General features: G+C 38.4%; 2 protein-coding genes across 5 annotated transcripts in view; both read right to left on the reverse strand.

Moving 5' to 3' along the window:
* The window catches only part of LOC114652678 (uncharacterized), a 120,475-nt gene extending 114,864 nt beyond the window's left edge, over window positions 1-5,611 (reverse strand). The window contains exons 1-2 of one of the 2 annotated variants that reach the window (XM_028803011.2): window positions 5,552-5,611; window positions 4,139-4,215 (exon numbers count right to left, since the gene is read on the reverse strand). In XM_028803011.2, the coding sequence (XP_028658844.2) occupies window positions 4,139-4,161 (23 nt within the window). In that variant the 5' untranslated portion in view covers window positions 4,162-4,215; window positions 5,552-5,611. Of the gene's footprint in view, window positions 1-4,138; window positions 4,216-5,416 lie in introns of both variants that reach the window. The other variant, XM_028803010.2, reaches the window with a different exon arrangement.
* An 11,963-nt stretch (window positions 5,612-17,574) lies between these two features.
* usp46 (ubiquitin specific peptidase 46) lies at window positions 17,575-115,915 on the reverse strand. Of its 3 annotated transcripts, none has more exons than XM_051927657.1 (10): window positions 115,877-115,915; window positions 84,513-84,593; window positions 61,997-62,210; window positions 59,659-59,888; window positions 56,711-56,787; window positions 50,303-50,386; window positions 35,256-35,453; window positions 28,555-28,633; window positions 18,842-20,532; window positions 17,575-18,675 (listed from the first exon to the last, which is right to left on the reverse strand). In XM_051927657.1, exons 1-9 carry the CDS (start codon window positions 115,898-115,900, stop codon window positions 20,431-20,433), a joined length of 1,089 nt encoding a protein of 362 aa, XP_051783617.1. In that variant the 5' UTR covers window positions 115,901-115,915; the 3' UTR covers window positions 17,575-18,675; window positions 18,842-20,430. The 3 variants fall into 3 exon arrangements, with proteins under 3 accessions (XP_051783617.1, XP_028658050.2, XP_051783618.1); XM_028802217.2 differs by lacking the exon at window positions 115,877-115,915 and adding an exon at window positions 111,734-112,207; XM_051927658.1 differs by lacking the exons at window positions 84,513-84,593; window positions 115,877-115,915 and adding an exon at window positions 62,570-62,650.
* Between the last annotated feature and the right edge of the window lie 28,264 nt (window positions 115,916-144,179).

A 144,179-nucleotide genomic window follows, 5' to 3' on the forward strand; every position in this document is an offset into this window, starting at 1 on the left:
GGATTGGAGGAAGCCAAATATTTGGGCTACCTGGTGGGTTGTGGTACAGTGAAGCCTCAGTGCTCTAAAATAGAAGCCATTTTGACATGGCCCCGTCCACGAACCAAGCGGCAGGTCCAGGCATTTCTGGGATTGTACCACGCTTTTCGGAGAGAGCCATGCCCTTGACCAATTTAACAAAGAAGAGGACTCCTAACACTGTGGTATGGACTGATATGACTGAGGCAACCTTCAGTGACTTAAAAAGGGCCCTGACGTCGGCACCCATTTTAAAGGTGCCTGACTTTTCACGGCCTTTTATCCTCCAGACGGACGCTTCGGACACAGGCCTAGGGGCAGTGCTGAGCCAAAGTGTCGATGGTGCTGAACACCCCGTCATGTTCCTGAGCCGGAAACTGCTGGATCGGGAGACCAGATATGCGGCAGTGGAGAGAGAGGCTCTTGCGATTAAGTGGGTAATTACACAGTTGAGGTACTACCTCATGCACCTTTACAGTGGATGGCCCTGCACAAGGAGTCTAACCCGCGAGTCACGAGATGGTTCCTCAATCTGCAACATTATAAGTTTTCGCTCATTCATCGGAAGGGTTCTCTACATGCCAACGCCGATGCTCTCTCCCGCGTTCACGACCTCTTGGTGCAGAATGTCTGACCCGACGGGTCTGGGCTAAGGGGGGGGCCCTGTCACACACGTGTGTTTAGGAGATAGCTAAAGGGCTTAAATACATGTGATTCCATGCCAGACCAGGGGGTGGTGAAGTGCACTAATTTTCCCTCTCAATCTTTTGCATACCATTCTAGGGAAATCCCGCCCGGCTCTGGGGCAGCCACTGACGTCACTTCTGGTTCCGGTATTGATGACATCACTTCCGCTACTGGCCATTAAAGCTGCCATCTTGCTTCATGGGAGTCAGTTCTGTTTTGGACTCTGTTGAATGAGCATGTCTCTATTATTTAATCAGTTTTGCAGCCGAGAACAATTATATGGGTGGCAGCCCCAAACCTTCTCGATGTCTTATGGTCGTTTTTCTGACAAGGGCCACAAAGAAGAAAAAAAATAAATAAAAATAGGGACACAGTGAAGAAAAAAAAAAAAGGCTCTATGTCCACTTTAATCTTGTAGTTTATTTTGTCATTAAACTAGACATTGCAAGCTTCATCTTAAAATTGATGTTTAATTTACTGGAGCTTGTTAATTGTTATGTGCTACTGAAACGGGTTTCCTCCTATGCCAACAGGAATAGGTTTCATTCATGATATTACAGCTCTCTGAACATTTTAGAATACCAAGATGTACTGTATATTTGATATTATTTTCATGATGAAATGTATTAAATATGAGGGAGCACAGTGATGCAGCAGTAGTGCTGCTGCTTTGAGGTAAGGGGGGGTGTGGGGCATCCTGGGTGTTCCCTGCCTAGAGTTTCTAGGTTTTACCTGGTGGGTTTCCTCTACATCCTTTAAACCAGTGGTCCCCAACCTTTTTGACAGCAAGGACCACTTTATTGGATGCAAATTTTTCCACGGACCGGTGGGGGGTTGGGCTTGGGGGCTTCGTTGGTTGGGGGGGGCAGTTTTATACACAATTTACATAACATTTCTATTATTATTAAAGTTATTAAGCAGTTCGCATACGTTTGCAATCTGAGATTTTTCTTCTTTTTTTGCATATAACAAAGACATATGCTTTACATTTGCCAATCCAACAGATTGCACATCACAAACATTAACACTGCAATCTTTTTTTCGTGTCTGCCGTTTCTATAGGAGGGTGACAATGAGTTAAATTCCAATGGATGTTTTTCAAATGTTGACAAGAAATAAGCAGAAAGAATCAATGAAAACCACAGACAACAAAAACAGCAAAAAAAAACAGTACGAGGAAAGTTCGAAGAAAGAGATTTTTTTACAATGTTTCTGTTTGGGGATCATTGTGCAAATGTGTACAACTGAGCTGCGACCACCGATCTAACTGCTCTGTGGATGATTCGTTCAAGCATTTCAAGGTCACTTCATTGTAATGAAAGCATCTGTTGAATGTACTTCGTAGTAACGTGATTTCTATAGACTCATGTCATATGGGGAAACTGTTGGGACCATAAAAATACTTTTGTTGTAATAGTCTCTCACCTCGGTCTCTCTCCTCTCTCTGCACCGCTGCAAAGCCCCGCCCGCCAAGCGTTCTGAAAAGTCTGAGTGAGTCGCCGTTGCCGGCAGTTCTCTCGCGGCCCAGCTGTCAGACGGCTGCGGACCGGTAGTGGGTCGCGGACCGGGGGTTGGGGACCACTGCTTTAGACTGCTTCCAAAGGCATGCAGGTTAGGGGATTTGGTGATGCTAGTGTATGTGTATGCTCATAGTCACCCTGCGATGAGCTGGTGCCCCGTCCAGGGATTGTTCTTGCCTTGCACATGCTTGCCAGGACGTGCACAACTCTGGACAGATGGAATAATTAAACACAAATAACAATATACAGTATATAGTATACATTATTTAAATTAATTTATCTGTAAAATGTAATATATATGGGGCGGCACGGTGGTGCAGTGGGTAGCGCTGCTGCCTTGCAGTTGGGAGACCTGGGGACCTGGGTTTGCTTCCTGGGTCCTTCCTGCGTGGAGTTTGCATGTTCTTCCCGTGTCTGCGTGGGTTTCCTCCCACAGTCCACAGATATGCAGGTTAGGTGGATTGGCGATTCTAAATTGGCCCTAGTGTGTGCTTGGTGTGTGGGTGTGTTTGTGTGTGTCCTGCGGTGGGTTGGCACCCTGCCCGGGATTGGTTCCTGCCTTGTGCCCTGTGTTGGCTGAGATTGGCTCCAGCAGACCCCCGTGACACTGTGTTCGGATTCAGCGGGTTGGAAAATGGATGGATGTAATATATATACTTTAATGCATTTCATCATTAGAATGATATCAAGTATACATCCTAGTATTCTAACAGTACACTAAATCGACTTAGAAGCCAGCCATCATCATGGGACACAATATCAGTATGACCTGTAAAATATGTGCTCTCTAATTCTTCCATTTGCAATGATTTTTAACAATGCTAAAGCAGCCACAGTAGTTGGAATAGTTTACCCATTCCATGCACCATCACATTGTTACAGATTGATTACAATCAAGTGCCTTACATTTGTAAGCAATATGAAAATAATTTTGGTGTGCTTGATAAAGCTGGTATCATGGATGTGAATCTAAAAAAAGAGAAAGCACACAGAAACAGTAGCAGTGTTTTGATGCTGGGAGCCACTCATTTGCAAAACAGACCAGAAACATGCATATGCATGGTCTGAGGCAGCTATGAAAATGTGTGGCTTTATGCCAAGTTTAAGTTTTATACATTTCAAAGGGAGTATGGAAATGGGTGTATGCATCATTTTTGGGGGTACGCACCATTTATATATGAGGCCTCTACTGACTAACTTGCATTTATCTGTATTTGATTACTTGTATAAAGTGCTGTTTAATTTTCCCAACAATTACAATACTTGGCTACTGTATTTGTATTTACTTTTTTTATATACTGTACTCAGCTGTCAATGTCAAAAAAAAAGGTACTGTACTCCTTATAGTTATAAAGGCTTGGATTCTGGGGAATGGTGCTAAAAACCAAGAACAAGTGAATCATATTTTATCTACAGAAACATGTTAAACCACAGAAATTACAAGTAACATTTTTGGCATAAAAATTTTAGTGGAGCTACAGAGAACTGGGAGAGAGACACTGTCAAAAGGGACAGGCCCATCCTGGAGAGGGTATGCTCATGTTTTATCATGTGTGAGTGACTGAATGATGGAGATCAAGTACTTAAAGAGCACAACTACACAAAATCTGGATATCTCAGGAAGGATCCTGGTTTGGATCAGTTCAGCTCATTAAGTAGGCAAAAGGAATGAGGATTGTGACACACAATGAGTAATGTGAAGTGTTTTTCATGGACATTTTTATATTGTATGCTACTCTCCAGCCTTGTTCAATCACAAATGTTGTTTATTTTTTCACCAAACTACATGGGGTGAGTAACATATAAAAGAGTAATTTTTGGGTGAAGTATTCCTTTAAGGTAAAACACTGTAAGTTGAGTTCTCGCCACATTAATGCCATGAAAACAACATTGACTATTCAGTTTTAAGTTACCTTTCTGATACCTTAAAGTCCATGGTATCTGTGCAAAGACGCCCGTTAGTGAACTCGGATTCTCAAGGCAAGCTTCACTGAAAAGGTAAAAAAAAAAACAGAACAATGTAAACAAAATATAAACCACACAGAATTAAACAGAAAGTAAATACCAAAACAGAAAGAACTAAGCAATCTCCAAAATGGGGTAAACACTTGAAAAAACCACTCATTTTAGAAAAGGACCCTGAACATTTACATTTCAAATGCAAGACTACACCCAGGTAAACCCACAAAGACACTGCTCATTGAAAACAGACTGCAGCCAAGCCAGCTTTTTAAATCAATGTTCTTTGAACTGTGAAATGGCTGCAGCACTAGCCACATGCCTTTCAAGATATTTACAGTTTTCTTCCTTCACATTAATATAATTCAATAATTTTTGGACTGCAGTGTAAACAATAAAGCACAGGAGGAGTAGGCTGGGAGCATTTACTGATCTAGCACGTTGCTGTGCCCACCACAGAATCCAAAATTAGGACCCAAGTGCAGTTGTGCAATGTTTGACACCTCAGCACCACACTGAAACAGTGTGAGGTTTTTTTGCAGTCACTGGGGTGCCAATCCTGCCACCAATCCCAAATTCTCCATGCAAGTTGGAGGACCTGCTTGCAGGGCTGGATGCAAGCTAACATCATAACCAGGATAGAGCAATTGCAGGTTAAGGGTCTTGCTCAAGGGGCCAACATTGTGGAATCACTTCTTTACAGGATTCAAACTGGCAACCTTCCGATTGCCGGGGCAGATCCCTAGCCTCAGAGCCACGACAATGATTCACTAAAGTTAACCATTCAACAAAAATTGGACTGGGCATCCCAGGCCATCTGACATGGGTTAAGGATTCTGAATTTTAATTTAATGGGATTAATTTTATTAAGACTGCTTAGTTTCTTGTGCAGAATACATGCTATGTCTCCAAACAAAATGAGAGGGGCTGCCAGACAGTGTTGCAGATAATACAATCGGTTTAAAAATTCAAAATAACTAACAAATAAAGTGAACACAGCCAGTAAAAAGAGCCGTATTCTTTATTAAACAACGACCGGTTTTAATCCTATGGATTAAGATGAATGGGCTTGAACGACGCAGCCGCAGAACTGCCTACATTGACATCATCATTTGCGTAGCGAGAGCTACTTAGCAGGCTGCAGCACATCATGTGTCAACGCATACTCTGCCATCGAGAACTCACCTACGTAACCCAAACAGTTGAGCTACAAAAGTAGAAGAAAGAATTACCTGATAACTTAATTCGCTGTAAAAGTGCTGCATTGACAAACTCTTGTTTACCCAGAAATATGTTGAAAATGGGAGAGACACGAACGCCGCAAGTTACTGTTGTTACCTTGAAAGCAACTAAGAAATTCGAATTACCTTAGCCGCCCTAGAAGAGCACCTGTACACTGTGAAGGGCTCTGCCTGTTGCTAGGAAACGCAACAACGAACGCGTCATCCGGGTTACGCGTGAATCCGGCCTCCAAAAAATACACCCGTGAGAAGAAGTTTCTGCACTTGAATATTTTAAGATTGTCGTACCGAAGTTCGATCCTTGAGGGTGAATGCTGTTTTTCATTCCGCATTAATATCGTAATTAAAAGGCAGTTGCTGCTGCTAAAGATCTTTGTTTTATTAATTACACGCTTCTGCATTCACTATTTTAATTGCTTGTTGTTATAACCAGTTGAAAATGGGTGCAAATGGCAAAAAAGTCCCAGGTTCACAATCTGATTCAGCGGTCCTCGAGTTCAGTGCCGTTGGCCTCCAGTAGCTGCAGATTTTCATCACCACAAGAAAGTCTACTTTCAAAAAGACTCCTACCTTAAATAAGCAAACTTTTATTTCCCAGTTTCTGTCTTTTGTTGTAATTTCACAAATTACAGTATTGGATTTGCTAATTGTTTTATTTCACTGTACCGTGCATTTACGTGTGTTACTTGGGAATAATGTATTGTTTTTATGTTCTTTATGATTTTCATCATAATTTTCATTCCGCTTTTCCTGGTATTATTTAATAGTGAGCATGGTAGCCATAAGTAAATGCAACCTTTAAGTGTCGTTTGCCTTGGTGTCTCCTCTGCTCATTGATAACTATAATGTGTGTGTACTGTATATCTATCTATCTTTATATTTAAAGAGCTTCACTTCTGTAAAAAGCCAGATTTCCCCCCAGGACAATTAATGTTCGTTCTATCTATGTAAACTGCACAGGAAAAAAGAGAATTAATGGCAAAAGGAAAATGAAAAAACAGGTAAGCATTTACAGCTATGGCAAAAAAAATTCCTAAATTTCCTGTAAATGTAATCCTTGCACTACTGTGCTATTCTGAATGCATTACAACAAATGTAAAAAAAAACAGTCTAAAAACAATGAGATCAGTTAGAGGTAGTGAGTCAGTGATTGTGAAACTGGCCTAAAGGTTAATTTGGTCTCATTTACAACTGCATGTGCTTATAGTGGACCATCTAGATCGGTGCTTCACAAACTCAGTCCTGGGGACCCACTGTGGCTGCAGGTTTTTGTTCCAACCAGCTTCTGTTTTAATTGAACTCCTTGGCTAATTAAGTGGACGGTTATTTCCCAAGTTCTGTCTTTTGGGAACAGTTTTCTAATTTCTATATTAAGTTTGGATAAAAAAAATGTACTGAGCAGTTATATGGGAATAATTTATTTTCTTTTTAACAATATTTTCATCTTAATTTTCATTCTACTTTTCCAGGTGCTCTAATTGTTTAATGAATCCATTATTTACTTAATTGGTGTGATACTAAAGTAGTTGCAGCTTTTGCTTATTCAGTGTTTTGCTGAGTGTCTGCTCTGCTCATTTTTAATTGTTATTAATAAGATACAACGAAGGGGGGAAACTGCACAGAGAAAGGGCAAAATATAATGAAATCCACAAGAGGTTTAAGCATTTAAATCTATATAGCAAAAGCAGAAATATTTGTAAATGTTTTATAAATGTAAAAATCATGCTGCTGTGCTTTTCTGAATGTAGAATAAGAGAAAAAAACTACCAGCTAATTAAATGAGATCAGTACCATCAGTTGTCACTGATTATGAACCTGGTTGAAATAAAAACCTGCAGCCCAGTGGGTCTCCATGACCGAGTTTGGGAAGCACGGATCTAGATTAATAAAAGATTTGGAAAGAAATGAAGAAAAAAAGTGAAAGACTGATAATTATTAATCTACTCCAGAGCACAAGACATTTGGATGATATTCTCAGAAAATAAAAATCTTCAATATTAGAATGATTTGACATGACAGAATAAATACACTAGGATGCCACAAAATGAAATAAGTTTAATTATCAACAAGTTTTTTTTTTTTTTTTAATTGGTTTATAATAAAAGTCATAGTCACTGCAGTTCTCTAGGATTGAGCTTTTGAACCTGTGTTTTAGGTGGTTGCTTTTCCATATAAATAGTAATATTAAGGCTGAAGTGGTTATCAACAGCGCCTATGTTTGAAAAAGTTCATATTGATTTGAACCATTAACTTTGCTAATCATTCAGTTTGTTTATTGCCACAGAGAACCTCACAGCAGTTTGGAAACCTGCAAAGCACATATTATTCAATCCACTTTTTGAACCCACTAACTGCAATTCTCAGTTTCCTGTTTCTGTACTTTCAAGCAGTTTAAACACAAGGTAGGAACCAAACCTAGCAGAAATACCAGTTCATCATTTGCCTCGCTCACTCAACTCATGCTTGGTCAATTTACAGTATCCACCCTACCTAACACAGAAGTCTTTAGAATATAGGAGGAAACCATAGCAGATTATGGAAACACAGAGAGAAATAATAGTGACCAATGAAGAAGCAGAACTACCCACTGCATCACTTTATGGTCAGTGTGTATGAAAATGTTATTCAGAATGTGTTGGCAATCATTATTTAGGTCTATCAGTACCATATGCTCAATGATAATGCTATGTGCCTCAAAGCTTTTATCTCCTTTGAAAAAATTGAGCAGCCTCACACAAAAATTTGTTTTACCAAAGTTACAATACCAGTTACAGAAACTACACGGTAAAGTAATTATTCTTGCTTTGAAACCTATACAAGATAACAATCTGCTAATGAAACGTATTTGCAGTCTGACAAAAGAGTGAATAATGACATCCCACGAGTCAGTAGCATGGAATTCAAATATCCCCATATAAACAGTCTATGGTAAAGTAGCTACCATGTATGCAGATCATATGATCAACTTCCAAAACACACTCTGTAACAAAAAATAGATGATTGGTGATACAGTAAATGAAAGAATACTAGTTGTTGAACAAATTAGCTAGGCAGTAGTTCACATTTTCTTAATAGTGTGCAACTCTTTTATCTTTGTGCTTTTGTTTTAACTAAGTGGTTCTACTTTTCCTCAGAATAGTATTTTCTAGAATAACTCAGAACACATAATAATAAATTTGAAATATAAAGCATACCTAATGTATCCATCCATTTACTCATCTGTACATTTGTATTTAAGGTGGAGAACTGAAGTTGACAACTTCTGCATCGGGTTCAAGATAGGATCAGCATGAATTATGTTTCAGTCTATCATGGGGAGCAGCCGAGAACTGAAAATCAGCTTAACATGCAGAAACTTTTGACGTGAGATTGAAAAGACACTGGGAGACAGTGTCCCAGCCAGGGATTGAACCCAGGACAAGGGCAGCTGCACTGGGTGTTACTAACTTAAACAAATGTGCTGTGAAAAAGTAAGTAAACCCTATGAAAATGTGAGTGTTCTTCAACATATTTGCATGGGTAGATATTTGATCTTCATTTCATCAACATTGATAGGTAAAGGCAATCTAATTTAACTAATAAGAAATAAAAAATGGTAAAAGTTAAGAATGAAATATGAAAATAAAAAAATAATAATGAGAATTCTTTGATATCATCTGTTTTAATAAAATCAGGTAAATTGTAATTGTCTGCTGCAGGGAAAAAACAAGTATAACCCTTGCTTCAATTACTGATGTTGACTCAATTGACAGAAATAACTACTTATAGGGGTTTGTTGTAGTTGTCTATCAGTCTCGGTTTTTGCCCACTCCTTCAATGGTGCTATGCTTGAGCGTATTCTTGCTTGTATTTTTGTGCAGGTAAGACTTGTGATTTGACTTGGCCATTCCATAACCTCCACTTCTTAAGACAATCTTTTGTGAATTTGAGTGAGTGTTTTAGCTTAGTCTTGTTGCAAGGTCCACTTATGGGGCAGCTTTAGCTTTTTGACAGTTGGCCTTCCATTCTTCTCAAATACCTAATACAATGTAGAATTCATATTCAACTCTGTTATAGCAAGCTGACCTGGCTATAATGCAAAAAAGCAACTTTAAACTCTAAGAATACCCCTACTTGCTATAAAGTTTTGGTGAAAGGCATTTTTTTGGAATATCTGGCATTGTGGCCAAACAGCTGTACCTTTTTCACTTTCGCCCAGATCTTAACCTTGTATTAAACTCGAGAATAAAGTAAAATGAACAACAAATATGTATTTTGGGCTCAAACATAAGGGAAAGCTACTGTATGTATTTTTATTTTAACAATTTTTCAAAACCAAAACTTTTTTGAAGTTTTTTTTTTTTCTGCAAGACATATGTTTCAAAGTAATCGCTGCTCCTTCAATTACTATTTAGTGAAGTCTCCTTGAGAGAGGATAACACCACTGTGCCTTATCCATGTCCAGATTAAGACCTACACAGGCCTCTGGGTGACTTAGTGGCCTAAGAGGGAGTTGATAATACATTTAATATTGCAGTTTGTAGATACCGGGTCATTTTAATACAGCATTGTATTTCTCACTCTTGATAATGGCACAATACTTGATTGCTTGTCACCCTTGCTCATTTTGGCACATACCCTGTTTCTTTCACAGGGGGACATGGGGGATTTAATGGAATAAAGACCCTTAGCCATCATAGGCCCCTGCATACACAAGTTTTCTAGATGTAATGGTAGATCCACCCCAGCATCTTCCTGTAAAGTACAACAAACCTGAACCAGACTTTTGGAGGGATTTTGGACCAATAATCTGTAAAGAGTATTTCAAGATCCTTGGTAGCCATCTGCTTGAGCTTGTAGATCACTCTCTTCAATTCAGACAACAGGTTTTCAATAGCATTCAATACAGGACACTGAGATAACTATGTGAAAACACTGATTCTGTATTCCCACAACCTTTTTGTGTTGATTTTGATGAAAGTTTCAGGTTTTGACCTTGTTGAAAAGTCCATCAATGGCCAAGTCTCAACCTCTTGGCAGATGCAACCACGTGATTGACAAATGTATCCTGCTTAATGAAATTCATTAACCAGAGCCCCTGGTCAGATAACAGTAACGGAGTGCCAAATCATCTATAATCTACCACAGTTACAGAGAGAATCAGGTACTGTTCCTTGTGTGAAAAGTTCAGGCACTGAAATTTGCTAGTTGTACTCGGTAAGGGCTTCTTCCATGCAGGCCTTCCAGACAAGCTTGTTGACACAGAGGCAATTCAGGTTGATTTTGCAACTTGATGACCTAAAGATCCCACTAAACTGCAGTTCTGGATTTTTCTTCGCAATTCTCACACCATCTTATTCACTTTACGCTCATCTTTCTTGGCAAGTGTGACGCAAAAAAGTGCTAAAGAGGAACGTGTGTGTTTGTGTCCCCCATCTTTAAAGAAAATGAATAAATGATCAAGACATCTTGAGGAAGGAGGTTCAATGTCTCCATCTACATTTACTCAGCAATATACCCTATATATGATACTGGCTGGGATGAAGGTTCCAGTCCTTCTTGAGGAAAAGAGGGCTCGAGTTGCTGTTAAACTATGGATCAAGTCCCTAATTTTAAAAACAAGGGTCATGACTTCAGTTTGAGCTTTAGGTCCCCAATTATGAATATGCAAGATTCAAGGATTACCAAACATCGTTTCAGGACCATTACAAGGGTGCAAGTCCTTTCCATGGAAACACAAAAAATCCAGGGTTTGAAAATAACACATTAAAAGCAGTTTAGATTCTATTGCTCGTGCCCAAAGAATATGACAGCAAATATGAACCTCAAGTACAAGTACTATTAAGGCAAGTAGTTACTGGTATACAACACAGGCAAACTCAAGATGGCACTGTAACCATTCTTGTACGGAGAAGGTCCTCGCTGTGACTGTTGAAATGGGACCAGGTTAAACCTAGGTGGAGTTAAACATTTAGCCCAATCTAGTATGAACATTTTTACTGGGCAAGCAAAAAAGGAAGCATTTATTTTTTCTCTTCAGTTTATTGCTACCCCCCGAACACCGCCCGGTGTGTTCACTGTTAAGACTAGATAGATGTGCACTAGAATGATCAACTTTCTATGATATTAATTGGTCGGTTTGACGAAGGGGAATGCAGAAGTTTTAAAAAATGGAATGCTGATTACATGATTCGATTATATTAAAATGTAAATATTTGAAAGGAAAAAATTGTTCAAGCAGTGCTCACGATTGCTTAAGCAAATTCCCAACTGAAGGCTTTCTCCAAATTTTCGAGACAATTTATAGAAAAGAAGCCTCAGACAAGACATTTTGAAAATACCTGTATTTTGGCTTCAAATATAAGGATGCAATATTATTTATATTAAAAGTGTTTTTAGAGTTGCTGTTGTGATAAGGTTTGATTTTGCAATACCTATAGCCCAAAATGCAAGTAGTTGTTGTAGTAAAAGTTCACAGTGTTGGAAATGAAAGTCTGGTCAGTAAACTAAAAGCTGCTGTTGTACTGTAGGTTGTTTACGATAGAAAGAGATAAATATTTTGTTTCCAACAAAACTGATAACTTTTGTAAAAGACAAACTTTATTAGAGAAAAGTAAACTCATGTGAGATAGTGATTTGGAGGAATAATTGTAATTTGTATTAGGTTAACTGTAACAGAGGCAATTCAAATGATCTTTTTGTCTCTTTTTTCGAGGTTTACTGGCTTACATTGGATGATAAATATCCATCCATTTTATTAACCCTTTTTTCCAGGGAAGGGTCAAGGTGCAGTTGAAGCTGAACCCAGCAATCATCAGGCGTAAGGCAGGGACAATACCTGAAGAAGGCACTAGTCCACTGCAGGGTGAACACATACACTCATACTAAGGTCCTACTTGTTTTTGAAAAGTTGTAATATATGTCAGTCATTTTTTAAACTGCTTTGTCCTGAACAGGGTTGCGGGGGGTGCTGGAGCCTATCCCAGCTACCATAGGGTTCAAGGCCGGAACAAACCCTGGACAGGGAGCCAATTCATCGCAGGGCAAATGCAAGCACACACGCCCCAGCCACACATTAGCAAAAATTTAGTATCATCAGTCCACCTAACCTGCATGTCTTTGGACTGTAGGAGGAAACTGGAGCACTCGGAGGGCACCCTCACAGAGAGCCCTGCTCTCGTTACTGCGAGGCAGCAGCACTACCACTACGCCACTGTGCCACCCATGTTGTAATATGTAAATAATTAAAAAGGAAATTGTACTTGATGTTACTGAACAACGTTAAGGAAATGGTAGAGCATTACTTTCAGTTAGACTCGCATGAGGATGCAGACCAATGCAGAGAACAGTCTGTTTATATCAATGTGAATATCACCTGTTTTGTGCCTTGATCCATTCCCTAAAACTGAAAACAAGACAACCAATCCAGTAGTCCAGTCTCATGGTGATATGACACCACACTTTTCAGCAAATTTCCTCAAATTGTACTATTGTTGGCAGGAAATTTGTATAATTTTAATCTCATTTCTAACGACACATATTGTAAATTTTCAATTCAGTTAGACTCTTGGAAAAGGAGTGTGCTACAAAAGACAGTGGAGTTGGTATAATGGCATTAAGCAGCAGTGCCATATTTAAACACGATGGGAAGCATGGGCTCATGTTTCTGACTACAACTTCCTTATAATTAAGCTTGGATGTCTATAAACAGCCAAGTCTTCCTCCTGCCACAGAACTCCGTTTCTAAGCATTTGTGCAAAGTCAGGAGCACCACCATTCTATTCAGTGGGTGTAATCCACATGCCTCTATAATCATCCACCCCTATAATTAAGGATTCAGTTTGTGGTGGAAAAGTAAATTTATATTCTTTAGAAATATGCTCTACTTGTTATTGGATATTTCTATGTTGGCCTTTTCTAAAGTTAAATAAGCCTCATCCCAAGAAGTAGTAGATCAGAAGGCATTCCTTTTACCAACCAAATTAGCTTGTTCTGTAGCACTGCTACCTCACAGCTGAAGAGTTCCAGGTTTAAATCCATGGCTGGGCACTGCCTCAGTGGGATTTTCCTGTCTCATCCCAAATACAAGGCTGTTAGGTTAACTGGAAACCCTAAGTTGTGCATAAATGTGCCCAGTGATGAAGTGCCAACCCTTGCACAGGTTCGTTCCCACCTTGAGCCCAGTGCTGCCAGTATAAACACTCACAACCCATGAGCTAGATAAGTGGGTTAGAAGTTGAATGGCAAGAACAAGGTATACCCGTATTAATAGGCTCCAGTTGCATGCATGTTAACCTTCCTGCTGATCTTTGTTTTAAATCTCTAGCAGTATAACGCAAAGGAAGGAATGTTCGTACAGCTCCAAAAACATAGATTTCACTTGTTCCCTATGTTTTTGCTGATTCTCCACATTTGCTTGGCTTTCTCTGGGTACTCTTAAAGGTGTGAATGATTAGCTTTTTGGCAACTCTAAATTACCTGGCGTATGTCGAATGTGTGATGCCCTGGGTACACGCAGTTTTGGACATCTTCAGTCTACCAGGACATCAATAGTCATAACCAAGATGGACCAGAGTGAATGAGGACATAAACAACAAGTACAATACAAAGTGCACAGTGCTTTTTATTAATAACAGTGTGAGAAGGGTGGTGCTTAAACAGAGTCTTCAATGAATAATCAATAAAAATAGTGCATGGTTGAAGTTAAAGCATAAATATGATAAAATCAAGAGTCTGAACCAGCTTTTTCACTCTTCTTGAGCCCCTTTGCACCTCCCTCTCTTAATTATCTCTCCTGCTCACACCCTATTTCTTGCAGCATGGCTACGAAGCGCCGCTCCTCGCACTCCCTTATGGGGCCTCCCGACTGCCTTGCCTCCTCTCCACTGCACTACCTAAATCACCAAATTCCTCCACTCTCTCACTTCTTCTTTTGATTTTTTTTCTTCCTTTCCATTCTTGATCTCCTTCCCATCCTAACTCAGCTCTTTTTATACTCCTCATGAATGCCTTCCTTAAAGATCCACCAAGTATCAATGAGTGATAGCTGTGTTGGATCACACTAACGTGAACAAGCAATCGGCCAATTTCCCCATTATACACTCTGCTGCCTCACGGCTTTCTGCTAGCATGCACTTACACCCACAAAACCTAAGCCACGCTTTTTTAAAAACCTTCCATCTCCACGGACCTCTTGATACACTGTATCACACCATGGACTGACACCCCAAGTTGGTTTGGTTTCCATTTTGTGTCCAATATTGCCAAGCTAGACTTCAGCTCCATATGGTGCTAATGTCACTGTCATGGGCAGTTCGAGTTTGGGCTAACCTTAGCCTGCTAGTACAGCTTATCTGCAGTTCTGGGTGATCAGTGAAGTCTATCCAACACGCTTTAATGGTGTAATGTTATAGAGGATTTAAAAAAAAAAAAAAAAACAAAAAAAAAAAACATGAAAAGTAATTCACAGACACTGTAATAAATGATCTCTGAGCATGGTTTATTGTGGTCTCCGGAGGTGTGTGTGTGTGCTTACACCTGAGTGGACACTTGCACTGTTTATCAAGAAATAAACTGTGAAGTATCTGTCTTTTAATAATAGGGAAAATATAAACAGCTAGCGACGTCCAACACCGAGTGTGAAAGACACCCATCCAGGACTGGGATGGAGAACAGATCGTGGATGATGCATCTCTGACGTGCTGTGCACTATCCTGAAAGCAACCCATGGTCTCAGGTGACACAAAGATTATGTAACAAATGATGGTCATCGTGATAGTGAATTTTTAAATTATTAATTATTTACTTTGAAGGGGTGACAGGGATATGTTAAATGGGATCCCACATTGGGAAGACCTCTCAGAGCTGGAAATGGCCTTGAGAGGAACCATAAGGCGTGGATTACTGTTTTTGCCTGAAGAACACAGCCTGGGTTTATTTTTGTAAAGAGGGCAGTTAAAGTGCCTGGCAATCCTCAAGATCAGGCAAGGCGAGCAGTAAAGCAACCAGTTTGGGACTGATGATTAGACTGGTTGTCCACTACTGTCCCTTATATGGCATGTCAGCTCCAAAGTGGCTTTGTTGCAGGCCCAAGTTAGCACAGAGCATACTTTCCACTTGCTTTTATATTTACATTGTATGATACAGCCTGCTTTTCTGCATATTCAGACTGCAGCTATTCAATTCAATTAATTTTAAATAAGTCAGTACTGCAATTTTGTTTTAGACTAAAATGGAACAAAGCTTTCCACATACTGTCTACTTGGTCCGCCTTTGCTGCCCACACTTGCATGATCTTAAGAAAATGGCAGACTAATTGCTCCAACGCACTGGCTTTCCACCACTCCCTCTGTGCAAGATGAAAAACAACCCCCAACCTTGTAGTCCCCACCATCTCCACCTACACACGTTCTGTGCTTTAGATGCACAGCATCTAAATGCAGAGTACAAGTAAAAGTTTCACGGCAGCCATCAGATTTGCTCTCTTGCATTGTAAAATGGAAACTCTAAATTTGTATAAAAGGAGGTTTAGTGATCCATGCTGCAAGTGTCCTGCATGAGAACTGAGTGGGGAAGTCTTAGACATGCTATAGATAGATAGATATGAAGTTAATAACAGTTTACAAAGAAACTGGTAAAGATGCTACAGATCTAATTCTTGTGAATATGCATTTGTGAAAAAAGCAGAATTATTTCTAATGTTACATAAATTGTTATGTCTTGTTTGGCTAAATAGGCCAATACAGCATTTAAAAAGAAAATGTAGAAAAACCACTGCTTCAATGCAAATGCTTGCACTTCTGTTAAGTGAGAATAAATGACCAAAGGCTCTAATACTTGGACAACTTTAAAGGAGTGAAGTGTGAACCAAGAGATTTGCACATGCTGGCACCCCAGCCAGGCCCATTGTATCATACATGAGCAACAACACTGCAAGCACATTCAAACCATTTCCTAGTCTTGAACACAAAATTCAAGGATGTTTACTGGAAACACAGACTAACCATTTAAAATGCAGTCTATCTACCCTGCTTCTCTAATAATGGTACCTGCTTTCTTAGTGGAGATCACATCTTCAAAACACACACTATATTCCATCAGCCCACAAAGTCCCAAATTTCATTATTTGGTCCTTTAATTTTCAAGTATTTAGGAAAATCATTGATAAGAAAACTTGTTTCTGTAAAATTGTCATAAAACATTTGAATATCATTGCTCAGCACTCATAATGTAAGGTAGAATTAGAACAGTCTTACCAATTGGGGATCATGGAAAACGCTGCCATATTGTAGACACATACTGTACATTTTATAGTGTGACATAGTGGTTAAGGCTTTGGATTTCAAACCCTGAGGTCGTGGGTTTAAATCCTGCTGCTGACCCTGTGTGATTGTGACTGGACCTGTGCTGCAATTGGAAAAAAAACAAAGGAAATGCAACCAATTGTATGTCAAATGCCAATGTCAAAAGTCACCACATAAAGGTGTCAGTCAAATAAGTAAATGCAAATATATACAAAATATAGACAGTATAGTTAGATTACTTAGAAGACCACTAGTCAAAAATGTTAAATTATACACCACTTTTTGTTTTCTTTTCACTTTTAATGTTTTGTGGTCTTGGAAACATGCCAAGCTAATTTTAAAAGGTTAATATAAAAGCAGCACATAACCTGAGACATTCTGTAAACTGTACACTCGAATATTACTGCACTAAATCAACATTGGGGTACTCCCAAAAACTGCCCGTTAAACTGGGGATAATGATAATGATGAAACACGTAAGTGTAATCGTTCACATGTACATAAGATCTTTTCTCTAACATTTAATGCATGACCGCATCAGTTAAAGACAATAAAACATTATTAGGCAGAACTAAGTCAGTTCATTCTCTTCCTTGTACAATAAACACTTTATAGAGCTGACAAGAATTTACATAACTACAAAATAGAAAAACAGCCATATACAAATATAGATATTATTTTGTTCAATTTTGTAATCATCCTTTTTTAGAAAAAGTTTATAAGTTACACAGTAAAACAAACTGATGCAGAGATGCCCTGATAAAAATTGATCCTGTAAACATTTTCAAATGCTGTTGGATTACAACTGAAACTCATTCATCTCTATTTTACTACAAAGTCACTTACTGAGGAAGAAAAATATTATAATCAGAAATGACAAAGTATTTAATCCTTCAATAAAAATACAGAATAGAGCAAAATGTGCAAATTCATTCATCCACTTTCTGCCTTGCTTAATCCAATATTTAGGATCACAAATGGAAGGGCTTGTCCATGCACCGGTCCATCACACAAATGCCCACAGCAACTTACAATGTACCAGTTTAGTGCTGCCATTCATCCTAAACTGATACAGGAATAAAATGGCCTGAATACTTGAAGAAAATGCTGTACATACTCTGGGAGAATGTACTAAGTCTGACAGCAAGTTAGAACCCAAGGGCAGCGAGGGGAACATTTTCTCCTGGTTTGAACAGTTGTGCCCTGTAAATTTGCTGGTCCTGACCTTGCAAGTTAATAGTGAGTGTAACACATAATTTGAAGTTGATTTCCAAAATTAGTATTGCAGGTCAGCAGTTCAATATATACAACTTGGAAACTGTTTGGCATAAGTAATTACTATAGGATGCACACGTGTTCCCATTAATATTTAAAACTGTTATAATAACTCTTTCTTTACAAAATACAATAAGGATTAAGTGCTACAGATAACATTTGATTGAGACAGGCTTGTAAACGGTAGTGACACAGGGCAAAATATTCCTTATGATAGAGTAGTACAGCACCAGTTCAGCAGGCTTCATCTCACAGAGGAATCCTCTTTTAAAATCACATACCACCCTGCAAGCTTCCTACCTTCCTTCTTTCCTTGTGGGGAAAAACATGTATAAGAATATATCTAATATATCTCCTAACTAATTCTGGGTTGAGCCTATCCCAAGAGAAACCAGCCCTGGAAAAGAAGCCACTGCCACTTGTATACACATAGCCAGACTCTGAATTGCCAATTGCCTTAATTTATGGGTATCTGGAGATGCAAGTAGAACCCACACAGACCACCAAAGAACGTGCAGGCTCCACAAAGATAGGCATGAACAAACTGATCATTTAAATATAGAGGCATCTGGTTCGTTATTTTTTAAATTTGATGTTTTATAAAAATTAATTTCTCACTTCCAAATGTTATCCCTATATACTGTTTTCACGAAATACGGATATTAATTTTGTTATCTTGTTTTTCTTATCAGTCTATTAAAAAGGTTATACGTGACCACGTAGTCAGAAACAGTCACTAGAGTTAATAACAAAAAAAAAAAAAAAATTGGATGTTGTAGTGTGGCACTGTGTGACATGGGAAGAGGAGAGGAACACAAGACAAAGTGTGCTTAGTTAAAAATACACAATGCATGAACACTGGAGAGAAGTAAATGGATGAGGACTTCTCATGGTGTTTGAAGGGCACAGGGATATCAACCTTTCATCCAGTGTAATCCAGATAACAGTACACTGTATCAGATAACAGTTTAGTTAGAGAAGGTTTTTGACCCTTTTTTAAAATTACTTTGTCCTCATTTTGTTTTTTTGCAGTGGAAGGGCAAAACAATTCAGTGCTCACGCAGTGCCACCAGGCTCATACAGAGGTGGAGGCAGATGAGGTTACAGTGTAAACTTATTTTTTCTAAACATTTTGAACATCTTTGATAACATTTAATGTAGTAACATACAACATGAATCCAACTCAATGAAAATGTACCTGAAGACCTGAAAATAGGCTAAAAGTTTGATTAATGAAAACAGACTGATCACCCTCAACTGTGCATAATCGTATAACTTCAGCTGAATAGTTTGCTTCATATTAATATTTACATCAACTTCGTATCTGCAGCCCTGGCCTACTGACCATATTCTATTTAAACTTCATTTTGAATTCCCAGTTCAAAGACAACATTTATATTTTACCATGATGCACTGGAAGTGTACCATATACAGTGCAGATATTTATAACAAGTCTTTGAATCATTTCCTACAAACATGTTAACTTTCTTACTCTTTTATATAAAGACATTTTCTTGATGCAATATCTTAGGTAGTAGGCTTTATTAGTGTAAATAAAAATAATTTTAACATAAAAAATTAGTATAAATGTACTAGTTGTTAAAAACTTTAGTGTTTGAATGTCAGGGTAGTGTTTATTCTACACTTAGTGTATGTCTAATTACACCTTATGAACACAAACATTGTGAAGATCTCTTGACTTTCCTCATACAGTTTGTCAGAATTAACTGGCAAGTAAGATGATAAACTAAACATAGCAGTGGTTCACATGCTGGAATAACCAGCACAGGCTACAAGAAGCCAGGAATAACAGTCAACGATACTCTAAATATGTTATACACACTACATCCTTTTCTCTGCTGTGTTGTTGTAACTGCACATACCCCAGACTAAAATTCACAAGTTATTATTTCAGATTATGAAATTATGCTTAATACTCATGAGGTGAACACATATCCATAAACAGCTAAGAAAAAAAATGCATTGAATGTAAATGATGGTTGCCATAAAAATATGAAAGCTAAAATTGGTACCCTGTTTCTAGCAGAGCCATTATTGCTTTGGAAACTCTTTGTTTATTTGCTTATGTTCACACCGCATTCCACTTGCTTTTCATTCTCTAAGAGTTCCAATGAAATTTAAAACCGCAGCAAAGTTCAAAGAGGCATAGTTTTCCATTTGGGGCATTGCTTATAGGATTAGATGCGACTCACACAAACCCTGGCAGCATTTATTAATAATTCACTGAAAAAATATACATATACATTGTAGTTTTAATCTTGCAATTCCTAAAATTATGGCTATATTTTCAGGCAATGCCAATGTGTATGTTTTAAAAGTGTTCAACATTTTAGAACTGTACATCAGTGAAGAATGTGTCTTCCCGTTATTTGCAGTTGTTTGTTTTTTCACAAAATAGAAAATGGCAAGAAAATTGATTTTGTAAACTTATTCTCTTGACTGATAGAATAAAATGTATCCAGATTCAGAGTTTTTTGAAATATCAGAAGTTAGGCCATAGAATTCTTCAAGAGCCTGGGGATCAATTTTCTGGAAAAAATGGAACAAAATAAGTGAATTAAATGTTTCGATAAACATGTTTACAATAATATTAATTATTACTAAGATAACTTAATTTCTTTGTAGTAGTTATTGTACCACAATTTTGGTTTATTTCTTCAGAGTCTATATACTTACAAACATTACTGATGTAAAAAGTTTAAAACAGCCTACACAGATAAAGGCTGAAAAACTGTGACCAAAAATTAAACAACAGACCCTCTGAATAAAACACACTAAAGCAACCAACAGATATTAATATTTCATTTAGGGTTTTTTCTATTAAAATTGGATGTTAAAATCACTGTCATACATTACATTCACAATTTATATTTAAAGTTAAAACACATTTTAAATGTTATGAAAAAAGTCCAGTTTATTAAATGGACTAAAAATTCAAGCTAACAATTCAAGCATGCGTGAAGAGTACAACTGCTTAATGAAAAATAGGATATGACATCTTACAGGTAGCTACAATGTAGAAACTAAAATGCATTTTTGACAGATGCTGGTCATGCCATAAAAAGAACAACACTATTTAAATTAAATTGTCCTTTAATCTATTTTCTCAAATTTTTTCTAATACAGAGTAGTCCTGTTTGTTTCTCTGTAGCTGCTTTTCCTTGTTCTTACATTTCCTTACTCAAATTCAATGGCAGACCAGTTTACCAATGCAGGTTGATATTCCAGATAACTTAGACAGGAGTAAAACAATCCTTTTCTTGAGACTCAGTCTTTTTGATGGCTGATACAGTTTGTCTAGAGGTTGTATAGCATGTTAGTTTTAGACTAGCCTGTTTAGCTGTTAATGTAAACCATTAAAGAACTTCTGATTCCCATATTTATGTTGCGCTGAACCTCAATTTCAGCAATCCTGTCTTGCTGCTGAAAGTTTTCAAATCAATGGACTCTCTAGCAAAGTTGATTATCTGTTTCTGAACATTAAGCCAATACTCTGAAAACAATATAAATGAAACAAAAGAAGTGACATCTGATATGACCAATGGGGGGAGCATTACCATTATTTAACTAGGGAATTAAAGGTCCCTAGGTATGGGAATAGGTATTTTGTCTGGTGTTCCATAACTCTCCATAGTACAATTAATAGCCTCAGTATCCTATGTCACAGTTCTTCAAAGGTACTGGAGAGGACAGCCCATTTGGACCTTTATTAGCTTTATGGTACTGCAGGGGTGCAGAAACACATTTGGCCAATGGAGGCAGCTCTGCTCATAAAACTCTAGAACTTTGTGACACCCAGAAGCCCTGAAGTGGTAAGTGTAATGACCGGTCAGGGCTTAAAAACCCCTTCAAACCATAGCCTTGTGAAGCTTGGAGTTAGGAGGATAACATTTGGCAAGGGCTCAAGAAACAAAGCAAAGGAGAACAGTAGAAGAGTGTATTAAGATAGTGTTTGTCCTCCTGTTAAGATAAAGTGAACATAGGAATGTTGTACAAAAAGTTTGATGGAAATGGACAAGCCATCCTATGTGAAAGGCAGATGTACCTGAGGTATAAGGTCTTTTATTATTTTCCTTTTGTTACACTTTGCATTCTCCCTGCTTATTTTTTCTGTATACAATATGCAGTGAGAGCAGCACGGTGGTGCAGTGGTAGCGCTGCTGCCTCGCAGTAAGGAGACCTGGGTTTGGTTCCCTGTCCTCCCTGCGTGGAGTTTGCATGTTCTCCCCGTGTCTGCGTGGGTTTCCTCCCACAGTCCAAAGACATGCAGGTTAGGTGCATTGGCGGTCCTAAAAAATTGTGCTTGGTGTGTGTTTGCCCTGTGGTGGGCTGGCGCCCTGCCTGAGGTTTGATCCTGCCTTGCTTGCACACGTAAAACAAACCATAATATGATGCAACTGCTGCCTTCAGCAGACTGCCTTGGATTGTTTTGTTTACATTGACACAACTAAGAACTACTCAAATATTTTTTCATACTTTAATATCCTTTCCTCCATTGCTAATCTAATGTGAAATCTCTTTATGTTACTGAGTTACCCATAAGCTCAACAATTTTCTGTTGGATTTAAGGCAATACATATTTACTTTACATTTACAATTCCATTTGTCAGCTTTTGACATTTTCTCAAAGTATAAGACAACTACCATGCTGTCATCTAAAGAACCTAGAAAACTCCACAATTTTGAGTTCCCAGTGAGCCTGCTGGAATTTACTAGTTTTGAAAAGCACATTCTTTTGAATACAGTGGAACCTCGGTTCACGAACGTCTCGGTACACGTACAACTCGGTTTACAACAAAAACGTTCTCCAAACTTTTGCCTCGGTTCACGACCACACACTGCATATACGAACAAGCCAGTTTCCCTTTCGGTTTGTGCGCGCCGATGATTTCCGCACCTGTTGCATTGTTCTCGGTCAGACATGCGTGCTTGCACGTGTGTGCATGCTTTTGCTGTGAACTCTTTGTGCTCTATTTCATTTCCCTTCCGGTTCGTGCGCGCCGATTACTGTATTTAAGCACGTGTTCAGCCTCTCCCTGTTCATTGTTCTCAGTCAGACGTGCATGCTTTACCTGTGAACTCTTTGTGCTCTACAGTATTTTGTGTGCTTTTGCAGTTAACCATGGTTTCTAAGCAAGTGAAGAGTGGTGAGAAGAAAGTGTTGCAATGTTACTTTTCTCTTTTTTTTCAAATGTTTATTTTTTTCCATGTGCTTAAAACTCATTTAAAAAGAGTGTTTACAGCGATCGGGTTGTAATGCTATTAGCGTGAACTCCTGCAATGTTACTGTCTTGGTTGGCTTTTAAATAAAGTTCGGATTTGTTGAAATGTTCCTTTTTTTCCCCCTGTGATTAAAACTCATTTTAAAAAAAAGGTGTTTATACAACGATCGGATTGTAAGGCTATAGCCGAACTGCTGCAATGTTACAGAGAGAGAGAGGGCTCGCGTGCTTCTGAGAGACAGAGGGGGAGGGGGCTCACGTGCTGCTGAGAGAGAGGGGGCGGGGGGCTGGGGAGGCTCGTGTGCTACTGAGAGAGAGAGCCTGCACGTGCAGCGGGGCAGGGAGCCTGGGTGTTTGTGTCAGTGTTATTCAATGTTTTTACATTAGTTTACTATTACACTGTGCATTCTATGGTGTAATCTATACTAATAAAAGGCAAAGCCCTCACTCATCACTAATTCTCCAACTTCCCGTGTAGGTGGAAGGCTGAAATTTGGCAGGCTCATTCCTTACAGCTTACTTACAAAAGTTAGGCAGGTTTCATTTCAAAATTCAAAGCGTAACGGTCATAACTGGAACCTCTTTTTTGTCCATATACAGTAATGGACGGCAGCTCACTGGCCGTGGGAGGCAGGGTTGTGTATCGCGTCATCACGCCTCACACGTAATCACGTGAACTGACTGTGAAGGAGAAAGGACGGCCTTATATGGTGTTCGTTTATAAAACAGCGGACAGGCTGTGTAAAGGCAGCTTCACAAAAAAACAGATCCTTAACAAATTGTTATTGGTATATTTTCCCTCAGTTTAAAAAGGTTTTCTTTTCTTCTTAATAAAAATTTAAAAGCAGAACTTCGCCACTGCAAAGCGCGCCTGACTTTATTGAAAAGAAACTAAACTTGCAGCGCCGCTCTTCAATGACGCGTCGCTATTCAATGACACTTGCCTATCGCCTGACTTTATTGAAAAGAAACTAAACTTGCAGTGCCGCTATTCAATGACACTTGCCTAACGCCTGACTTTATTGAAAAGAAACTAATTTTGCAGCGCCGCTATTCAGTCACGCGCCGCTATTCAATGACACTTGCCTAACGCCTGACTTTACTGAAAAGAAACTAAACTTGCAGCGCCACTATTCAATGACACTTGCCTAACGTCTGACTTTATTGAAAAGAAACTAAACTTGCAGTGCCGCCGCTATTCTATGACACTTGCCTAACGCCTGACTTTATTGAAAAGAAACTAAACTTGCAGCGCCGCTCTTCAATGACGCGCCGCTATTCTATGACACTTGTCTAACGCCTGACTTTATTGAAAAGAAACTAAACTTGCAGCGCCGCTCTTCAATGACGCGCCGCTATTCAATGACACTTACCTAACGCCTGACTTTATTGAAAAGAAACTAAACTTGCAGTGCCGCTATTCAATTACACTTGCCTTACGCCTGATGAGCCAAGAATTGGGGCGAAACACGTGTGACATACTCTTTGCATTATTTGACAGTAAACTATTTTCAACCATTCTATGATCTGCTTCTCACAACTGAAGGCACCGTGGCTGATGTTAGCTGACTTGCTGGCCAACCATAAGCGTTACCTGGTAGGTAACCACCCATACAATTAGATTGTGATTCAGACTACGAATGCCGTGAATGTAATTACCCCGATCTACATACTAGAGAAAACCTCAATGAAGAAGAAACAGTGTGTAAGCATACATATTAACACATGTACAATTAAACGTGTGCATTTACGGGGTGATTTCTCAGGCTTAAAAGCTCGCCTTTTATTAAAAAGGTAAATGCAAACTGTTTTCATTCTGAAGGGCACAAACCACGTTGGATTTCAGCCGTTAAACGCACAAAAATGTCGGTACACCAGATAAATAAGCGCAACATATTATCAGTTGTATTGTATGCTTACAATACATATAGAAATGTGTTAATCGTTAACTAATAGTATGGGATGGTGTTTTTCGACTCGCGCCTTGATTTAAATGATTCCATGTCTTGGTGGGTTTGCGTAGCTTATTGTCAATATCTTTACACCTGTTTTGAAGACTTATTGACTGAAACGGGCTTTCACGAAAAAAGTTATGGCTTTGCTACAGGATACACCCTCCACAAGTTAAGGAAGTAAAAATAAAGGTATATATTTCTGTTTTATTTAAACCTTTTAAGTTCGTATGCATAGCCCCATTTGGCTGTTTTAGTTTTTTTTTTTTCTTTCTTCAGTAATATTTAATCTCCTTAAAGAAAAACAACATATGCATTTTACTTTTTTTGTATCTCTTTAGTAATATTGTAGTGTAAAAGGATAACCAGTATTTAAACCTTTTATGTTACTTTATAAAGTTATTTTACACAATGTTGAAAAATTAATAAGAAAGCTACATATTTTGGCAGCTGCTGCTTTAATTTTCAATGAAATGAAAAAAGCTCTACAAGAGAAAACCTCAATGAAGAAGAAAACAGTTTGCACTATCTAAAAAGGAGAAACCCTCATTTATAAAGGTTTGCTGCAGATGACTTAACTGAAAATAAATGAATAGTTCCTATGTGTATAATACATATTTATCTATTTGACTTATGTCTTTATTCCAGCAACTTGCAACATCTGAGGTACAATTTGTTACATTACTTTTGTTTTTTGCAGCACAGGCAGGTGAAGTGACTTCCTCAGGGTCACACAGTGGTGTCAGTACCAGGATTTGAACTGACAAGCTCCGGGTTTGCTGAAATGTTACTGAAGAAAGAAAAAAAACGAAAACGGGCAAATGGGGCTATGCATACAAATGTCCATCCATCCATTATCCATCCCGCTATATCCTAAATACAGGAGCCAATCCCTGCCAACACAGGGCACAAGGCAGGAAACAAACCCCGGGCAAGGTGCCAGCCCACCGCAGGGTGCACACACCCACACACCAGGGACAATTTAGAATCGCCAATGCACCTAACCTGCATGTCTTTGGACTGTGGGAGGAAACCGGAGTACCCGGAGGAAACCCAGATAGACACGGGGAGAACATTCAAACTCCACGCAGGGAAGCGAACCCGGGTCTAACTGGCACCTTTCACTGCGCCACCATACCGCCCGTATACAAACTTAAAAGGTTTAAATAAAACAGAAATATATACCTTATTTTTACTTCCTTAACTTGTGGAGTGTGTATCCTGTAGCAAAGCCCTAACTTTTTTCATGAAAGCCCCTTTCAGTCAATAAGCCTTAAAAACAGGTGTAAAACTAAACTTGCAGCACCGCTATTCAATTACACTTGCCTAACGCCTCTCCTAAGGGGAGATACTGTGGGATCTGGGCATCAGTCAAAGCACCAATCACAGGCCCGATTAGAAAGCGGGAAGCTGTGATTTGTCGTCTCCCTCCCATGTAACAATCACAGCCCATGTTACAACGCACTATGTATGTATGTAGATATGTGTATATGTAGATATGTATATATGTATATATATGTTTACATAACCTCTTTAACACACTACTTCTCCGCTGCGAAGCGCAGGTATTTTGCTAGTTAACTATATTTGTGCTTAAAAATCTTTAAAAAAAATATATTTACATACAGTTCGTACAGTCTGGAACGGATTAATTGTATTTACATACAATCCTATGGGGGAAATTGCTTCGGTTCACGACCAAATCGGTTTACGACCAGAGGTTTGGAACGAATTATGGTCATGAACCGAGGTTCCACTGTATTTTGTTTACTTCTTCCTTCACAATACAATAAATTTCAAATTGCTACAATTTCCCCATTTCATTCTCATATTACTTTTAACTGTATTTCTAAAATTATAATTACTCTGTTAGTAGCATTTCAATACGTTACATTTTATGAAAGGATTTGCATTGTTCTACTTACTCTCTTCATACCACGGACTGCAAAATAGCCATTTCCTCTCATCAAACACCGGTCTGGACAATTCTTTTCAAACTGAATTACTATTGGTATTTTACTATTTATACACTGAGTTGATGGGGGGTGGTTGCAGAGGGTTAAAGAAGATAGCGACTTTTGAGCTTAATAGTTTGTTCATTATAATTGAAGCTGTCAGGAAATTTAGGGAAATTTGTGATGAGCTGAAGAGCAGGTAACTGCTTCTTGTTAAAAATATTTAATGAAGAGCCCTGTTTGTATTGCTCTGAGTTGGAAAACATTGTTATGTATTATTCTACCATATTAAAACATTTTAATGGTGGTCAGCAATTAGTGCTAATCTGCATCATCTGTTTTTTAATGCACCTCCTTTGCCTCACAAGTACATACTGTAAGTGGGGACTAAAAAAAAAAAATCAATGAAATAACAGAAGTTTCTCAGTTTAGTTCTTTGTGTACCCCTAACCACACAACAAAAAAAAACCCCACACTCCTCAAGAACAGGAACTGCACTTATGTTTAACACCAAAAATACTCCTTTTCACAGTATAAACAGCCCTTTTTAAATAAATAAAAATCAAAACTGTGAATCCTCAAACAGACATGAATTGTGAATTTTAGACAACCCCAAACAAGATCTTTATTAAATGGATATCAAAAGGCTGCACACTCTTAGTAAAAAGTAAGCCTTTTTTGACAGAAAGACTAAAATCATGATACTATATCACATCAGCCATTTTTAAAATCTTATCACCAACAATATTTCATTGAGAAACACAATTCTTAAGAAATATAATTAACAAAAATAAAAAATATTTCTTGGTTCCCTTTTTAATAGGGTATTAAATTATGTTCAGATTTTACAGAGGAAACATTAACCAGGTATTAAATAAAGCTGCATTAGTTATAATTATTGCAACCACTACATCAAGAAAGGCTCGAATATTCAGTAAAGATGTACTCATCTGACAAGTGTCTTAAATTGCTGCTGCTGTATATTTGTGCACACTAAAGTGTTTGATACACAGGCAAACATGAGTATTTGAAGCTCACAGGCTTTTGTAATGGCTGAAACAGGTAAACCAAGATTGGAAAATGACAGAGCTCAATTCATTTAATTTCACTGTAGTCTTTATTTTTTTGTTGTTTGTTCTATGTACAAGACCAATGTTGTACTGACTACAAGGTGCACATCAATCAATTACAATAAAGCAGAGAGAGAAGAGATGTTGATGCAAGACATTCTTCCATCAAGTTTATACATCCCATTCTATTTGTACACATTTCTACCATAAAAACATGCATGACTGTTTAATTATTTGGTATGTCACGTAATATATTTCAAGCAAACATTTATTTCATTAATATTTAAGCTATAAAACAAATCAAATTCAAGGAACTGACCGACAACATAATAATTTCAAAAATAATACTAACCTCTACAATATCATCATCAAACAAGAGCCAGAAACCATGGCTTTTCACAATAGTGATGTAATGCCCCCGGTTTGGACCACTGTAAAAAATAAGAAAGATACAAGGGAAAATCAAAAAGCAATTTAAAAATTGTGCAGTAACTACAACAGATAGAAACTGACGCAATACAACATGTTATTATTTATTATTTAAAAATTATTATTAAAAAAAAATTATTATTATTATGTTTATGATGGCTTGTGGGTAGTTCGAACACACAGTACAGCACTGTGTCATCTAATTGAAGCCAAGGTTAAATGAATATGGCTGGTCCATTATGGGATTGCATCATTGTTGAACAACATGCCATAGTGAGATTTTTTTGGGCTGAGAGAGTGAAGCCTGCTGAAATTCACTGTATGAGAAGATAGACTACTCTAATCAAAAAGTCCTTAAAACCTTGTAAAATGAATAATTCACACCACATCAACAGAATTAAGTTGGGTCATTTTGCTGACACTTATTGTTTAATAATAATAATGACCCAAACAACAATGCGTCTGAAAACAAAAACTGATGTGTATGTGCAAACTTAAACTCCACTCACAAAACAAAGAATACATACCGTTTCACCCAAAAAAAAAAAAAAACACAACACAATCAAGACCAAATCAAAACATCAACCTGAAGTGAAAGGATAAACAATTTAGAAAACATAGGCAGTATCAACAGCTCCATATGTTTTGCATCCATTGTAATCTCCCAGGAAACTGTGAAAAGCTTGGTGACCTGCACACACTCAACGCACATTCCACAGGCACCATTACAGTGCCATCAGCTGAGTGTCATGTACAAGATACAGTACTAACTTTAGCACAAAACAAAGTGATATGCACCATCATAAGAGGAACTATACACGTCACCATTGCCAAAAGTGACACTTTGACTGCTGGACACACAGCACAGAAGATAATCCAGATGAAACAATTTAGGCAAACACTTTCATTACCTGAAAACATATACATATCCCTTTATTTGCTTACAAAACTACAGTATAACCAAGCCTAGAAGAAAAACTACAAGCACAGGAGACATCATACAGCGTCTAGAAGTTAAAAAATATTTATTCATTGCACGATTGAACCTCGAAGTGGAACAGCTCCTCGCTCAAATATTACAATACTGCAGCACTCAAAACTCCAATAGGAAACAAGGAACCCCTCCCCCCCAATCAATTGTTGCACCATCACAGCTCTCAAAACTCATTGAAGACTCATTCCTGTCGTCACCCCCAAGCTTCTTGATTGCCTATTTCAGTATTGAGGCACTCAAAACTCCAAGACAACCATTCCACCCACTTTTCCATATTAATCACACTTATGTATTGCCACTTTAGGCACTTCCATATGTGCATACCTCTTCAGGTGAATCGCTTAAGCAAACACTTTCATTGCCTAAAAATAGAGACACCTCTCTCTGCCTTTGCTCTGAGAAGTACAAGATTTCATGAATGCTACCAGCCCTTGTGCCCAAACCTTTACAAATAGAATACAACTTAAAGAAGAAAAGCTACCCACATGGACCAAACTTCAGTCACTTTACAAAAATTTAAAAAAAAAAAAACCAAAAAAAAAAACCCAACTGTCTCACCACTTTTACACAAGACCAATGACATTATAACCATTAGTACTGCAAGCTTTTTCTTTAATGTCTCATGACATTCATGTATTGGTTCATCTTTGTATCTTCCACACTCTTTTTTTTTTTTTCTTCTTCAATAAAGCGTTTCTTTCACTTTAGATTTCCACATTATACCACTTGCCTATATTTTCAATCCCCTTTCACTTGAGGACTACAGGAACACAAACATAGTATCAACAGCTCCTTATCTTTGTCATCCATTACAGCTTCTATTGATACTCCTCCAGTACATGGCACATATTCGTACACTCTATGGGTGACAGGGCCTTCAGCTGTATAGCGCCCAGACTCTGGAATGACCTACCAAAATTAATCAGGTCAGCTGACTCCATGAATTCTTTTAAAAAACAACTCAAAACTCATCTGTTCAGGAAGGCTTTTAGCTCTACTTGACTTTATTACCTTTCTCTCAGTTTACTTCTCTGTCAAGATGCCAATGTAACCTGTATGTGTGTGCTAGACCATCAATTATGTTGTCTGTTTTTTTTTTCAGAATTTACTGTCTTAATCTTCTTTATTTATTTATCTGGTTTGTACAATGCTATATACTGTATATTCTGCCGTTCTTTATTATATTCTGTAAGTGCCTTGAGCATGGGAAAGGTGCTATATAAATAAAATGTATTATTATTATTACAGTGAAAATTATATTGCCATCCTTCACCTATTTCATATGTTCCAATATGCTTTAAGATTTTTATTTGCCAGACAAAAAAGTCTGCGGATGCCTGTCAAGTAGTAAATTCAATGCCAGAAACAGAATAAATTCATTTTCAGTTGACTACTAAAATATTTATTACTGTAATCATATACAAAGTAAACCACTCAAAGTCAATCATCATTAGCAACAAAAATAAATTCATGAAAAATCTCCTGTATCAGGTTACTACTATAAATAACAACTGTGTATCATCTATGAGGAACATACAGTGCATCCGGAAAGTATTCACAGCACCTCACTTTTTCCACATTTTGTTATGTTACAGCCTTATTCCAAAATGGATTAAATTCATTTTTTTCCTCAAAATTCTACACACAACACCCCATAATGACAACTTGAAAAAAGTTTACTTGAGTGTTTTGTCTAACAAGGTGCAAAACAATGGTTACAAAATCCTGCCGGACTACGCCAATTGTTTTGTCTTGGTAGAGTAATATATACAGTATTGCTCTAATTTCCCCTATTGTATTATTAATATGTAGCCTTAGAATGCCTAATCTCACAGACTGTTTAATCTCACACCACTGTTTATAAGGTATTATTGTATATAACTTATCCCCACCTTCCCTTCTATATCTATAACCTCAGGCAATTAGATGTAGTAAAAAGACAAGCAGAAGTTAAGTTACAATTTAAACAATGTATTATTGATAATATTCATAAATAATAACAAAATGCAAAGTATATTTGAATATTGGCAACCATACAACCTGATTAAATGATGATATGTAGTTCAGGAGGCACATAGACTTGTAGTTACTTAAATGTCTCTAGTTAAGGCATCATTGGTGCTCAGCTTTCAGCCACATGTCTGCTCAAAATGGCTGCTGAGCTGTGCTCTTCATTGTGTGGTCTTCATCATCAGGTTAGCAAGAGAGATGCTTCTTTCAGATGTTGGTTAGTAAGAGAGAGATTGTGAGGTTAAACACATACATTTATAGATGTTCTGTCCAACCCCTACAGCCAATAGTGCGTCGCAGTACTTAAAAGCCTCTGAGACAAGCCAATTACAAACAGCCATACTTCAGACCAATGAGGGAATACAACATCTTAACACGTGCCCCCAAACCATATGTTAAAGTACACCTTAGCCCATTCGCGGGGGTAGAAATGACTTTAGCAAAGAAACACTTGCCAAACTGGTTTAAAACACACATCCCCCAAATCCTGTCGTAAAATTCAAACAGACCCATTCCTAAAGGGGGGGTAAACACTAAATTACATTGCTTTGTCCAATTACAAATAAAAGACATGCAAAACATTTATCAAGTTATACGTAAAATCTCACATCACAACATTGAGATTTTTGCAAATTTATTAAAAATGAAAAAATTGAGAAAGCACATGTACATAAGTATTCACATCCTTTGCCATGAAGCTCGAAATTGAGCTCAGGTGCATCCTGTCTCCCCTGATCATCCTTGAGATGTTTCTGCAGCTTGGTTTGGAAAGGCACACACCTGTCTATATAAGGTCCCACAGTTGACAGTTCATGTCAGAGCACAAACCAAGCATGAAATCAAAGGAATTGTCTGTAGACCTCCGAGACAGGATTGTCTCGAGGCACAAATCTGGGGAAGGTTACAGAAAAAATTCTGCTGCTTTAAAGGTCCAAAAGGGCACAGTGATATCCATCATCCGTAAGTGAAAGACGTTTGAAACCACCAGGACTCTTCCTAGAGCTGGCCGGCCATCTAAACTGAGTGATCGGGGGAAAAGGGCCTTAGTCAGGGAGGTGACCAAGAACCCAATGGTCACTCTGTCAGAGCTCCAGAGGTCCTCTGTGGGAGAGAGGAGAACCTTCCAGAAGGACAACCATCTCTGCAGCGATCCACCAATCAGGCCTGTATGGTAGAGTGGCCAGACGGAAGCCACTCCGTAGTAAAACGCACGTGGCAGCCAGACTGGAGTTTGCCAAAAGGCACCTGAAGGACTCTCAGACCATGAGAAAGAAATTCTCTGGTCTGATGAGACAAAGATTGAACTCTTTGGTCTGAATGCCAGGCATCATGTTTGGAGGAAACTAGGCAACGCTCATTACCAGGCCAATACCATCCCTACAGTGAAGCATGGTGGTGGCAGCATCATGCTGTGGGAATGTTTTTCAGCGGCAGGGACTGGGAGACTAGTCAGGATAACGGGAAAGATGACTGCAGCAATTTACAGAGACATCCTGGATGAAAACCTGCTCCAGAGCGCTCTTGACCTCAGACTGGGGCGACGGTTCATCTTTCAGCAGGACAACGACCCTAAGCACACAGCCAAGATATCAATGGAGTGGCTTCAGGACAACTCTGTGAATGTCCTTTGAGTGGCCCAGCCAGAGCTCAGACTTGAATCTGATAGAACATCTCTGGAGAGATCTTAAAATGGCTGTGCACCGACGCTTCCCATCCAACCCTGATGGAGCTTGAGAGGTGCTGCAAAGAGGAATGGGTGAAACTGGCCAAGGATAGGTGTTGCCAAGCTTGTGGCATCATATTCAAAAAGATTTGAGGCTGTAATTGCTGCCAAAGGTGCATCAACAAAGTATTGAGCAAAGGCTGTGAATACTTATGTACATGTGATTTCTCAGTTTTTTTATTTTTAATAATTTTGCAAAAACCTCAAGTAAACTTTTTTCACGTTGTCATTATGGGGTGTTGTATGTAGAATTCTGAGGAAAAAAATGAATTTAATCCATTCTGGAGTAAGGCTGTAACATAACAAAATGTGGAAAAAGTGAGGCGCCGTAAATACTTTCCGGATGCACTGTATAATGTAAATGAATAGTTTTAATCTCATAATAAATCTTTAAGAAAATGGAGACACATTTGGTAACTGAAGAATCTAAAGTAAATATATCTTTTAGAGGGACTACCTGCATAAAGAATAAATAAATAATTAAAATAATGGTTAAAATGTTTTTCACTTCTTTCCACGGTTAATCATTATAAGTTTGAATATTTCACTAGAGGTTATTATTTGAAAATAAACATTGCATATGAGCAACAATGAAATGATGCAGAAGAACTGGAAAGGATATCATAATGCATAAGTACCAAATATAGTTTTAAATCAAGGAACGTAATCTTGTCAACTAATATGCTGAAGATTAGTAATTATTAGCGTAATACCATCATTTAAAATTTTAAACATTGTGTTGTTTTGCAATATTTTATGCAAAACATTTCTGAACACTTTTCTGACTTTTATGTTAGGCAATTTAATTTGGTTAACTGAAACCACATCAAGTTTTGACTACATAATGAATGTGAAAAATGTAAAAGGCTATATCCCTCTTTATATGACTAATCTTGGCATGACCATAATTTGTATACATCTTTCAACAAGTTAAACAAAAACATCTAAGAAATTATTAAACTTTACTTTTGAAACCAACCCAATATGGGACCTCAATCAGGATGCTGGATGGCCACAACTGTTGCCATGTTTTTGTTCCCAATATCTTCCTAATTTGAATCCAGTTCTTTCTAATAATAAAATAAATGAGTTGTAATTAAGAAAATCAGTTGAAGCAAAACCCTTGAGCCACTGAAGCACTCCGAAAATGTAATTAGGGACCCCTGCCCTTCTATAATGTAAAGGCTTATTGTGAATCAGTCCACATAATTTCAGTTCAGCAGCTAAGAATGCTATAACAACAGTGCAATCATTTTATGGCATGTACTCCCACATGCATCAATTAAAAAGGTTTTTGTAGTAATTGTTTTATTCATTTTTCCTGTCTTGCTTTTTTTAAAAAATTTTTTTAATATATATATATAAATGATACATGATTACGGACTCGTATTTGTGTTTACATGCAAATGTCCTGTTACAGACCTTCATTAGCAATTTAGTCTGATATGACTTGACTAAATTGTTTGTAGTGTGGTGTGGTGTGAGGTGTAAATTTTGTGCTCTAGATCATAGTAGGCAGTCAACAATAAAGTGTTTTTTATTCTATTCTGTTCAGTTGCTGCAGAAACCTGAACCATTTTTAAACTTTGAACCCACTGTTATAGACAATGCAACCTTCTCCTGTGACGCAGGAAGCTAGTTTATTGTGAAACTAGAAGTTGGTTTGAGGCAGCTACACAGATCATTGCTAATATTGGAAAAGCTCTTAAAATGGATGATTTTAATCCCATTAAAATACCCATACATTTTATATGTATTTCTTGTTGCACATTTATGAATAATTATAATGATGAGAAATCAAATCTTTTGCCAAATCAAACATGGGTTAGTAGAGACAAAACATCACATCTTGCAGCTATTAAAATTCATGCCACAGACTGGCTGCTTTAAAATGTACCTGCCACAATGGACAACAACAGCTACCAGGTCATACATGCGGTCTAAGTTGATAGCATCACTTGATGTGTTGAAAAGGCGTAGCTCCAGTGGAAACACTACTCGATAAGAAAGTTTAGTGTATCTATGAAGCTGCTCCATGTACTTAAATCTCTTGAGATGTAGAGCTAGGATCATTGGCAACTTTTTCACTCGCATCCTGTACAAAAAAAAAATAAAATAAAATAACTAAAAATTAATAAACACATATTTTGAAGGAAAATTGCCTATTTTTTTGTAAAATTATACCTTATACGCAGTTTATATAGTAGGTTACTGTGGGCATAAGCTTATTATTGATTTAAGTGGGAATATGAATCAAAGGACCAGTATCAAATCAAATGATATCCAGAGGAAAGACCAAACTGTTGCTCTAAGTGTAGTAAAATGCTGGGCACCAAAGTGCCATCAGATATGTGTACTGATTAATTTTGTCCTGTCTTTATTGCGCATGTTTTAGGATTTCAGCCAACTAAGCATTGCACATTTATCCTGTAGTTCTTTTATACTTCATATTAAGCTTAAGAGTATAATTATCTCAATATTCTAATATTGCAATGTAATATTATAAGTTCACCATGCCTTTTAAAATATATTTTAAAGCAGAAATAATTTAGCAATGTATGTTTTAAATTTATTTGCATTTCTGAATTCTAATAAAAATGTTTTTTTCCTTTTTGCTATTAACTGTTGGAGAGGGAGAACTTAAAATTATTCCATTGCACAAAATAGTAGGAAAATAATATGAAAAATAAGTAAAAAATAGTGAATGTTGTTCATAATGCATTAGGAAATTGCTACAATAGTTTTTTAAATTATATATGAAGAAACTAAGACCCTACCCACAGTTGATTCCATTCTTGTGCAAGATGCTGCCAGTTTAGGGTCCTTTCCAAAGGATACTGAATTTAAAAAAGATGCAAAAGATAATGTACAAGTCTAAAAAAGTTTACCCTGAAAAATCTATATTCGAGGAGAGAAATACATAAGTAAATATGGAAATGTGAATTTTAAAGCAGAATGGCATTAACATTTGTGAATTCAAATTAATCAGTGAATAAAAATTAGTTGCAAATTCAGGGAATGAAAGAGATATTGTTATTGTAACTTGTATGCCATAGCTTCAATATCTACAAATGACAGAAACTTTCAAAGAAAAACATCCAAAATGAAGCAGAATATATGATTTAATAACCTGTGCAAAGACTCTCCTTGTTAAAAGAAATATAATAAGCTACATTTGGGGTTTGAGACAAAATAGAAGTCAAAACACAAATTATATGAATGCAACAGTGCAGATATTTTCTCATCTTTCAGTTTCAAAGACATGACATCAATCGTTATCCAGCAACTTTAATGCTAAGTACTTCTTCAGTTCATATGACCTGTGTTGCACTGAAAAAAGATATTTGAATTTCACAATGTTTAATCAACATTTTCTACATAGTTTTAGTTATATATCTTAGCTTGCATTATTGAAAGTACACTGATTTATGACTACACTTCACACTGTGTTAAAAAAAATACAACGTAAATTAATCCATCACCTTAACTTCTATTTTTGTTCTTGCTTACTTTTGCGTACTCTTTTTCCTTGCAAAAGTATTAATCTCCCTCAGTGTTTGTCCTGTTATGGCAAAATTACAGTCTGGAATTAAAATGGATTTTCATTTGGATTTTATGTAATGGGCTTAACAATATAGTCCAAACTATTGCAGTGGAATGAAAATAAAATACCTTGCGTATTTGTTTACGAGTGTATTTGTATATCTTTTTCACATTAGAACAATTTAGACGAGAACAGAACAGGCCACTCAACCCAACAAGGCACGCCAGTCCTATCAACTTAATTGTTCTAAAAAAAACAAAAAAAAAACACATCAAGTCTAGTTTTGAAAGTCCCTAGAGTCTTACTGTCTACCATGTTACTTAGTAGCTTATTCCAAGTATCTATGGTTCTATGTAAAGAAAAACTTCCTAATGTTTGTGTAAAATTTACCCTTAATAAGTTTCCAACTGCATCCCTGTGTTCTTAATGAACTAATTTCAAAATATGAACTCATTTTAAAATAAGTCTCAATCCACTGTACTAATTCCCTTCATAATTTTAAACACTTTAATCATATCACTTCTTAATCTTCTTTTGAAAAGGCTCAGCTCTTTTAATCTCTCTTTATAATTCATCCCCTGTAGCCCTGGAATGAGCCAAGTCATTCATCTCTGGAACTTTTCTACCACTGCTATGTCCTCTTTGTAGCCTGGAAATCAAAACTGCACACAGTACTCCAGATTAGACCTCACCAGTGCATTATAAAGCTTGAGTCTAACTTCCTTGTATTTGTACTCCACACATCATGCTATATAACCTAACTTTCTTTTTGGCTTCTTAATGGCTTCTGAACACTGTCTGGCAGTTGATAGTGTTGAGTCTATGACTCCTAAAACATTCTCATGGTGTACTCTCGATTTTCAGACATCCCATTATGTATTCAAACTTAACAGTTTTACTTCCTATGTGTAATACCTTATATTTACTAACATTAACTTTCACCTGCCACAAATCTGCCCAAGCCTATATGCAGTCCAAGTCCTTCCGTAATGATTTAACGGATTAATCTGCCAATCCACTTATCTTGGTATCATCTGCAGTCTTAACCAGCTTGTTACTTATATTCCTATCCAAATCATTTATATATACAGTAATCCCTCCTCCATCGCGGGGGTTGCGTTCCAGAGCCACCTGCGAAATAAGAAAAATCCGCGAAGTAGAAAACCATATGTTTATATGGTTTATTTTTATATTGTCATGCTTGGGTCACAGATTTGCGCAGAAACACAGGAGGTTGTAGAGAGACAGGAACGTTATTCAAACACTGCAAACAACCATTTGTCTCTTTTTCAAAGTTTAAACTGTGCTCCCATGACAAGACAGAGATGACAGTTCCGTCTCACAATTAAAAGAATGCAAACATATCTTCCTCTTCAAAGGAGTCAGGAGCAGAGACTGTCATAAAGGCAGAGGAAAATCAATAGGTCTGTTTGGCTTTTATGTATGCGAAGCACCGCGGCACAAAGCTGTTGAAGGCGGCAGCTCACACCCCCTCCGTCAAGAGCACAGAAAGAGAGAGATAGAGAAAAACAAGCAAGCAAAAATCAATACGTGCCCTTCGAGCTTTTAAGTATGCGAAGCACCGTGCAGCTTGTCGTTTCAGGAAGCAGCTGCACAAAAGATAGCAACGTGAAGATAATCTGTCAGCATTTTTAGACTAGCGTACGTATCGTCTAGGTGTGTGAACAGCCCCCCTGCTCAATCCCCCTACGTCAGGATCAGAGAAAGTCAGCGCAAGAGAAAGAGAAATGTAAGCTGGGTAGCTTCTCAGCCATCTGCCAATAGCGTCCCTTGTATGAAATCAACTGGGCAAAACCAACTGAGGAAGCATGTACCAGAAATGAAAAGACCCATTGTCCGCAGAAACCCGCGAAGCAGCGAAAAATCCGCGATATATATTTAAATATGCTTACATATAAAATCCGCGATGGAGTGAAGCCGCGAAAGGCGAAGCGCGATATAGCGAGGGATTACTGTATATATATATATATATATATTATATATATATATATAATATATATATATATATATATATATATATATATATATATATATATATATATACTATATATATACATATACATATATATATATATATATATATATATATATATATATATATTAAAAACAGCAGCGGACCTAGCACTGACCCCTGTGGAACACCACTCTTAACATCAGCCAATTCTGATAAGGTTCCTCGCGCCATCACCCTCTGCTTCCTGTGTCTAAGCCAATTCTGCACCCATCTACAAACATCACCCTGAACTCCCACCTTTTTACTTTGATGCCCAACCTCTCATGTGGCACCTTATCAATTGCTTTCTGAAAGTCAAGATAAATAATATCATATGCTCCACTTTGATCATATCCTTTAGTTTCTTCCTCATAGAATTCCAGCATGTTAGTAAAACATGACTTCCCTCTTCTGAACCCATGATGACTGTTCAGAAAAACTCCTGTACTTACCACATGCTGCTCAATCTTGCCCTTAATAATTCCCTCCATTAATTTACCTGTGATGCATGTTAAGCTTACTAGCCTAAAGTTGCTTGGATCTGCCCACTCACCCTTTTTATGAAATGGAATAATATTTGCTATTTTCCAATCCTTCGGAGTCTCCCCAGTGCACAGTGACTCCCTAAAAGTATGTGTCCAAGGGTTTATATATTTACCGGCTAGGCTCCTTAAGAACTCAAGGGTAAATATTATCTGGTCCAGGTGATTTGTTTGATTTCAGCCTATTTAATCTAAACAGTACTTCTCCCTTTACAATTTCTAAATCACTCAGAACCTCCTTAGTAGTATACAGTATATGTATTAGTAGTATACAGGCAGTCCCCGGGTTACGTACGAGATAGGGACTGTAGGTTTGTTTTCAAGATGTATGTAAGTCGAAAGAGGTACATTATTTTAATAAATGCAATTTGGACAGATGTTTGTCTCAACATATTATTTATTTTTACCTTTCTGTGCATGCACAGTAAATGCTTAAATGTTTTCAAATACAGTACAGCCTTAAACAATGTTGGTAGAACTTGATGGACTTGATGAAGAGGATGGGACTGGTCTCTTAAAGTAGGCATCAAGGGAGGTTTGCATGGAGTTTTTCTTTATCTCATCATAAACAGCCTTGTAGCATCTCAGGCCTTCGGTAACTGTTCTGTAAAGTTTGGTGAACCTCTGTGTGTCAGGATCTTGCTCCTCTAACTTTGCCATTCCTGCTTGCGAGATGAAATGCATCAGCTAACACTTTTGTAGAAAACTTTTTTGTTGGAGTCCCTAGGTTCTGATTTTCTTTGCTGAATGCTATCATCTGCTGTTCTAATTCCATAAGGTCTTCATTGGTTAGTTCTTTGCTATGTACGTAACAGTACAAGCAGGCTTGCTATTGACAATGAATGGGAGCAGCGAGGGGCGGTTCACCACCCGCCCACCACACAGTTACCTCCACTTGCATGCAGTATGCTGCCTCCAGCGTCTGCCCACCGAGAATGAACAGGGTGCGGACAACGGCAGGTAGTAAATCGCCCACCACCACCACCCCCATTCAACAGGCAGCCACCCAAGGCACACTACAATGCCACCCCATTCACCCTCATTGCCCTCCGTTCAGCCACAACCAGGTCACTACTTGCAGCATCACAAGCCCACTGACAACAAACGGGGCAGCCGTTCAAGGGACACTGCAAGGCTGTGTGGTGGGCGGGCAGTGAAACGCCCCCCTCCGGCCCATCCAGCAGCAGTAGCTGCGGCGGTGCAGTGGGCGGGCAGTGAACCACCCCATCAAGCCTCCGTCCTGCACACGAGTGGTACCATGTTTCTCCGAAAATAAGACCAGGTCTTATACAGTAATCCCTCCCCCATCGCGGGGGTTGCGTTCCAGAGCCACCCGCGAAATAAGAAAATCCGCGAAGTACAAACCATATGTTTATATGGTTATTTTTATATATTTTAAGCCCTTATAAACTCTCCCACACTATTATAAACATTTCACGCACAATTATACAGCATAAACCCTTTGTATTCTCTTAGATATTAGGTAAGATTCGTTGAAATTATGTATGTAAACACAGTTTACATACAGTAAAACCTAAATATTATTTTAAAGATATCGAGCGTCTCCAATATCACATATGTTACAGCCATTACGACAGACAGGCCACCAGCAATAAATATGTACAATGCAAGAAAAATTGTATACAGTAAAATGTGTGTACAGTGACACTAAACTATGTACATGTAATAAGTACTGTACGTAAATAATTAATTATGGTTACTCACCAACAATGACACGACGACTTGTCCGATAACGATGAGTTTAATTTTACTGCACAACAAAGTATAGCGTTACAGCTCTTCTAAAGGAGCCTCTTCAGGCGACTGTTTAGCACCGCCGTTGTTCTTCTTCCAGCACTCTTCAATCCAAATCCCTAAAGCAGATTCCATCCAGACTACTGCCTTATCACGTCCACTTGCAACTTGTTTTGCACCCTGGTTAAAGGACACTGCGGCCGTAGATCTTATATGCTTTTCCTCCTTTTTTAAATAAAAAGAATCGTGGACTCATTTATGCTGTAATGGTGTCCTGCAGCGGTGTAGCTGTTTCCTTCCTTCAACATATCCAAAACTTTTACCTTTTCTGCAATCATTTGCATCTTCTGTTGGTGCTTGGGCACGTTAATGCTGAATGAGTGAGATTAGACTTCCTGGTTAATGCAGCACTCAGTCGCTGAGCCAATCAGCAGCACACAGGAACTTAACCTTGTGCTCTGATTGGGTAGCTTCTCAGCCATCCGCCAATAGCGTCCCTTGTTTGAATTCAAATGGGCAAATCAACTGAGGAAGCACACGTACTGTAGACCGCAGACATCCGCGAAGCAGTGAAAAATCCGCGATATATATTCACATATGCTTACATTTAAAATCCGCGATGGAGTGAAGCCGTGAAAGACGAAGCGCGATATAGCGAGGGATCACTGTATTAATTTTTGCTCCAAAAGATGCATTAGGGCTTATTTTTAGGGGATATCTTATATTTATTCATGTACAACAATATTCTTCTAGAATATTGTCATAACTCTCCACATTCAAACCCTGAATTCCAGCCTGAATTTCTTGCTGCCCCAGCCGCTTTTAGGATCCTACAGGATCAATGTGCGTGCTTTGATGGTTGATGAATGGTTCGATGTGGTGAAGCAAAATGCCGACATACAAATTGATTCGTGGTGCTTTTATATTCAAGTGTCACATATTCCCCAAAGTTATGACACGATATATTTTAAAAGTCTCACATACCATTGTCTGTGCCATCTTTTTTTTTTTTTTGCACCTTGTACCATGAGAATGTGCGGCAGCGTATTTGAGCCACAGAGAAAAAGAAATAAGGACATAATGAAAATGTCTACTTTGTGATTAAAATCGAAATTTCGGCTTTAAACTCGAAATGTCCACTTTAAACTCATAGTTTACTTTATCATTAAAGTAGACTGTCGTAAACGTCATCTTAAAGCCGACCCAGTTGTTAATCGCTACTCGCTTCTGGTTTTTCCTCATGACCTGACAGCAGCGGCAAGCTCAATAGATGGCCACACAGAACACATTAAATTTATGATATTCTAGCTCTCTGCACATTTAGAATTCTTAGATTTATACTTGATATCACATTCATGATGAAATGCATTAAAATATGTATGTTACATTTTAGGGGCGGCACGGTGGCGCAGTTGGTAGCGCTGCTGCCTCGCAGTTAGGAGGCCCCGGGTTCGCTTCCCGGGTCCTCCCTGCGTGGAGTTTGCATGTTCTCCCCGTGTCTGCGTGGGTTTCCTCCGGGCGCTCCGGTTTCCTCCCACAGTCCAAAGACATTGCAGGTTAGGTGGATTGGCGATTCTAAATTGGCCCTAGTGTGTGCTTGGTGTGTGGGTGTGTTTGTGTGTGTCCTGCGGTGGGTTGGCTCCCTGCCCGGGATTGGTTCCTGCCTTGTGCCCTGTGTTGGCGGGATTGGCTCCAGCAGACCCCCCGTGACCCTGTGTTCGGATTCAGCGGGTTGGAAAATGGATGGATGGATGTTACATTTTACAGATAGTTAACTATGTTTAAATAATGAATACTGTTAATAGTTACACATACAGTGGGTACGGAAAGTATTCAGACCCCCTTCAATTTTTCACTCTTTGTCATATTGCAGCCATTTGCTAAAATCATTTAATTAATTTTTTCCCTCATTAATGTACACACAGCACCCCATATTGACAGACAAAAAAAAAGAATTTTTGAAATTGTTGCAGATTTATTAAAAAAGAAAAACTGAAATATCACATGGTCCTAAGTATTCAGACCCTTTGCTCAGTATTTAGTAGAAGCACCCTTTTGAGCTAATACAGCCATGAGTGTTCTTGGGAAAGATGCAACAAGTTTTTCACACCTGGATTTGGGGATCCTCTGCCATTCCTCCTTGCAGATCCTCTCCAGTTCTGTCAGGTTGGTGGACAGCCATTTTTAGGTCTCTCCAGAGCTGCTCAATTGGGTTTAAGTCAGGGCTCTGGCTGGGCCATTCAAGAACAGTCACAGAGTTGTTGTGAAGCCACTCCATTATTTTAGCTGTGTGCTTAGGGTCATTGTCTTGTTGGAAGGTAAACCTTCGGCCCAGTCTGAGGTCCTTAGTACTCTGGAGAAGGTTTTTGTCCAGGATATCCCTGTACTTGGCCGCATTCATCTTTCCCTCAATTGCAACCAGTCGTCCTGTCCCTGCAGCTGAAAAACACCCCTACAGCATGATGCTGCCACCGCCATGCTTCACTGTAGGGACTGTATTGGACAAGTGATGAGCAGTGCCTGGTTGTCTCCACACATACCTCAGTGCAAGACACATGACAGCCCGCATGGAGTTTGCTAAAAGACACCTGAAGGACTCTGAGATGGTGAGAAATAAGATTCTCTGGTCTGATGAGACCAAGATAGAACTTTTTGGCCTTAATTTTAAGCGGTATGTGTGGAGACAACCAGGCACTGCTCATCACTTGTCCAATACAGTCCCTACACTGAAGCATGGCGGTGGCAGCATCATGCTATGGGGGTGTTTTTCAGCTGCAGGGACAGGACAACTGGTTGCAATCGAGGGAAAGATGAATGCAGCCAAGTACAGGGATATCCTGGACAAAAACCTTCTCCAGAGTGCTAAGGACCTCAGACTGGGCCGAAGGTTTACATTCCAACAAGACAATGACCCTAAGCACACAGCTAAAATAACAAAAGAGTGGCTTCACAACAACTCTGTGACTGTTCTTGAATGGCCCAGCCAGAGCCCTGACTTAAACCCAATTGAGCAGCTCTGGAGAGACCTAAAAATGGCTGTCCACCAACGTTTACCATCCAACCTGACAGAACTGGAGAGGATGTGCAAGGAGGAATGGCAGAGGATCCCCAAATCCAGGTGTGAAAAAAACTTGTTGCATCTTTCCCAAGAACACTCATGGCTGTATTAGCTCAAAAGGGTGCTTCTACTAAATACTGAGCAAAGGGTCTGAATACTTAGGACCATGTGATATTTCAGTTTTTCTTTTTTAATAAATCTGCAACAATTTCAAAAATTCTTTTTTTTTTGTCTGTCAATATGGGGTGCTGTGTGTACATTAATGAGGGAAAAAAATTACTTTAAATGATTTTAGCAAATGGCTGCAATATGACAAAGAGTGAAAAATTGAAGGGGGTCTGAAAACTTTCCGTACCCACTGTATGGGGGTGGCACGGTGGCAGACTGGTTGCGCTGCTGTCTCAAAGGGAGTCACATCCCTTGTGATCCCTGCCTGGAGTTTGCTGGTTTTCCTGGTGGGTTTCCACAGTGTGCTCAGTTTTCCATCCAAAGACTTTAAGGTTTGGGGATTTGGTGAAGCCACAATGAAGTTGGCGTATTTGTGTGCTTGTGTTCACCTTGCGATGAGCTGATGCCCCATCTAGGGATTTTGTTTCTGTCTTGCGCTGATGCTGCTGAAATGGGCGCACCCCCTAATTGATGGATGTAATCATTACACATCCTTTTCAGAGATATTGTGGCAAGGTGTCCTCTGGAATTTAACGGATGTTTTGGGCACACGCGATGCAGCTGACGATCTTGATGAGGGCTTATTTTTGGGGTAAGGCTTATATTATAGCGCAGCCTGAAAATCATGCTAGGGCTTATTTTCGGAGTAGGTCTTATTTTCAGGGAAACACGGTAGCTGCGGCCCCAGTGACTATAGACTGCTTGCCGCGCACCCAGACGTCCACTGAGAATGAATGGGGTGCAGCCCCCACCACCCCATTCATCGACCAAAGCCACCTGAGGGTCACTACACTGCACAAGCAGCGAAACCGCCCCACCTCCAGCCTCCGTCCAGCCACCACATGCAGCGTACCCCAGGCTGAAGATAACAGAGCGGCAGTTACTGAGGAGACTGCATCGCGTCCCCCCGACAGATGAAGGAGCAGCTGTGGCCCCGTTCGTAAGTATCAGTTGTTTGTATGTCAGATGTCCGTAACTCAGGGACTACCTGTATACACATATATAAACAAGTAAAAACTGAAAAGTTATAAGTGAATATGTATAAATTTCCTTTGATATGAAACCCCTAAATAATATCAGTTACAACCAATTAACTTCAGAACTAACAACTTGTTGATTAGACTCCACCTGTGTGCAGTCAAAGTGTCACATTATCTGTCACATGATGACTGTATACACAGACCTGCTCTGAAAGGCTTGACTTGGCAATACCACTAAGCAAACAACATGATGACCAAGGAGCACTCCAAACAGGTCAGAGACAAAGTACTGGTGAAGTATAGATCAGTTATAAAAAAATATCCCAAACTTTAAATATCCTATGGAGCACCATTACATCCATTATATCAAAATGGAAAGAAAATGGCACCACTAACAACCTGAAAATAGAAGGCTGCACACCTATGAAAGGTATTTTTCTGCTAAAAAGGAAATGAAAATTAAAATTATAAAATGAAAATAGAAAAATCTTTTGCTATTTATTTTTCAAAGTCTATGTGCAAGAATGCTGCAAAAATTAAAAATATAATGAAATAATAGCACTTGCAATTTTATTTTCAGCCTGAACAGAAATGAAGCTTCAAAAAAGAAATGTAAAACACAGATAAGCACTGGCGCCACCTGCTTATTGGATTTTCAATTTCCACTTTGCATTTTAATTTTGAAGTTCTCAATATGCAAATATATTTTAATTGGCACTAGGGGGCTTCGCCCCCTGTTCACTTCACTCGCCAACCCCCGTTTTTGTTTTTCCGGATACACGCTTTTAAGATTTTTTTTCTTTGAATTGTTGTTATTTCATTAGTTTCATTTTTATTTCTGAACTTCTGTAAAAACAATATTTGAAATCTTTCAAGTCCCAATGTGCTGAATCTTTATAATGAGGTCAGTGAGACATGTGTTTAATGACTTTGTAACATAATTCAGGATAGGTTTCTCCATTTGGAATTTCAGCATAGACAAAACGATCTACATCATCAGCAGTTAATAATTTTTTTTGCAAAGTAACCAATAAATGCATGTGAGGTAAATTCTGTTTTTGAAATTCTCTTGACTTAAACTTCAAAGCCTTACAATATTTACATACTTCTGACATATCACCTATGTCCATATATTCGATCTCTATTTGCCTTTGTTATTTCTCAGAGTAATAATTTCTCTTTCTTTGCGCTAATGCGATGTTTACTTTCTTTGTTTTGACACTTTCGTTTTTTTCTGCTTTCATATTCTGTATTTTGCTCTGCATGTGTTTCAAGCCTATGTTTTTTTGAGACTTTTGAATTCCAATTTTCATTATCTCTAACCTGCTCTGCATCTGTTTGCCCCCCTTGTTTTTTAACCTCTTTATGACATTTTACTTTGTTTTCTACTCTGTCTTTTATTTCTGACCTCGCTTTATCCTGCTTTTGTTTCAATTACACCTGGTCCGTGATTATTTTCCCTTTTCAGGTAATAATTTCCGTTTGTTTGCACTACTGCAATCTTTACTTTCTTTTTTTTATGTGTATCACGCCTTTTTTTTTTTTTTGAGCCTTTCGATTTCCATTGCTTTCATAATCTCTAGCCTGCTCTGCATGTGTATAGCGCCAACGTCCGGGTTGGACATGCTTTTTTTTCAATTCCACTTGTTCCGGGCTGATAATTACTTTCCTTATTTTCTGAATTTGCACCTAGACTATTCTTTTTCTTTTTTGTCTCTCCAACGCTTTTAAGTCTCTTTTCTCCACGCTGCTTTCTTCTTCACTTAGTCGTCTACGTTTCATCTATAACGTATTGTCCTTATACGCTTTATATGTGCTGAGAGCCCTGGATCTGTGTGTGCTCAAAGCCAAAACACCAACTGAGTGTGCTGCTGCCTGTGCTCTTATTTGGTTGTAAGTAGAGCGTGTCTTGCAAGAATCTCATGTTCTACGTCATCGTGAGACGGTCCTGGGTCAATCTCTTGGCACAAAGTCTCATGTTTAAGGTCCCCACGAGAGGCTCCGTGACTAATCTCTTTAGTCTCGCAGGTCTTTCAAGTGTCTTCCGTGATCTTAATGTGAAGATCATGTCTCGACGCCCTACTGTTTCTCTGCAGGATTTTTTTTTTATAATAGAGAGAAATATATTTTAATTAGCACATGTCAATGGGCACTTCCATTTTCCACAATACTTTGTGGAAACAAGACGCTTTGTACTTTTGTTTTTTTGTTGTATAATAATAATAATAGAACTTCTCTTGAAGTTAGGAATGAAAGAGTCGACCACCATTTGGCTCTGTCCTTTGATTTCATTTCCCACTGTCCACATGGTATCTGCGTATCAGTAAAAGAACAACCTTCTTTCAAACGTTCCATCCAATCAATCAGAGGCTTTCCTGGTCTTTGTTTTTTTCATCAAAAACCTTGGTAACCTATAATCATCCATTCTTCTGACATGTCCTGTCCACCCTAGACGGTACTTCCTAATTATCCTACCCAGTGGTAGCATGCCAGTAATTCTGTATACTTCATCATTGTGAATATTTATACACTTAATAATAAGATTATTAAGACTGATGAGCTACAGACATTAAAGGGAATTCCAGTCACAATAAGGTAATTTCATAGAAACAATTATCTGATCACATACAAATATAAAGATAATATGAAACAACAATATAAAAATAATGCAATTCAAAAATATGTTTGCACCTGTTTAAGCATATATAGTTTTTTTTTTACATTTCATTCTTTGTTTAGAAATATGAAATTAATTGATATAGTTAATATTTGTTATTCATATATTCCTCACATTTCTCATATTAGTTATTCATATACTTCTTAATAAATTATGGTAAAAGAAGCAAGAATTAAATGAAAATTACAAATTATGGAATGTCTTTATAGTAAATAAAATAATCACTACCGTATCACCTTACTTTGAAAACTAATGAAATAAAAGTAAAAAAAATACTACTGTATCACCTTATTTTAAAAAGTTACAACAATAAAGACTCCGATCGAGTCATCAAGGTGGTGAAAACTGTACAGGGGTACAAAGCATCCCCTTACCACTTCAGTGTAATTAAATGTAAATTAAGACGTAATAAAGGCTAATTTTTGCCATATTAAATAATGTAATTAAACAATTACTTCAGAACCCCAATTATGTGTGGTCTTCGGATTTTGTGAGATGGTTTTGCTGTGTAGCTTGCACTATGGAGGTGAAAAGATCAAATTTACATGACTTAAATGTAGTTGAAATGAGGAGTATTCTATCAATCAAAGTGGCTACAGCTATGAAGGACAAAGAATTATGGGGAATTGAAGAGCAAAACCCCGTCCACTGACTCAGGCTAATTAAAATATATTTGCATGTTGAGAACTTGAAAATGAAAATACAAAGTGGTAAATGAAAATTCAATGAACAGCATGTCCCACCAATGCTGATTTGCATTTTACTTCTCTGGCACCAAGGATAACACTAAAGGAGCTGCAAAGATCTAAAGCAGAGATGGGTGTACCTGTCCATTGAACCTTTTTTAAGCCATACACTCCACAAAGGAGGGTTTTATGGAAGAGTGGCCACAAAAAAACCATTGCTTAAACAAAAAAATAAAAAACATGTTTGGAGCTTGCTTAACTGGTTAAACAAAAAAATACATGTGGTGAACACATGGAAGAAGGTTCTCTAGTCAGATGAAACTAAAATTCAACTTTTTGGCCATCATGGAAAATGCCTTATGTGGTGCAAACGCAACACTTCTCATCACACTAAGAACACCATTTCCACAGCGAAGCATGGTGGTGGTAGCATCATGCTGTGGGGATATTTTTCATCGGTGGGTACAGGAAAACTGGTCAGTATTGAAGGAAATATGGACGGCACTAAATACAGGGCATTTCTTGAGGAAAACCTGGTTCAGTCTGTCAGAGATTTGAGAATGGGATGAAGGATCACTTTCCAGCTGGACTAAGACACTAAATGTACTGATAATACTACACTGGAGTTGTTTAAAGTAAAACATTTAAATGTCTTGGAATGGCCTAGTCAAAGCCCAGACCTCAATACAACTGTGAATCTGTGGCATGACTTGAAGACTGCTGTACACCAACGGAACCCATATAACTTGAAGGAGTTGGAGCTATTTTGCCTTGAGGAATGGGCAACAATCTCAGGGGCTAGATGTGCTAAGCTAATGGAGACATTCTCCAAAAGACTTACAAGTGTAATTGTAGCAAAATGTGGCTCTACAAAGTATTGACTTTGGAGGGTGAATACCTATGCACACTCATGATTTCATTTTTATTTTTTGTCTTAATTATTGTTTGTGTCACAATAAAAAATATCTGGCATCTTTCAATAGGTAGGCTTGCTGTGTAAATCAAATGGTGCTCACCCCTAAAAATCCATTTTAATTCCAGGTTGTAATGTGACAAAACAGGACAAACGCCTGGTGGGGATGAATATTTTCACATAAAGCACTTACATTGTTCATAAGACAGAAGTACAAAAAGTTGGTTAAGCCACAACAACTGATGTCTCCATTCAGTACAATACAAAGAAGAATGATGAACTTGTACTGTTAAGAGTGTTTTTGAAACTGATTTAAATAAACAGACTACTGTACTGGAAAACGTATGGGTGGTCAAAAGATATGTAATCTGTAATACACTGACATAGTAATCAATACAAAAGGGCAAAGGATGAGGAAATACAAATGAGCAAAACGCATGCAATACAAATTCAAATTCGCAATCCGAAAGAGGTCAAGAACCCAAGAAATACAGATGTTTGACCATTAAAACTGCAGTGTCTGACATCCTAAAAGACCTAAATTGTAAGAGAGATTAAAAAGAAGAGTAAAAAGATAAGTGTGATAAAAGCAGATGGACAGACTTACCGTTTTTGTGCTTCCTGTTTACTACAGCAGGTTTCACAGTAGTACTTATATTCACTGCACAGTGTTTCTGTGTTGCTAAAATCCCTGAGACCAATCAATGACAAAAAAAAAAAGAAGTTTCTCATCAGCAATAAACCTTACACATTTCACAACCAACATGGAAAAAAGTTCTGGCTATATAATACTCATGTAAGAAATACACGTGTTTTTGCATTTTAAACATTTGTATACATAAAACAGAATCATGGAGAAGCCTTTTAAAATTACACAAAAAATAATCATATCATTATTGTAAATTTTGTTACAAGTCCCGAGGCTTTGGAAAACATCTTGCATCACCCCAGTCCCAAAGGTATCACGTCCTAGTAAGCTGAATGACTTCGGGCCTGTCGCTCTGACATCACATGTGATGAAGACCATGGAGCAGCTGCTGCTTCACCATCTGAGGCCACAGGTCCGCCACGCCCTCGACCCTCTGCAGTTCGCATACCAGGAGAAGGTGGGAGCGGAGGATGCCATCATCTATATGCTACACAGATCCCTCTCCCACTTGGACAGAGGCAGTGGTGCTGTAAGAATTATGTTTCTGGACTTCTCTACCGCCTTCAACATCATACAACCTCTGCTCCTTAGGGACATGCTGACAGAGATGGGAATAGATTCATACCTGGTGGCATGGATCGTGGACTATCTTACAAACAGACCTCAGTATATGCGTCTTGGGAACTGCAGGTCTGACATTGTGGTCAGCAGCACAGGAGCGCCGCAGGGGACTGCACTTTCTCCGGTCCTGTTCAGCCTATATACATCGGACTTCCAATACAACTCGGAGTCCTGCCACGTGCAAAAGTTTGCTGACAACACTGCTATCGTGGGCTGCAGCAGGAGTGGGCAGGAGGAGGAGGAGGAGTACAGGAACCTAATCAAGGACTTTGTTAAATGGTGCGACTCAAACCACCTACAACTGAACACCAGCAAAACCAAGGAGCTGGTGGTGGATTTTAGGAGGACCAGGCCCCTCATGGACCCTGTGATCATCAGAGGTGACTGTGTGCAGAGGGTGCAGACCTGTAAATACCTGGGAGTGCAGCTGGATGATAAACTGGACTGGACTGCCAATACTGATGCTCTGTGCAAGAGAGGACAGAGCCGACTATACTTCCTTAGAAGGCTGGCGTCCTTCAACATCTGCAATAAGATGCTGAAGATGTTCAATCAGACAGTTGTGGCGAGCGCCCTCTTCTATGCGGTGGTGCTGGGGAGGCAGCATAAAGAAGAGGGACACTTGGACAAACTGGTGAGGAAGGCAGGCTCTATTGTAGGCACGGAGCTGGACAGTTTGACATCTGTGGCAGAGCGACGGGCACTGAGCATCCACTGAACAGCATCATCTCCAGACAGAGGAGCAGCTGCAGTGACAGACTGATGTCACTGTCCTGCTCCACTAACAGAATGAGGAGATCGTTCCTCCCCCACACTAAGCGACTCTTCAATTCCACCCAGTGGGGTAAACGTTAACATTATACAAAGTTACTGACTGTTATACCTGCATTTTTATCGCTCTTTAATATTTTTTTTTATCAGTATGCTGCTGCTGGAGTATGTGAACTTCCCCTTGGGATTAATAAAGTATCTATCTATCTATCTATCTAGAAATATATAAAACATTTTGACCACATCATAAAATAGTACAGTCCTGCTGATTAAGACTAAAATATATCAATACATGAACAATTATTCATGATAAAATAAGGGTAGTATTTAAAGTATTTTGAGTAATTTTTTTAATATAAATAAAGTTTTATGTATGTGTGGTGATTTTGACAAAAAAAACCTGTGGGTAATATACTGTATGTGATTTTAAACATTAGTAGTGATGAATAACTATCTTATAAATGCACATTATGGAACCTAACATTTTAGACTAAAGGCACTGAATATTTAAGTTTCAGAATTATTTATAATTAATGCATGTTACATGTGTACTATCTGCCAACTCTGTTGCAGTTGTTTGTGTTTAAGCTTATTGTAGGAAGCTGTCATAAAGGATGGGCAAAATACTGAGATCAAGCAGCAGCACAGCCAATTAACTATGTCACTAGATTTGGCAGTTTTCCTTTTCAATACTGACAAAATAGTGAGAAATAACAGCAAATAGTCACAATTTTAGTTACATTTACTGCCTCAGGCAATGACGTGAATTCAAAGCAGCTGATGTTTCTTCTTTAAAATCTATAAATCCTACAGTTAGCTGCATCCCATTTTGTACACATACACCAGGAGCTAAAGTATTTTTGTTGAACTGTCCCCAGTAATTAATAACTAATTGAGGATTTAGCATACTGTGATTTATAAAGAATGATAAGATTATCACTGTCTGCCTGATGCATTTTGACAGGTACCATATTTATTCACCAACCTTTTCTCTTTGGTAACTGATTACCAGAAATACAGGATAAAATCAATACTAAAATAATTACATTTAGGCATTATTATATCAGTGTCACATAAATATAAAAAATATACATGATACTTGTAACTACAATGTCTCATTTATACCAGCCCTTTAAAGGTGTTATTGTAAAACGTCTTGTCAGTATGTCAGTTTATCTGGTTTGTGGCATTTATGGGTTTTTACTTTTATTGTGAGATTACACCAGTACATGCCAAAAATATTAAACTGCTTAGAAACACTAACAGAAAAGTAGCATTCAATGGACTAATTCTAATTAATTCAACTTTCAAATGATATAACCTCCTGGTGGTTTAATTCTCTCTCCATCTTTTTTTATATTTACCCCAACATTATAGTTACCTTTGTGAAAACAAATTTCTCAAATAAAGATGAATCTATCAATTCAGACTTCATATAACAGTATCTATGTTGTTGGTTTCAAGGTATTTAACATAAATGATTGCTTATGTCTGTGGATTTACTGTATGTCTGTGGAATTAGCCTCTGGACTTGATTGGCCAGGCCTTAACTGCAAAGAGACTGCATTCCAGCGACTCCTGTGGCATTCCAACATGTGCTATATGTGATTTTAATGTATTTGTTACATTTTAGCTATACTAATGCACACTACTTTAGCTTCAAGAACTCTTTGAAGATCACAAATTTAGTGAATGCCAACTCCTTTCCAGCAATGAAGTATGCTGTATTAGCCATGCCAATAACTGCACTACTCGGCAGTTCAGAGGTGCCATTAACGTTGTACTATACTACTTCACTGAACACTTGCTTAAATTTATAAATGCTGCAAATAAAGCTGCCACAGGCTGTATGGGGTTTTCTCATTATCTTTGCATCTGTGTGAGTTTTCCCCTAGGTACTCCAATTTTGCACCTTGCATCCAACAGCCTCAAAGATGAGGTTATCTGATGACTCCAAGTTGTTCCCATTTGAGTGAGTACATATATGTGTGAGTGTGGCACCATGTCCAGGGTGGATTATCTTCTCATGTGCAGTGCAGCCATGACAGGCAACAGCTCCCTGTGATGCTAAACTGGATAATCTGATAAGAAAAATCAATGGCTGGACAGGCAAACAATTATTGCCACACCCATTACATTCAGGGAATGAATGAAGACTGCTTATCTCATTATCATTTCTAATTCCCTTATTTGACATGTACAAAATAACACAGTTGCAACTCTCAGCTCATTGGTCGCATCATTTTGTTAAACCAACCATGACTGATTCAGTTCCATGTTGAAATGTAAGCCCAAATATCACCACAAATTAAGTAATCCTCAAATTAAGCACTACAAAGAAACAGTCTGCATAAATGTATATACTGGATGTCAGGCAGAAAGCCAACAATGGATAGTGTGCCGAACTATTACCAAGCACTGTCACTTTCATAATACATGCACTTAAGCACAAACAATTTGGAGTTGCCAATTAAATCTAATGTGCACCTCATTGGAATGTGGAAGGAAAACCAAAGTACAAAGAAAAAAACATGACAGACATAGGAACAAAATGCATCGTCCACACAGGGATTGAAAAGGAGCACAATTCAAACCCAGGAAATTGGTTCCAAGAGGCAGCAGGGCTGCCTATTGCACCACATTTACTTGATATGTAAGCATACTAGTAAAATTACCACTTTATCATAGGCTGCAACACTATGATAAAAGCCTGGAGGAAAATGACTAACACTATAGTGCTTCAATTTTGGTATAGAAAACATATTATAACATTTGTGGAATGGACTTGAGAGAGACAAGCTGCTCAGATGTCTATGGACTATCAGAAGGAATGGAGACTAAAAATAAAGCTGTCCATATATGAAGTGGGGGCATGATTTTAGAGTGCTCATCTATAAATACTTTGGAGGGACTTCTTCACTAAAATATACTGACCTAGATGTGGGGCAGCTGGAGAGCCCTGGGAAGGACCCTGGCCCTAGGATTGGCTCACAGAGCTAGGGAAGTTGTAGCAGATGGTGTTATGTCTAATCCCTGTTGAGCACTGTGAGGCAAGACTCAGTGGCATGAATGTGCATACAGGGGATGAGTCAGATGAAAGCACATTGAGCCGCATTGACTAGAAGAAGCCTAAGTAGATTGGGCTGGTAGCGACGGCCAAGGAAGGAAACAGCAGTTTCAGCTAGAGGCACCAAAAGTACTTTTAAGGGCCACAAACATTGCTCAAGAAATTAAGGTAACACCTAAATCAAATATTGTAAAGTGGAAAATCTTTATTGAGTAATACTGTGTTAATTCATTGAGAACAAAATGATGTAAAAACCAAAATCACCAACCCACTGATGAGACAGTGGATGGTGTCCTAGGGGATCTCCTCCCAGAGCTGGATCAGGGCATTAGTGAGCTCCTGGGCAGCCTGTGGCACTACTTGGTGGCGTTGGATGCACCGATACATAACGTCCCACAGGTTCTCAGATTCAGGTCTGGGGGAATGTGCAGGCCAGCCCATCAAAGGCATCAATGCCTTTGTCATCCAGGAACTGCCTACACACTCAGTCCACATAAGGACAGGCATTGTCCTACACCAGGAGGGACCTATAGCCCACTGAATCGGCGTAAAGTCTGGCAATGGCTCAGATGATTTTATCCCGGTACATATACAGCAGTCAGGATACCGTTGCCTAGAACATGGAGGTCTGTGAAACCATCCAAGGATACTCCTTCCCAGAGCTTCACTGTCCCACCACCAAACTAGTCATGCTGGATGATGTTGCATGCTGCCTAACATTCACCAAATTGTTGTATTCTCTGGTGAATGCCAATCAAGCTGCACAGTGATGGGCTGTGAGCACAGGTCCCACTAGAGGACGTTGGGCCCACATGTTTGATCAGAAACATGCACACCAGTAGCCAGCTGGAATTCATTTTACAGGGTTCTGGCAGTGTTCCTCTTGTTCTTCCTCACACAAAGGAGCAAATATTGGTTGTGCTGCTGGGTTGATGCCCTTCTACAGCCCTGTCCAGGCCTCCTAATGTAATGGTTTGTCTCCTGGTATCTCCTCCATGCTCTTGAGTCTATGCTGGGAGACACAGCAAACATTCTTGCTACAGAACATATGGATGTGCGATCCTGGAGGAGCTGGACTACCTTTGCAACCTGAATCAGCTGCAGGTACCGCTTCGTGCTACTACTAGTGACAAGGGCACTATGCAAAAATCAAAACTAGAGAAGAATCACTCAGGACAGAAGAGGAGAGAGTAACTGTCTGTGGACACCACCTACAAAGCCCTTTCCCTTTTGGGGATTGTCTTGCTGTTGCCTCTCCAGTGCACCTGTTGTCACTTCATTTGTACCAAACCAGGTACTTATGCTTATGCTTCCTAAATGGACAGATTGATATCCCTCAACCTTCACTGACTTGGTGTTACACTGTGACGATTAAGTGTTCCCTCAGTGTTTTTGAATAGTGCACAACCAATGCTGTCTAAGTGCTGAATCCATTCCACCATCTCTTACCCTTCCTCCCTTGTCTTTACAATATCACACAGTGATTGTGGAACTATGTATCCAGACATGGTGCTGGATGTACAGACTTAGACAAGAAAGCTAGCATCAGAAACCAGTCTATGCATTTTCAAACATAAAAAAATGTGCGCTTTTCCTACTTATTTCACATGACTGTTCTTTCTTGAACATGATACAACAACTCACTGTGATCTTAGCCAAAATGCTAAAAATCTGTATTGGCCATAAAAACAGAAAAAGATGAAAAATCACCTCTGACACACACACACACACACACACAGAATATATTGTGACGGTCCAAAAAAATTAACTTTGAATTGTTCAATGCCAACATGATACACCACCCACATATACACATTTACTGGGAGATAATTAAGTATTAATTGCTATTTTTTTAGGAAATACCAAATAGCTAAAAAAGTGATACACATCAGTTTTAAAATTACTACCTCAGACAATGTGTAATTGAAGTGTTCTGTTCAACGTCCACAGAAAGATCAAGGAAATCTTCATCTTTACTGCTGACCTACAAATAAAAACAGATTAACATATCTGTAAAAGAAAACATTGTTTTTCAATGTTTTAAATTTGCATTTATGCTGTATACTTTTCCATTAAGTTCTGAATATTTTGGATTATCAAAACACTAACTGACTTTATTTAAATTTATACAATTATTGTAATAAACAAAAGTTATTAGACGCTCTTCGGTTTAAGGTGTCATTATTAATTCAAGCAAGTCAGACACTGAATACTCTTTTAACTGTTCCATATATCTACATACAGTGTTTTAGGGGTATGACTGCATCCACACTTTTTGAGTTACTCTCTTCAGATAGCTACATTTACAGTATAATATATAATGTATAATTTATATAAATAAATATAAAACTTCTCTGCAATACTGCTGTCACTGCAGGATTCATTCACATATTTATCTGAAACCATGCTATATGGAAATTTTTTGCTAACCCTGCTTGCCCTGAACACAAGTCAGTCACAGCACTGCTGTACTCCCTCAAAATTAATGTGGCAGCACAGTTAAAGCTTAGCTCTAATATACCATAATCCATAACTGGCTTAATGGAATAAAACAAATGCATAAGACACCAAAGCAGCCAAAACCAAATCAAACGTGCACTTACATAGTGGAGCTTGAGAGGGGTGATATATTGGATATTGATCATACATGCAAGTAAGAATTTCACTGTACTCTGTAAACATGAAAATATTATTACTACTACTTCCTATACATTTTCGTAACCCATTATTTCCAACACAGGATCATGGGAAACCAAAGCCAATTCCAGCAATATCTGGCATAAGGCAACAATCAGTCCTAGATCAGATGTCAGTGTACCCTTTTGCATGTGCACACGCACAAACACACATTCACCAAAGACCTTTGGAAAATTCAATAATCATTTGCTTTGGGAAATGACATGCCAGTAAGATTTCTCAATTAAATACAGTAATAGTAGTATTATAAGATATAGAAAGTAGTAAGGTGCAAACAGACCACAGAAAATCTATATGCACTGATAAAAATCTGCAACACAAATCAGAAAGTGAATCAAAATAAAGAATGTACATTTATCCGATTATCAAAAAAGCTGGAAAAAAACAAGAACCAGACCATCAGCAAGAAATGCTACAATCAATCTGCTTTTACCTTGCAAAACAGCTACTGGTACTCTTCACTATATCAATCTACTACAAAAAGTACATATGAAATAATATATTGTTCCTTTAACCAATGACAAAAGAATCATCCAAATCTGGGAGTAGATGTTACTTAAAATAAATGCAAAAGTAAGCAAAAAAAATTAAAAGATTAGATAGAATGTTTCAATATAATTGTATACTATAAACATTATCACACAAAAATGTAACACTGTGTCATAAATGAAAATAAAAAAAATACAAGGATAGACATTATACTCGGATTCAAAAAGATGCCCAATTTCAAACAACCATGTAAATGGCACATCATTTTAATTAATAATAATTTAAAAGAATACTCCAACCAATAATAACTTTTATATTTGTTACTTACCCTAAGAAAAAACATTAATCTCATGTTTTCATGGTGAATGGAAAAGGCGAAGTTTATAATACAACTGGCTCCAATGGGGCCCACAAAGAGCCAATATTGAACAACAGCAAATATTAAAATGTCCATGTAAAACATTTAAAAAATTACTTGGGTATCATAATCCACATTTCAGCTCTCCAGTCCTAAACTCAAAACTTGCAAGGCACATGCATTTTAAAATTTAGCTAAAATAAATATTTCTTGAAAATTCAAAGTAGTGCATAAATAGGATGCACGTTGAATTAGTTTTTCCCCGCTTAAGAGCCCCACCTTCAAAAAAAAAAAAAAAAAAAAAGTTTAATATGAACGAGCCATCAGCTCAACAGGCTGAAGTTTCCAACTTCCACCATAGCTAGCAAGACAAGTAATTTTGAACCTCATTGGTACAACATATAAGATGTACAACTGCAATATAGTATATACATTTTTTTTAACAAAATATACAGGTGTAGCCGTTTGCAGGACACCTTTCTCATGCTCCTGTTCTTGACTTCTAGATGTACACCCTCTTTGTACCAACCCCAATCCCATAACCCCCCTTCCCAAAACCCTTGATGAAGTAGTATCACCACAGATGCAAAGGAAGCCAAAATGTGGCTAGTGACATTTGAATGTAAAGTCATCAATTCCAACTATTATGTAAAATGTTCACAGCCAGATAAAAGAGTTGAAATTTGGTGATTACACAATATTCATGACAGTCCTGTTCTTATGTTTTAAATCGGTATTGAAATTTTCTTGGCCTGAGATTCACTAAATCAGATTTCCTACATCTGATTTAGCTTTAGCAACAAAATAATATAGCAAAACAATAATACAAATAACTAAGTAAAGTGACCACCCAGTGAAATTTATTATGAAATACACTGAATATAATAGCACTATTTTTAGTTAATGTTCTGGCCATAGGGCTATGCAAACTAGGATGGTGGGAAGAAAACATTTGTTTACTAAAGGAGTGGTGCATCAGCTGCAGCTGAAAGTAAGAATGTGCATGGTATTTAAGAGAAAATGAGTAAATGGAAGCTGTCCTATCTGTTCTATACAATACCTAATTAGAACGACAAGAAAATTCATTTTCTTTGAACACTTCACTCCCTTGGGAACTCAAAGGGTTTGAATGTAAAACTAAAGAAGACAAATGCAATTAAGTTTTTGGCTATATTTCTGAGGCATATGCGGAAATGTTGCATGTTTTTGCTTCCCAATATTTAGTTAATTGCTAGGCAAATGTGTTTTTTTATTTCATAAAATAGTCACGCTTCAAAAATGACCCTAAACATAAAAAATAGGAACACTCACAGTCTCACAATTTAGACAGCGAGTCTCATTTGTCAGTGTTCCCTGAAATATGTCGTGTACCCAGGTGGGTTCGGTCTTTTTCTCTTCTGCTTTGTTACTACTGACACCACTCTTTAGTTTCCCATGGTGCTTCTCTTGTTTTTTCTCTTCCTGAAGAATGTCAGCCACAGTGTTTAGCAAATAGTTAAGAAATTCGTGTGCATCCTGCTGCATGTAATTATCAAAGAGATCTACAAAAAAAAAAACAAATTACAAAATGCTTAATAAAGACATAATATAAACAGAAAGAAAACAATGTTAATTTATGCAGAACTACTTCAATTTACTTCAAAATATTAAGACTCTATAATGTCAAACATTTTCAATTAAGATTTATTTTTATATACTATATCACTTAATAGGTCTAGACTGCTGCACATATTTCCAATAGGTCATAGTTAAAATACGACCATTCAACTTATGACAGATACCGCGGCTCACTGGCAAATGACCGACCGTTTATTATGCTGTGACTAATTCATCTTGTTCTCAGTTTATTATCGGCGCAGGTTTCAACTACATTCAGTTAGATTTGTCTTACAATTACAGGAAAAAAGGCAATTTACAGTATCTCGACACAAAAATTAAGGTGATCAAGCAGTATGAAGGAGAAAAGAAAGCAAATGCAATTCCATGTGATTTTAAGTTATCCTATTGTAACTGTTGTAAGTGTTCGCAGCACGCGCTTTACTGCTATGTTTTGAACCTGGTTAACCTCCGAAGCTTCTACGTAACTTATGAAGGGCTGCTTCGTGCGAACAGACACAAAAAGGACTAATGAAACAACACAGAACTTCTTTTTTATCTGTTCATGTTTATTATTAACAAGCTGAAATGTTAAAACAGAAAATATATGAGTACCTCAAACTGCCAGTACTACTCCTCCTCTGACAGTTAACACAGTGAACATTGGGAAGAGGCTTACACTGATGATGTAATATAACAGACAAAGAAAGGATTCATAAAGCTGTTAAAGGTTTGGCACTCACACAAGCAAAAGCATAATGAAACAAAATAATAAAATAAAATAATTTATAAAAATATGGCAGAAAATCTACACAATCTTCTAAGAATGTTGATTAAAAAGGATATAAAACAAACAATATGACTTAAGGGACATATTATATAGCACCATACATGTAGTTATGTTTGAATACATACACAGTGGAACCTCGGTTCATGAACGTCTCTGAACACGTACAAATTGGGCTACTACCAAAAAGTTCGCCAAACTTTTGCATCTGTTCACGACCACACACTCTGTATACGAACAAGCCAGTTTCTCTTTCGGTTTGTGTGCGCAGATGATTTCCACACGTGTTCAGTCTCTCCCTATGCATTCCCTGTGCAGCGAGAGAGAGAGAGAGGGCTGGCCGCATAAGGCTGAGAAGGCAGTTAAAGAATGTACCTGGCTTGTTTTTAAAGAGACTGATTCGTGCATTGTTTTAACCTCGTATTTAATGAAGACTTTTTTCTATTGGATTTTAACCTCCACTTCACTTCTGTTTACAGCGATTGGTTTGTAGCGTACATTGCTGCAATGTTACTTTTCTTGGTTGTTTATTAAATTACGGATTTTTCAAATGTTCATGTTTTTCCCTGTGCTTAAAACTCATTAAAAAAAGTGTTTTTAGCGAGCGGTTTGTAGCACTAGAACGCAAACTCTTAGAATGTTCGTTTTCTCTGTTGTTCAAGGTTTTCTCAGTGTTATTCAATGTTTTTACATTTGGTTTACTATTACGCTGTGCATTCTATGGTATAATTAACTATATTTGTGCTTAAAAAATATATTTACATACAGTTCGTACGGTCTGGAATGGATTAATTGTATTTACATACAATCCTATGGAGAAAATTACTTCGGGTTACGACCAGAGTTTTGGAATGAATTACAGTCGTGACCCAAGGTTCCACTGTACTGGTCCATCTTACATCCAGATTGACTTGCAACCAGTCCGGTACAAAATTCAAAGTTAAAGGAAAACAGTTTTTGGAAATGTGATTTTACAAATGTGTGTACTTTTAAAAATTATGATATTATTTACAAGAATTACCTTTTCATATATTTAAATCATATACTTCATATGCTTCAGACTGAATGGTCCTAGTGAAAGTTGTTTCAAATTTCAACTTTTCATTTTGTTTGATACTTCATGTGCATTACCTGTGCATTATTGTTGCAAACCTTTCCATGAAGGACTGCACATGTTAATCCTTTTTATACAACTTTACATTTCAATACTTGTTACAATTTGAATTCTAAATACAAATGCTTACTAAATATTCCTATTTTACTCACCATTTTCTTTTCGTAACCTAGAAATAAATTTCTTTGGTGGAATCACCCCAACTTTCTTCTTCTGTGTGGTAATACTATGAAATAGGTCAGCAAGACAAGTAAGCAAGTTTTCTTTCTTCTTCTGTTGAGTCTTGTATGAGAGCACATTTTCCCGAAATGGTTTGCAGAAGTACAGGGCCTGCAGTACCGAGTTACAGTAACAAGTGTTACCGAACTGTCACAAAACAAAAGACAAAACATAAGCAAAAAAATAAATATTTTCACCCACTCATTGATGTAATCCACTGAAGCAACACAGACTATGATAAACACTACCCTTATTCTTTCCTCATAAGATGATGACTCCAAAATTAACAATACAAATAGTGTTAAATTTTAATTCATTTCGTTAAATTGACTTCTTACGTTCACACAACTGAATGTCTAATTTTCTCAATTAAACAATGCTTTAATGCCTAGCATTACATATCTAATATTCTATTTACAAGACAACCAAACCAGAGTGCAAACTGACACAAACAGACTGTGTAAACTCCACATAGATGGAAAGCTAGTACTGTGCTTGCCACTTACATTAAAATAGATAAATACACGGAGTAAGGAAAAGTAAAACAAAATCCAGTTTTCTGCAATCCAAAATAAGTTTATTTGGTGATATTGTTTTCCAATGTGTTTTCATAATACAATGGTTATTTTTGATGATCAGCACTTTTCTATGAAAAAAAAATCAAACTGGCTGTATTATTTCATTTTTATCTTGATTTGCTTGAGATAAGACTGCAGACAAGTAGGTCATTTTTGTACAGAATCAAAGTACTCAAAACTGTATCACTATATTTCTAAAAAGATTACAATATGCAAGCTTTCAAAGCAGCTCAGGCCCCTTCTTCAGGCAATATGTAATCATAGTCACACAGTAATTCAGTGGTAGTGACGAAATTGGCAACCTTCTTGTTTAAAGTCTAGAACCTTAGTCATCACACAAAACTGCCTACCTATTTTCAATACAGAATGACACTTCCCTGAAGAAAACATTATAATAAAAATAAAAAAAATATATTCATCAAATCCCTTCTTAATTCTAAATGACATATGTCTTTTTTTTCAAGGCTTGTGTCAAACAAGAAGAGCTGAAATGTGCCATTTAGGCTGGTCAGATAGAACATCACTGTTTAAATGTAAACTTATCTGAAAAGCTGACGTCCAATTATGAAACAATGGTTTTTTAACTTGCACTAATTTTGTCATTGTGTTACTCCAGACATGCTATACAATGCTGCAGTATTTTTCAGATGTATTTTTGCACATTACTTCCATGATCAGCCTTTTCGTAATTTTGAATGTTTAGGTTGTTATCATTATTAGTAAACTTAAAACCACACCGATTCATAGCATTGTTTGGGATGTTTTTTTCTACCTCCCTTGTCTGTTTTTGATCTAAAGGTTTTAAACACTTCTCTGGTAAACTTAAAGTTTTGCATCTGATCACATTCTTATTCACTCTTAAACCTAATACTTGATTGATGTTTTATGCTAAGAGATAATCATTAGAAGTAGGAAATAACTGACATAATTTGAATTTTCCTTTTATTATTATAGTGCTTTACTTTAAATTGAATCTTTTAAATTAAATCTTTTCAGTGTAAACAATGCACAATAAGCTACCACAGCCAATATTGTGGTGTCACACAATTAGTCTCAAACTTATGTGGATGGTGGCTTGACCCATAATGCCTATGAATTTTTCTAATTTTAATTTTTCTAAAACTAATTACTTCCTACAACTGTGATTTGATTTAATGTTTTGCCTTTTATCATTTGTTAATTTAGTAGTTTCCTGGTAAACACTCAAACTCGTTTTACAGAATTAAGTTGCTTTGAATAAAAACATCTACTAAATAAAAATTTAAATTAGGACTACAAGGGCGCTTCTCTCGTCAACCCTCGTCTCTGCTGCTCACATATGTGGATTTCACTTTCACCAAACAACAAATCTTTTAATTCTCGCAGATACGCCTCTTCATTGGGAAGAAACACTACAGTTCCCTGATGGCAATACGAATAAGACGATCTACAAGTCTCCGACTTAAAGTTTAAATCCAAACAATATACAGTTAGGTCCATAAATATTTGGACAGAGACAACTTTTTTCTAATTTTGGTTCTGTACATTACCACAATGAATTTTAAATGAAACAACTCAGATGCAGTTGAAGTGCAGACTTTCAGCTTTAATTCAGTGAGGTGAACAAAACGATTGCATAAAAATGTGAGGCAACTAAAGCATTTTTTTAACACAATCCCTTTATTTCAGGGGCTCAAAAGTAATTGGACAAATTAAATAACTGGAAATAAAATGTTCATTTCTAATACTTGGTTGAAAACCCTTTTCAAACACTATGCGATCTCTTTTTGCTGTTCCATTATTTCACTGAGTAATAAGTTCCGTTTGTTTGCGCTAATGCGCTCTTTACTATCATTTTTTTGAGACTTTCGAATTTTAATACTTTCATTATCTCTAACCTACATGTGTATCACGCCAATCTAACTTGTCATCTACTCTTTGTCTTTTATTTCTGGCCCCGGGCGTGGTTAAATCTCTTGGCACAAATATCCATCCATCCATCCATTTTCCAACCCGCTGAATCCGAACACAGGATCACGGGGGTCTGCTGGAGCCAATCCCAGCCAACACAGGGCACAAGGCAGGAACCAATCCCGGGAAGGGTGCCAACCCACCGCAGGACACACACAAACACACCCACACACCTAGGGCCAATTTAGAATTGCCAATCCACCTAACCTGCATGTCTTTGGACTGTGGGAGGAAACTGGAGCGCCCGGTGGCACAAATATCTCTCTGAAAAAGGCACGTCTCGTCCCAGGGTTTTTTTATTATAACAAAGAGAAATACTTTAGAGATCATTACAATGCAATATTTAATACATTGTTATTTTTGCGAAACACAGTCTCAGAGTTCCATAGTTTGTTTTAAAAAGGGATGGACAGAGACCTCATATTTGCTGGGCTCAAGGATTAAAAAGAAACTTTAAATGGAGAAAAATAAAATAATAACTGTGCTTAACATTGTCAAGCAATCATAGGCAGTTTTGTTTGGGCTTCAAATGTGCATTACAGGCAGTGCTAAGTGTATCAGATTCTATTTTCTTTTTTGATCACTTCACTTTGTACATACAGAAAATCCTATTTTTGTGAAGAGCTGCATTTTCAAGTGAAACTTTCTTCTGAAGTCTGCAGTATTCACTAACCATTGAAGGTTAATGCTTTGCAGAGTAAAAGAAAAAGTAAACATTATTATAATGTAGTGAAGTAGGGTACCAGAGCATGTGGCTTGTATTTGAACTCCTTTTCATGGTTGATTTTAGGGCTTGCTGTCCCAACAAGGACTTGCTTACTACTAGGCTGAACAAAAAACAGTTATGCAAATCCTTTCCCTTTTACAGAAAGAACCTGCTTAGGATTTTTGAAGGCAATTACATTTACATAACAGTTGTACTGTAATAATTTGTTGCTGCTTAGATGGGCTGACTTTTGTTTTTACTATTGCCACCTTCACCAATGCTTTTATTATTAACGCAATGATAAATTATAAACATGCACATACAAACATACATGTAACAGCCAGAATCATTCACCAAAGTTCAGATATATATTCAAGTATTACTTATTTTTAATTTGAATATTCAAACCTTATTTTTGTTGTTAATTTGACAGCTTTAGTGTCATTGGTTCAATGCTCCAATTTACACACTCCATGCATAAGTAGTTTTATTAGACAATATGATCTCTGTGAACATGGTGGGTACTACCAAGAGTCATGCCAAGGAATTCATGCTGATATTAGGGTAGAACCCAAAAAGATTCCTAAAATTCAATAATAGTTTCAACTTTTATTAGTTAGTCCTATCCAGGGCTATGCTGTGAAGAGTGCTTGCTATCCCCACATCTCTATCAGATTTCTAACATCTTATTGTCAATTTGGTTCACTGAAGTTTGCATTCTGTTATACCAGTGTTTCTCAAACTGTAGTGTGCCGCGGAAGATTTGCAGATGTGCCGCGGGAGTTTCTACAAATATTTGAAATTTATACTGGTTTTCAGAACGCTACACGTGTAGCGTAACACAGGTCTGCCTACTATTAAATTTTTATCCTACGTTGCGATGACGTCCCCACTTGCAACGACCAGTAATAGTAGCCCGCACTGTCCCCTTTTCTCTGCCCTGCTAAATCGGAATGCTACATTTTGACGGAAAGGGGTGTTAGCTATTCAGGTTATGGAATTTTCCACTATACATATATTATTATAATGACTAAAATGTAGGCCGCCCTAGCAGACGCACAGCAGTTTTTGAATTGGTAACGATAATAATAAGCGATGTGTTTCATTTAAATTTTTTAGGTGTATGCTAATAATAACAAATTATCAATAAGCGTTATTCATTGTTATCCATGGAGAAATACGTTAGCAAGAATGAAACTGCGAAAGCGTTAAAAAAAAAGCAAGGAACCAAACGAAGGTACAAAGAAGATTACATCGGATATGGTTTCATATCTTCGGGACCTGAAGATGCTCCATTGCCATTCTGTCTGATCTGCAATTCAGCTCTGTCGAATGAGGCGCTTGTTCCAAGCAAATTGAAGAGACACTTGGAAACAAAACATCCAGCTGTAAAAGCGCAACCGAAGGAATACTTCGAAAACATCAGGGCTCAACAAAATAAACAAGCTAAGAAACTTACGAACTACCTAAAGCTGCCAGAAAAGGGATTGATTGCAAGTTATAAGGTTGCTCAGTTATTAGCAAAACGCAAGAAAGCGCATACAGAGGCTGAATCAGTCATTGCACCAGCTTTAGCAATAGTTGTTGAAACTATCCTTGGACCCGATGCCGCCGAAAAAGTTAAGAAAGTTCCTTTGTCAAATTATACTATCTCGCGCAGAATTGAAGACTTATCGTCAGATTTACAAGATCAAATCTGCGAACACTTTGACGCGCCTGACGATGAAGTGTCTCTGTTGTGGTCTCTTCAAGTTGATGAATCCACTGACGTTAGCGGCAAAGCCCAGCTGCTAGCTTTTATTCGGTTCATAAAGGATGAAAAATGTGTCAACGAATTCTTATTTTGCAAAGACTTACAAACTACGACCAAAGGCGAAGATATTTTCAATGTGGTGAACGAAAACATTTTGCTCTTCAAACTACAGTGGAAAAACTGTGTCAGCGTTTGCACCGATGGCTGTCCTTCCATGCAGGGAAATAGAAAGGGATTCGTCACTCTTGTGCGTCAAGAAAATCCAAATGTATTAGTTGTTCACTGCATGATCCACAGAGAAGCTCTTGCCTTCAAATCTTTGCCGAAAGATTTGATGTCTGTTCTGGATCAAGTGATTACAGTTGTAAACTTCATCAAATCTCGACCGCTTGCATCCCGACTTTTCTCTCAGCTCTGTGAAGCAATGGATTCAGACTACAAATGCCTCCTGTATCACACCAACGTTCGTTGGCTCTCCAGGGGAAAAGTGTTAAAGCGTGTCGTCCAACTCCAGGCTGAGCTGATTTCATTCTTGGTGGCTGAAAAAAAAGACTTTGGATTTTCTATTCATGACGAGATCTGGTGGGTTAAGGTGACATTTCTCTCTGATTTATTTGACAAATTAAATTCACTGAATTTAAGTCTTCAAGGACCATCGGAAAACATCATCACTGCATCCTCAAAACTGAAGTCATTTGGTGAAAAATTGTCGTTGTGGCAAAGTAAGATCTCGAAAGGAGTCTTCGACTGCTTTCCTACTTACAATGAATGTGCTTCAAATAAACTTTATTTGAAGCACATTCATTGTAATAAAGAAATCACCCCCGAAATTCTGTACACTTTGACACACCTGCAGTCAGCATTGCAGCATTACTTCCCAACAGTTGGAAGTAATGAATATGGATGGGTCAGCTATCCATTTGGAAACAATGAAGCTACAAATCTTACAACTGAAGAAGAAGAGCAGCTCATTGATTTAAAAAACGATGCAGTTCTTAAGTCAAGTTTTGCCGAGAAAAGCCTGGATGTGTTTTGGATTTCAATCAACAAGTTATATCCTGCAATCAGTTTAAAAGCAATCAAAATAATTCTTCCATTTGCATCTTCATGGTTTTGTGAGTTTGGATTTTCAGCACTGACTGAAATCAAGTCTAAGAAAAGAGAGAGACTTCTTACAATAGACGCTGAAATGCGAGTTTGTTTGTCGACTTTGGAGCCTCGATTAGATCGCATTTGCTCTCAAAAACAGGCACATCCTTCACATTGAATGTAATACTTAAAAACAGGTAAAATAATTTTTCATTTTATTATAAAACAATTGTTGTTCTTCCTGGTGTGCCGCAAAATTTGTTTAGTTTTTTTACTGTGCCAACAGACAAAAAAGTTTGAGAAACACTGTGTTATACACTTGTTAAGGTCTATCACTGTAACAGCTTGCTTTATTTTTACAATCATACAAGTTACTCTCAAGCAAAAATATGCCTTTCATACAGAGAAGCACCAACTTCTCTTGTACGAAAAATGCATGTCCTTGACACAACAGTCAAGGAAGCTATTGCCTAGTTCCAAGAACCTGGGTTTAATTACTGCTACTGGCATTTTCTGTGTGGAATTAGCATTTTCCATACATGTCTGCATGGGTTTTCTCCTGTTATTAAACCTTTTCTCCAAAATCTCTAAGACATGCATGTTTAGTAAATTTTTATTTAGTTTCAAGGTATGTATATATTTTTGCCAGAAACAAGCAATCTAATCAGAGCTAGTTCCTGTCATGAGCCTAGTTTGCTCAGTGTAAACTATCCATCCATCAATCCATTGTCCAACCCACTGAATCCAAACACAGTGTTATGGGGGTCTGCTGGAGCCAATCCCAGCCAACACAGGGCGCAAGGCAGGAACCAATCCCAGGCAGGGTGCCAACCCACCGCAGGACACACAAACACACCCACACACCAAGCACACACTAGGGCCAATTTAGAATCGCCAATCCACCTAACCTGCATGTCTTTGGACTGTGGGAGGAAACCAGTGTAAACTAGAAAAATCAAAACAATGTAAAGAATAGAAAAACTCTCATAATGACCTTCTAACCCAGAATGATTCCAAAATAAATAAAAATACTAAGTAAATAGGTACAATAAAAACAGGAAATAAATCCCATTATCACTCTAAGCCCACCCAAGAAATATTTGGGGGATTTGGTGGGAGATGGGGTCTAGCATTCTCAATTACCTCCTCAAACTAACCAATAAGATGGAAAATAAAATTGTGCGAGGTCACAAAAAATAATTTTTAAAAACGTATTATGATGTTAGAAATTGCTCAGGACCAACTACTGGGTTTGCAAGAAAATAGACTAAAATAAGAATTCACAACCAAGTCACTGTTAAATGTTTTTTTTCCCCTCTTAGTTGGCTTAAAAGATAAAGTTCTCTATTTTTCAAATCAGAGTTCTTCACAAACACGATATATACAGTATGCATGTGCCATGCAAAACTGTATTCTAATTTAAGAACTTTCCACTTGTCCACTCTGGTGCTTTACACTGGAGTGTATGGGACACAGAGGAAAAGATTAAAAACTTACCAAATACATAAATTTTTCAAGCTGAGACAGTTGTCAAGTATTGATCTGTGTCTTCCATGCTTCTGATATATGTTTGTGACAAAAAAGAGATCTGGAAGTAATCTTTTTATTAGATATCTTCTTTATTGGTTGCAACCGTTAGGGGTTACCACAGCGGATCATCTTCTTCCATATCTTTCTACCCTCTGCATCTTTTTTTGTTACAGCCATCACCTGCATGTCCTCTCTAACATCATCTATAAACTTTCTCTTAGGCCTTCCTTTTTTCTCTTCCCTGGCAGCTCTATCCTTAGCATCCTTCTTCCAATATACTCAGCATCTCTCCTCTGCACATGTCCAAACCAACGCAATCTCGCCTCTCTGACTTTGTCACCCAACCGTCCAACTTGAGCTGACCCTCTAATGTACTCAACTTCTAATCCTATCCATCCTTGTCACACCCAATGCAAATCTTAGCATCTTTTACTCTGCTAGCTCCAGCTCTGTCTCCTTCTTTCTGGTCAGTGCCACCATCTCCAACCCATATAACATAGCTGGTCTCACTACTGTCCTGTAGACCTTCCCTGTCACTCTTGCTGATACCCGTCTGTCACAGAATACTCCTGACACTCTTCTCCACCCATTCCACCCTGCCTGCACTCTCTTCTTCACCTCTCTTCCACAATCCCCATTACTCTGTACTGTTGATCCCAAGCATTTAAACTCATCCACCTTCGCCAACTCTACTTTTTGCATCCTCACCATTCCACTGACCTCCCCCTCATTTACACACATGTATTCTGTCTTGTTCCTACTAACCTTCATTTCTCTCCTCTCTATAGCATATCTCCACCTCTCCAGGGTCTCCTCAACCTGCTCCCTACTATCGCTACAGATCACAATGTCATCAGCAAACATCATAGGCCACAGGGACTTCTGTCTAATCTCGTCTGTCAACCTGTCCATCACCACTGCAAATAAGAAAGGGCTCAGAGCCAATCCCTGATGTAATCCCACCTCCACTTTGAATGCATCCGTCACTCCTACCTATCTTTTTATTACATATACCTGGTACTATTTTTCTTGTGGTAAAGATACGTCTTCTATTCACTTGTGCAAATTCTCATGTAAATACAAAAGTAAATCAAAGCAAAACCAATCACGTGGTATGAAGTTTACTGCGATTTGCTCGGTTGGGAGGAAACCACACTCCCTGTTAGTCTTCTTTTGAAATGGCTGAATCTCATAATATTGTTGTCTTTTGTTCAAATATGACAAGTATAAACTATTTTACTATGTATGTGTAATCTCAAGAGCAATAGTCAACAACTGTCTTGGCTTGAAAAAAAGATGCATATGGCATGTTTTTAAACTTTTCCTCTGTGCCCCATAAATTACAATGTAAAGCTCCATTTTTTAATTTACAGAAAGCGGTTGCCTTTAGAACACAATTTCGCATGGCAAATGCACATATGTTTGTGAAGAAATAACTTCAACTTAAAAAATACCAAACTTATCCTTCAAACCTGGAAATGCATGCTTCTGCGGTCTGTGGTTATAAGTAGCTAAGCTGCAGCAGAGGTATGTGGCAAACTGGCATCAACAAAGTTTCTGCTGGTAAATTTTGGATTTACTATTAAAAAATTCAAACTTAAAAATAAAAATGTAGAAATTTTAACTGAAAGTGTTGCTGCTGCAGAAATAAAAATCTACTTGAGTGAGTATGTTGGGGCTTCTACTCTCTAATAGAGAAGTGCTTGTGTTTCACAATAAAGTGACACAATCTGAATCAGCAGTTTTACACAATGTGACATAAAAAAATAAAACATAATAAATCTGTCTACTATATAGTGTGTACTGTATGTCTCAGTCTAAGAATTCACTCTTTGAGATCAATGCTTATCAACCATGAATTAGCACTCTTTGAGTTGGTAAAGATGTACTCAAAAGGTGTTCCCATCTTAGTGAGCAATAAAGAGACTCCTTCCACCCACCAGACACCGCAGCAGCAGAGCATTTTCATGGATTGTTAAACTGTGCATTACTGTGTACTCCTACATGGCTCCAATATACATCTGGAGCATGTCATCACAGGTTAACAACAAACACCCACAAGGCATTATGCACTTCATGACTGAGGTGCTCAAATGCATTTTTACAGCAAAAAAATATGGGGTCATATGTATAAAGTGTCAGGAAATCCATTGCCAATGCATTGTTTTGTCACCTGCGCTATACGTTCTTCATAGTTCTGGGGATAAAGGCTTCAAAACGTTAAACTAATTTTAGCTTCAAAAAAGCTACATAAATATAGTATTTAAGATTATTGCTGGCACACTTCATCAGCTATATCCATTTTCTACCGAAATTCACATTGTTATTTCCCTATTTCCACTCATAATTTTCTTACTTTTTTCTGCTTGATATAGTCTATCATCCAAATGTTGATTTTTTTTTTTCATTTTCTTAATTTATTCTGAAACCATCATATCTAATCTAATAAAGACAGGTGAACAAAGTGAAATGTTGACAAGTATTTATCAACTTTTTAACTTTATAATGCTTTTCAAGTTTCAAGTAAGCTGGTATATCATAAACAACAGATGGAAAGATACAACTCCACAGATATACTGCACCTGGTAGATATTTAATGGTGCTTACAAAATCAGAATACATTAAATTATTTTAAATAAAGATTTTTTTATATATAAATTATGCCTTTCAGATGCTAGGAATGTACTTCCCATATAGTGTATTGAATAAACAAGCCACTTAGCTGCACAGTAGATACACAAATTAAGGCAGATTCAAAGATACCTTGTACACAGATTCTGCATTATCTTTCCACAATGTAAGAGTTTCTTTCCAGTATTTTTCCAAATTGTGAAATGTCTGGAAGGAAAGCATTCATTGATAAGATCTACAAAGATCTGGGCTTTACCTTTGCTGCTATGTTAGGCTTCAGGTCCCCACAACCTTACACTGGGAAAAAAATGAGTTATAAAAAATGATATATGAAATAATAAAGGAGAAAAATGTAAATGTTACATGCCTTAACATATCTAACATTAGGATAGTCAGGGACTAATTTTCTTTTCGTCACTATATTCAGGGATATGATACTTTTATTAAATAATGTAAAATTGTTGTCTTAGAGCTAGCAAAGCAGCACAGCATTAAATTATGCAATGAGTGAACTGCAAAAGCATTATGGAAGAAAGAAAAAAAAACAAATCCAAGTATTCTGAGCAGCTACCAAATTTCTACTATGAATTTTTGACCCCTGGGATATGAGAGTCATAATTCACGAAATGTGGTTACTTTCAAAACCTATTTAGAAAATAAAGGTGCCTGACACTGAAGGCTAGCATGGGTTGATGAAACTAATATCAAACTGATTTTCTATCAAGATTTCCCTCGTATGTAAAAAAATATCTATTTATTATAAAATAAACCTTCTTAATTAAGTTTTCAACAATGGCCTCAATAATTTTAAAACAGACTATAAAAAAGTCAGAGAAAATGACATTGATTAAGGACAGTAGTAAACACACATAAAGTTTTGAAGTAACATAATCATTTTGCTCTGTAAATAAAACTGTATTTATTTTTATTTAAAGAGACATTTCCAACCACTTGACTCCAGCTGAAACTTCTAAAGGCTATGAATACCTTTTAAAGGCACTGTACATGCACACACGCACACACAAGAACAATGCATGGGGCGTGAGTGAGAAATTTAAATACCTTAGATAGAGATGATCTTGAGAGGTATTAATGAATTAGTGCAGCCTCAAATGTCGTACCAAACAGTGATTGTGAAAAAGAAGCAAAGTCCTTAGAGAAGGCATTTGATTTATGAAAGAACCTACAATGTCATACAATATAGTACTGAAGTATTAATTAATACCTTGGTCACTTCACGCATAGATTACTTTAATGCTACTCTAGATGGCATCCCTAAAAAACATATCCATCGCTTACAACTTTTACAAAATTATGCTCCTAGGATAATTACCTGTTCCAAGTCCACTGAACATGTCACACCTATTCTCTTCCCTCTCACATCTGCCAGCTGGACTCAATAACGCAACTTAAAACTGCTCTCAAAAAGTATCTTTTCACACTGGTATATCAACTATGATTTTACCACTGTCACAGCCAGCTATGTTTGATGTCTGTTACTACTTTTGCACCTTTATTGCTATTTGATGTTATTGTTCTATTTGTTTTTATCTTTATTACTGTTGTTTAATTCTTTGTTAGGTGACAGTGAGTGTTAACAAAGGTGTCTATTAAATAAAATGTATTATTATTATATTATTACTACAATATATCTTGATCCTTAACTATAGACGCAACCTTTCTTTAGACATTTTAAAAAGCACAATTTCATGCTCAGACTACCAAACATTTTGCCTAAGCATAACTTAGAAAAACTATAGTACTGTGCAAAAGTTTTAGGCAGGTGTGAAAAAATGCTGTAAACAAAGAATGTTTTCAGAAATATAAATAATGATTGTTTATTGTTATCAATTTACAAAATGCAAAGTGAGCGAACAAAAGAAAAATCGAAATCAAATCAATATTTGGTGTTACTACCTTTTGCCTTCAAACCAGCATCAATTCTTATAGGTACACTTGCATAAAGTCAGGGATTTTGTAGGATTATAGTCAGGTGTGTGATCAACCAATTATAACAAACGGGTGCTAATGATCATCAATGTCACACGTAGGTTGAAACACAGTCATCAACTGAAACAGAAACAGCTGTATAGGAGGCTTAAAACTGGGTGAGGAACAGCCAAACTCTGCTACCAAGGTGAGGTTGTGGAAGACAGTTTCATGTCATGGCAAGATTGAGCACAGCAACAAGACACAAGGTAGTTATACTGCATCAGCAAGGTCTCTCCCAGACAAAGATTTCAAAGCAGACTGGGGTTTCAAGATGTGCTGTTCAAGCTCTTTTGAAGAAGCACAAAGAAACGGGCAACGTTGAGGATCGTAGACGCAGTGGTCAGCCAAGGAAACTTAGTGCAGCAGATGAAAGACACATCAACTTATTACCCTTCGAAATCAGAAGATGTCCATCAGTGCCATCAGCTCAGAACTGGCAGAAACCAGTGGGACCCAGGTATACCCATCTACTGTCCGGAGAAGTCTGGCCAGAAGTGGTCTTCATGGAAGAGTTGCAGCCAAAAAGCCATACCTCCAACGTGGAAACAAGGCCAAGTGACTCAAGTATGCATGAAAACATAGGAACTGGGGTGCAGAGAAATGGCAGCAGGTGCTCTGGACTGATGAGACAAAATTTGAAATATTTGGCTGTAGCAGAAGGCAGTTTGTTTGTCGAAGGGCTGGAGAGCAGTACAATAATGAGTGTCTGCAGGCAACAGTGAAGCATGGTGGAGGTTCCTTGAACGTTTGGGGCTACATTTCTGCAAATGGAGTTGGAGATTTGGTCAGGATTAATGGTGTTCTCAATGCTGAGAAATACAGGCAGATACTTATCCATCATGCAATACCATCAGGGAGGCGTATGATTGGCCCCAAATTTATTCTGCAGCAGGACAACGACCCCAAACATACAACCAAAGTCATTAAGAACTATCTTCAACGTAAAGAACAAGAAGTCCTGGAAGTGATGGTATGGCCCCCACAGAGCCCTGATCTCAACATCATCGAGTGTGTTTGGGATTACATGAAGAGACAGAAGGATGTGAGGAAGCCTACATCCACAGAAGATCTGTGGTTAGTTCTCCAAGATGTTTGGAACAACCTACCAGCCGAGTTCCTTCAAAAACTGTGTGCAAGTGTACCTAGAAGAACTGATGCTGTTTTGAAGGCAAAGGGTGGTCACACCAAATATTGATTTGATTTAGATTTCTCTTTTGTTCATTCACTGCATTTTGTTGATTGATGAAAATAAATGATTAACACTTCCATTTTTGAAAGTATTCTTTGCTTACAGCATTTTTTCACACCTAAAACTTTTGCACAGTACTGTATATATTTATATAAATAAATAACACACACACACATACATACATACATACATACATACATATATATATTGTATATATACACACACATACACGCACACACACAGAGCGAGAGAGAGACAAATAGATATACTGTCACACACGTGTGGGTTGTAGGCAGTCTCAAGGCTTGTGCACTTAATATAATTCCATCCTGGAGAGGGTGCATCATTCATATATTCTCCTCTTTCAGAGGATGTGAGAGTTGAGGTCATCTGAAGACAGGCTATGTTCTGCACCAAACATCTCCTCTTGCGGGGTAGAACCCATATAATGGCCAACACTACCTGAAGAAGCCAGTCTTATGCATTGACTTGTGTCTGGAAAGACAATTCTATTTTTTTCTATTGCAATATCTCATTGTGCATTTTTCCACAAAATATGAGGATCAACAGCTGGTGCCCAACTCTTCATCTATTTTGTACCTTATGTTTTGCAGTGGTGTAATTAGTGGCAGGAGTTGGTAGAGGTCGCAACATAACAAACAAGATTGGATCACTGAAAACTTGTATAAAAAAGATGGCTGTGGTCATTTCAAATTAAAAATCATGAATGGAAAAGATTTTGCAAATTTATCTGGTATAGTACTTTTAAGCCTCTGTTCATATTTAGTGAATTTACTGTTTCCCAGGTCTTTGTTATGATGTTCCAAAGTCACATCAGCATCAAAATGTCTGCAGTTGTAGTGTCTTCCTGCTGTTCAGTATGCAAAAGTGGTGTTTCACTGGTATTTAGACCATCTGTATGAGAAATATTGTGAAGATTATCTGTTCAGTCCCCATCATAGTATAAACTCAAAAAACCTAAGTGAATGAAACAATATTGCATGTGTACATGGACAACACTGGCAACTAACTGACAATAGCCGAGACGTGTAGTTAGACAGAGGTGGGTGAGTCACACCTACAATCCATATCATATCTATCAGTAACAAAAACTGTTATAGCTGGGTAATTGCCAATACAGTCAGTTAATTCTCTGGCTGCTTTTCTCTCTTACAGACTGTGTAGTCCTTGGGGGGTTCAATTTCCAGGAAGAGGTAGCTGGAGTGAAACACGTGAACTTTATCACAAGGTAGGCAGGCACTGTGACATAGCAGTTAAGGCTATGGACTTTAAACCCTGAGGTTCTGGGTTCAAATTCTGCTACTGACCATGAGCAAGTCACTTCACCTGCCCTTGCTATAACTGGGGAAAAAAAAGAAATGTAGCCAACTGTATCACTCAGATATTGTAAGTTGTCTTGGATAAAGGCGTTAGCCAAATAATAAGTAAGAAGTTTGCTGTGTGCCTTTAAAAGACTCCAGTGTTGCTTCTTCAAGTTCAAGAGTAAAGTGTGTTTAAAAGGATTTTTCCGAGTGGTACTTGTGCAACTCTGAACCCTGTATGTGACAGCTGGTGCCAGAAGTAGGGTTACACAAAACTGAATCTACAACAGCAATACTAGGTCCAACATGTCCCACCTCCCATTGACCCCAAATGGGTCCTTATAAAGTATGTGCAAGGGATATGCTGCAAAAAATGACTGCTACAAATAACCCCAAGTGCTTTCCATTTACCTTTGTAATATGCTGGCATAGAGAACACTGTGCCACCATCCTCCCCACTTTGTTAAATGACAGTGCTCAGTAGGCTATATGGAATATTACCCTAGACAGGATGGATGAATTTAATTTTATGAAGACAGCAAATCCTTCTGTGTAGCTTTTTACCTTCTATAGCAAAGAGATCTAAGCTCCAAGTTTGGTAAATCAACTCTCGTTATCTGATAAGGCTTTTGTGAAGCATATTCAAAGCTAGTTCCAGGATGATCCTGCAATGGTCCTATGGAATGTACCATAGACAAACACACCATGGACGGGGTGCTGAATGGAATAAGTGATGAGCACTACAAAGAGATGATTAAAAGCATTGTACAGTCACTGATAAGTTTGATGAGAAGACTGGGGTGCAAAGACACCACTTGGACAGAGAGAAAAGCTATCATAGACTGGCACCTGGTTCCAAACTGTTGCCTTGCCCTCATTTAGCTCCTCAAGGAGGAACTTTTGCTCAATGTCAGTACTTAAAAAGAATTTTGGTATGAAATCAAAATACTTGTGCCCCACTGGTTGCAGAGAGAACAAGCCAAGTAAGCAATGTATTTAGAAAATTTGATTATAGCAAGTCTTTTGCTTGGAATGAATGCACTTGCTTCTACTTGTGACTAGCTCGGTCACATCATCTCAGAGTATCACCTTTCTTTAGCACAATCCATGATAACCATGGCAGAGTTGTGATGTTTTGTGGTTCCATCCAAGAAAGAAATTTAAAAAAAAAAAAAAAAAAAAAAAAAAAAAAAAAAAAAGGATAATTTTTCAGTTGCTGTGAGACTAGTAGAGAAAGAAGACCCTGCTTTACAGTTATCTCTGCATGATCTGTGAGGCCTGCTACAAAAGCTGAGCTGTAAATGGTGGAGCAAGTAGACATTCATTGTATCTATGGTGACGTTAGAGAATATGAGACTGTACTACTTCATATGAAATATAGGGAGACGATATACTGTGATGGAATGGGAAATTTGGACACTTGTCCTTGACCAAAGCTAAAAGGGAAACTAAGTATTCTTTTCTTATAGATCCTTAAGATTTGTCGAGGGAGCTTTTTTCCTGCAAAGACTGAAAATGTTGAAGAAGGAGTGGAGGGTCTTGTCGCCAATGATGTTGGTATAGAAGTTAATTTAGAAACTGAGCTAGATTTGACTAGTGAAAATGAAGAAGAAATTCCTACTGGGGATTCAGAGGAACTATTCCAAGAGTCCTCAAAACAAATGCCTGTACCTGATGGTGCTGTGCCTTCAGCCTTCTCTCACAGTAACAAGAGGTCGCCGATTCATAGTGCACAAAATGTTACAGAACCCAAGTATGTGATTACAAAAGGAAGACACAAATTTAGAATTAGCGTTCAAACAGGCTCGTTTTGTAGATGATGAACATTATAAAGAATGGGATGCCCAAATTTGAAAATTCCATATTTTATGATAAAAAGGGTTTCTTTTACTGTGTGATATCTGCCCACATATCTGTTGACTTTACAGAACAGGCACTTGGTCCACAATCTCAAAAGGAAACTGTTCTATGCTTTGAACACTCGCATGTTAGGTGGTCATCTCAGATCTGAAAAAAGGAAAGAATGTATTTTGAAATGTTTTTTACTGGGTAAATTTAGCTAACAATGTACAATTTTGCAAACCTTGTCATATAGTCTTAGAACATTAACCTCCAAGCTGTCCCTAAACACCAAGGTCAATTTTAGAGGTACCTTTTGAAGGACCCAGGTTGGAAATTGTTGGGTCAATGCCCAAGAGTAAAAACGGATATCAGTACATACTTATGTTAGTAGGTTATGTTACCTAGTATCCCAAAGAGGCAGCTTTGCGGAAGGCAAATTAACCCAGTTTGGCAAAAGCACAGACTGAGCTTTTTACTAATATTAAAATGAGATTTTGAAAGATCAGGGTATGCTTTATACTTCTAGAATCATAAAAAAAATTATGTGGGAGTCTTACTATAAATGAGTATCCTCCACAGATGAATGGGTTAAATGAAAGATTTAATAAGACATTGAAACAAATGATTATGTATGTCGCTCGTGATGTCCCAGCATTCTTGCATACTGTGTTGACATTTCTTTTGTAAGCTGTGAAAGAACTGACACATGCAACTACCAGTTTAAGTTCATTCAAATTGTTTTTTAGCGGACAGCTCCTTGGTATGTTAGATACTCTAATGAAAGAATAGCTGGATGGTCACACAGTTGATCGCAAGTGTAAATTGGCAGACAGTGTAATTTCTTTGCAAGAAAAAAAACTGTAAATTGTCCTTGGTTGTGATGAAGCATTTGTGATATGAACAAGAAACACAGAAACGTTTATAATAGAAAGTCTAAGCTTTGTGAATTCCAAAAAGGTGATCACATACTTCTCTTCTCGTTCCAATTAATCCTTACAAATTTTTAGCAAAATGTCATGGATCAGCCTTAACCAAAGAATGAATAAACCCTGTAAATTATAAAGTTAGGATACCCAGACATTGTATACCAATTCAAAGAATGGCATGACCCAGAGGAGACATCTGCTATAGCAACTGCTGTTCCCGATAACCCTGGAGTTTCCACTGGGGATGATTAAAGTGACACACAGAGAAGTAAATTTATTTCTTTGATACAAAGGAACAGATATGTCTTTTCAACCCTGTCTGGGAAAATTAATTTGTAGGAGCCTAAATTAATAACTGAGCTGGGTATTAAGGTACAAATACACTAATATAAAATTACTGCAAACATAAGAGAAATGATGCATGAGACATTTAAATAAATACTTGAAATAGGTATAATTTGAGAAATCAAGAGTGTATAGTGTAGTCAAATTGCATTTGTCCCAAAACCGAATGGGACCATACTGTTTTTTTTATAAAGTTTAGATGTTTGAATATAGATTCTAATTGCCCAATACCTTGTTGTTGATGTGTTGTAAGAAAGGTTGGGGTCATGTGTCATATATCTCTACCTTACATCTAACTAAAGCATATTGGGAAGTGCCTCTTGAGGAATCAAGTTGTGAGGAAACTGCATTTTCCACCACAAGTGGTTTTGTTCAAATGTGTAACGCTCCCATTTAGGTTTCATGATTGCCCCTGACATTTGCATGTATGATGGAGCAAATATTGCACACCCATTCTGAGTATTCAGGTATATATCTTGAAGACAACAATGACTGGAACTCAAATATGACATGCCAAGACAGCTTAAAGAACGCAGGTTTAACCAATAATCCGAAGAAATGTAAATTAAGTTAGTCAAAAACTCACTATCTTGGTTATTTCATGGGCAAGGGGACCATCAAACCTCAAATGAAAACGTTTGGTGTGGTACTTTTCTGTTCTTGTCCAGAAACACAGTAAGAAAGAGATCCATGATTTGTTGGGGTTGGCAGGTTATTAAGGATGGTTTATTCATTATTGTGCTAATCACGCTGTCCCTTTGAAGGTTTGGGCCGGGGGCTTAGTTTTTGATGATCACGAACATCCCATTGTCGGAGTAGTATCCAAGTAGAAATTTTTACAGAGAGAATGTAATTATTCCACTACTCAAAAGAAACATTTGGCGATAAAATGGGCTATCAAATCACTCAGTTATTACTTTTAGGGTTGCAAGTTTTCTTTGGTATCTGATCATACACCACTATAATGGCTCTATTGGCAGAAACACAAATTCTAGACACACAAGAGAGTTTATTGAAATGCAACCGTTTCACTTCACAGTTAAACACTGCCCTGGTGCACAAGATATTAACACAGATTTCCTTCCCCAATTTGCGGGGCCACTTTTAGAAAGTTGTTTTGATAAACAAGTACATTAAGCTAAGGGGAGAGCAAGAGCAATTGGGCTGCATCTTTGCTTTTAGTACCAATTTAATTAGAGAGATAATACACTTTCAGACAGATAGCAATTTAACGAACACAGAATCAGATGCATTTTTATACAAGTCTTATATTTCACGATAAAAGATACTTTTGAATTCTTTCAATTTCCAGAAAGAGATGAGTAAAGTCAAACATTTGAAGAAGTTTATCATGTTTGTTATATGACTTTGAAACACTTCAATATCGATTCTTCAGGTTCAGGAATAAGGTACAGTGCCCTCCATGATATTTGGAACAAATACACATTTTTCCTTGATTTCTCTCTCTGTGCCACAGCTTAAAATTACAAAGCAAACATGCAGACATGATTAAAGTACAAATTGCAGAGCTTAACTTAGAGGTACTTGCATACATTTCAGTCACATCATGTAGAAATGACAACACTTTTTCTACATTGTCTCCCCCCCCCCCATTTCAGGACACCATAATGTTGGGAACAATTGGCATCACTGGTGTTGGTGTTTACGAAGGTGTGTTTCATTGCTTCATTAGTGCAGACATAACATACTTAGGCTTGCTTATACCTACAAACAACCTTTGGAGTCTATAGCTGTCATTGTTCAACACGAGGACAAGACCTGTGGCAATGAAAGTCAAAGAAGCCATTATGAGGTTGAAAAACAAGGATAAAACCATTAGAGATTTTTGTAAAACCTTATGATTACCTAAATCAATTGTCTGGAATATCATTACAAAGAAAAGACCCATTGATGAGCTCAGTAATCGCAAAGGGACTGGTAGACTTCCACTGCTAATGACAAAAAAAATCCTCACTATGGTAAAGATTAAGCCCCAAATGCCTCTTCGACAAATCAGAAACAGTCTTGAAGAGGCAGATGTATATGTATCAGAGACTACTATCTCCAGAAGACTTCATGAACAGAAATACAGAAACCAATTTAGCCACAAAAGCAGGACAGCCAGATTACACTTTGCAAAAAAAGTACTTAAAAGCGCCTGCAGAATTGCAGAAAAAGTTCTTGTGGAGAAACGAGACACAGATGAACCTGTATCAGAGTGATGACAAGAGCAGACTGTGGAGACGAAACGGAACTGCCCAAGATCGAAAGCATATCACCTCATCTGTTAAACATGGTGGAGGGGGGGTGTTAATGGCTTGGGCATATAGGCTACAACTAGGGATGCACCGATACCACTTTTTTGGAAAACGAGTACGAGTACTTGCATTTCAGTACTCGCCGATACCGAGTACTTGCCGATACTGAGTACTTAATAAAAACATGATTTAAATTTACAGGTAACAGCTTTAGTCATATAATTTAACAAAAAAAAACCAAGAAACTCTCGTCTATCCACTGGGAGGTTAGGCTAATTAGCGACACGGGGCTAACACTGCTTGTCCAAATATCCGTGGTGAAACTAAACGCAGAGGAGGCTTGCAGTAGGCTGTGGATATGTTTTTTCACGGAGTCGTGTAGTTTAGGCAGCTCCGTGTCAGTCATGTAGCGGCGGCTTGGGACATCATATCTGGGCTCCAGAACATGGAGGAGATGCAGGAATCCTACATTTTCTACCTCCGAGAGTGGCTGGTCACTCAATGCAATGTACTCGATAATTGCCTGTGTTATTTTCACAGCACGTGGATTGTCTCTGGACATTTTCTCTCGTCTTGCAAGAGTTTGCTGCAGCGTGGGTTGTGTTGGTTTAGAAGCGTGGGTAACTCTTTGTACTCGTTGTCGTGTTGGGATTTTAGGTGCTTGATTAAATTACTTGTGTTAAATGCACTACCTTTTGAGCCTCCTCTGGACAATTTCGCTGAGCACAATTTGCAGTCCGCCTTTGTTTTGTCGTCTTCATTCACTTTGAAATAGTTCCACACGGCTGACATGTCTCGCCTCGCCTTCTCCCCGCTCTGAGCTGCAGCCGGGGCTTGGGGGCGGGCACTCGGCGCCTGTGATTAACCCCTTACACGCCGCTCAAACATAGACATTTCTCAGACCGTGGTATCGGTCCCCAGTATCGGGGGACTTTTAACGAGTACGAGTACTTTAGAAAATGTGGTATCGAGGCCGATACCAGATACCCGTTTCGGTATCGGTGCATCCCTAGCTACAACTGGTATTAACACAGTTATCTTCGGTGTTGATATAACTGCTTCCCAACGAATTCTGAGGTGTAATGAGAGACATCTGCTCAAGTTCGAGTAAATGCATCCAAACTCACTGGATGGTGCTTCATCCTACAATAAGATAGTAATCCTATACATAGTGCTAAGGCAAAAAAGGAGTTTTTCAAAGCTAAAAAATTGGATAATGCTTGAATGACCAAGCCAGTCAATTTTAAATCCAATCGAGCATGTCTTCCATATGCTGAAGAGAAAACTGGCGGCCTTAGCAGCTTGGCAGAGCATCACCAGAGAGATATTTAGTACCTGGTGATTTCTATGAATCACAGACTTTAAGCACTCGTTGAATGGAAGGAATATGCAACAAAGTACTAAATATGACTGCTTTAATATACCTGCCATTATTGCTATGTCCCAAACATCATGGTGCCCTGAAACGAGGGAGCCATATTGGAAAAAATGTTGTCATTTCTATATGATGTGACCAAAATGTATGCAAATACCCCTACATTAAAGTCTACAATATGCACTTTAATCACATCTGAATTATTTGATTTGTAATTTTAAATTGTGGAGCACAAGAAAAAAATCAATGAAAAATGTGTCTGTTCCAAATATTATGGAGGGCACTGTATGTTTAAAATACCTTGTGCAACTCTGAAATCTATATGCAACAATGTTTAGATATTTTTCCCTGAAAATGATATGGATATATTGTTTTACAATATGTACACAATATCAAGAGGCAGATTTGAAATTCCAGTTCACTAATAATGTACCACAATTCATTGTCATTAAAAAATAAAGATCCTAAGCACATGGATATTTATTTTCATCAGTACAAATGCACTCAATCATGTCAACCCTTTTTAAAGCTGTTACTTCACTTGTTTAAGAAAGGACCTATACAAATTAAACATGGGTATTTACAGTAAGAGCTACTAGGACTATAAGTAATCCTACTTAAGCTTGAAATTCAGGTCTCCTACCAAAAGTACAATATTATTGCCAGTTTTAGTTAGAATCTATTACATTTTCCCTATAAGACAATTTTCTATGTGAACTGGAAACAGCAGTTTTGTTCTATTACAATACTTCAGTATGGTAACAGATAAATTTACTCGTTGCATACAATATATTAAAACACAGCAAAGGCAAACTGCTTGACTTGTTTGAGATCAGCGATAACCTTAACTTGTAACTTTATGGACTTAATTCTAATCTAATGCTCCACTACATATGAAAAGACGATTACACATTAACATTTTTTACTAAAATCATTTATACTACAAGTAAATATAATACTTACATTAACCAATCCAAAGTAATGTTCATTGATTGGAAACTGCTCAGGACCAATGTCTTTTACAAGAGCAGAGGCATTACTGCCCTGAAAAAGAAAAAAAGTAGTAATTCTAAGTTTTTAAACAACTGTCAAAGGTATGACCATTCTCTTATGCATACAGAGACTGAATTATTGGGAAAAACGGAAGGGATTATGGCTAAATCTGAAGTATCAGTTTCCTCTGTAGCCCAGAAATTCTTCACCGTGAAGAACTGTAATCCTGTCCTGTCTAAGCAACATTCCAGCCTTTTAAAATATTCTCCTCTCGCTGACCATTTTTCTTTTGACTCAAAGAAGAATCACAACACTCATTTCACCACACAGTGCAACAACTGCTGCAAGTAGTGCACCTGCACACTGTAACAAAGACCTGAAGATAAATAAGGGGTTTTTCTCACCAAGGACACCAAAACACCAATGCATTTTAATATGAATTTGATATAATGGCAGCATTTAACAAAAAAATAAATAAAAACACATAACAAATGTAGTAAAGAAACAGTAATTCATTAATTATGTTAATGGCATGTTCATTTTCAATCAAACTGCACTAATCATAACTTTAATAAATAAGTTATGTTTATTATGAAGTATAGACTTACTCTGTAACAATATACAAAAAGGAATAGCAAGAAGTGAAATGGATTAAATTAAAAGTAAGCTTTTATTCTTCATGCTGCAGAGCTACAAATAGTGTAGGATAAGTTCAGCATTTTTTATGTCAGTTCACCAAAATACATCAAAATGACAGAATAATTGCCATACATATGTAATATTTGTTTACTATTGATAAAAGTTAATGCATAATGTTCTAATACTAACATACATAGCAAATATATTTTGCTTGATACAAAAGCCAAACTAACATACATTAATATAAACAAATCTATAATGTGCCCTGGTTTTGAGCGCTTAAAGAATGGAACTTCAAAGCAGAACCCACATATAGAAATGTCTAATAAAACTGGTTACCTCTGTGTTATACAATTAGTCCTCACATTTTAAAGCCATTGAGAAGCTAACTCACTAAGCAATCTTTATAAACAGTACATATTACAAAATAGCAAGATTTGTGAAATTTCACAACCTGTTGTAAGCATTTCCTCTTTGACCTTGTTGCTCCAATAAAATTATGTACCCACCAAGATATTAGCATATATTCTCAGTATTCCCTCACACTTTGCCTCAATTAAGATGACAGATGTAAAATTTGAAAGACTCAATCACACTCTCAATTTAAAACTTGTATGTATGGATGGATTTCACCAATTTTGAAAAATAGGGACCAAAGGCAATCAGAGGAGCATGTTTTATGTCATTTAACCCATTTATGCCTAAGGTTGAAATTTTTGAGTTTGTGCATGAAATTCACATATGTTGCGTAGAAAAATATAAGGAACAAGAATTTGAAGAGAAAATTTTTTTATTACATTCCATTGTTGGGTTATGTGGCGTTCCAAAATTGGAACACTAGACAAATCCACTTCTTACATTATACATAACATATAAAATTATGTTTCTTATCTCAGGAGATGGTAAATACCTGCTATTCAGTGTGATATCCAGCAGAGCATTTGACATGTAAGGCAACATCACATTTTTCACATCGAAATGTGGTGTTCTTATGACACAGAGCACATTGTGTTTGCTTTCCCTGTTTGACTATCACATGATTCAGGCCATCATAACGTGAATCAATGTTGCGCTTCCGAGAAGGTCTTCCTGTTCAGCCAGGGTCTGCAGGATGACCGTGGGTCTCCAAATAATGGCATGCGATACGTCGGCGAAACTCCAGAAAATCCTTTGGCTTCTTATCATATGTTTTATGCAGTTGCCATGCATTTTGTAAGGCCAATTCGAAACAGAACAACAGAGGACTTGAATACCATTTCTTTCCACGGATTGAATACTTATCAATGTTTTCATCAGCTCTGTCTACGCCTCCCATGAAATGGTTATAGACTTTGATCAATGTTTGGCTGCTGGACTTGGATCTTCTTTTTCAGTTTCTGGGATTACCGATTGACAAGACACAGGGGATCAATACCAGCACCAGATGAGGCAACAGTGACAACACTGTTATCATGCCATCTGCATACAATATTGCTTTTGCCATCAATTAGATAATCGAATGTGCCTCTTTCTTTTTTCTTTAGCACTACATCTGATTCCAATGGTGCTTTGTCAATGCGATCCTTTCTCACTCTACCTGTTGCCTGATGTCTCATTGAACTGAGCTTATCCAGAAGTGCAATGCTGGTGAAAAAGTTATCAAATACAAAATGGTATTGTCCAGGGTGTGCCTGTACAAGTGCCTCACTAAACTGCAGGACAAGTGATGCACCGACACCATATTCCTCATGTTTATTATCTGGGTTTTTACCCTGATATGGCTGAAACCAGCAAATGTAGCCCAGACGAGTGGCACCACACCAAAACTTGAAGCCAAACCGAATGTGCTTTCCGCAAATAAATTGTTTGCAACCATGACCACCAAAATAAGGAACCATGGATTCATCAAAGCTGAAATATGCTTCATTTGGAACAAATTTCATGCATCTATCATTGAGTTTGTTTATGAGAGGTCGCAACTTGGAAAACTTGTCCATTGGATCCAAATTGGCATTGTCAGCAACATGCAAATTAGAAAATATGGTTTCAAAGCGATCACGTCTCATGGCAGCACTAACGAGTACATTATGCATTATCTGTGCATTATGAGCTGCATTTTCTGAGAGATCTTCAACTGTAAAGGGAAAAATATATTATTAGTCCTACTGGTAGGGGTTTTGCCTGGTGCTCCAAAAATGGAACACGCAAAATGTGAAGTCCATAACCAATACAACAATGATAACTTCGGTAGTTTCTTTTTACAGCACGATAACATAACCAGTAGAGAAGTAATAGAAAAAAAAAATGTTAGTATATGACGTAGTGCAGCAAAGTTTTATCTACCTGTTTTTGGATGGTTCTTCAAAAATGTGAGAAAATTCACATCACTTCTTGAGGAGATCCCAGCACACCAATATCTGCAGCACACTGACTAACTCTGTGCACGACATGATAAGGTGTACCCTCAGGAAGCAGACGTGCGTGAAAAGTCGGAGCCCGGCAATGGCCTTGAGCAGTAGGATATTAATAACTCCAACGTGACTGTCAGTCCAATAATGGAACACAAGGCATAAATGGGTGGTTCCCAAACTTTTTGGCCTTGAGACCCATTCTTATGTATTTTTATTCAGTGATGGCCATTTAGTAGTAGTGATTTTAATGTCAATAAGCCAACGTATTTAGTGAATGGCACATATTAACAAAGTAAATACATATTCAGCATTTAAAAACAGTGCACGTGATAAGTGAAGTATGCAGAGTACTCCTTACAGAAATTACCTGACACAGGGGTATTTAATATTAAAGTACATTTGTCTTTTTAATGGGAAACCTGGGCTTGTCTGGTTTTCACAGGTTTGTCACATTCAAGGGCAAGTGACAACAGTGCAGTGAGGAATTTTTTTTTTTTTTTTTTGCTGACTGACTCATCTAGAATTTCAGTGCACATATCAATTGCACAAGAGAAGAAGAGCTGTCTTGTAATTGTGTGAGCCTTATTTATTCTGTTCACAAGAATTACTAATGAAACCTTTGAAAACCCACATTTTAGGCAATTTTGGACCTATTTTGTGCAAGAAATTACACCTTTATGATAAATAGGAGTTTTCAACAAAAATGCTCAGAAGGACTTGAAGTTGTGCTTGACACATCAGCTAACCCCAGGGGTTTACGCCCTAATGGGAAACAATGGGTCAAAATTACTCTGTTTCACAAAACGTTAGAAAAACTAGTGATTGGTAATATATAGGCATTTGGAGTGTCATTTTATGTTATTTCGAGGTTATGGATAACAAATACAATAGTATTTTTGATATTTTATTTTTTACCAGTGGTCCTAGCACTCTACGAGCCACTCCCAGAAGGTAAAGAATGACTAATTTCAAACATAAGCTTGTGGGTATGATTTGAAGGTCAGCAATTATGAATATGATGTAATTTTTGATTTCTGATCCTTTACTAGGGATCTAGATCTATATGATTCTCATTCAGAGGGTGAAAAATGACAAATTTCTATTGCAATCTAGAATATTTACTTACACTTTATAAACATTTAAATTGAAGTACACATTTTAACATTTTAAATATTTGATGCAACTATTCTTGTTTATCATTTACTTCTACCTCATAAAATAAATCATTACATTTCTTATATTCATCCCAAATTAGGGCAGCTAACACTGAAGTGCTAAATAGTCCGAATTAATGTGCAACAAGATATAGCACATGGAGTGCCTGCTGGCTTATTGTATAAGCTTGCTTGAATGTTTTATGTGAAGTCTCACAATTTTCATTTTTTTGTTTAAAAAAAACTCTAGTAATTTACTGTATAATAATAAGAATAATGTAGGTAGCATGCTTGGTTTCTACCATTCTTAATAGTTTAGAAGGCTTCATGCTTTTGTTTGCTAATATCTCACTGCAGATAATGCACAATGGCCACTGTCCACCACATTTTACAGTTAAAGTTTGGGTAAAGGTACCATAACTGCCCCTCCCTCCCCCCAATCCCCCCCCCCCCCCCCCACCCCAATGACTGAGAAAACACATTTAAATAATGTTTGGCATTCTTAAAAATTTTTTCTCCAAATACTTAGCTTGTCTTGTTTATTTTAACAAGACGGGGGTTGTGCTAAAGAAAGAGTACTGATTGCACATTAAAACTGTTAGCACTTAATGAATTTTCAAATACTTTATCACTGCTGTTTTAACTTAAACAATTTCCACTCGTATGTAGCCAAAAAAACAGACTCTCAGAAAAAAATTGTATCAGTTGAGTAATACAAAGAATCTAGAGAATATAAAATACATATGCTAATAAAAATACATTTTTTTATCCATGCACACTTTTTTTCATGCAAGAGTACAATTTACGGCAACTTTAAGACAACTAAGTAGTTAATGTAAGTAAGTATGCATGAATGTTGTTAATTTAAGAAATTGAGATCTTTAAAAATATATTTAACATACAGTGATCCCTCGCTATATCGCGCTTCGCCTTTCGCGGCTTCACTCCATCGCGGATTTTATATGTAAGCATATTTAAATATATATCGCGGATTTTTCGCTGCTTCGCGGGTTTCTGCGGACAATGGGTCTTTTAATTTCTGGCACATGCTTCCTCAGTTGGTTTGCCCAGTTGATTTCATACAAGGGACGCTATTGGCAGATGGCTGAGAAGCTACCCAACTTACTTTCTCTCTCTCTCTGTTGCGCTGACGTAGGGGGGTGTGAGCAGGGGGACTGTGTGCAGCTGCTTCCTGAAGGACATGCTGCACAGTGCTTCGCATACTTAAAAGCTCAAAGGGCACGTATTGATTTTTGACTTTGTTTTTCTGTGGCTCTCTCTCTGTCTCTTCCTGCTCCTGACAGAGGGAGTGTGAGCTGCCGCCTTCAACAGCTTTGTATCAGCGGTGCTTCGCATACTTAAAAGCCAAAAAGCCCTATTGATTTTTTTTTTGACTGCTTGCTTTGCACTCCTTTGAAAAGGAAGATATGTTTGCATTCTTTTAATTGTGAGACAGAACTGTCATCTCTGTCTTGTCATGGAGCACAGTTTAAACTTTTGAAAAAGAGACAAATGTTTGTTTGCAGTGTTTGAATAACGTTCCTGTCTCTCTACAACCTCCTGCGTTTCTGCGCAAATCTGTGACCCAAGCATGACATTCTAAAAATAACCATATAAACATATGGTTTCTACTTCGCGGATTTTCCTATTTCGCGGGTGGCTCTGGAACGCAACCCCCGCGATGGAGGAGGGATTACTGTATTCTTATCTTAGGAGGCACAGTAGAGCACGCTGCTTAGCGCTGCCACTTTACAAATCCATGCACTACGTTCAAATCCAGCATATGAGACTGTCTGTGTAGAGTTTGCATATTCTCACTGTGTCTCCCTGCCTTTTTTTGGGTACTCCACATTCTTCACCTCAGTTGGCACTGTTTAGCATTGGCCACCTGTAACGGTTGTCTGGAATATGTGTGTGTCCCTGTAATTTTGTACCTTTTCCCATTCCTGTTTTTAGTGGAATGCCTTAATAGGTAAGGCCGGCCCATTGTACAGAGGGAGGGAAGCACCTGGCTTGGAGGGCCAACAGACTGTACAGGGAGGAGCTATCAGTATGTAAATGGGTTGCGGGAAAAAAAGAAAAGGAAAAGCACAGAGCCAGGAGTGAGGTGAACGCCATCACAGAAAAAGGCAAGAGGGAAAGGATTGATACCCCATGGATAACGTCAGGTGAACCCGGGTTCATTTCCAGACAAATTATTTTTACTTTCAAGTGAAAGGTATTCGGGAGAGGACATGACGGGCCAGCACAAGGAACAGTTAATCTGTAAGTATCCCGGAATAGGAGGTATGGTCGGCGCCTCATTTCCCACTGCAGACTGAGCTCAACAATTCCGTACAGATAATATTTAAAGGACTATAAATCCATTGTTTTTTTTTTTTGTTTTGTTTCTCTTGCTCAAATCTCTATTAGTAATGTATGTTTTTAAGTGTTTTGTGTCGTGATTTGTGTGGGGAGGGGAAGCGCTGCAGCGCAATATTATGTATATAAGGTTTTCTGTTACAGTGAGCGTGTGTATTGTCTTACAATAATCATTTTTTACTTGACCCTGCTTTCACTGGTGTGTCTCTATACTTGAAGTGGTGTAGTTGGAAAGTAGTGTTGGTCACTTGCGCCCTGGATTTTTTTTTTTTCCTTTGCTGTCTCTCAAGGAGGGCAGCACGTATTATAATCGTGCCGGAACTGACAGGGGTACACACCTATCGACTCAGTTGAGCTTGACTATTCAGTTTCTCTACAAAAATATGAGATTATTAGATTTTTTTCTGGGCCACCACTACAAAATACATGGGATAAGTAACATTTTTAAAAATATATATTTTTTGTGGAGTATTCCTCTAAACTCAATTCAATTTTTATTGTGACCTATTACTAAACTTAATTTGTAGTCATTCTCTCCACAGTAAAATATAAATTTTGTGACAGGTGCCACACAATTTAGCTGCAGCAAACATAGATGAACATTACTATGTCGTACGCATACAGTAGTATAGAGGAAATATAGGAATCATGAAAAAATTTGACATCAAGATTTTGATGACTCTTGACGTTTTAGACCTTCCTGAAAATACCATTTTTGAAATTATGTCAGTCTGTGTGTCACCTGCTTTATATCAAAAATAAGGAATCCTATCGACTTTTGGGCCACTTCCGGCAACCGGAATTGGTACTTTAACTGAATACTTTCGCAAATCTTCAATTAAACTATGGTTATAATTACAGATAGAAGACTCAAATTTTGTATAGATATTTATAATGATAAAAAGCAAACAGATATGAAATTTGAGAAAAATTACTCAACCGGAAGTGGTATTTTATTTAACCATCTGAATTTTTTGTATCATGGAAATATAAATGTGTACATGATATTAAAAGCTGTATTCAATATAATGCATTTTCTTTCAAATAAATTTCATTTTAGTTTATACATCATCAGTTTAACAATAATTGAACATGCCATTGAAATATAAAGATGTAACGGGAACAATAAGCTGCTACGTCCCAATCGTGTTCCTGGCAATGCATTTAAATTTTATGAGTTTTTTTTCCACCATCATTATCATAATTAAATGTAGAAAAATGCAGTTTTACTTATATATTTGTTGAAATAAATTGCTATAACACTAACACTTTTTCTATGTTTTTAGGTGAGTATAACTCTTTTACTTTGCGCGTAATCTAGGTAATGCATTTGTAATCATGAAAAAATTCCACCACCTTTTTCGACCTCCCTAAGTGCGAAAATATAATTTTAATATAAAGTTTGATCATAAATAGAGATAAATGATTGTGAATCAATATTATGAATTAGTTATGATGAAAAACAAAGACATATGATATTTGAGAAATATTGTGCAACTAGAAGTGGTTCTGATGACCTTTTCCTTTATCTCAGTATACGAGAAAGTCGAGGGGAGCACACTCAAAATTTTTTTTTTTTTTTTTCTTTTTTCAAACTTATAACTAATGTTAGTCTTACAGTTGGTTTTAAGTTTGAGGTTCTTAATGAATATTATCACTGCTCCAAGGTACATAACCACTCAACATCATTGTATCCAAATGCACTTTGGAGGAACGGCTTAATCATGTTTACGTTTTAGTTATAAAAAGATAACCAGTTATTTTTTTTTGTATATAACATTTTAAAATACAGAATTATAACTACTTTAACATGGTTTAGTGTTTAGCACTGCTTCCTCACATCTACAGCCAACAGCATTTATTACTACTTCGTCCTCACAGGTGGCGCAGTGGTAGTGCTGCTGCTTTGCAGTAAGGAGACTGTGGGTTCGCTTCCCGGTTCCTCCCTGTGTGGATAGCGCTTTGAGTACTGAGAAAAGCACTATATAAATGTAATGAACTATTATTATTAGGATTACTTTCTTAGTATTTTCGATTTCTCCTCATATATGAAGTCCCATCAACCCCCTCATTCACTGGTCAAGAGTCTGTTTTTTATTGAAAGCTTTGTCCCATTTGAACCTGCTTCATTTTCATGTGCTACTCCAATTTTCCAGAAATATTTGGCTAAAATTGTCCAAAATGGAAAGTGTCCTTCTGGTGTCCCGATTTGCTTAAATGTAAAAGCACAATTAATGTAAATGTCTTAAAAACAGCAGAGAGACTGACACATCTGCTTGAATATGTATTATTCCAATGAATAGTCATAATTTGTTTTTCCACTTTTCTACCACCTTTAAATTTTACAATTATTTTACATACCGATCTGGAGGTAATGACTTCAGACTTGAAAGATGGATTTAAAACCTTTCTATTTACAGAAATTCTTATAGCTTCCATCTCTTACCTCCCTTTTTTACCAAACAGAAAAACATCTAAAACTGGAAATACTTGATTGTAACTAGTAACTTATACCCATCAGTGCCATGAATTAAAGCTTCATGAAACAAAATGGACTTGTTGCTAGATACATCTAGGTTTTCCAGTACCAGCAGTAGCCAGTTCCATTCCCAACAGCCTAGTTACTGATCATTACTTGCCATTTTTCAATGTATTGCCACCAGAATCTGGTTATCTCAAGCACCCCATTCTTTCTAATTACACCCTCTTTTTTCCCCATCATCTGTTGCCTCTCCTCATCACTGATGTATTTTGTGTTTTGACTTCATACAAGTTAAGGTCAATGAGACTAAACAATGCATCAAAAAAGGGTTAGCCTGATCTTTAGAACCACTACAAATAACTTGTTACTTCAACTTCAATTAAGTTAGCTTCAAGCAACCACACCCCTGAGGAAAAGAAACCATGCAATGACTACAGCAGTGATTAGGAAGCCAGAACTTCTTGTAATTGTACAGTCTTGACTCATAAAATTAAAATTAAATCTATCTGTAAAAACACTTTGAACAATCTTGTATTAATGTGTATACATTCCATTACAAGACAAGAACATTCCTTACTTCAAAGTGATCAAATTAATTAAGATTTAAGGCTGTTGAACATCTGGACTAGTGCCCTATTGGCAGGACTTTTAAGTGGGTTAAGTTAGTTGGGAAAAAAAATCCAAAACTTTAGTGATTTGGTACTGGCCAAAAAACACAAACACTGAACAATATACACTTAAATGTCAATAAGGCATATGGTTAAGCACTGGATAATTTCCACCTTTCAAATTCTGACTGAGAAACCCCACTTGGAAATACATAAGAGAAGATGATGCTCATGACTAAGAGTTTGTCTTTACTAAAAATAAACAAATAGAGAAAGACAAACAACAGTAATTGATGCTTTAAGCAACAGCAATCACAATATGATCAAGTCTTTGATAATATATTAATACACATCAAATAAAACCTATAGTACTATGCAAAATGTCTTCGATCACCTAAGAAAATTATTTTTAAATCTACTTCTGGGCAATTACGTTTTTATTTGGTATTGCAAATATACCACATTAGAACAAACAGACACAATAAAAGGTAACAAAATATGTGTTTTATGTGGCCTCTCTTAGGCCGGAGTTATACTTCACGCAAGGCGACGCATGCTGCAGCGGACGCTCCTGTGAAGTGTTTATACTTGCTTGCATACTTCACGTAAATCTGGAGGAATCCGCCAGGTGGCAGTGCGAGATATCACGGTGAGAACACGTTCTGCTTCTCTTGTGTTGTGAATTGCCTAGAACACCCATTAAATTCCGATAACACCTTACCGCAATATCTCTGAAAAGGATGTTTATTGATTAAATCCAGGGATGTGTCCATTCCAGCAAGCATTGGGCATGAGTGAGAAACAATCCCTGGACGATGCCTCGGCTCTTCGCAAGGTGAATACAAGCACACACATACACTAGCGTCATTTTAGCTGCATCAAATCCCCAAACCTGCATATCTTTGGAAGGAAACTAGAGCACACTGAGGAAACCCAGCACAAAAACGTGTAAACTCTAGGCAGGGAATATCAGCAACTTGACTCCCTGCAAGACAGCAGCGCTAACGCTCCGCCACTGTGTCACCCCATGTGTGTAATTATAATAATAATAATAATAATAATTCTTTGCATTTATATAGTGCTTTTCTCACTACTCAAAGCGCTCAGCAATTGCAGGTTAAGGGCCTTGCTGAAAGGCCTAACAGAGCAGAGTCCCTTTTGGCATTTATGGGATTCGAACCGGCAACCTTCCGATTGCCAGTGCATATCCCTAGCCTCAGAGCCACCACTTCGTCCTATTAACAGTATTCATTATTTAAACGAAATTACCGATTTATCTGTAAAATGTAATATACATACTTTAATGCTTTTCATCATGAAAGTGATATCAAGTATAAATCTAAGGATTCTAAATGTGCAGAGAGTTGGAATATCATACATTTAATGTGCTCAGTGTGGCGATCTATTGCTGGCAATTTGCTGCTGTCAGGAGCAGAGGAAGCCCTAGAAAAAAAGATGGCACCGTATGTGAGAATTTTAAAACGTATCATTTATCAAATATCGAAGCGCGCACACCAATCTCGTAGGATCCGCAAAGCAGCTTTCTGTCACATGTAGATAGTAAACAGAGACTCTGACGTCACATTCCAACTTTTAGCACACTGCGCCCCCCGACTTTTTGCTGGTACTGCAACTCGCGCACGAGTCACGTTAATTTCTGAGGACCTGCACAGAGGACACATCAAATGAACGCTCAGAACACGTGGCGGCCATGATGCGGGCGCATACGCGTTCTGAGCGTGAAGTATAAATCCGGCCTTAGAATGCTTTGGTTTTGACTGCTCTTTGTTCTTGTCTCTGGCCAAAATGATTCACACGACTTTAAGCTCTGAAGTGGCCCATTTACTATTGTTGGTCTTCTATCTGCAGTCTCCTGTTCCAAGTAATGTTCATTGGGTTTGCAGTGTGTTTGGAGTGGTCATCATGCTAAAAGATGACATTCTGCCAATAAGTTATGATGAATCAGAATCTGTTTATATTGTATTTCTCAGCAGACATCATTCTTTCATTTTTTTTGCCAGATTCTCTATTCTGTTCATTAAAATGCACTCCTAAAACATGACAGAAACGCCATGATGCTTCACAAGAAGACGCACACAGATATCAATATAGTCAGTCATCTCCTACACTTTTTCTGACATAATGGCTTCTTTGTGAACCAAAAACTCAAAATATTGCATTCTATAAGACTTTCTGCCACTGGCTGTTACACATGTTTTATGGTTTTTCTATACTGCATTCTCTTCTGCTAGTTTCTTTTTTGTAAGCAGGGTTTCCTGGCAGTAACATACTCTGCAATATTACTTCTTTTAAAACTTCTTTGCATAGTTGAAATTATGTACTTTAGTTCCAGATGGTTTTGGAAGACCTGTGTTGTTCAAGCTATTTTATATCATGCCAATATGTTTCCAGAAAATAAGAAATTCTTGTTATTATAATTGTAATATTTACTTTGTATTTATTCTAATATTCTATAGTGTTTTCATAAGCAAATAAACCCTAACTACTCAGATAATTACAGTGCATCCAGAAAGTATTCACAGCGCATCACTTTTTCCACATTTTGTTATGTTACAGCCTTATTCCAAAATGGATTAAATTCATTTTTTCCCTCAGAATTCTACACACAACACCCCATAATGACAACGTGAAAAAAGTTTACTTGAGATTTTTGCAAATTTATTAAAAAATAAAAAAAAATTGAGAATGCACATGTACATAAGTATTCACAGTCTTTGCCATGAAGCTCAAAATTGAGCTCAGGTGCATCCTGTTTCCCCTGATCATCTTTGAGATGTTTCTGCAGCTTAATTGGAGTCTACCTGTGGTAAATTCAGTTGATTGGACATGATTTGGAAAGGCACACACCTGTCTATATAAAGTCCCACAGTTGACAGTTCATGTCAGAGCACAAACCAAGCATGAAGTCAAAGGAATTGTCTGTAGACTTCCGAGACAGGACTGTCTCGAGGCACAAATCTGGGGAAGGTTACAGAAAAATTTCTGCTGCTTTGAAGGTCCCAATGAGCACAGTGGCCTCCATCATCCATAAGTGGAAGAAGTTCGAAACCACCAGGACTCTTCCTAGAGCTGGTCGGCCGGCCATCTAAACTAAGCAATCGGCGGAGATGGGCCTTAGTCAGGGAGATGACCAAGAACCTGATGGTCACTCTGTCAGAGCTCCAGAGGTCCTCTGTGGAGAGAGGAGAACCTTCCAGAAGGACAACCATCTCTGCAGCAATCCACCAATCAGGCCTGTATGGTAGAGTGACCAGATGGAAGCCACTCCTTAGTAAAAGGCACATGGCAGCCCGCCTGGAGTTTGCCAAAAGGCACCTGAAGGACTCTCAGACCATGAGAAAGAAAATTCTCTGGTCTGATGAGACAAAGATTGAACTCTTTGGTGTGAATGCCAGGCGTCACGTTTGGAGGAAACCAGGCACCGCTCATCACCAGGACAATACCATCCCTGCAGGGAAGCATGGTGGTGGCAGCATCATGCTGTGGGGATGTTTTTCAGCAGCAGGGACTAGGAGATTAGTCAGGATAAAGGGAAAGATGACTGCAGCAATGTACAGAGACATCCTGGATGAAAACCTGCTCCTGACAACAGATTGGGGCGACGGTTCATCTTTCATCAGGACAACGACCCTAAGCACACAGTCAAGATATCAAAGGAGTGGCTTCAGGACAACTCTGTGAATGTCCTTGATTGGTCCAGCCAGAGCCCAGACTTGAATCCGATCGAACATCTCTGGAGAGATCTTAAAATGGCTGTGCACCGACGCTTTCCATCCAACCTGATGGAGCTTGAGAGGTGCTGCAAAGAGGAATGGGCAAAACTGGCCAAGGATAGGTGTGCCAAGCTTGTGGCATCATATTCAGAAAGACTTGAGGCTGTAATTGCTGCCATAGGTGCACCGACAAAGTATTGAGCAAAGGCTGTGAATACTTACAGTGGTGTGAAAAACTATTTGCCCCCTTCCTGATTTCTTATTCTTTTGCATGTTTGTCACACAAAATGTTTCTGATCATCAAACACATTTAACCATTAGTCAAATATAACACAAGTAAACACAAAATGCAGTTTTTAAATGATGGTGTTTATTATTTAGGGAGAAAAAAAATCCAAACCTACATGGCCCTGTGTGAAAAAGTAATTGCCCCCTTGTTTAAAAATAACCTAACTGTGGTGTATCACACCTGAGTTCAATTTCCGTAGCCACCCCCAGGCCTGATTACTGCCACACCTGTTTCAATCAAGAAATCACTTAAATAGGAGCTGTCTGACACAGAGAAGTAGACCAAAAGCACCTCAAAAGCTAGACATCATGCCAAGATCCAAAGAAATTCAGGAACAAATGAGAACAGAAGTAATTGAGATCTATCAGTCTGGTAAAGGTTATAAAGCCATTTCTAAAGCTTTGGGACTCCAGCGAACCACAGTGAGAGCCATTATCCACAAATGGCAAAAACATGGAACAGTGGTGAACCTTCCCAGGAGTGGCCGGCCGACCAAAATTACCCCAAGAGCGCAGAGACGACTCATCCGAGAGGTCACAAAAGACCCCAGGACAACGTATAAAGAACTGCAGGCCTCACTTGCCTCAATTAAGGTCAGTGTTCACGACTCCACCATAAGAAAGAGACTGGGCAAAAACGGCCTGCATGGCAGATTTCCAAGACGCAAACCACTGTTAAGCAAAAAGAACATTAGGGCTCGTCTCAATTTTGCTAAGAAACATCTCAATGATTGCCAAGACTTTTGGGAAAATACCTTGTGGACTGATGAGTCAAAAGTTGAACTTTTTGGAAGGCAAATGTCCCGTTACATCTGGCGTAAAAGGAACACAGCATTTCAGAAAAAGAACATCATACCAACAGTAAAATATGGTGGTGGTAGTGTGATGGTCTGGGGTTGTTTTGCTGCTTCAGGACCTGGAAGGCTTGCTGTGATAGATGGAACCATGAATTCTACTGTCTACAAAAAAATCCTGAAGGAGAATGTCCGGCCATCTGTTCGTCAACTCAAGCTGAAGCGATCTTGGGTGCTGCAACAGGACAATGACCCAAAACACACCAGCAAATCCACCTCTGAATGGCTGAAGAAAAACAAAATGAAGACTTTGGAGTGGCCTAGTCAAAGTCCTGACCTGAATCCAATTGAGATGCTATGGCATGACCTTAAAAAGGCGGTTCATGCTAGAAAACCCTCAAATAAAGCTGAATTACAACAATTTTGCAAATATGAGTGGGCCAAAATTCCTCCAGAGCGCTGTAAAAGACTCATTGCAAGTTATCGCAAACGCTTGATTGCAGTTATTGCTGCTAAGGGTGGCCCAACCAGTTATTAGGTTCAGGGGGCAATTACTTTTTCACACAGGGCCATGTAGGTTTGGATTTTTTTTTCTCCCTAAATAATAAAAACCACCATTTACAAACTGCATTTTGTGTTTACTTGTGTTATATTTGACTAATGGTGAAATGTGTTTGATGATCAGAAACATTTTGTGTGACAAACATGCAAAAGAATAAGAAATCAGGAAGGGGGCAAATAGTTTTTCACACCACTGTATGTACATGTGATTTCTCAGTTTTTTATTTTTAATAAATTTCCAAAAACCTCAAGGAATTCTGAGGAAAAAAATGAATTTAATCCATTTTGGAATAAGGCTGTAACATAACAAAATGTGGAAAAAGTGATGTGCTGTGAATACTTTCCGGATGCACTGTACAATAATTTTCTTGAATTGCCCAAGACCTTTTACTAAGTATGACAAAAATTTTAGATCCTATCACTAAAAAGAAACAAGCAGCGCCTGTAAGGCACTATATAAAAGAGAGACAGATTAAATCAGAAAACTTTGCACTTTTAGGCTCATTACTCAATTAATATACATTGCTTGTGCAAAACATACTCATATCCAAGTTGTGCTACACGTAATTAGTTTCCATGAGACAAGCACTAAAATACTAAATCCTACCTAAAGCAGAAAGTGCTTTTTTCCCAGAGCCACAATTTTGACTGTCTGAAGGATTGACGTATTTCAGTGAGTAAAGATTCAGTTGTATTTTTAGTAGAAGAAATGCTACATTAACACAAAGTTTACATACAGTATGCTAGTGTGAACAGGAAAAAGACAAACCTTTTAAGCTGCACTTTACCATCTATCCATATACCCTACAAAAGCCTCCTCACGCATATGAAAAGACAGCGCCAGCAACTGCCTATCAAGATGTCCTTCAGCCGCGCACCCAGATACCCACTGCCTACTCCTAGTACTCCTTCAGCGGAAGAAGACAACGACGCACCTGCTGAAGATACTGCACCACCAGAAGACTCTCCTACTGAGGTCGTGCCTTCATAGGTTAGTGGTTGTGTGTAAGAACTGTGTGTGTGTGTGTATAATTAAATGTACAGTACAATAATCTACTATATAAAAGCGGTCGGGATTGTCCTTCCGTCCCGTGCGTGCAAAGCTTAGCGGTATTCCGCTTATCACAGACTTACTACTTGCGGTACAAAGCGACACGATGTGAGCAGAGTTCTGGTGCTCCCATCGTTCCCCTGCTTTTGCGCGCGATGCGCTGGAAAAATAGACAAAATTATGTCTCTGGAAATAATTAATGTTGATGGAGTACAAATGCCTCACCGCGTAGTAAATATCAGGGGAGATGGTGCTTGCTTATTCTCATCTATAGCTTATTTAGTGCATGAAACTCCGTCTTTAGCGGTACAGATTCGGGCTGACATTAAACGACTTTGGACAGGCACTCGAGGGGATAAAAAAAACTTAGGTTTTCGGGAGATGTTATGAATGGGCACTTTGATGTTCTCATTCCCTACACTTACATGCCTGATGTACACATGGAGCGCACACAAATTGAGGATAAAAGTCGGTCGCCTTAAAAGGCAGGTGAGCCTAGTAATAATATGATATTTGTAACGTCTAATATGTCTTATTTTCTCTTATTTTGTCTAATATACTGGGTAATAAGAGTGTAATGGTGACTAAAGGGTGTTATTTCATGTCTAGAGGGCTCTAATAATGTTAAAAAACGTATTTAGAAGGTCGTAAACAGGTTTTCTATACTCTAACTGCGAAAATATTCAATTTATAAATAATAGAGTCTGGAACGGATTAACCGTGATAAACGAGGGTTCACTGTACTTTGGACTAGCAGTAGGTCTTTTTTTAATTCTGAAATTTACCACATTGTCCTACACTGTTAAAAATTTGCTTATGAACAGCATTTTGGGTTTCTTTAAAAATAAGCAATTTAAAAATTACATTTATAAATATACAAGCAACAAATATAAAATTATTTAAGTTATCAACATAAGTCCATGTTACAATGACATCATACTTCAAAAAGAGTCAAAAGGCAACTTGAAACAGGGAAACAAACTTAACAGACAGGGCCACAGCTTCCAGTTACGCATGCATCTGCCAACGTACTATATGTAAATGATGTACTATTGCAACTGTTGGAATGAAAGAAATGTTGCATCATATTAGTGTGTTTCAACATACAGTCCAACAGATGGTATTGTAGAAAATGCTACACTCACTTCTACAGTTTGAGTGCATTCTAGTTTCCTCAAGTGTTACAGAAAAGAAATAGCTTAATGTGAAACATAAAATTTGCAAGTACTGTCAAATTAAAATCATGTACGTTGTACTTCAGAAAACTATGACTGTCTCTGAAACTCCAGCCTATAGGAGTTATTGAAGGTTGATTTATACTTAATTCAGAATTCACAAACTAATGCAAAAGAAAGTACAAAAGCATTAAATTGCAGCTCAAATAATGTGTCATATGCAGTCTATGGCAGATGATTTGTTTACTACTGTGCTAATTGTCCAAAATCCTCTTCAACCTGAGCTGCAACAAAGCTCTGCAAAGAAAAAGAAAAGAAGGCTAATGTCCTTAAAGTATGAAAAGTGGTTTCATCCTATGATTAAGGAACTTCTATTTGTATTTACAAATGAACATTGTTCAATTCATATTGCTTGTACATGAAACTTTAATAATGGAATGGGATTTATGTCTTTGCTGTGGTATCAAATGGTATCAAATATAGTACATTTTCAGTGGTACTGAATACAAAAATTCTGGTATCATTACATCGGGAGTGCAGCTGGATGATAAATTAGACTGGACTGCCAATACTGATGCTCTGTGTAAGAAAGGACAGAGCCGGTTATACTTCCTTAGAAGGCTGGCGTCCTTCAACAATAAGATGCTGCAGATGTTCTATCAGACAGTTGTGGCGAGCGCCCTCTTCTACGCGGTGGTGTGCTGGGGAGGCAGCATTAAGAAGAAAGACGCCTCACACCTGGACAAACTGGTGAGGAAGGCAGGCTCTATTGTTGGCATGGAGCTAGACAGTTTGACATCTGTGGCAGACGACGGGCGCTCAGCAGGCTCCTATCAATTATTGAAAATCCACTGCATCCACTAAACAGTGTCATCTCTAGACAGAGGAGCAGCTTCAGCGACAGACTGCTGTCACTGTCCTGCTCCACTGACAGACTGAGGAGATCGTTCCGCCCCCAAACTATGCGACTTTTCAATTCCACCCAGGGGGTAAACGTTAACATTATATAAAGTTATTGTCTGTTTTTACCTGCATTATTATCAATCTTTAATTTAATATTGTTTTTTGTATCAGTAAGGTGCTGCTGGAGTATGTGAATTTCCCCTTAGGATTAATAAAGTATCTATCTATCCCTACCAGGAACTGTACAGTACTGTGAAATAATAAAAAAAATTAGAAAACCAGATACTGAACAACAGCTGTAAAAATCTTAAATTGTACTTATGAACCCAAATGCCTCTCTCCAATACAAATGCATGCCACAAAAACTTTTAAAAATTGTTTTGCTACCTGAAGGCAAGAATAGCTCTGATTCTCTCAAATTACCACTGAAAAAAAGTTGAGAACTTGTAACAATTAATACTCATACTGCTTATATGCAAACAATGTCAGTAATTTCAGAAAAGCTTGAAGTATCCAAAACTGAAACCAAAAAATAAAAGTAAAAAAAAAAAAAAATCATACAGCACAATGGATGAGCCCAGGGTATACTATAACTGTATTCAAACAAGGCCCAAATAAACATCTGTGACTTTGAAAAGAAACAAAAACTTTCGTGATTACTAAAAAAGTATTTATAATGTATGACAAATGTTTAATAAGTAAATGAGTAATAAAACAAAAATCATCTACTGACATACATAAAGTGTGATAATGAATAAATGGATATAAATTTAAATTAGCAGTGTATGTGTGTTCATTTATTTGTTCAGTCATTTGATCACTAACTTGCAGCATGCTCTTCTTATCATAAATCCAACAATATATTTTTCCAAGAAGCATTACAACTAATTAAGACTTTAAGACTAGTTTACTGTACAAGACAGCCCTCATCTGCATATTAAAAAAAACTGATAATGCATTTCATAAATTCAGTCTTTAGCTGAAATCCCATCTGCTCTTTGTTTTATGTTTTGACTTATAATTATATTATTATTACATCTTGCCTGAAGAAGGGGCCCGAATTGCCTCGAAAGCATATTGTAATCTTTTTAGTTAGCCAATAAAAGGTGTCATTTTGCTTACTTCTCACTATAGACCTATAAGTCAGTTAGTATTCTTGCGATTTAAATCAAAGCAAAAGATGTGACCATTATTTTAGCATAGAATAATTTTGTTAGAAATGTGCTCAAGCCTGCTGATATTTTTTTTTAATAAGTACAACAATAAACTAACAGATATGGCACATCTCACCACCTACAGAAAAGATGTAAAACGTGCTCACATTTACAATACAAGTCGTGTAGTTTATACCACACTGCTGACAAGAACATCGCATAAAGGAATAATTTTCCTACAAATCATCTAATGTGGTCTACCTAATTCTGTGCGTGAAATGTCCCAACACTACACTTTATATGGGAGAAACTGGACAAACACTCCACCAAAAGATGTATTTACAGATGTTCCACATTAAGCGTGTCTACAGAGATGTTCCTGTAGGAGCTTACTTCAGCAGCGATGGACACTGTGAAAAGGACTTTAAAGTCACAGTGCTTATGGGCAACTTAAAGACATAGAAAAGAATGGGAAGTTAAACTGATGCTAACATTTAACAAATGACAACATGGTTTAAATAGAGACAAGATCCACATTGTATGGAAAACTCATCAAAAATTTCAAATGACTCTGCTGGAGAGTTATCTTATCAAAAGATATTAGCTATACATTGTTATCCTCTCCTGCTAAATGAATCTGGGACTGGAGAGGTCTGTTAATTTTTTACATTGGAGATGTAAGACCCACTTAAAGGTTTTCCAGTGCTTTCTATGTCCCAGTGTCTATTTAAACACAGGGAATTCCAGTTTCTGTATTATATCTTGCCTGAAAAATGGTCCTTAGCTGCATCAAAAGCTTGCATATTGTAATTAGCTCAGTTAGCCAATAAAAGGTGTAAATTTACTTGACTTCTCATTGCATCCATAATGGATAACACCATACAACATTCTGCTACTTCAATAACAACATAAATCATTTTGAAACAGTGTTGATAAATCTTCCTCAATTTCTTATTCACTTTTTTGTGTTTTGCAATGACATATATGACATCGATGCTGTCTTCATCAAGTGATTTCTCTTAATTATGAAATTGGACTTTGGAATGAATGTGTCATTTCCAATAATGGACCAAGTGTCAGACATGTGCTGTATTTTAATAATAATTCATTACATTTATATAGCACTTTTCTCAGTACTCAAAGCGCTATCCACACAGGGAGGAACTGGGAAGCGAACCCACAATCTTCCACAGTCTCCTTACTGCAAAGCAGCAGCACTACCACTGCGCCACCTGTGAGGACAATAGAGTTCCTTTAAAAGAGTTAGTGATCTAGTAGCCCAGCACATTTTCTTATTAACTGTAAACTTTTTTTCTATCAAATGGGATAACTATTGCTCAATGAAAATCTCAAAAGATGTACTTTTTAATGGTATAGTCAAATTGAACTGTTGCATATGTCTAGGTGTCTTTTCAAATACAAAGTTCACCTCAAACTGCATTTTTGACTACTACAGGTTGAGTAACTATAAACCAAAATTCCAAAATCCAAAATGGGATTCCCCCATGAAGCTTACAGCACCAAAAATAAACTACATACAATCGATGATCCGGAAGGGCGGAATTTGGGGGGAGTGGAGTGGAAAGGGAGGGTACCCGTGAACGATCAATTGCTACTAACCAACGAAATAGAGTCGACGAGCTTTGTCACCGCTGAAGTAACAGGTTACATTTGTTCAAAAGTACCACATGGCTCCATTAAAATTGCACGACTTGTGCATTAACGGAAAGTCGCTGCTTACCAACAAAAGCAGCTTAATTCTTAATCTCTTCCGTTAGTGCAGTAAAGTGTTCAGATTGCATTAGGAGAGTCAGACAATGCTGCAAATTACCTTTTTATGTTGGCAAAAACATATTGGCTTTCATTTATGTACACCCACATCAAACGAAAACTGGATGTAGTTCCTTGTCAGTTAGTTAATGACTTCCAGCATAGAAGGCATGATGGAATGAAGCTTGTTTGAGATATTACTGAGCTGTCGATCGGCTCACTGAGAAGAAACAACAGCTGATATAAACTGTTGAACACTCAGTTTTTCAGTACAAATACACAGCATTGGTCCCCTTTAAACGGAACTAAAACAAAGTCCATAACTAAAACAAAGTCCATACATCTTATCCATCATTTTTGAGGTTTAGTCAATGTAATGTCAATGTACTTTACAAAAACAGCTTGGTGATGTGAATTATTATACGTGGAAGTCATCATTTAACTGGTTTGGCTGCATTTCTCTACTTAATCAAGGGTGTTCCCAAGAGATCTCATTATATATATATGCAAATATTTCAAAATCCAGAATACTTCTGAGCCCAGGTATTTTGGATTATGGAAGCTCAACCGGAACTGAATAAAAAAAAAAAAATGATAAAAAAAAAAAAATGAAGGGCATGGTGTAACAAGTCAGTTTTTTTACACTGAAATACATATGCATGGGTACTACTAATATTTAAAAAAATGGCTTATTACACGGTCTCCTTTGTAAGATAACTCCAAATTATTCAAGTTTTTTTTTCTTTTTAAATATATTTGTGAGCCTCAAAATAGACATGGGGGGTGGTAATTTAATTCAGAAGACAGTACTGTATACCTGCTTTAAAAAAATGTGTTGTTGTTCAAAAGGGAATAGAGCTAAAGTCAGGGTGGCCAACTCTGACCCTGGAGAGCCGCAGTGGTTTTTGTTTCAGCCAAGTTGCTTAATTAGAAGCCAATCCTCACCAATAACAGATCTTATTTAACTTCACGGCTTGTTAATGTTTTAACTCTATCATGTCACTCCTTTCTTAAATCATAGATGTTTTCTCCTTTCTAATGATATATGTATCATCCAAATGATTTGAAGCCTAAAACAGATGAGTAATTTTCTTTCCTTGCTTTCTCTTCAGTTTCCTTCTGAGTACTTAATTAAACCAAAACGTGAATGATGAATATACACAGGGGGGAATGGAGACACGTTAGTTGTGGAACTGCTGGTTCTTTTGTCAAATGCATCTTACTGCTAATAAGGAGCAGTTAAAACAATGACTACAGCTGTTTAAAACTAAAATAAGCAATTAAGGGTTCAAAATCTTAACAGCGAGACAACTAAAATGAAGCAGAAAAATGTCACTTGAGCAATATGTGCTTCATCTTCAATGAATAATTTCTCATGGAGCAAATGGATTGAAACAAAAACCTGAAGCCACTGCAGCCCTCCAGGACCAACATTGCTCAGCCGTGATTTAATGGGTCCAAGTCTTAAATAGCAAATAACTTTAATGAAGTTAATTAGTAACAAAAACTAGTCACTAATTAATGGTTAGAATGAAAACCTGTAGCCACTGTGGCTCTCCAGGATCAGAATTGGCCACCCCTGGCTAAGTTGCTCTGAACGAACAAAAGCATGCCCTGAAACGTCACACTATTTTCTGCACTACCATGGCAAACATTCCCAAACCTGCTTAACACAGTTCCGTGTCACAGGTGGCCAGAGCTTACCCCAGCCAACACTGTGTGTCAGGACAGGGCAAAAAATGTTTATTTCAATGGTACTTTTGTGTTCAGCACTTTGTTTCCGTTTGTAATATAGCAAGCTGTATCTGAAGTGCACTTTATAAAAACTTCATTGAATTGAATTATAAAGCTGATTATGTTAACATACAGTAACTCTGATGCTCACTCTCCTGCATTATCTACTCTTACTGTCAGTTAACTGCCCTATTCCCCCTGGGGACAAGTAAAGTTCTATCTATCGTTTTATCTATGTATTCACCCCCCAGATTTATACTCTGACATGATTCCAAAATATTTAAAATTTGCCCCAGAGTCACAATTTCTCAATAAGTAGGCTGTTTCACTTCACTTCCTGGTGAGGGTTGCAGCTAGATAAACCAGGCCATCTTAGCTATACTAATAAAAGGCAAAGCCCTCACTCACTCACTCACTAATTCTCCAACTTCCCGTGTAGGTGGAAGGCTGAAATTTGGCAGGCTCATTCCTTACAGCTTACTTACAAAAGTTAGGCAGGTTTCATTTCGAAATTCTACGCGTAATGGTCATAACTGGAACCTCTTTATTGTCCAAAGACTATAATGGAGGAGGCAGAGTCGCGTATCGCGTCATCACGCCTCCTACATAATCACGTGAACTGAAAACAAGGAGGAGCCCCAAAGAACGCTTAAGAAAACATTCTCTGTCAACCCCCGCACTCCCCCCGCCCTTCCGCACATCACGGCATTTTCGTTAATGAAGTGAGGTAATACTCCAGCTCCACCTTCTTCACAAGTTCGTTCACCAATTTGTCAATTATATTTGACAGTAAGAATTTACAGTACAACTCAAACGCGGGAATGAAGGTAAATGACGTTAATTGTTGAGTGTCTTTTAATACTGTGTAAGCATACATATTAACACATGTGCAATTAAACGTGTGCATTTACGGGGTGATTTCTCAGGCTTAAAAGCTCGCCTTTTATTAAAAAGGTAAATGCAAACTGTTTTCATTCTGAAGGGCACAAACCACGTTGGATTTCAGCCGTTAAACGCGCAAAAATGTCAGTACACCAGATAAATAAGCGCAACATATTATCAGTTGTATTGTATGCTTACAATACATATAGAAATGTGTTAATCGTTAACTAATAGTATGGGATGGTGTTTTTCGACTCAGCTACAGATGCTGATATAGACCAGAACTGCTTTGGAAAAATATGAACGCCTTGGGGCCGATCTGGAAGAAGGTAGCGCAGCTCCTTGATTTAAACGATTCCATGTCTTGGTGGGTTTGCGTAGCTTATTGTCAATATATTTACACCTGTTTTTAAGACTTATTGACTGAAACGGGCTTTCACGAAAAAAGTTAGGGCTTTGCTACAGGATACACCCTCCACAAGTTAAGGAAGTAAAAATAAAGGTGTATATTTCAGTTTTATTTAAACCTTTTAAGTTCGTATGCATAGCCCCATTTGGCTGTTTTAGTTGTTTTTTTTTTTTCTTTCTTCAGTAATATTTAATCTCCTTAAAGAAAAACAACATATGCATTTTACTTTTTTTGTATCTCTTTAGTAATATTTTAGTGTAAGAGGATAACCAGTATTTAAACCTTTTATGTTACTTTATAAAGTTATTTTACACAATGTTGAAAAATTAATAAGAAAGCTACATATTTTGGCAGCTGCTGCTTTAATTTTCAATGAAATGAAAAAAGCTCTCCAAGAGAAAACCTCAATGAAGAAGAAACAGTTTGCACTATCTAAAAAGGAGAAACCCTCATTTATAAAGGTTTGCTGCAGATGACTTAACTGAAAATAAACGAAGAGTTCCTATGTGTATAATACATATTTATCTATTTGACTTATGCCTTTATTCCAGCAACTTGCAACATCTGAGTTACAATTTGTTACATTACTTTTGTTTTTTGCAGCACAGGCAGGTGAAGTGACTTCCTCAGGGTCACACAGTGGTGTCAGTACCAGGATTTGAACTGACAAGCTCCGGGTTTGCTGAAATATTACTGAAGAAAGAAAAAAAACGAAAACGGGCAAATGGGGCTATGCATACAAATGTCCATCCATCCATTATCCATCCCGCTATATCCTAAATACAGGAGCCAATCCCTGCCAACACAGGGCACAAGGCAGGAAACAAACCCCGGGCAAGGTGCCAGCCCACCGCAGGGCGCACACACCCACACACACCAGGGACAATTTAGAATCGCCAATGCACCTAACCTGCATGTCTTTGGACTGTGGGAGGAAACCGGAGTACCTGGAGGAAACCCAGACAGACACGGGGAGAACATTCAAACTCCACGCAGGGAAGCGAACCTGGGTCTCCTAACTGGCACCTTTCACTGCGCCACCATGCCGCCCGCATACAAATTTAAAAGGTTTAAATAAAACAGAAATATATACTATTATTTTTACTTCCTTAACTTGTGGAGGGTGTATCCTGTAGCAAAGCCCTAACTTTTTTCATGAAAGCCCCTTTCAGTCAATAAGCCTTAAAAACAGGTGTAAAGCTAAACTTGCAGCACCGCTATTCAATTACACTTGTCTAACGCCTCTCCTAAGGGGAGATACTGTGGGATCTGGGCATCAGTCAAAGCACCAATCACAGGCCCGATTAGAAAGCGGGAAGCTGTGATTTGTTGTCTCCCTCCCATGTAACAATCACAGCCCGTGTTACAACGCACTATGTATGTATGTGTATATGTATATGTGTGTGTGTATGTATGTATGTGTATATATGTATATATATATATATACTGTATGTATATATATGTGGATGTGTATATGTGTGTATATATACATATATATATATACATATATATATATGTATATATGTATATGTAGATATGTATATATGTATATGTATATATATGTTTACATAACCTCTTTAACACACTACTTCTCCGCTGCAAAGCGCGGGTATTTTGCTAGTCCTGAATAAGTGTTTTTACCTCTTCCCAAAAAAATTCCCAGATGCTTCCAGGCCAGTCAATATGCCTAATACACACTACTTGGAGATATACAGAAGGCAGTCTAACTACATGCATTCTCGTAAACCAACTTGAATATGCCCCTCTCAATCCAGAGAAACAGTATTCATATCCAATCTTCTTTCATATTGCTAAGCCATTTAACCTATTACCAGGAAGTATACCCAGCAAACCTGTGCAAGAACCTTACCTGGCTGCTTAAACTTGCCATCTCATTCTTTTGGTTACTGTACAGACTGTATGACCATAGCTAATAACTGGACTGTAAACTTATCAACATGTCTCATGCTGCATCACACAGGTCAAGTAAATTCTACACAGAACTGCTGCCAGTGCATTGATTTGTAAGTCTTATGATCACCTCTGCCCTCCTTCGTGAACAAAACCTAACAGTGCTTGTACTCCTTCACTTACGGCAGCTTACATATAGGAAACCAGTCACACTTTTCCTGCAACAATCCAACCTTGACATGAAGAGCTTTGGTGCCTCAAGGATCCAAGCTATCTTGTCTGAAGCAATGCCCTCCTAATTGGGTTACTCATAACAAATTAACCTAAAAGGAGCAGCTATGGAAAGAAAAAAATCCCAAAATATTACTCACAGTGGTGAAAATTTCAAGTACTTGTTATGTTTTTTTGTATTGTGCCTTGTTAAAGTGTTGGCTATGAAAGTGTCTATACAAACCGAACATGTGATTGATCCCCTTCTATTATCAAGGGAACAAAATGCCAAAATATCCTGAATAGTAAAACGGTACTTTCTATGTGACCATAAGCAAGGTTATGGATACTTATCAAAGAATTAACATTACATTCCCCATTCTCTTTGATTAACATCTAACATTTTTAAAAAATTACTCAAAATGAAAATAAAGAATTGTAAGTAGGCAGAAATATGCAAATCAAATACAAACTGATAACTAACCATAAGAAACACAGTCACTTATTCTGACTTTTGGGAAAAAAAAATATATTTACACACACACATACATACATATACTATACTTTTTTTGTCCCTCGTCTAAAATGATGAAGGGGACTTTGATTAGTTTGGCTTCCATCTAATCATAGGTATAGTATAGCTCTCACACCTCTCACATTACACACTCTACAAGCACAACTGTAAAGTTACAAGGAGACCAAAACATCACTATGCTCAGCTTTCATATTTTAGCGATTACTAGTACAACTTCGTAGATACAGCAAACGAGTGCCTCACTTTCTGTATATCAAGTACTATGAAATACTTTAGGGGAAATGCGGTTAGCTATTGTTGTTTTGTTTGCTTACCTATAACCCTTCATCGTCTCAAACCTGGCAGGTGCACCCTCAAGACTTACAGAACGGCTACTGTTTCACGCTATATTGTTAACTCCCCATCCCAAAACACGCTCCCTTCGAATGCCCTTCGCATTTACTTACCATATTACAAATGGAGGCGATATTTCTGACAGTCATTTAGTTTACAGGGTTTCCCACATCGCCATCTTTATAAAATAAACATGATTGGGTCAAGCAGTTATGGCCCTGAATTATCAGTAGACATTTAAGAGACTGAGACAGACAGGAGTGCCGTTCTAGGTGCAGGGAGGGGCCACAAAGTGACCCCAAAACCGCAAAGCAGCAACGGTGTCCCAAGCAAAGAGAGAAGAGCAGCCCGCTGCGTGCTGAAAGTATGCGAAAAAACAACCAAGAGCAACGTGTGCTACACTCAATGCATTTTTAAAACGTTACAATAGTTTTCTCCTTTAACGTCTGTTGCAGTACTTATCGCTTATTTCGGTGGGTGCGCATCACTAAGTATACGTAACCTCGAAGAACTGTGAGCTGCTAACACACGCCCCATCCATCACTAGTGGCTTGTGGTTGAAGGCGGCAGCAGAGACGATGGACAGAGAGACAGATAGTCGGCTTTACAAATCAGAGTTCGTACAACCGGTCGCCGGCCTCATATGAACCAATCATCGAAATGCGTGGGCTGGTCTTTGTTCATTATCCCGACGGCTGCCCGTGCGGCGATGTGGAGTCTCACGGCACTGCTCGCGATGTTACCGTTAGTTATGCAGCGGCCACCGAGTGATGTTTTGGTCGCAGTGTTGTATTACCTAATCCACAGAGCCCCCACGCCCCCCACCCAGAAGCCTAATTTTAATGTAACTATATATTTCTTATATTATGAACTGATTAGACTGTTTAGTAATAGATCGTTTTAGCATTTGTAAGCTTCTCTCAATTGTACAAATAAAACTTTTGCAATCAAGAAATTAGGGTTGCTACAAGTTATGTGTTACCATTTTTTTATTTATTTCTTTGAAAATTCATTAGAAACATTTGAATCATGTAGTTTTAGTTATTTATTTTGGCCGAAATAAATGGCTAAAGAATTTTAATTACTGAGCTCCGGATTGCCTTTTGAGCATTTTTGCAACAGAATAATGCAGCATTAAAAATGTTCATTAATCATAAATTATTTGGGAGTTTTCTTTGTTTTATGCAATCCAATGCATTCATGTGCATAAAAGTAAAGTAGTGATATACAACGTAGTAAAGGTTTCAGTAGATTTCCTTATTGTATCAAAATGCACAGCAGTCAAGCCTTACAAGCATATAAGATTTGACATTCCAGACTTATCCCACAAATATTGTTGAGCAGAATCAGAGGACACATATACTGTATGTTACGTTTTGCATGCACATAACAACATCAATGCAAGCAAGAAAAAAGTTATATTTACCAATACTCAATTAATTTATAGAAAATGAAACCTCATAGAAGTTATGTCCATCAAATTTTTGCCAATTTTAAAATAATATATAATTTAATATAAAATGTGTGATAAACATTTATAAAGTGGGCCCTTAGTGTTGCTATGTGTGTGAGTGTGCTTTGTGAGGCGCTTGTCTCCTTTCTGCCTTTCAACTGATGTTGCAGTGATTTGTTCCAACCCTGTCCCCAAAACCCTGAATTTGATTAAATGTGACAGTGGTGAGGTCTGCGGTAGGAGTGATGGATATATTCAAGGTGGAGGTGGGATTACATCAGGGATCGGCTCTGAGCCCTTTCTTATTTGCAATGGTGTTTGGACAGGTTGACAGACGAGATTAGACAGTAGTCCCCGTGGACTATGATGTTTGCTGATGACATTGTGATCTGTAGAGATAGTAGGGAGCAGGTTGAGGAGACCCTGGAGAGGTGGAGATATGCTCTAGAGAGGAGAGGAATGAAGGTCAGTAGGAACAAGACAGAATACATGTGTGTGAATTAGATGGAGGTCAGTGGAATAGTGAGGATTCAGGGAGTAGAGTTGGCAAAGTTGGAGGAGTTTAAATGCTTGGGATCAACAGTACAGAGTAATGGGGATTGTGGAAGAGAGGTGAAAAAGAGAGTGCAGGCAGGGTGGAATGGATGGGAAAAAGTGTCAGGAGTAATTTGTGACAGACGGGTATCAGCAAGAGTGAAAGGAAAGGTCTACAGGACAGTAGTGAGACCAGCTATGTTATATACGTTGGAGACGGTGGCACTGACCAGAAAGAAGGAGACAGAGCTGGAGGCAGCAGAGATAAAGATGCTAAGATTTCGCACTGGGTGTGACGAGGATGGATAGGATTAGAAATGAGTACATTAGAGGGTCAGCTCAAGTTGGACGGTTGGGAGACAAAGTCAGAGAGGCGAGACTGTGTTGGTTTGGACATGTGCAGAGGAGAGATGCTGGGTATATTGGGAGAAGAATGCTAAGGATAGAGCTGCCAGGCAAGAGAAAAAGAGGTAGGCCTAAGAGAAGGTTTATGGATGTGGTGAGAGAGGACATGCAGGTGATGGGTGTGACAGAACAAGATGCAGAGGACAGAAAGATATGGAAGATGATGATCCGCTGTGGCGACCCCTAACAGGAGCAGCCGAAAGAAGAAGAAGGTAGATAACTTAATATATTTGCTTTTCATCAATAAAATATAGAAAGCAAAACACCAACATTCTAGATCAAATAACCCGTGACACTGAATTGGACTAAGTAGGTTTGAGAATGTTATTTCATTTTGATAGATGTTATTGGGTATGTTACAGAGTTTAAAAAGCATTTAGGAAAAACTGAAGAGATTTAGATATATAAATCTAGGCATATTTTTGAGTAAAGAAATTAATGTGAATAAACATTTTTATTATTTAATAAGTCATTATTTTTGTAATGAACAAGGAACTGTAGATAGAATTTAGATGTTGGTGATCATGCTCGAAAGGCCACTCCATCTATTTAAACGAGAATTAGGTTAGTGCTTTTATTAATAAAGTAGCATAACATTCTGCTACAGCCTGATTTGTTAATTTTGGTGTCAAAGAGACAAAGGAATAGAGCAACAGCTGTAAAAAAAAGTTTTATGTAGAATAGTGTCTCCTAAAGGCATTTGACTGTATTTTTAAAGAATACCTTTTGTTCTGTATCATCTGTTTAATCTTATAAACAGAGTGATGCTGCTTCAGTCAGGACTTAACTAAGAAGGCAGAAGGTTATCATGATGTACTTTTCCCGGATAACTTGAGCTTTCTGAAAAAAGCAAACATTGTAAAGAAAAACCGAAATAAATACATATACCCCCATACCCACATTGTAGTCACTTAAACTGTAGATTGAAGATAAAGTAGCCAAAAATAAATTGAGTTGATGGTCCTCAAGCCATTCACAAATGTAATATGTGCAAAGCAAGATATCTGTAGTAGATATCTACATGTAAAACAATCATTAAGTAGCACATCTCACAGCAAAACATATATTCCCTTAAGCAACAGCTTCAGAAAGTGTGTGATCTGAGAAAGATTGGAAAATTAGTGAGCATCATGTTTCATGATATATGTGCTATAAACAAATTGGGCAACAGTAAAGACAGACCACAGCAGATCATACTTGTAGTCAAATGAATAAGGAGAAAATATAGCATTCAATTAACAATACAAAGGCATTGGCTTAGAGGCAAAAGCCAAAAAGCTGAGTTCCCTGAAGCCAAAGTCAAAGTGCTGGAGAAAAGAGAACTGTTGATTATTCAAGGTTAAATTATCCATGTACAGTCAGGTGTAACTGCAGTAAAAATGTGAATTAACTATGATATGTTTCCTACTGAAAACTTGATTTTCCTACATCACACAAATAGTATCACAGCTGCTGTTGTGAAGTGGAGACACACACACATGGAAAACCAGGGTTGTTAGACCTCACTAATCAGCTTTACTGGCCAAGCCAGGCCTCTTTTGCCAGCCTGGAAGACCTCACCCTATTGGGACTTTATTCCAGCTCTAACTGGCCTGCCTCAGGCCTAGCAGGCCCAAAAAGGATTGAAGCTTTCTAATAGAAACTTGAAAGTTCTAAAAATATATCAAAAAGCCCCATAAGTAGAAAGGTCACCAAAACCTTGTTTTTTAACAAAAAGGGCTTCAAAATGAATTTTATAAAAAGAAGCATTTATTAATAGAAAAATAGGCAAAAAGGTGCTGCCTCAAAGGCAATCCTAAATAAGCAAAGTCTCAATACATAATCCAGAACCAGAAGCCTTAGACAAAACAAGAGAAACAATTACCAGAAAATCCAACACAATACTCATTATCCCACAGAACAAAATGCTTGACTGCTGAATCTTGCTTCTGGCTGGAATATAAAGTCAGAAGGAGGACCCAGCAGCTATGACATCAGAGTGGTCCTGTCTCTTAGGAAACTACCCACAAAGCACAAGGAACCATACAAACTTAAAGAGACAGTAAATAATTAAACAATAATAAACAAAATTAACAGAAATAACATAAAATAAGAGAACAATTATTCAAAGTGAAGAAAAACAACAATAAAAACATAAAAATATATTTAAATATAGCACAACTACTGGTTATGAAAAGTAAAGACCTGCTTTTCGTATTCATGTTGAGATAAATGACACTGGAAATAATTGATACTGCTTTGCAAAACAATTTAAGGAACCTTGGAAAGGTATTTTGTCTAAGATTATGCCACTGCTTGGTAAGGAAGCTGCTCATTCAGAGGTTAAACTCCTATAGAGCATGGTCTTCTCAACCCTACTGAGTCTACTAAAAAAACTCCTAATGTTAATTTCATGTAAAATTTAACCTAAGATTAGTTTTGATTTTGATATGATATACTATATTTATCCCAAAGGGGAAATTGTTTTTTCTAAGTACCTTTGGAGGTCAGAGCGCAGAGTCAGCTATTCATTGTATAGCGCCCCAGGAGCAATTTACTCATTCAGAGGTTAAACTCCTATAGAGCATGGTCTTCTCAACCCTACTGAGTCTACTAAAAAAACTCCTAATGTTAATTTCATGTAAAATTTAACCTAAGATTAGTTTTGATTTTGATATGATATACTATATTTATCCCAAAGGGGAAATTGTTTTTTCTAAGTACCTTTGGAGGTCAGAGCGCAGAGTCAGCTATTCATTGTATAGCGCTCCTGGAGCAATTTACACATTAAGGACAATAATAGACAAATGAAACCAATGAATAGAAGGTTCTTAATGACTCTATAAAGGCATAAAGCTAAATTTAAATTATTTTAATTTTTTAATATTTCAAATATTACAATTAATCAGTATAATTAATTTAAAAAAAAACAGTGTTGAAGGCATTGGTACACTAAAGTCTGTTTAACTTGTTTGTGAGAATATAGGTTAACAACTAGCATTTCCCCATACATTTTACATGGGACAGTGCAGCTTTCATAAGGCTTCTAAGTGTATACAACTGTGTACCACTATACAAATGAATGTGTATTTATTTAACATCACCTCAACCTTCTGTATTTTCTCCTTTTGTTTGTGTGCTCTATGTGTTCTGTTGTGGACCTTTTCTGGCTACGTGTTGTACATGTAGTTTTATTTGATGGTGTGTTGTTATTTGATCTGAGACTTCAACTGAAGCATTTCAAAAATAAATCTTTCAAATTTTAATTCTATTTGGTGAAATTTGTTACTCAGTAGTTTTATTTAATGATTTGTGAAAGGGGAGGAGTAGTGGTATTGCTGGTGCCTCACAATAAGGAGACCAGGATTTGCATTCCAGGTGTTTATTGAGCAGAATTTGAATGTTCTCCTCTTGCTTGCATGGTTGACCTCTGGGTTGTCTGGTTTCCTCCCACAGTCCAAAGACAAGCAGGTCAGGTGAACTGCCGTTGCTAAACTGGCCCATTTGTGTGCTCACCCTTCCGTCCGATGATTGCTGGGATTAGCTTAGGACAGTGGTTGGATTGGTGGAAATGAAGTTTCTAAAAACTAAATTGTGTTCTAGGTTTACTTAAAAACGACTTAAACCCTGAGGACATTGTTCAACAATCTCCACCTAGTGGGGGGGGGGGAGGGGGGGACGTTGGGGGGCTTATTATTCAAAAAATAAAGGCAGGACGGTCAATTTTTCACTACAATCTGAAAGATAATTTTTCAAATATGATAGAATCTGTGTTTGTGTGAAATGTAGAATCTTATAAAGACTCTGAACCCCTTCCCCTATTCACTCTTACACCTATGGACAGCCCTACTCCACCTACACATTTATATTAAATTATTTACATTGTTTGCTCCTGCTTTCAAATACTGTATTTCACATTCCTTTACCTCGAAACTGCTGCTAAACTAGGAAAAAAATAGTCGCTCACTGTAATATTTTCAATTTTTTGTTTTCTGATACAGTATATCTCATGTACCTGTACAAGCAATGCCAGGGAAGTTTTTTCACTTCTGAAATGTTCCCAGACATGTCAACTGTACCTGTCTAAAGTTGCATTGTGATAACACAAAGAAATAAATAGTTACAACATTTGGCACCATGGGTCCACCTACCTTTTCCAAAACTCTCCAAATGGGGATCCAGGTTCAGAACAATTTTATTGCACATCCATCCATCCATCCATCCTCTTCCGCTTATCCGAGGTCGGGTCGCGGGGGCAGCAGCTTGAGCAGAGATGCCCAGACTTCCCTCTCCCCGGCCACTTCTTCTAGCTCTTCCGGGAGAATCCCGAGGCGTTCCCAGGCCAGCCGGGAGACATAGTCCCTCCAGCGTGTCCTGGGTCTTCCCCGGGGCCTCCTCCCGGTTGGACGTGCCCGGAACACCTCACCAGGGAGGCGTCCAGGAGGCATCCTGATCAGATGCCCGAGCCACCTCATCTGACTCCTCTCGATGCGGAGGAGCAGCGGCTCTACTCTGAGCCCCTCCCGGATGACTGAGCTTCTCACCCTATCTTTAAGGGAGAGCCCAGACACCCTGCGGAGGAAACTCATTTCAGCCGCTTGTATTCGCGATCTCGTTCTTTCGGTCACTACCCATAGCTCATGACCATAGGTGAGGGTAGGAACATAGATCGACCGGTAAATTGAGAGCTTTGCCTTATGGCTCAGCTCCTTTTTTACCACGACAGACCGATGCAGAGACTGCATCACTGAGGATGCCACACTGATCCGCCTGTCGATCTCACGCTCCATTCTTCCCTCACTCTTGAACAAGACCCCAAGATACTTGAACTCCTCCACTTGAGGCAGGATCTCGCTCCCAACCCTGAGAGGGCACGAGGTGCTGATTCCCATCCCAGCCGCTTCACACTCAGCTGTGAACCGATCCAGAGAGAGCTGAAGATCACGGCCTGATGAAGCAAACAGGACAACATCATCTGCAAAAAGCAGTGACCCAATCCTGAGTCCACCAAACTGGACCCCCTCAACACCCTGGCTGCGCCTAGAAATTCTGTCCATAAAAGTTATGAACAGAATCGGTGACAATGGGCAGCCCTGGCGGAGTCCAACTCTCACTGGAAATGGGTTTGACTTACTGCCGGCAATGCAGACCAAGGTCTGACACCGGTTGTACAGGGACCGAACCGCCCTTATCAGGGGGTCCGGTATTCCATACTCCCGGAGCACCCCCCACAGGATTCCCCGAGGGACACGGTCGAACGCCTTTTCCAAGTCCACAAAACACATGTAGACTGGTTGGGCGAACTCCCATGCACCCTCCAGGACCCTGCTAAGGGTGTAGAGCTGGTCCACTGTTCCACGACCAGGACGAAAAACCACACTGTTCCTCCTGAATCCGAGGTTCGACTATCCGACGGACCCTCCTCTCCAGAACCCCCGAATAGACTTTTCCAGGGAGGCTGAGGAGTGTGATCCCTCTGTAGTTGGAACACACCCTCCGGTCCCCCTTCTTAAAGAGGGGGACCACCACCCCGGTCTGCCAATCCAGAGGCACTGTCCCTGATGTCCATGCGATGTTGTATAGACATGTCAACCAAGACAGCCCTACAACATCCAGAGCCTTTAGGAACTCCGGGCGTATCTCATCCACCCCCAGGGCCCTGCCACCAAGGAGTTTTTTGACCACCTCGGTGACCTCAGTCCCAGAGATGGGGGAGCCCACCTCCGAGTCCCCAGGCTCTGCTTCCTCATTGGAAGGCATGTTATTGGGATTGAGGAGGTCTTCGAAGTACTCCCCCCACCGACCCACAACGTCCCGAGTCAAGGTCAGCAGCGCACCATCCCCACCATATACAGTGTTGACACTGCACTGCTTCCCCCTCCTGAGATGCCGGACGGTGGACCAGAATCTCCTCGAAGCCGTCCGAAAGTCGTTCTCCATGGCTTCCCCAAACTCCTCCCATGCCCGAGTTTTTGCCTCAGCAACCACCGAAGCTGCATTCCGCTTGGCCTGCCGGTACCTATTAGCTGCTCCAGAGTCCCACAGGACAAAAGGGACCGGTAGGACTCCTTCTTCAGCTTGACGGCATCCCTCACCGCCGGTGTCCACCAACGGGTTCGGGGATTGCCGCCACGACAGGCACCGACCACCTTACGGCCACAGCTCCGGTCAGCTGCCTCAACAATAGAGGCACGGAACATGGCCCATTCGGACTCAATGTCCCCCACCTCCCTCGGGACATGGTCAAAGTTGAAGCTACTTCTGACAGGGGGCTCTGCCAGACGTTCCCAGCAGACCCTCACAACACGTTTGGGCCTACCACGCCTGACCGGCATCCTCCCCCACCATCGAAGCCAACTCACCACCAGGTGGTGATCAGTTGACAGCTCCGCCCCTCTCTTCACCCGAGTGTCTAAGACATGTGGCCGCAAGTCCGACGACATGACCACAAAGTTGATCATCGAACTGAGGCCTAGGGTGTCCTGGTGCCAAGTGCACATATGAACACCCCTATGCTTGAACATGGTGTTCGTTATGGACAATCCGTGACGAGCACAGAAGTCCAATAACAAAACACCGCTCGGGTTCAGATCGGGGGGGCCATTCCTCCCAATCACGCCCTTCCAGGTCTCACTGTCATTGCCCACGTGAGCACTGAAGTCTCCCAGCAGTACGAGGGAGTCCCCAGATGGTATGCCCTCTAACACACCCTCCAGGGACTCCAAAAAGGGTGTGTACTCCGAACTGCTGTTCGGTGCATACGCACAAACAACAGTTAGGACCCGTCCCCCCACCCGAAGGCGGAGGGAGGCTACCCTCTCGTCTACTGGGGTAAACCCCAATGTACAGGCTCCAAGTCGGGGGGCAATAAGTATACCCACACCCGCTCAGCGCCTCTCACCGGGGGCAACTCCAGAGTGGTAGAGAGTCCAGCCCCTCTCAAGGAGATTGGTTCCAGAGTCCAAGCTGTGCGTCGAGGTGAGCCTGACTATATCTAGCCGGAACCTCTCAACCTCACGCACAAGCTCAGGCTCCTTCCCCTTCAGAGAGGTGACATTCCACGTCCCAAGAGCCAGCTTCTGTAGCCGAGGATCGGACCGCCAAGGTCCCCGCCTTCGGGCACCACCCAACTCACACTGCACCCAACCTCCTTGGCCCCTCCCATAGGTGGTGAGCCCATGGGAAGGAGGACCCACGTTGCCTCTTCGGGCTGTGCCCGGCCAAGCCCCATGGGTGCAAGCCTGGCCACCAGGCGCTCGCCATCGAGCCCCACCTCCAGGCCTGGCTCCAGAGGGGGGCCCCGGTGACCCGCGTCCGGGCAAGGGAAAACGCCGTCCAAATTTTTTTTTCGTCATAGGAGGTTTGTATAACCGCTCTTTGTCTCATCCCTCACCTAGGACCAGTTTGCCTTGGGTGGCCCTACCAGGGGCATAAAGCCCCAGACAACATAAAACAGTGAATCTTATAAAAACTCTGAACCCCATCCCCTATTCACTCTTACACCTATGGACATCCCTACCCCACCTACACATTTATATTAAACTATTTACATTGTTTGCTCCTGCTTTCAAATAGTGTATTTTTCCATTATGCATGTCCTCAGCTGTGCCTGATTATATCCATATATGGATATCTACATATCATTGGAGGCGTCACAGTCGCTGAAGAAAAATGTGCTATATGCACATAAATATTTACAGCAAGACAGGAAACACTTAATTACCACTGGCAAATTGAAGAAAGTATAAAAATAATATACTTATTTAAATAAAAATAAAAATCTTTTTATCCTGATATGTAAATACTTTTTAAAAGTTGTCAAGGTATCCACTTCATCTAGTAGACATGACGTAGTATTTTGTTCCATGTTCCCACAATTCTTTGTATAAATAAATACACCCTTTAATTTTAACTGGTGTCCTCAAGTATGTGAATCCCAATTTAATTGTTTTATCAATGCCTTTGAGAATGTCAAAGGCATGGAATAGCATTATTTATAGCCTTCCCTATTCAAGACTAAAGAACTTTAATTCCCTTGGTGTGTCAGACTAGGATATATCCTTTAGTCTTCTCAGACGCCTGGTTTCTTTTAATGCTACTGTATGTTTTTTGTACACAAATACCAAGGCCAAAGCAGAATAATAAAAAAAAATATGCCTGAAAAGACAAACCTCAAAGTGAACAAAACCAATTACATATCAAAGGCAAAGGACAAAGAGACATAAACCAAAAATCCAACAAAAACACTAGTACTTACACAAAATTCTTAATCCAAAAGTGAACCAAAGACTATTGATTAAAGATGGTCCCTTTACCATCTGTGTGGCCTTTATTGCAGTACGAGGATGTTTCAGATTCACATCCTTCAACCTTATTGGAGAGAGCGCTACTTGTTTCCCTTCAGATACAGTATTTCCAGGACCCCTTTGCACAACATCTCTTTTTCTATGCCCCTTCTGATCTCAGTGGTGTGATAGGCAGCCTGTAGGACTATAGGATCAGACAGGGGTAAATTTTCCAATGTACCCGACACAACTGTTGAAACAAATGCTATTCAGTTCCCTTCACTTTTTTCTGTGACCTCTTCATACTGTGTTTCTTTATGCTATAACACACAGGACTTCATCACATGTACAGCAGCCATTGTAACTGGCCCCAGTCCAAGACTTTTCTATCACTTTGACTGGAGCTTTAGCAGTATCTCCTATCCCTAATATGGTTAAAATAAGGGAGTTCAGTACCTTTAACAGCATACGCAGTGGTGCTAGTAACATTTCCAAGTGGAGATGATTTGTTGGTTGCACTGTGCCCTTTTCGGTCAGGACTTTGGACATTTTCTTCACTCTTTTCCAGGTTGATAGGCTCACCTTTCCTCTGCAAATGCCCATTCATAACTTCAAATGCAGGAAGGGAGATGTAGTCCAGGTGGACCTCAAGAGGACCGGTCTGGTTCAGTGACAATGATATCTGGACGAAAACCAGATATGTTTCCTGGCTTTCTTTATTACTTCCCTCAATGTCGTGCCCTACCTGGTGTAGCTCCAGCCTTGGTAACCATATTATTTCCCTTTGAATGCTTTGTGACTCCTCATATGACAAGATTCAGCCAATGGGTATCCAGTGACATCACTGCCAATCTGGTAGTTCAGCACATTTCAGTCATCTTACCTAGGAGTTAAGAAGAAACAACAATGAGCAGCTTTGCCATTCTCAGGGTTAGAAATGTTCCGATATTTAATATCTTTTTCTTTCAGTCCCTGCTCTCCGGTGTACATACCTCAATAATCCATCTATCATTTTCAACATCACCCAGACTGTTTAGCACTGCCCCCCCACCAAATTGGTTGATCTGATCCTAAAGATCGTTTCCAGCTTTCATGATGAGGATTCTGTTTTCTTCATATTTCTCCAGGCATTTACTCAGGCTCCCAATGCCTACAGAAAGTCCTTCTTTGACTCAGGGGCCACCACGCGTAGCAGCCTTTCCAGCAGCTCCATGTATGACTTTATCTTTCTACATTTTTCTCTATTTTTCTCTATTTCACTGATCACTCCTACCACTTTCTTTTATGTGGACTCGTTCCCTGAACACTTTTTACTACTTTTTACTACTTGGACATGGATTTTTCCTATTCAGGTAGTCAACTTCAAGCACTGAGAACAAAGGCCCGTGCTGGTGTGGTTCCCTATTTACCTGATGAGGTAAGAAGGCGGTATCGTGGCAGCCGAGCTGGCACTAAACTAAAAGCCAAGCAGCTAGCAAAAAAGTGGCGATACAAGCCTTCGGTGCCTTCTGTGATCCTGAGAAATGTGAAATCACTACCAAATAAGATTGATGAACTGGCTGCGCTGGTGAAAAGTGTCAGGACCTACAGAGAATGCAGTTTGTTGTGTTTTTGCGAAACGTGGCTAACAACTAATATCCCTGATGCTAATGTGGAGCTACCCGGGTTTAGCATAGTTAGAGCAGACAGAGACGCAAATACCTGCGGGAAGTGGAAAGGAGGAGGACTCGCTCTCTATGTGAATACAAGGTGGTGCAACTCTGGACATGTAAACGTAAAAATCTCCACTTGCTGCAGGGACATCCAACTGTTGGCCTTAAGTTTGCATCCCTATTACTTGCCCAGAGAGTTTGGACACGTCATTGTTGTTATTGCTTACATCCCTCCTCAGGCGGATGTGGAGATAGCGAGTGACATCATCCATTATGCTGTTGCTAAACTACAAACGCAGCACCCTAAGGTGCTTGTGCTAATCTCTGGAGAATTTAACCATGTGCCGCTGGACAAAACATTACCTGCCTTCTCCCAGTATGTGGATTGTAACACCCGGGGAAATAGGACTATTGACTGACTGTATGCAAACATTAAAGACGCATACAGTGCCATCCCGCTGCCTGCACTTGGGAAAGCAGATCATAACCTGGTTCTGCTTCAGCCTCACTACAAACGAAGAGTGAGGGAGCTACCTACAATCACACGCTCATTCAGGAAGTGGTCCCCTGAGGCGGAACTACAGACTGGGATATCCTGCAGGGATCATATAGTGAGAACATTGAGGAGGTTGTTGACTGCACTACTGACTACATCAACTTCTGTATGGACATTGTAGTTCCAGTAAGAACAGTATGCTGCTATGCTAGCTTTGTAGTTCCAGTAAGAACAGTACGCTGCTATGCTAACAACAAGCCATGGATTACAAGTGACATCAAGGGCCTTTTGAACCAGAAGAAAAGGGCTTTTAAAGGTGGTGATCAGCATGAGCTCAAGCGCGTGCAGAAGGAACTCTGAGTCCAGCTCAGGGCGGCGAAGGAGCAGTATAGGATAAAGCTGGAGCAGACATTGCAGAATAACAGCATGAAGGAAGTGTGGGATGGGATGAAGATCATCACTGGCTGCAGCTCGAAGCGGGGTGCCACCATCGAGAGAGACGTGGAGAGTGCAAACCCAATGAACAACTTCTTTAACAGGTTTGACCACCCTAACCCACTCTCATCTCGGATTACTGCATCCTCCACCCATCCTTCTGCTGATACCAGCATAGGAGAGAGTTTCCCCCCACCCACAATTACAGCAGCCCAGGTAAGCAGACAGCTGAGGAGACTTCGTGCCAGCAAAGCAGTGGGTCCAGATGGAGTATCGCCACAACTGCTGAAGGCCTGTGCATTGGAGCTGGGGAGTCCTCCACAGCGCATCTTCAACCTGAGCCTGGAACAGGGGAGCTTTGGAAAACATCTTGCATCATCCCAATCCCAAAGGTATCACGTCCTAGTGAGCTGAATGACTTCCGGCCTGTCACTCTGACATCACATGTGATGAACGGCAACCAAGGAGCTGGTGGTGGATTTTAGGAGGACCAGGCCCCTCATGGACCCCGTGATCATCAGAGGTGACTGTGTGCAGAGGGTGCAGACCTATAAATACCTGGGAGTGCAGCTGGATGATAAATTGGACTGGACTGCCAATACTGATGCTCTGTGCAAGAGAGGACAGAGCCGACTATACTTCCTTAGAAGGCTGGCATCCTTCAACATCTGCAATAAGATGCTGCAGATGTTCTATCAGACGGTTGTGGCGAGCGCCCTCTTCTACGCGGTGGTGTGCTGGAGAGACAGCATAAAGAAGAGGGACGCCTCATGCCTAGGCAAACTGGTGAGGAAGGCAGGCTCTATTGTAGGCATGGAGCTGGACAGTTTGATATCTGTGGCAGAGTGACAGGCGCTGAGCAGGCTCCTGTCAATCATGGAGAATCCACTGCATCCACTGAACAGTATCATCTCCAGACAGAGGAGCAGCTTCAGCGATAGACTGCTGTCACTGTCCTGCTCCACTGACAGGCTGAAGAGATCGTTCCTCCTCCACACTATGCGACTCTTCAATTCCACCCCTATGGGGGTTGTAAACGTTAACATTATAAAAAGTTACTGTTTGTTATACCTGCATTTTTAGCACTCTTTAATGTAATATTGTTTTTTTATCAATATGCTGCTGCTGGAGTATGTGAATTTCCCCTTGAGATTAATAAAGTATCTATCTATCTATCTATCTATCTATCTATCTATCTATCTATCTATCTATCTATCTATCTATCTATCTATCTATCTATCTATCTCTAATCTATCTATCTATCTATCTATCTCTAAAATGGCAAGTGTATCTAAAAACCTCAGACATAGTTTACTAATATATATTAATGATTGGTAACTAAGCAGGATGATACTGAAGATAACTAAAGAAACAAAGCATATGCAGAAATAAAACTGGTTGTATACAATTATTGAAAAATAACTTGTGGACATAATCCAAAAAAGACCTTAATGACAAAAGTATATGAGAACACAGACTATATTCAAGACTTTGCCCCCATGGGCTCAAAACTGAAACAACAAAAAAAGGAATCAGTGGTGAATCCCAGATGTGTTTCTAACATCAAGTGAATGCTTGGTGCAGGTGAAATGTATAAACTGGGCCAAAATCACTAAGCAATAAAATTGACAATAACACTGTTGTTGAGAGATATTTGACTTAGAACATCCAAAACATAAGAAAGCTGCTTTAGACACAACCCCTTTACTGTAGTTGTTGTGATTTTGTATGTGCAAAGTAGGAAACTATAGGAAAACTTTGAATCTCAAAAAAGTATTAACTTAAATTTAATTTTATAAATAAAGTATAAACAAAACTAGTCAATTAAGATGATCAGGCCATGAAAAAAAAAGAAGAAAGGACCAAGTTATCAAAAATATACAAAAAACAAAACCAGTTTTGTTTGAATCACTATCTGATGACTGGTAGGGCAATGTTATTCATAAGAATATTCATAAAACCATATGGGCATCCCCTGATGGTGAAATCAAAACTCAAACAGACCATTCTTATAAGTAAGAAGATCACTCCTTAATATTTGTACCTGAAGGTAGTGACCCTCAGCTTCTTGACAGATTATATACAGTAAATGAAACCAGAAAAAACATATCAAATACGGAATATTTAAGAATGAAAAATAATAAAGGTAAAAAGGTAAACAGGAATGCATAGATGAAGAGTTCAATAATAGAACAGAGGCGATAATGCACCAATATAAATACCTCTGATGATACCGATTATGTAGGAACTAGATTGAACCAAATGAAGAACATCTTTGCAGAAATTACTGAAGGAGTATTAGGTATCACAAAGAAACAGAGAAAGGACTGGATATGTGATGGAATCTGGGGCCTCATGTATAAACGGTGTGTATGCAGAAAAATGTTGCGTACACCCTTTTCCATGCTCAAATCGTGATGTATAAAACCTAAACTTGGCATAAAGCCATGCACATTTTCATGCTAGCTCAAACCCTGGTACAGGCAAGTTCTCCGCTCGGTTTTGCAAACTGGTGGCACCCAGTATCAAAGCAGTGCTTTTGTTCCAGTGTGGTTTCCCTTTCTTTTTTAGATCCACATTCCTGACATGGCTTTACCAGATACACTGAAATTAAGCGCATATTGTTTATTAGTTTAAGGCATCTGATTGTAATTAACCTGTAACAGTATAATGGTCCACGGAATGGCCAAACTATTCCAAATACCATAGCTACTTTAGCATTGTTACTATCACTGCACCTTCTTCTTCTTCTTCTTTCTTCATCTTTTTCCATATTACTCTCACTGCACTACTCGGAGTATTTATATCACTGTATCTGAGTGTGGAATCACAGCTCTACAGCAGCTGATCGGAAAGAGAATTATCAGTATACAGCATCTAGCACACGCTGCCTCAGCCATGCTGCCTATTTGAATTGCTCCCATACAGCAAACACTTCAGAGCCTTTCTTGTACTGACCTCGCAGTCCAGAAACAGTTTCATCCCAAGAACTATAAACGTAATCAATCAGTCCATCAAGTGCTCCTTGTAGAACTGTTTGTACTTATAAGTACAATTACCTCACTGTAAACTTGCGATACAGTTATAATATTGCACAACCTGAGCCACTTTAATGCATATTTACATATGATGACGATAACATTTTTAAGATGAAATGCAGCAAATGTGTTTATTACATTATACAGATAAAATGTTAACATCATTTAAATATTCTGTATTGTTAATAATTAAACATGTGAGGACACGGTGTCGCAGCACTAGCAAGGAGCTGGCGCCCCGTTCAAGGATTGTTCCTGCCTTGCTCTGTATTCTTGCTGGGGCTGGTGCGACACTGGAAGGATAGATGGATAGAATAATTTAACATGTACTATGAAGATATTTCAATGTTCCTTAAACGTTTTGAAGAATCGGAGTTCTAAGCTTGCAGATGGCTTAATGTCTATTACTGAGCTGATTGTGTGACGATTGGGTACTTGGAGAAAGAAAAGGAAGGACAGGAATTGGGGGTTAGTATGTTTAAAAGAGACAGTACTGCTGCAATAAATTATTTCATTGAAGGTCACGCACAGCACAGCAAGCATCTTGCGGGAGGCAAGAACAACAATCTCTGGACGATGCACCAGCTCGTCACTATCACTGCGCCACCATGTTCCCATGTTTAATACATGCTTTGATTCCTAGCATCATGAAAATGATATCAAGTATACATCCCAGTATTTAAATTATTTAGAGCACTGTAATATCACGAATGTAATGGATTCTGTGTCCAGCCCGTTTAAGAAGCACGTAGTGATTCACACACATAGAGCATATACTGTAGAAGAACATATACAAAACAAAGCATTTAACGTGCTACTTTAGTTACGACGGTATTTGAGAAACTAATGAATTAAACGATTTTTAAGATTAAGTTTATGATGTTCTACTTTAATGACAAAATAAACTACATGATTAAAGTGGAAATTTCGTGATTAAAGTTGACATTTCAAGCTTTTTTTCCACTGTGTCCCTATTTTATTTTTCTTTTATCTGTACCCTAATAAGCTTTCATATGACACTCAGGAAGTGGGCTACGACTCGCCTTTTCACGGCGACTTTGATATCTTTTTTATTTCGGGCACTGTGCGACTTTGTGAACTTGAGCTTTCGAGTTTCTCTGACACTCTATGTCACTCGATCAACTTCCTTTTGTTTTTTGTACCACTGTTTAAACCAACAAATAGTAAGTTTTTCCTTGCCTCCACTTGGTATTCACTGAAATTCTTCTATTTTCCTCCATGCTTTTGCCATTGTCTTTTCACAGAACGCTGAGATTAAGGGCTATTTATATTGATTTGCATTTTCAAAGAGGCGTAATTCTGGGAGGAGTTGGGGAGTGGCAGCAGGCGCATACACGTGTGTTACTTTTCACGATGACCAGGATTTATGTACCAGAAGAACGTGGAAGCTGGCGAACGTACAGCTTAATGCATCTGGATTTTTTTGTGCGTACACACATTTCCACTTTTGTCCGTATACCATGTTTTAGTTTGAATTCTATGCACGGCATTATGCATGAGGCCCCTGGACTCTAATATCTTAAAGGAAACCCATAAAGAAAAAAACTGAACTTGGAAAGGACTAGACAAAAAATAACGCAGGCTTGAATTTGGAATATTTCCAGAAAAGCTGAGAAGTTTAAAGTAACTCTAAAAAGATAAAAGATGATGGTTGGAAAATCTAGCAAAAAAAATCAAGAAGGTGCCAACAAAAACAAAATCACCTCATTATACAGGATACTCAAACGTTTAGCTAATAAGTGTTTCAAACAAAACTATCCTTTAGAATAGCAAGATGGCACTGTTATAACAACAGTACACCAACTAATGTGTTGATAGAAAAACTATTTTGAGGATGATCAATTTCAGTAAAACAACCCCCGGAATTATGTCCCAACTACCATATTGCAGGACATACATACAGCTTTACTTTTAAACAAAAGTTCCAATCCACCCAACTTCAAAGAGCTAAAAAAGGTTTTCAACTCATTAACAAAACGTAAATCTGCAGGCCCAGAAAATCTGCCCCTATAAATTTTTAAAGGAGGTGGAAAACAACTTGGTGATATCCTATTGCCCATTATTCAAGAAGTATGGAGAACTATAAATATACCAGCAATATGGAAAGCAGGACTCATCATTAAACTCACAAAGAAAGGCAATCTTAACATATGTTTCAACTGCATTATTGTCCTCAACAATATAATAAAAAAAATCTGTGAAACTGGGCAAATTATGTACAGTGTAAATCAATAAAACAACAAGTCATAATGGGTTGGGGCACAGAGGTAAATGCTGCATGACTGAAAGATGTTTGATTATTGAAATACACAAAGTATTTCTGGACATGTTTTCTTCAGGCAAAAGCCTTGTCAAGACTGATTCGAAGACAGTGGCAGTTTTCAGGAGTGTGACCCAGAAAGGACGGGTTCAGGATGGCGGAAGTCGAAAGTGATGTCAGAGGTGGAACATCCGTCAATCATCTGTTCTGCAAAGGATGGAAGAGAAAAGGCATTAAGCGACAGTTCTATCCTCTGGTTTAGAGTGCAACTACCAGTAGATGAGCTGGTGGCACAAATGTTAATGCGGAAAACAAAGTAAAGAAAGCCAACCAAGTGTTTGGTCTATTTAAGAAAGTATGGAACGCTTCACAGTATGCCCATTTATTCAAAAAATAAAGTTTGAATAAATAACACTAATGTTATATCAGTCCTGCTGTATGGCTGCAAGTAATGGAAAATGGCAAAGAAAATCAACTGCAAGTTACAGGTATTGTAAATTGATTCCTGAAAGTAATCTATCAAATATATTGGCCTGAACAAATTTCAAATGTAGAACTATGGGCAAGGACAAAGCAGGGCAATATTATGAATGAAAGTTAGCAACGTATATGGGGTTGAATAGGACATTCCTCTCATAGGGGTGATAATATTTAAAAAAAAAAGTACTTGAATGGAATCCTGCAGGTTCAAAAAGGATAGGAAGACCAGGGGCCTCATGTATAAACGGAGCGTATGCACAAAAATGTTGTGTACGAACATTTCCATGCTCAAATCGCAATGTATAAAACCTAAACTTGGCGTAAAGCCACGCACATTTTCACGGTAGCTCCAACGCTGGCGTACACAAGTTCTCTGCTCGGTTTTGCAAACTGGCAGCACCCAGCGTCAAAGCAGTGCTACTGTTCCTGTGTGGTTACCCTTTCTTTTTTAGATCCACATCCCTGATGTGGCTTTATCATATACACTGAAACTAACTGCATGTTGTTTATTAGTTTAAGGCATCTGATTGTAATTAACCTGTAACAATATAATGGTCCAGGGAATAGCCAAAGTATTCCAAATACCATAGCTGCTTTAGCGTTGTTACTTTCACTGTACTTTCTTTTTCTTCTTTCAGCTGCTTCCATTAGGGGTTGCCACAGCGGATCATCTTTTTCCATATAATTCTCACTGTACCAATCGGAGTATTTATATCACTATATCTGAGCATGGAATCACAGCTCTAAAGCAGCTGATCGGAAAGAGAATTATCGGTATACAGCATCAAGCACATGCTGCCTCAGCCATGCTGCCTATTTGAACTGCTCTCACACGGCAAACGCTTCAAAGATTTTCCTGTACGGACATCACAGTTCAGAAACAGTTTCATCCCAAGAACTAAAACACACTCAATCAGTCCATCAAGTGCTCCTTGTAGAACTGTTTATAAGTACAATTACCTCACTGTAAACCTGCAGTACAGTTATAATATTGCACAACCTGAGCCACTTTATAAAGCGCATATTTACATATGATGACGATATCATTTTTGAGATGAAATGCAGCAAAATACGTTTATTATATTATACAGATAAAACTTTAACTTCATTTAAATAATCTATATTGTTAATAATTAAACATGTGAGGACATGGTGCCGCTGCGCTAACTTGTTCAGGGACTGTTCCTGCCTCGCACTTTATTCTTACTGGTGCTAATGCGACGCTGGAAGGATAGAAAAGTTTTGAAGAATCGGCGTTCTAAGCATGCAGATGGTTTAACATCTATTACAGAGCTGATTGTGTGGCGATTGGGTATTTGGAGAAAGAAAAGTAAGGACAGGAATTGGAGGTTAGTACGTTTGAAAGAGACAGTACTGCTACAATAAAGTATTTCATCGAAGGTCGCGCATGACGCAGCAAGCATCTTGAGTGAGACATGAACAATCACTGCGCCACCGTGTTCCCATGTTTAATAACATGCTTTAACTCATATCATCATGAAAATAATATCACGTATACATCTCAGTATTTTAATTATTCAGATAGCTGTAATATTATGAATGTAATGGATTCTGTGTCCTGTCAGAGGAAGAGAAAGCCCGGAAGCACGTAGCGATTCATACACATAGAGCACATAGAAGATCAAATACAAAACAAAGCATTTAACGTGCTACTTTAGTTACGATGGGATTTGAGAAACTAGTAAATTAAACAATTTTAAGATGAAGTTTATGATGTTCTACTTTAATGACAAAATAAACTATGTGATTAAAGTGGAAATTTCGAGATTAAAGTTGACATTTCATGTTTTTTCCCACTGTGTGCCTTTTTTTTTTATCTGTACCCTAATAAGCTTTCATATGACACTCAGACGGTGGGCTATGACTCGCCTTTTCATGGCGACTTTGATATGTGACAACTTCTTTTTTATTTCGGGCACTGTGCGACTTTGTGAACTTGAGCTTTCGAGTTTCTCTGACACTCTATGTCACTCGATCAACTTCCTTTTGTTGTTTATACCACTGTTTAAACCAAAAAATAGTATGTTTTTCCTTGCCTCCACTTGGTATTCGCTGAAATACTTCTATTTTCCGTCATGCTTTTGCCATTGTCTTTTCACAGAAGGCTGAGCTTAAGGGCTATTTATATTGATTTGCATATTCAAAGAGGCGTAATTCTGGGAGGACTTGGGGCGGGACAGCAGGTGCGTGCACGTGCGTTACTTTTCACGCTGACTGGGATTTATGTAGCGGAAGAACGTGGAAGTTTGCGTTTGCACAGATTTATGCATCTGGATTTTTTTGTGCGTATGAACATTTCCGCTTTTGTGCTTACGCCATTTTATAGAGTGAGTTCTACGCATGACATTATACATTAGGCCCCAGGTCATCATAACTAAATGACAATAGTAAAAGAAGCAAGTCACTGGAAGATGTGCTGGGGTGGGGTGAAATAATAAACCTGACCTCTAACAAATATGAAAGGACAAAGTTTTTAGAAGACCTGGGTTCCTTGTAGAAGTGACAAAAATGATTATTATTATAAACCAAACCTATAAATTAGCCAAAATAATTTAGGCCTAAAAATGGAAGATCATTTGGAAAGAATTAAACAAAAGGCCAGAAAACAAGACAAAAATTAAAACTGAAACCCCTCACAAAGGCCAAACCAACCTGATAATGAACAGAAAGATGGAAACCCATGACAAAAAGAAGCTGATTGCTACAGCAGTAAGCTGTTAAGTGGAAGATCACCTACAACATCAGGAGGATCTCCTTCCTTCCCTCCTCCTGGGCTCAGCATAAGGGAGGGGGGTTGTTGACGGTAGGAAAATCACAAGCTAAATTTGCACAATTAAAGTCAAATGGATAATTACAAAATAGTAAGCAAAGTTGTAAAGAAAGAAAGACATTAACAAAAACAGATTTATTAGCAAAATAACAAGATAGACAAGTCATAAAGGAGAAAAATAAAGTGTAGGATGGACCCAAAGCAAAAGAATAACTTTAAGTAATAGGTTCAGACAGAGTGTCAGAGCTTCGAATAGGTATATGCAGAAGACAGGCTCTCTTTGGCAATGATCTAGTGATCATGATTTCAAAAGAAAATTCAAAGTGAGATTTATATATCTTTGGAAGAGAGACAGAGAGACAAAGAGACATTTTCACGTCCTGCGAGCCGGACAGTTCACGTCATACTTACAACCTTTGGAAGCAAGTCCCGTGATACACATGCAGAGCAGGTTAGAGATAATGGAAGTAGGAAAATTTGAAAGTCGCAAAAAAATGAGAGTAAAGATCGCATTAGCACAAACAAACAGAAAATATTACTCGGTGAAATAACGGAACAGCGAAAAGAGATCGCATAGTGTTTGAGGATGTCTTGGGGACAAGAGAGACAAGGCATTGAGACAAAAGGACAGGTGCTGTACAGACTTTTAAATGTTCGAAGCACCGCACAAAATGCAGATCATGTGGCACAGCAGCAGCAGCAGCAAGCCAGCAGCTGTTCGAGCAAAGAAGAGGTAAAAAAAAACTGTTGTTTCCCGTTGTATCACCGTTTAAGAGGAGTTTCGGAGGAGTGACCGCTTCTCCTTGGAATGCATTCAGCCCACCTCTTCACAACGGCATGTAACGCTTGTGGGGTGGGGGAAGGGGTAGGCAAGTGAAGTGCAGATCACGTGGAATGGCAGCAGCAGCAAGCCAGCAGTTGAACGAGCAAAGAGGAGGTAAAAAAATTTATTTTTCTCCCATTGTATTACCGTTTAAGAGGGATTTTGGAGGAGCGGCCGCGTCTCCTTGGGGTGCATTCAGCCCCCCTCATCACAACAGCATGTTGCGCTGGCGGGGTGTGAAAGGGGTTGGCGAGCGAAATGAGCATTGCCCCCTAATATATATATATTTACCTCAAAATATTTAGTTTCATTTTACATTTTTGGATTTAGAGATGTGTATGGAAAACAGAAAAGTCAGATGTTCTTTATGGATAAAGAATAGCCAGGAACACAAAACAAAGGCAAAAATTCCTTACTGCACCAAACCCATTCAACATTTCTATTCTTACTAACGGTTGTTTAGCTTAAGGTGAAGCATATCTAATATGCAGCACAAATTCTTTTGTATTCACTCAGAGTCTGTATGAGAGAGCACACGTTGCCTTGCGACCATAAAAACAAAACATTGCATCTGGGTGAAGCTGGGATGTCTGAACTTAGTTTTACTAAGGAAAAAAGGAAACAAAGTGTCAGAGCTTGCAGATGTGGTCATGGTTTTAGATGTATTTTTCTTTTTATGGTGAGGGAGTTGAAAGCAACATATTTCTGATAGATTAAAGATGTACTGTAAGCAGATCTACTGCCCTGTAATTTGCAGTAAAGGTTTCAGGCATGTTAGTTGGGCTCATATAGGAGTTCTTTGTAAATATTATTATACTTTTTTACATTTCTCTCTTGTTTGTATACTTTTGTCATTTTAGTAACTTTGGTTATTTGAAACTCCTTAAGTAGCATGACAATAATGCACAATTTAATAGTGTAAAGGACAGCACATATGGGCTGGCATCCTGGCTGGGATGAGTCCTGTTTTCTTAACCAGCTGGGAGGCTAATGTAACAGAGAGATCAGGGAGGCTCTGTTTGAAAGCTGTATGCTCCCCCAACCCGCTAAATGGCAGCATCCATGCGGGGATCCATTCAGATACCCACAGGGAATGTTGGGAATTGCAGTGCAGTGGCTTAGCCCTGCTGCGGTCCATGGGTGCCACCAGAAAGTGCTGCAGGGAATTACAGTCCCAACTTTATGGGAATTCCAATTTACCCAGAAGTACTCAACGGGGCTATGCCCTGGCATTAGAAGTACTCCTGGCTCCAAGATAAAATGAAGCACTCAATCTCATCCAGGCAAGTTGGAGTCAAGTGGAAGGAAGATAAAGCTCACTTGGGATATGTGGAGAAGAACAGAAAATAAGAAAAGAGAAAAGAAGAGAAGACAAGAACTATGTTTTGGGTGGTTTATGCTTCATTTAAACACTTTGTACAAAGTACTACCAGAACTTGTGTCTATGAGGTTGCGTCTGGTGTTTGGGGTACTACAATGGCCAGCAGGGGGGCTGGTCACCACAGGCTATTATTGTATATAACAGAGATTGTGTCATTAGGTCTATATGTTAAGTGTGTGGCAGTGTTGAAAGATTAACAAAAGAATGACATGGAAGACATCTGAGCATGTGCAGTTCATTACTTAGTGCAAACTGCAATTCATCTCCATTGAATTAAGTAAATTGGTTATTGGTTTAAGGTTCTACATAGTGTAAATAAGTGCTCCTTCATTCTGACTTGAATTCACTTCTACATAATTTCCACTAGCATTTGAGAGTATATCCAACCAACCATCCATCCATTATCCAAACCGCTATATCCTAACTACAGGGTGACGGGGGTCTGCTGGAGCCAATCCCAGCCAACACAGGGCACAAGGCTGGAAACAAACCCTGGGCAGGGCGCCAGCCCACCGCAGGGCATTTGAGAGTATATGATAAACTAATTACTTAAAGAATTAAAAAGGAAAACTGTATTGATTGCTTTAAGAATTTTAAAGATCTGGATTAGGCTTGTCTGTTTTATGATTAAGGGGATTCAATGCCCATAGTTTTTAAGTCTAGAGATGTTCTTAGCTACTCAGCATTACATAGTTTCAAGTACTGTTAGAGTGTTACTAGCACTGTGTACACTGACTGACATACCTGCCTTTTCCCACTTAATTAACCACTAAACCAGAGACACCTTCATATTTCCTGATAGTTATAGCTGGGTGGAAGGAGGACAATGCTCACCTGGGAGGTGTGAAGGAAAGAAAGAGAAGAAAAGAATTGTGTTGTTGGTTTATGACTTGTTTAAATCCTTTGTACAAAGTTTTTCATATAAATAATTTTATTTATACCAGAACTTGTGTCTGTGAGGCTGTGTCTGGGTTTGGGGTGCTGCAACAACCCCTGGTCATCACAAGTGGCATAGCTGGCAGAAATTCTGGCCATCTGCTTGGGCTGCATTTTAAAAATTCTTGTGGCCAAAAAACACCTCAGACACAGTACACAGAATACTTCAAAATGACTGTTTTTCCAATAATAATGGGAAAGAAAATGACCAGAAAGAGTGGTAAACCTTCAGGGAATAGATAGATAGATAGATAGATAGATAGATAGATAGATAGATAGATAGATAGATAGATAGATAGATAGATAGATAGATAGATAGATAGATAGATAGATAGATAGATAGATAGATAGATAGATAGATAGATAGATAGATAGATAGATAGATAGCAGTTTGTCACTGAAGCTGTTTCTCTGTCTGGAGATGATACTGTTCAGTGGATGCAGTGGATTCTCTATGATTGACAGGAGCCTGCTCAGCGCCCGTCACTCTGCCACGGATGTCAAACTGTCCATCTCCGTGCCTACATTAGAGCCTGCCTTCCTCACCAGTTTGTCCAGGCGTGAGGCGTCCTTCTTCTTTATGCTGCCGCCCCAGCACACCACCGCTTAGAAGAGGGCACTCGCCACAACCGTCTGATAAAACATCTGCAGCATCTTATTGCAGATGTTGAAGGACGCCAGCCTTCTAAGGAAGTACAGTCGGCTCTGTCCTCTCTTGCACAGAGCATCAGTATTGGCAGTCCAGTCCAATTTATCATCCAGCTGCACTCCCAGGTATTTATAGGTCTGCACCCTCTGCACACAGTCACCTCTGATGATCACGGGGTCCATGAGGGGCCTGGTCCTCCTAAAATCCACCACCAGCTCCTTGGTTTTGCTGGTGTTCAGTTGTAGGTCCTTGATTAGGTTCCTATACTCCTCCTCCTGCCCACTCCTGATGCAGCCCACGATAGCAGTGTCGTCAGCGAACTTTTGCACATGGCAGGACTCCGAGTTGTATTGGAAGTCCGATGTATATAGGCTGAACAGGACCGGAGAAAGTACAGTCCCCTGCGGCTCTCCTGTACTGCTGACCACAATGTCAGACCTGCAGTTCCCGAGACGCACATACTGAGGTCTGTCTGTAAGATAGTTCACGATCCATGCCACCAGGTATGAATCTACTCCCATCTCTGTCAGCTTGTCCCTAAGGACCAGAGGTTGGATGGTGTTGAAGGCGCTAGAGAAGTCCAGCTAACCCAAGTTTTACTATACATTTAGTTTTATAAACTGTTTGCATTTTATGGTATATAAACTAATCGCTCAAGTGACTGTAAAATTCCTGTGTAGCTGCACCACTTCCCTGTGATTCTATATTGGAATAATTGTGAATGCATGAACACATTTCAATGAGCTTCCAGGTCTGAGAGAAGATAACAAAAACAACTGCCATTGGTAAGTTTCATGGTTCAGTGTGAGGTTTTGCCCTGAGCCTAGTTTGTTTGTTTGTTCGTTTGTATTGTACTTTATTTTTTTCTAAGTTAGCTTGGCCTGGTTTTATTTATATAATTATATTGTTAATTGCTGTCTTTTTGTTTGGTAATTATTTTGTTGATTGTTTGTTTGTTTTTTTATGGTGGGTTGAGGCTCCTAATTAGAAAACAGGCCAAAGGTGATGTAAGTAATCACCTTTGCAGCACCTGAGGGGCTATTGTTACACTTCAGCAGCCAGAGTTTCCCCTCTGGCTGGTGTTCAAATTAGTTTTTTTACTTCTCCATCTTCTTCTTCTTCCTCTTCATCTTTTCCCTTTTCTATGTGGGGTTGATATTTTATAGTATTAGGGTTTATCATCAATGTTATAATCAATACTGTTTCACTGTAAAAATGCATACAGTTAGAAAAGAAAAGAAAGAGAGTGTTTGTGTATTTGTGAAGTGGTGTCATTTCTTTTTTTAACTAAGTTTTCAAATGAATCATTATAAGCATTGTGATGCATATGCATAGAGGCGTGTAAAGCATGAGCACAATATAATTACTGGATTGATTACTGTTTTTTCCCTTTCCTTCATATCTGTATTGATTTACCTTCGTGTCAGTGGCGTGTTCAGCTGTGTTGTGGTTGGTTTACATCCTGCACATAAGCGTGTGCATGAATAGCACATATTGTAAATGCTTGTCTAAGCACGATGCTCAGCAAAGCAGGCATATCTATTAATCTATTAAGGTGACTAGATTTTGCTTTTCAAAGAGGCAGGGATATAATCAAAACTGGACACACATCTTCATATACAATTAATTTTTATTGATTTTACTAATCAATCAGTTCAATTAATTTAAAAGTCTAAGTTTATATTCATCTACTTAGTAAACATTTTAAAGATTTGTGGAGTTGCTATTTCTCTTGTATGATAACTAAAAAGGAAAGACAGAAAAACATACTATTTTAAAATTTGTTTTTGTTTAGCACACTTATGTCTTAACATATGAAGTTGAAAGAAAGACTGCTACATGCATTATAACCTAGGAGAAGTCCTAATTGGCTTTAAGAAAAATTGTCCTTCTAATTGGATCATTTTAAAATATAATGCATCTAACCTCACCAAAAAATCTGTCACTCCTATTGACCGGTTTTAAGTCACATATTCCAGCTCTCCTGATCAAACATTCAGCTTCTTACTAGTTACATCCTAGTTAAAAACATGTTTATTTTTTTATTATTATTATTATTATTATTATTTACTTGTCTTTAGATGTACACATTCATTTTTTTTGTACTTAAAAGTTGATGTTAAATATTAACATGGCTCTGCCTGAGTAAAACTGCCATTTGCATTGTTCTTTTAAACACTAATTGCATGTTCAATTAAGAATGGATCAGATAAAATATGTACATCTGCTATTTGTTTATACGGTCTAAGTTACAATCAAGACAAAATCCCTGACTGTTTTAGGGTATTTTATAAATACGAGCTAGACCACTGTTTTAGGTCCTCAAATGAGGACATCACAGGGAAAACAGGATGTCTCATAACCCTGTATTCATCCATCCATCCATTTTCTAACCCGCTGAATCTGAACACAGGGTCACGGGGGTCTGCTGGAGCCAATCCCAGCCAACACAGGGCACAAGGCAGGAAACAATCCCGGGCAGGGTGTGTATTTATTCATCTATCAATTAATTATTTATAGTAATTTGTATTGTTTTTTGTATTTTTTGTATCACTAGAACTCTGATTGTATTGCAAAAATGAAATAAAAAGAGCCATAAATAGATTTATTCTCATCTGGGTTATTATTTTTTTGCTTCTATATATGGTGGCCAACAGGAGGCGCTCCAGCTCCCCAAACACCCAACAGAAATAGGCTAGGACACATGTATAAAATGAACAAGAGGATTTTATTTTGGGAAATTCTTCCCCGGGAAGCGTTTCCCAAAGCACACTCACGGTACAAGGCACCAGCAATAAAGAACAATACTGCAACACTTTGTGTTCTTCCCCTCTCTCTCTGCCACTGGTTACAAGGTTTGTCCACCTTCCTCCTGACTCTGGCTCAACGGAACTGAGGCAATCAGCTTCTTTTATTGAGTACTGCGAAGTACTTTCTATGTCCCCTGGTGGCCCCCATGCGACCCAACAGGGTTGAGCTTAAGAACTGCATGTCCCATGATGCCCTGTGGAAATCTGAGGCACCACAGAAACTTGGGGGGGTTGCCATCTAGTTTTCCAGGGCAGGAGGTGCCCTAAAGAAGCTGCCTTCCACCATCCATCCACCTCATGGGCATCCTGGCCTTGGTAAGGATGTTGGCCGTTCCTTACTAGACTTTGTTGTTTTAAGAATCCATGTTATGTGCCGGGTGGCACGGTGGCACAGTGGTAGCACTGCTGCCTCTCAGTTAGGAGACCCGGGTTCGCTTCCTGGGTCCTCCCTGCATGGAGTTTGCATGTTGTCCCCGTGTCTGCGTGGGTTTCCTCTGGGTACTCCAGTTACCTCCCACAGTCCAAAGACATGCAGGCTAGGTGCATTGGCGATTCTAAATTGTCCCTAGTGTGTGCTTGGTGTGTGTGTGTGTGTGCCCTGCGGTGGGCTGTCGCTCTGCCCAGGGTTTGTTTCCTGCCTTGCGCCCTGTGTTGGCTGGGATTGGCTCCAGCAGACCCCCGTGACCCTGTAATTAGGATATAGCAGGTTGGATAATGGATGGATGGATGTTATGTGCCCGGTTCAAGTTCCTCTTAAAGTGGAGAGTGGGAATGCAGTCAGTAATGGAATGAAACCTTACATGGGCGTGGAAAAAGCAGAGAGTTAAGGGGTGAAATTTTGTTGGAATTGGCTGGGAGTAGGATGAAACTATGGCAGGGCAGTCAGAAGCTGGATTGAAAAATTTGTACATATGTACACCTCTAGTCTAAAGTATGGCAGAACAGAATTTGTATTTTAGGCAGTCAATGCTGAAAAATTACTTTTTCCTAAAATTTTACTTAGAAAGTGGATTAGAGAAAAGTCTAAAATTTTCTAAGACAGGAAAGCCAAGGTTACTTTTTAAGCAGGGGTTCAACTACAGTCATTAGCAGGGCTGGACTGGGAAGCTTATTCAGGCCGGGAATCCCAAGTCTAACCCAGGCCACACAACATATAACAGTTTTCTTGTACAGGCACAGACTCAAAAAACTAACAAACACCATTTTGTCTTGGAATTTTTTATGAATGAGGAGACAGTAGATTCAGCTTTTACACATACATTTCACTCTTAAATATTAGTCTCAAGATAACCTCTAATAAAGAGTGGAACAACACTTCATAAATAAATAAACCATGTAGTTCTATATGTATATCAAAACAAATGTGCAAAAAGCACTGAACTATAAAAAGTAGTTGTCAATAGAATCCACAGTGCATAGATTATATTTGCAATTTCAACTGTGAGTCTGGAATCTCCGCAGCCATGCCGCTGTCCGTGTCTGGATGGTAATGCTGAATACTCTTCTGCAAAGTTTGAAGTGTTGGTCAAAAAAGACCACTTTGAATTTCTTCAATAGACAAAAAAACTCAAAAAATGTGTCAGTGCCACAGAATTCTGTCAAGCATTTTTTAAAGAATGCACTTAGTATGAAACATTTCGTGTAGCCTATTCAGTTACTCTCTTATCACAGCACTAAGGTTTAACTATCAGAAAAGACGCACTTTAAAAATATTAAAATAAAGTAAAAACAAGACACGTTCATTAACAAACTTATCATGAAATAAATAACAACAGGTACATTTAAAAACACAAATCATTCCACTCACATATGTATTTCATTAATAAAAAAATAAAATAAAACATTTTGTGTCGCCTACTCAGTCACTGTAAGGGAAAAAGGAAAAAAAATGTTAAAAATATGACCATACGCTACACTTCATTAAAATCTGAAACAAAAATAAAACAAAATAAACACACAGTAACAATACCAAAACCCATACAACAACCAAATACAACTCAAAGTATATTATAAACTTTTAAGCAATCTTCATATACAGTTAGGTCCATAAATATTTGGACAGAGACAACTGTTTTCTAATTTTGGTTCTGTACATTACCACAATGAATTTTAAATGAAACAACTCCGATGCAGTTGAAGTGCAGACTTTCAGCTTTAATTCAGTGGGGTGAACAAAACGATTGCATAAAAATGTGAGGCAACTAAAGCATTTTTTTCACATAATCCCTTCATTTCAGGGGCTCAAAAGTAATTGGACAAATTAAATAACTGGAAATAAAATGTTCATTTCTAATACTTGGTTGAAAGCCCTTAGCTGGCAATGAAAGCCTGAAGTCTTGAACTCATGGACATCACCAGATGCTGGGTTTCCTCCTTTTTAATGCTCTGCCAGGCCTTTACTGCAGCGGCTTTCAGTTGCGGTTTGCTTTAGTTGCCTCCCATTTTTATGCAATCGTTTTGTTCACCCCACTGAATTAAAGCTGAAAGTCTGCACTTCAACTGCATTTAAAATTCATTGTGGTAATGTACAGAACCAAAATTAGAAAAAAGTTGTCTCTGTCCAAATATTTATGGACCTAACTGTATAACTTTAATCACCAAAGCACCAGACGTTTGCACCACTCATCATAGCACTCTTGTTTAACTGTCAGAGCGCGAGAGGCACACGAAGTCAAAACTTGACTTGAACAAAAGCAAGAAACCATCCAACCAGAAACCAGAAAAGAAACCCTCCAACATTAAATTGAAAGGATTTGTGCCCACTACAGAGCAATAATGCCTGCTTGTTTTCCAGTATAATAACATTATATAATTTCACCATTAGTTTATTTCACTGGTTGCTCTGAATGCCAGGCAGCAGACCACTGGGAAAACTTTCTCTGATTGTAAACGTCAGTCCGGCTCTGGTCATTAGAGAATCTGGAAAAATGCCTGTATCTAAAGAGCTAGTTCTTGTCAATCAACACATCTGAAATTTCTTTGGGTAATCCTGTTAGTGTTTGATCACGGAAACAAGTGTATGGATTTACCTAAGTAAACTTTGAGAAATGTTTTTCCAAGATGAAATCCATCTCAACCCATTCCACATGCTCATTATAGGATACTAGCGTCCGTATTTCTACAACTAATGTGTACATAACATCCCCAATCTCACTTGATCTAATTCAAGGTCACAGGGAGGTGGAGCCTATCATGGTAGCACTGGGTAGAATGCTAGAAATAGGCCTGCACAGGGCACATCCATTGTAGAGCTCACTCACATACACACTCACATTCTCACTCACCAGTGGCGTAGCTAGAGTTTTTGTGACATGGCTGATGCATTTACAAAATAAAACATAACACATATCATACACAAAAATGAAAATGATGAAAGTTTTCTATATTTTTAATTGCTAATTACAATATAATTACACTGATACACTATTAATACATCTACAATACTACTTCTCTTGCTTTTAGGTTGGCAGAATCATCAATGACATTATCAAAGTCAATTTCATTTGTCAGTTGCTGCTTTATGGAAAGTATGGCAAGGTTTCTTAAATGCAAAGTACTCATTGAAGACCTTAAATATTTTTGTAAGTTTCAGTTTGGAGAAACGTCTTTCACAGCTAGCAACACAAATAGCAATTGTGAGGAAAATTCATAGAAGTATTACAATATTTGGAACTGAATTTCCTTGATTGCATTTTTGAATAAATTTTAAATGTTCAAGGGGGTCATCCTTCCGCGCCTCTGTTTTATCTTGTGTAGCAACAACAGCAACAAAATTTTGAAATCTTTTCCTCTCAAGGAGGAACTCTTTCTTGTCAACTTCATCAAAATTGTGATACAGTTGACACTCGTAATCAGTATTTAAAGGATTGGATGTAGTAAGAAATTAATATTTTCCAGCAAGCTGTGTAATGCCCCTTCCTTATTTTTTAAAACTTCTCTCACCTTTTTCTTTTGTTTAAAAGCAGTACTGCTCTCTTTTGTTAGCTACATCTTGACACTGAGAGAATAATAAAATATTAATAGTGAGATTGAAGGGTTCCTCTCTTTTGGTTGGAATAAGTTGACAGAGTGAGGCTTCAGTCGGAGAACTGGTCAAAATTCACATTTGTAAAATATAACTTTACAACATAT

Source organism: Erpetoichthys calabaricus, chromosome 5 (assembly GCF_900747795.2).
Source record: "Erpetoichthys calabaricus chromosome 5, fErpCal1.3, whole genome shotgun sequence".
Lineage (NCBI taxonomy): Eukaryota > Metazoa > Chordata > Cladistia > Polypteriformes > Polypteridae > Erpetoichthys > Erpetoichthys calabaricus.

Excerpts from the sequence above, each read along its gene's own strand:
- usp46 (XM_028802217.2), bottom strand. The coding sequence starts at position 111,769 with ATGACTGTCAGAAATATCGCCTCCATTTGTAATATG. Across the intron at positions 62,211-84,512 it reads ATTACTTTGGATTGGTTAAT|TTCGGTAACACTTGTTACTG; the intron begins GTAAGTATTATA and ends GTTTTGTGACAG. Across the intron at positions 59,889-61,996 it reads TAGGTTACGAAAAGAAAATG|ATCTCTTTGATAATTACATG; the intron begins GTGAGTAAAATA and ends TTTTTTTTGTAG.